Genomic DNA, 144179 nt, shown 5'->3' with positions numbered 1-144179 from the left:
GAAAGGGAATATTATGGTGGCGGTGTCCAATGGACACCGCCAGCCATATTAAGATGCGTGGGGGTGAGTGCCTTTCCGCTGCGGCGATGCCACCACGGAAAGGCAGGTGGTCTTTGCTATGGGGGCCCCCTGCGGGCCCCCCTGGTGAAGGCAGAGGTGGTGGGTGCAAAGGGGGGGTACCTGTGGTACTCCCCAGCATTTGCATACACCAAGCAGCAGGCACCGTGCGGTGCCTGCCGCTTCGTGTATGCAAATGCGTGCATACTTTTTTAAGATTGTGGCGGGCGGTGCAGTGAGCACCGCCTGCCACAATGTCAAATATGTGCGATGCGCCCGCCACTGTGGCGGGCGCATCCTAATGCCAATGTCGGGACCCCCGCCCTTTAGGCGGGCGGTCCCATTTACCGCAAGTCCAGCAGGCGGGCAAAGCCTGCCTGCCATCCTAATGACCCCCATAATGTCCTGAGAAAGCCCCAGGCCGGATAGCCGCTGTAAAGGGGTGAAACACATGTTGGCTATAAAATGCTCTTACCTTGCAATAAAACACAAACAGATTAAATTGTAATTGCTGCCAGTGAACACTTGCAGGCACATTAGTATAGCGGGCACCTACTGCAAGTCATCGTAACAACTTCTGGGTTAAAGTAACTTGTGGTAAAGTCACCCTCGGGGCACTGAATGCTTTGCAAAGGCTGGTCGTTGTTGAGTCTGCGAGGTAAAGGAGGTTTCCCGTGATTAATATTTCTGCTGAAGAGAGTTGTTTGTCTAGTTGCAGTTTTGACTCATCATAAAGTAGTACAGAGGGTTAATATGCCTGTTACAAAAACTGTGTACCATACACATAACAGAACTGTATTTTATGTGGCTAGCTCAGTAGGTTACTGCTTTTGTTGTAGAGATCCTTTTGTTACTTGCAGTTCATAAGTTACAATTGTAATATAGAACAGTAACTTATGAAGTATCAACGAGCTGCTCGCAAACTGCATCGTATAGGTTAAAAAGTTATGTTTTTTCCTTATCTTTAACTATACTAATGATGGTAAAAAGGGTTGATTGAGGTAGAAATACATTCTTATTAGTAAAGACAACCCATACCACTCCAGTATGTTTTAAACTCTAGACTTCACCTGCAACCTCTGGCTTAAATTAGGCACTAGCAACACAGTCTGTTGCCTTCTGCAAGGGCTCTAATTGAGTTTCAGGTTAGAAAATTGAGGGAGGAGTTCTAACCTCAGCATTAAACCCCTTTATGAAAGTATAGCGGTTGGCACATGCCACAATCCAAACCACCAGCTGCACAGTGTTTAGGGCAAAACAGAAAAATAGTTCACATAAATGATTTTATAGCTCCCAATTTTCACGTGTTTTATATGGCAGGACAAGTATGTGACAGTATTTTCAAGGCACATTTTAATTGTTCTTAAAAAATTAACATATATGCTTTTTAAAATTAGATGAATATATTGAACCACATTCTGCCTGCAAAGACAGCATCCGCTTTACAGCTACTTCATTTAAATAAAAACTGTCCTGTGTTTTCATTTGTCTTTGTTTTGGGATTGAAATGTAGAAGACAAAAAAGGTTCTGATCTAAATATCCTTTACCTTTTATAAAATAGTACAAATGGCCCGTGCCTTTGCGTCCTCACATATGGAAGGCCTCAAGGTATCTCTATTTCAAACATATGACAAGAGCCTAGCACCAATAATGGTCTCTCTCTCTTCTTTTGTTACCTCCTTGCGATTGGTGATAGCTGATCACTGCAGAGTAATGACGCAGTGGTGGCTGTTGCCTTAATTAATCCATGCAGGGCAAGAGAGCTTCGGCCTATCATTGGAAAGGGTGCAGCACAGAATATTTAAAGAATTACAAAAATAAATCACCATAAAAAGGAAACACAGGGGAAAGGGCAATATAAAACAGGTATGAAGAAACGTAAAGATGATGTAGAAGCACTAGAGTATAGGTAGCCTAAAAATGAATGTGTCTATCTGTAATGCAACTGGTGCTTATGTAAAGCGCTCTGATACCTTCGGATCGAGGGAGCACTATATAAAACTGCCAAAGGCCCACAATCAGCTCGGCAGCCCCGCACTAATAAAAGAAATGCAGTCTCAAACATGACGTGTGATTTCAGAATCCTGAAAGCACAAGTCGTGCTTGTTGATTTTCTGCATTCTTTTTCCTAATAGTGCATGGCTGCCAGCCCTGCCAAGTACCACACATCAGGTGTGATACTAACGCATTTTTGTGCAGTGGTCCGCATCACCGCACAAAAATGCAAGGTCACGCATTTGTAGCTGTGCTGAGGAGGAGAAAAGGAGGACTGAAATGGCTGACCCTGCCAAACACTGCTGATGGCCAGGCATCGCAGACCACGAGCTGCTATGACAGAGTGTGTCTTGCAGGAGTGGCAAGACAAGTGTGCAAAGTCTATTAGGAATATCAGGTCAGGAGTGCGGCGCTGACCACTGCTCTAGCTGCAGCAAAGAGCGTTCATCATTAGTAAAGCTGCTGGGGCCGGCTCAACTGGTGTAGCCATAACTTGCTGAGCGCGTGGACTGGTAGGTATGTGTTTTAGTTTGCTGGGCCTGTCACGCCCCAGTCATTATGTTCACTACAGGTGGGGCTCGAGTCGGGGTACCCCACTTATTTTACCGGGTGGACGCCGTCCCCCTGCCCAAAAGTTGACCCCATTGAGGGCTTCACCAACGTGAAGGAGCTGTATGGAAAGATTGTAGAGGCTTTCAAAATTCCCCTCTCGGAGGTGCATGTACTTTTACCACTAAGTATGGTGGGTCATGGATTACACTGTGAAGGAGCATGGCAGCTGCCAGGGGGCCCATGGTGGTAGCGGGTGTACTAGGCTACAAGAAGGCCTCATAGAAAAGAGTAAACTGTGGCCAATGGCCAGCGCCTGATCTGGTGAATGTACTGTAGATTTTGGGAGAGCTGAATTGTAACTGAATTGTACCTTCCCCCATCGCCGTGTAACCTTGCCGGGTCAATTCACAGAGCTTTTCACAGTACCGCTCCCAAAAACACACAGAGAATGATGCAGTGTGTTAACTAGGCCCCCCAAGTGAAGCAGGTCTCCCTGTAATAAGAGGGGACTACCTTTTGTGACGTCACTTCCAACTTGAAACATCCCCCCACTTCTTTTTTAAGGACTTGTGCCCTGACTACAGGTGCCTCTTCGTTCCGGCGGTCACTTGAGGGTGAGGCGGGCTCCACAGTCACAGCAGAGTCAGGAGACTCGAACCTTTTTTCCCAACCACATCCTCGCCCCTCCCAGACTGAGCTGATCGCCTCTGCTACAGCTTTGAAACCACATCACGCTTGAGAAATGTAATATTTCAGAGCCATAGACAGCGGAAATTTGTAACACTCCAATGATGAAATTTTTTAGTATATGGAAAAAAACAGAAGTCCAGCCAGGCTAGCTGAGGTGATGCGCACGCTGCTGCTTGCACCACTGCGGCCTGCCTCGGCCTCTTCAAGGTCACCCGCCTCCCCAGCCTTGTGGACTGCTGACCAGCCCTTGTGGGCCTGCTGCCACCCTGGAGACAAGAGAGCTGCTGCTCACCATTCAACCGACTCGGGCCCGACCCTACAGGTGACGCGGTGGGGCCGGGCTGCTGCCTGCATTTGAGAGAGCATGTACGGGGCGGGGTGATTGTAAATGTGAGATTAAGCATTCTCTCTACTTGAGGTGAGCAAGTGGCAGGCATGCTACACCGGGTTTTGAAATAGATGATCTGACCCTACTACAATAATTGACTTTTCAGAAATTTGCAGAAAGGTTCTTTTGTTTACCGTGGCGTTGCGCGCACAATACGATCAGCTTAGAAGGGAAGCAGGTACTTCATTTTCTGGTGCTTTCCAGCAGTGTTAACACCTTCCTAGAGTGTCTTGTTGCTCAAATGGGTGTAATTGCTGATATTTGTTTTCCTAGTCTTCGTTGCATTTTGCTTCCGAAAAAGTGTCACTCATATTCCTTGAAAGTTCACTCATAGTTGCACTAAAATTATGAAAACGTCACATGAAGCAATCCTTAACCGTGTCAGCTATGGGCTGCAGGGTTGATGTGGGCCTTTGAAATAGTAATCATGTTAATTGCAGCGCCCTTGTGCGCTGCAATTAATATGAATACTATCTCAAAGGCCCACATCAGTCCCGCAACAGCGCACTATTAAGAAAAGAAATTCAGAAAGTCAACCAACACAACGTGTTTTCAGAATCCTGAAAGCACACATCGTGCTTTAGATTTGCTGCATTAATTTTCCTAATAGTCCGCGGCTGTGGGGCTGATTTGGGCCTTTGAGATAGTATTCATGTTAATTGCAGCACTCTTGTGCGCTGCAATTAACATGAATACTATCTCAAAGGCCCACATCATCCCCACAGCCATGCACTATTAGGAACAATAATGCAGAAAGTGAATGCAAGCCCTGCTAACCCACGAGCCGCTCCCTCGTGTCACCATTGTCTTTTACTCTGACTCCCACAACCAGGAAATGACTGTATTTCACGCCGCTTGCGTTTTAAAAGCGGCGGCACGAACGGTCTTGCGCACCTTTTTGGGAACAGTGGTCATGGCTTATATCACAGATTATGGATTAAAGGACTGCTCAAGACTCTTGGTGAAATGTGGGATTGTACGTAAATCCAAGAGTTGAAAAAACAAGATAACTGAAGAAAAGAAACCTAACTTTTTATTTATAATTTTAAAAAAAATTGAAAAATGCCAATTGAATTAGGGGAATTCTTTGTCAAAACAGGCCAGTAAGGTGGTTTATGAGCTAGTTCCGATTAGAAATGTAGGATGTGTGCAATATTATCTAGGTAGTCTGAAGCCACTATAAACAAAAATTGTGGAATTGCACCCAATAGTCACAAGGACATTTCTTTTGTTCTTTTAGAGATTCGTGGGTTGAGACTACCCGTTAATGATTGCGCAATTCTCATTTCTAGGAAACTTTGCTCCTTCTTCAAAAATTCCAAGAAATTATAGAAGTTAGGATGTGGTTTAACAATAGATTTGTTGAAGGAGTTGTGCCATCCCTCTAAGGCATTATTTATATTTGCTCCTCCCTCTAAGCAGGTCGCGCAGCAGTTCTACACTTCACATGGAAAAGTGGTTTTCTCCTGCGGCCTGACCTGTCTAGATGGCCAATCTATGTGTCTTCAAAGTAATTTAGAAGGGGTGCCAATTTGTCCTCGTTTGCAGTAAAATAGTCAGATTCACTAATAGATGTGTAGTATTCATCTACACTGTCAGGAGGAACAAAGCAAAGTGCAGTTAGTTTCAATAGTTCAAATTGTAGTTTACTGTCTGATATTTAATCCTCAATTTTTTTAATTTTTCACCAATACGCCTGTGAAAAGTGAAAAAAACGTCCTTAAATTTGGTAATTGTGTTAATCATAGGTAATTCAAAGTCAATTAACACTTTTCTAGGACTTTTGTTCATGGTTTTAGCCTTCATTACTGATAAAAACTCAGTGTATGTTGAAGATTGTTTATCAAGGATTAAACCGTACACAACGGGCACTACTGTATGATTAATGTAGGCATGAATAGTGTACATTTGGGTGAATGGATGGGGTGTGGATTTAAAGTCCCATCCATCATCCAAATATCACAACTCTCCAAATTAACAAGTTTATGGGGTGTGATAAAGATTAGTATTCAATGATGAGGGTTTTTGCTGTCATGCAACAGAAAGGATTTATTAGTATTGGTTCCAGAAAGTTTAGGTGGGATGTTAATGTCAGAAAAGGTTTGAGGTGTTACACGTATGGGGTTACTTGCCTGTTTTTTATCCTGAATAATTCTGCGTAGGTTGGGGATTGTGGGCATTAACCACTCTGCCTGTGCAATGGGATTAGTAATAATGCACACACCTTCGAGACACCTGGGCTCAGTTAATCTCGCCCTACAATAAACATAGCCACTGTGACTTAACAGTCTATTTCCACTGCTTGATTGTATATATTTGGCTTCTTTTATTGCTGCCATTCTCTGCAGAAAGAAAAAAAGAGAAATGGATTGTTTTAGTCATTTTATGTGTGGTGTTTTTAAAACTATTTTTCCTGCAAGTGAACAGTTAGTGCACATTGTTTATTTTACAGCTTTATTTTTTAACATAATTGTACGAGAGTTTAATTGCATTGGCTTGATAATGTTTTTTTGGAACTGTTTACTACTTTTGTTCCTTTGATGAAAAAAAGGTTAATTTTGGATCTACTTTACATAATGGTGAAGGTTACCTTTTTTTTTTAGGTTTTTCTGTTGTCTTGTTGGAAAGGCCTGGTGTATATGCTGGTTTTTTGGAAATTTTTCTTTCAGTACTTCACTATGTTTTGTTTGGGTTTTTTGATTTTTTGGTTTTATACTGCTTTGCTTCTTGGAAGCGAGAGCAGGTTTCCAGTGTTTGCTATGGCAGGGTGGGAGCCGTGCTCCCGCCCTGCCATAGCAAACAGCAATGTCCCGGGGGTGGGCACCATGGGACATTACAGGAGCTGGCCGTGGGGCTGGCGGTCCCCAGGGCCTTAGAGGGCTCCACAAGGGGGGCCGCACGGCCCCCCTCCCAACTGTTTACAGCCCTGGGGAGGTGGTGGTCCCCGGGGCCGAGGTTCTGCAACAGACCCCAATATTTAAATAAAGTGTTCCCCAGGGAGGTTGTAGTCCCCGGGGCAGTGTGGCGGGGGCTTGAGACCTCCCACGCAGAGTTTTTAATTGTAGCCCCGGGGAGGTGGCAGTCCCTGGGGATGTGGGGGGCCATTTAGTCCCCACATTCTAAGCATGTAGCGGTGGAGAGTAGATGGCCCCCGGGGCTTGGTGGGGCCCGCAAGGCCCCCTCCCTAAAATATTAAATGCCTCGGGAAGGTGGCAGTCCCTGGGGCTTGGGGGGCCCATGAGGCCCCGCTCCTAATTACCAATGTCCCGGGCATGTAGCGGTCCCCAGGGCTGCGTGAGCGAGGAGCCCCCTGCATATTATTAAGAAAGCCCCGGGAGCTGGTGCGGCCCGCTCATAACAATTAATCATTGCCTCCAGGACGTGGCCCACCTGGGGGATCAAAAGCAACAAAGCGCTTCATTTTTAAAAATATTTTTGGCTGGATTTGGGCACCCGGCGCAAATTCAGACAAAAATATAACACAAAGATGCTTTTTTTGGCCCTGGGGGTCCCTGTGGGATCCCCTGAGCAGGTCTTTGGGGTTAGGGTGTTTCTACCTTGCCCCCTATTCTTGTTTTTTTAATCTTTTTTGTACTGTTTTCTAGTAACTTGGTTACCGAGTCACAAGATGACTGCAACACTTCCTGGTTTGGAGTGTTGGCAGCCAATCAGAATTGAGTTTGTGCTCGGGAGGCTTAGCGAATCCTGCTCAGTGCTCAGATATCGATATTTTCATTTTTTTAAATTTCTCAGTAACTACTGAACAGATTTGCACCAGTTAAAAAAAAGGGCGCTTTATGAACCAAGAGCTACCTTGTTGCCACATTTGGTGTAATTCTGTTCAGCAGTTTGGGATGCTGCCCGTTCCAAACTTCCTATGGAAATTAACATGGAGAAAATGCGTTTTGGGACCCCTCTTTTTTTCTTGCCCCCCACTTGAAAAATTTTCACAATACTTTGAAGACAGGAGCTGAACTGAGCGAACCATTAGTTTGGAAAATTTGGCAAACATTCATCAAACGGCACCAAAGCTGGCAAAAGAAAAATGATTTTTGAATCGAAACAAGGTCTTAACTATAACTACCTACTGGCGACTGCCAGTAGGTTATATATATATATATATATTCACTGAAAAAAACATAGGTTTTACACACGTTATAGTTAGGAAATAGCATTAACAAAACCTATGAAATTCACTGAAAAAACCATAGGTTTCACACTAGTTATAGTTACCTGGAAGTTTTACTCGCATAAAACCATTGAAATTCCCACGTTATAGTTAGTTGGACTCACTATAACTTGCGCGTGCAATGCACTGCTGATGACGTCACATATTACATCACTCATGACATGGCCAGTGACATCACTCATGACATCACTGATGACACCATCCTTTGTGACAGAGTTACAGACCTCCTTTCACTGTAATGTAACCCTTGAAACATATATTCAAAAATAGAAACTAACATTTTCAAAAAAATGGAGATACCCATACCAGTTACTACAACCAATTTAATAATTCCAACATCTATATACACATCCACTCATTCACCAACAGTTCTACATAGTCACTCATACATATAGTCACTCATGATATGGAGTGATACACCTATACACACCGACAGTCATCCAAAAGCTACTCACACACATACTCACACATGCCAATAAACTATTCAACATCCATTTATTTGCATATACAGCTATACACACACTACCACTTTACTTGTAAGGAAACTTATACATACTTACTCTCTTAAACAATCACTTATAGAAACACATACTAATTTAAAGAGGTACTCTCAGAATCCCTCACTCTCACATATACTCACGTATATACATCAATATTCATATATATTAGATTAAAACATATGTAGTTACTGATAAAGACACTAGTAAGACAGTCATTCACTCACTAACACACACATAAACACACTTATCCACCCACACAGTCCTGCACATATACTGTCTTCAAAACACATACAAACAGAGAGTCAGTCTTTCATGCTTCTATGTGCTAAGTAATACCCCCACCAAATTATATAGACACTCATACTGATATTAAAAAAAATCTAATAACCCATATACATACACATGTAGCTGCTCACTAAACCATGCAACCACTTATACACAAAGTGAAACACTAATACATATATTTAAATATTTAAACATTACTCACTAATATTTATTTTTCAGAAAGACACACATTCACTGGATGGTGTCATCAGTGATGTCATGAGTGATGTCACTGACCATGTCATGAGTCATGTAATATGTGACGTCATCAGCAGTGCATTGCACGCGCAAGTTATAGTGAGTCCAACTAACTATAACGTGGGAATTTCAATGGTTTTATTTATTTTTATTTATTTTATTTTAGCTGTTTTATAACGCGCTCTGTTACTACCAGAGTATCCTGGCGCGAAAGAAAAAACAAGCAGGTGGCCAGAAGGAAACAGAAGAAAATTTAAAAAGTCTAGTAAGCAGATCTGAAAAGATGCGTCTTCAGTGCCTTCTTAAAAGGAACAAAATTTTGTATCAATCTCAAGGATAGAGGCAGGGTGTTCCAGGCGGAAGCCGCGAGAACGGCAATTGACTGGCCTCCAAGGCGCACTCGTCGAAAGCGGGGTACACTCAAAAGATTGCAGTCAGCCGAGCGTAAAGAACGAGTGGGGGTGTAGCGGCTAAATCTTTTTCTCAAATAGGAAGGCCCAAGATCATTGACTGCTTTAAATGCTAGTGTTAGGATTTTAAAAGTAATCCTTTGAGCCACCGGCAGCCAATGTAGTTCCTTCAAATGGATACGCACACTTTCTTTATTAGGCACATTGCACAGAAGCCGCGCCGTTGCATTTTGGATGATCTGTAGTCTAGCGACTAGGAAGGCTGGAGTTCCGCTAAGAAGAGAGTTGGCATAATCGAGCCGAGATAGTATTAAAGCCCTCGCAACCGACTCTCTTGCTGAAGATGGAAGATATGGAAAGAACTTTCTCATAGCCTTGAGAGATCCGAAGCATACCCCTGTGAGTTTTTTTATGAGTGCCTCAAATCTCAGATCCTCCCCAAACCATACTCCCAAGTTCTTTGCAGGGATGGTAACTGAACTTGGCTGGGGAAAATCAGAAGGCCACAAGAGTTCTCTAAAATTAGGCGGAAATTGGCCATACACCAAAATTTCAGTTTTGTCTTCATTGCATTTTAGCTGTGCCATTGCTAACCAGTTAAAAACTGCAGAAAGACAAGAACAAATGACCTCAGTGTTAAGTGCTGCATCAGGCCATGTAAATAAAAGTTGCGTATCATCTGCATACGCTATAATTTTGGCCCCCATTTGTTCGGCCAGCACAATGAGTGGGGCAAGGTACACATTAAAAAGCAAAGGGCTTAATGTAGACCCCTGAGGTACCCCGGTAGTAAGAGGCTTGGCCGAGGAAGAAAAAGGTGGGATCCAAACCTGCTGGGACCTATCGGACAAAAAAGATTTCACCCATTCTAGTGCTGAGCCCAGCACACCAATCTCAGCCAATCGAGTCAGGAGAAGTGAGTGCGGGACAGTGTCGAACGTGGCAGAGAGGTCCAATAAAATTAGAACCGCTCTGCCGCCACTGTCCAGACACTCCCTGATCGCCTCTGAGATCTCCACCAAGGCCGACTCCGTGCTGTGAGCTGCACGAAAGCTGGACTGGGCAGGGTGGAGAGCCTCCGATGATTCCACAAAGGCATTCAGCTGACAAAAGGCAAGTTTCTCTCCAATTTTCGCCATGGCTGGAAGCAGGGATATAGGTCTATAGTTGCCCGGCACAGCAGGATCAGCACCCGTTTTCTTCAACAGGGGAAGAAGCTTAGCCTGTTTCCATTCCTCGGGAACCTTAGATGTTTTAAAGGATAGACTCATTATTTGTGAAACCTCTAATGCCACTAATTCTGCCACTTCAGCCAACACCCGGGCAAGTATCACCAGGGGCACCGGATCTCAGAGATTTAATTGCCAGCAAGGTGTCTTCCACTGAGGGGGGGATAAATCGCTCCATAGTGTTGATAGGCGATACTATAGATCTAACATTATCAGCAATCCTACTCCCCCCACTGACCACTCTAAGACTTATGCGAGTAAAACTTCCAGGTAGCTATAACTAGTGTGAAACCTATCGTTTTTTTCAGTGAATTTCATAGGTTTTGTTAATGCTATTTCCTAACTATAACGTGTGTAAAACCTATGGTTTTTTCAGTGAATTTCATAGGTTTTGTTAATGCTATTTCCTAACTATAACGTGTGTAAAACCTATGGTTTTTTCAGTGAATTTCATAGGTTTTTTAAATGCTACTTCCTAACTATAACGTGTTTAAAACCTATGGTTTTTTCAGTGAATTTCAAAGGTTTTTTAAATGCTAATTGTTAACTATATCTTGACTGTAACCTATAGTTTTATCATTGAATTTCGACAAATGTTTTTATCCGATAATAAAGGTTTTCTTGACTGGCAGAATTGTTTAGGGACTCCTTGTAAATCTCTACAGGTTTACGAAGTCTTTACCTTGCCTTCTTTTTAATGTTTTCAAACTTGTCACTAAATGTCGGAGAACGTCTTTTTATACTTCCGTGTGCGACCGGGTGCGCGCACCCCGGTATTTTTTAAAGATTAAAAAAGGTTTTATAGTTTATCAGTATTCTTCTTGGGGCCCCATATGAAGGTGTACAACATCAGGGATCATCTACCTTTCCTCCTTTTCACGTTTTGAAACTTCATTAAATTAAACCGATACTTCCAAATGACGTATGTGACCGGATAGTGTCACCACGTATACATCCTAATGCGCGCATGTTAAATCATGTGACTTGAAAAGAACACTTCCTATTGGTTCATAGTAGTTTCTATTCTGAAATTTTCCAGAAACCACCCACTTCCCTCACTATCTTTTTTCCTCTCAAGGGAGAAGAACCTTTCACATCTTTCCGAACAGTTTGGTGAAATGGCTGCCGCACGCAATTCATCTTCGGAATCTGAGGAAAATTATCGAGTACCTTAAAAAAAAGGAATGAATCTTTCATCTGGCAATTTTTTACTTATCCTCAGGATAAAAAAAAAGTAAATGCCCCGAAAGTTACTTGCACAATTTGCGACGCAATGCTTTCAAGAGGAAATCCTTCGAAAAAGTATTCGTTTTCGATACATACGATGAAGAGGCATGTGAGCCAAGTTCATCCTGTGCAATTTGCACAGGCATCTACAAGAGCTCTGGCAACACAACTACCACCAGCTGTGGCCAGTACTTCATCTAGAAGACGACCTGCATCTCCATCTACTGCACAGTTGGACTTGAGACCATATTTGTCGTCAGTGCATATGAAATGCAACGAGTGTTCAGGAATGATTGTGTACGGAGAGCAGAGCCTCACTCTTATAGAAAAAAGAATTAATGAACATGAATGCTCCGACAGAAGATAATTTTTTAACAATTTCTTTTGTTCCTGTTTCACAGTTTCACAGTTCAAAAATTCGGCTCCAGTTTAAAAAATCAAAAACAATATAAAATTTCTCAAAAATAAAAAACTACAAAACCCAAAAAAAAAAGTTCTTTTCAGAACTAACTCATTGTACCAAAAATAGCTCTATTCATAAACTGAAGTTTTGTCGCTTTTTCAAAACAATTATTCAAAAAAGCGGCGATACTTGGGGCATATTATGAAGAAGACGTGATACGTTATCGTCGCTTTTATCGGCAGGACAATGCTAATAAAGCGACGATAATCGCCTTCATAATATGTTCTATAAATTCCAATCAAAACGTATGTTAGATGTCTTTATATCTGTCATTACGTTCGATTGCAATTCATAGAGCATCTTATGAAGGCCGTTTTCGCCCCTATATCGGCAGTTTCCTGCTGTTAAGAGCGGCGATAATGTTTTGCCTATCCTTGTAAATATTCCTCAGCACCTTTGTGAAAAAGTCATAACAGCGCCTGCCGTAAGAGCACTTTGCATGTCTGCCACACAGAAAGTTAATGACATGCATAGTAGGCGTACGTCAAACCACAAGGAAAATGTGGTTGGAGGGAAAAAGACTATCACGAACACAGCCGTTGCGAGAAAAACAGTTGGAATAAACTTGTTTATCGTACGACTGCCACAGCCTGCTCTGATCAAGCATTTGGCAGCGTTAACATGGGGGTGTGGAAAATAAAACTAAATCAACCCCCTCTCCTAATTACAAGGCACACATTAGTGCGTGAAAACAACGCTTGTTTTCACGCGGTAATGTTAACTGCCGCCAACTGTTACAGGATTTACTATCACATATGTATTCGAATTGATAATAACGCAGTAATACTGCGGAAAATTCTGGCGATAGCCGGCGAAAGTCAAATGTACGATGTTCGGGGCATATTAACAACAACTATAGGTTCACCAGGCGTCCCCGTTTTGCCAGGATGGTCCCCGTTTTTAACCAGCTATCCCAGCAAATTTCAAGAAATATTGCTCATGTCCCCGTTTTTAGAGAGGGTCGACTGAAAACGGGGGGAAAACTTTTTAGGTCGAGCTGGCGTTGGAGCGCGAAGCGCTCCCGCCAGCTCGACTATAGTCACCTTCCTCACTGCCAAGGGAGTGAGAGCTGTGAACGAGCAGCTCCAGACCTGTGCACGAGCCGACTCAGGTCCGTGAACGCGCGGGAACGTCAACGTGCACGTTCACGCACGTCACGCTCCTGTCCTCCCGCGTCTCTGCCGAGGCGCGCTCCAGGCCGACTTGCGGTGTGCGTCACAGCGTTTCTGTGGCCGGAGGTAGGTAAGTGAGGGCCGGGGGGAGGGGGCGGCGGGATTTGTTTGCTTGTTTGTTGCTAGCTTGTTTAAACCTACTGTCCCTATTTGACTAGAATCATCTGCTTCCAAAAGGGTTCCTAGTGGTGGTTGGCGACGCCAGTTAGTTAAAAATAAAATTTTATGCTTGGATTTTTAGGTTACTCGACCAGTATTCCAATGTATGAATATCTCTGATCAGTAGGGCAGCAATAGGGGCGTGTTTTAATTCTAAGGACATAAGAATGACCTGTCGCTTCGTGAAATTCCTGAAGATGGCATGTTTTAAAATTGGAAGTTATCTCTGGAGTGGAGGAAGGACTAATCACAGATACTGTGCCAACAGGGCCCCAATCCTTGAGTAATCATACAAGTCTGACGATCACAATATCGTGTTGGTCCTGGCATTTTTTTTAAAGAACTGCGCCACTATCCTTTTAACCCAAGCCTTCATTGATCGATGCCACTAGGTTTCTAAATCACATCTGCCTCGTACTTTGTTTTTGCATGCTATGAAGTCTTATAAGCAAAGCAATCCACCGTATGAGCCAATGGACACCAACTTTTTATTCTTTCTTCTAATTCTGAATACAATTCAGTATACTTTGTTATAGAAATGTTATGATTGTACCGATTTTATATAATTGTACAATAAATTATCTGATTCAGGTCAGAAAGCACGGACATGTGAAGCAGTATTACCTATACCTTTTATTGATGAGCCAGCCTATGCCATCCACATTAGAAACCAAAGCAATCCTGTTTCTTGCTTGACCTGAGCAGGCACCGCCTCCATTTTGGGGATTACGATCCACCCGATGTTTTTTTTAGCCTGGTTGGAAGCGGAGCCGATTCCTCCCCTACCCCACTCAGGCATCGGTCGGACCAATGCCTCAGATATCGGGTGGAACGCCACCGACGAGCTGTTGGATGGCCTTTCACCTGATCTCGTATTGGGGCCCTTCATGTGGTAAATGTTTAAGTAATCCATGTCCGTGATTTATTTACCGTTTATATTTCACGTTTTACTGAGAGTATTCCCAGGGTAGTGTTTTTGTATATATATATATTTTGTTTCCGTTAAGATTATTTCTCTTGAGTGCAGGCTTCAACAGAGTTGTTTCTAGGTGTTTCTAACAGCCATGAGAGAGCTCTGGTGTTAAGGCTCGAGACAGTGCGAGTTTCTCACAGTGCCTGTGGGCGTAAAAGGTGTTCTGATTATATATCCATCCAATGCTTGGCTTCTCTCCAGATCGCATACAGATGTCCATTGACAAAGCCACAGTGCAGGCTGGTATTGGGTGCACGTCGGTGGCTGTGTTAGCATATCTAGATAGAATAACAGAAAGCTCATTAAGACACCAAAATACCTGTTTGGTGGCACACTATGGGAATCACAGATTGTTAGTTTATGGTGTTAAAGCTGCACCTATTGGTCCCGCCCCCATGCACACTTTTGTAAAATTCCACTTAAAGCCCTGGTGAAAGTACTGAAATGTCCAATGTCCCTAGTGTGCACTCACCGTTACCACTTAAGTGTTACTTAACACAGAACCATCTTCTCCATGAGCAAGCCTGGCTGTGAGCTGGTCTGATAAAATTAAAATAAGAGACAGAAAAGGCGCGCAGTACGCTCCAAGAGCTTTTTCGCTTCCAAGTGTAATGTCTTACCGCAGTAGTGCATTATTTTAATTACCTCTACTTAATTCTGAGTGTTAATAGCAGATGTGTACATGGCATGTGACCCCAATACCGTCTCGTGCGCTCTCTGTGGCTGCCAAATACTCCAAAGTATGCTATAAAGCAAACCACTTGTCACATGCTCCTTAAGTATTAAATGTGTGTAATGGAGTCCTTATTAACTGGAAGAGAATCGCCGGTATAAAATTCTGAGTAAGTAACTGGTAATATATTCTGCAAATCTGTTACTGTGGGTATTGTCCGTCAAATGATATTAACATTCAGAAAATACTAAATTAACACTTTGTGATTTGCAAACATCAGGAAAATGTTAATTGTTAACCAGAATCCATTCTCTTGGCTGTAAACGGCTTGAGGCCTGCCTTGTGAGCACTCGTGCGTTCAGTGCACGGCCGTGTCATTTCACGGGTGGTTACCCTGTCTGTGCCTTTGACTTTGTTTGGGCCTCGGTGGTGTGGCAGGGTAGGTCCACAGCCGGTGCAGATCTGTCAGCGGTAGAAGCTGCCTCCCTAGACCCGCCAGGGCCTCCTCACAGGCTCGTTGCACGGCTGCGACCACGCTTGCTGAACGTGGTTCTCTTTAACCCTCCGCAGGGCTTTTCCCCCAAGTGCAATCCTGCTGCCATTGCTTTGTTGGGCAACTGACCGCTTCCGGGAGGCAAGCATTTGCCTTGCCGTTCGTTGACAGTCGCCATGTTGAAACGCAGGAGTTTGGTCAAGGCAGAGTTTCTGTTGTAATTCAACAGATTTGCCTTGTATGTGATGCTTTGTGAGCTTGTAGGGATGGTGCAGGGATGTTCCGTGACCATTTTTTTAAATTAATCTTTTTATTAATTCAACATTAAAGTCACATACATTTTCCAGTTGACATTCCGAATAATTGTACAGTACTACCTCATCGTAGGTAGGGAGAAAATGGCTACAAACCTCATACCCCAATTCCGCGAGCATTTTGTTCCTAGAGCTCTCCTTGTGTTTTTGGTAGTGCCTGAAGGCTGCTCCATGGCGGTGCCATGCTTGCGGTAGAGATAAAGCGCGCACTGGGAGGAGTGTCGCGCACAGTGTGCTTAGAAAGCAGTACACCATAAGATGTTAACCAACACTGTCAAATCTACTGTTCTCGAGAAGCTGGGAGGTAAAAAGTACATGGAAGGAAGGATGACGTAATTAGTGATGCTTGAGCAGAGTCTGGATGAATGGTGGGGCCTGCGGGGGCGAGTTTGTCGGAATCATGAGTGAGGTGGGAATGAGTAAAGTTTGAAGGCGCTCTTCAGTATTCAGAGACCAACCTGCAGTCGAGCTACCTTCCTGGGTAAGGTCAGCAGAGCCTCGCAGGGGCACAACAAGCTCCATCTTTAATCTTGTTATTATAGAGCAGAACATTACACCCAGCCGTATGCGTGGGAGTCTTATTAAGGGTAAAGGATGGGGTACATAAGTGGGGTCCCTGGGCTGGACCCGATAAGACGTGACACATGGTGTAACCGGGGAGATGCTGTGAGCATGTCATGGCGTCTACACAATGACCAGGGATACGAGACCTCTCCACTGGAGTCTAGCTGCACCCCTGACAGTGCCTGTGGAGGGGAATGTCTGGGATGAAGGCACCAATGCTACCGTGGGGTGGTACTGGAGGAGGTGCTTGTGCGTAACCCTGTATGTCATGTCTTGTCATCCCTTGCTGTCTTTCCTTCTTAAATCTGGAGTTCAGGGTTGTTCCAGCACGGCAGCTTTCAGAAAGACGTATAGTTCACCATTTCCCCATCTTATTTTTTCAATGTACAGAATGGAAGGCTGCAGTTCAGTCTGCTGTAATACAGTGTAGGTGCAGGAAAGACACTCTCCTCCCAGTTCACATGTCCAAGTGTGGTCACAGGTTGAGGAGTGCGTAGATCAGTTTACGTACATATTTAGAATTTGTCGTTTGAAATACAGAGTGTAGTTAGATGGGCAGAGTGAGTGTAGTGAGAATGTCAGTTGGAGAATTCAGAGTGAGTCTATGATGGTGTGTAATGTGATGATGGGGGAGTGTGTGGGTACCTCAATTTTACTTATTTCGCAAAAATGCTTCACATTATGGCACTTATGTGTTCACTCCCTCGTTTATTGTCTAGAACTTCCCTAACAGTCCAAGATGCATTCGACCCAAAACCAGCCTCTGTTAAGAATCAATTAATTGTTGCCCATGGGCTTTTGCCCCAAGAAATCATGGGGTTGACAGGTGGGCTACTGCACCCGTAATCCCCCAAGCATCCTAACACGCAAACTTTGTTCTTTGCTGCCCTAAGAGCACAGTGGCATCACACGAGCAGCTAGTCAGATCGCTTAGGGTGAAATTGTGAATCTGCAAAACATAGGTTAGACCACTCATGGTTAGACACTTGCTAGGACCAAGCCTATTGCACCCTGTGGAGAATTCCTTTACTCACCCTGACTTCTCTTCCCTCCTTGAAACCTGAGATCATAGGGAAATGAGTTGCACTGCACAAGTCCCTTTTCAGCTGAAGGTGAGGCTGCATGAGAGAACTGACAGTGGAAGATAGGGAGGGAGGTGGCAGTTTAGAGACTAGTGAACATTCTCCCGCCTCGCGAGTACACTCTCTGGCTTTATCCAATGTCCCTCTATCAAAGCCTGGATTCTATCCCCTTCTTACATTATTCCCTCCTGCATCTCACATCTCCTATGCTGCTTCACCCCTCCCTATCTTACCTCTTAGTGCCAATGTAATAACTCCCACAAAAACATCGGCCATTGAGATATTAATGTGCTGTGGCAGCTCCATCCTCGTCCCTTCCTGTCTCCTGGTTCCGCCTTTTCATATCTCCTGTGCTCCTTCAGTGAGATAAGGAAACCTTAAATTGGCCTAAATTAGTTTCTAAATGTGAGGTAAACTGATTGAGTAGAAAAGATGGTTTAGTGAGGTAAACGCTCACCATGGACAGTACTGTGATCTAACGGTCACAAGCTTGAGTCTCCGCAAGGTTACATCTTGATCGCTGAGAGGCCCTTCTGAGTAGCCATGTGCGGCATAAATTCAGGAGAATAGAATGACATCATTCAATGGATCATTTACGCCTGCCCGTGATTTGAGTCCTACAAGATAAGTCTCCCGTGCCTCCTGCCCTGCATGCTGCTGATGAGACACACAGGCAGAATGTATGTGTGCGCCAGTGTATATGTCCTGAAGCAGACACACCGAACTGGGATGCAGTCCCAACAATTCACATTGGTTGGTGTGGACCTGGTTCTGACTCCTGAATAGCTAGCTGCTGGATCGGGAATCTGGCAGATCCCACTCTATTCCAACTCTGCCTGCTTTGGCCCCACTGACTCCCAGAGCAGACCCAGCACCAGCAGTTGCCAGAGCAGAGGCAGTTTGCACCATATGAGTGGTGTTATGGCAGCCTGCTGTCCATAAAGACCTCCAGCTTCAAGCAGTAGGTTCCTGGAAACCCCTGCACCATGCTTACCAATGTAAGGTGTGGTGCCAATTGTCGCTCTTAGTCTCTAACCTCTACTTGAAACACCACTGTGGCACTTTGCCTTTGAACATATGTTAACAAGACTTGTTTTTCCCTGAATATGACCACCTAGTAACTAAACCGAGTTTGATCAGTGTCTTCTAGGTACATTTTATTCTTCGAGGCTCTGTGATGCACGAACCAGGATGCTGCTTCTTTTTAAATAATGAGAATGAGGAAGAGCTGCTCTTGTGTATGTTATTGTGATGCATTGTCAAATGACCATGAGTCCAGAACTCGGGAAGAAAGCTGCCTCGTTCTTCAGTGTAAATGCTTCTGTTCTTTAACTTCTTTTCTGTAGTAGCCACCCTCTTCTTTCCTAATTGGGAGAAGAGCTTGAGGAACTTGTGACTTGCCTTTTGTCCTCTGAATGTGTGGATGCATCATGTATCCCACATCCCTGAAGCAAGATGTTAACGTAAGCCACAAAGGTAACTTTTCTTGCTGTTTCCCGTTCTTCGTTCCTCTCTACATTCTGACATTGTATTTGCGGATGGTATTTTCAGTGTCCTGGTTCTGAAGGTGGTCTAATTATGATTTTAAATCGTTTTACCTGCACTATGTGTGAAATTGTTGTCTTGAGTAGAGGCTATAACAAGAAAGTGGGGAACCCAATATACCCTTGGAGGCTTGGGCAGTTAGATAAATAAGTAAAAGGTGCCTACAAGGGATTTTTTAGCTATTCTCACTCGAATGTTTTATAGAAGAAATCGCTTGTGTGTTCAACCGCAAATGGTGGAGAACCCTTGAACAATCAATACATAAATGAGGTTATTCCAAACATCAACGTTAAAAGAAAGAACCTTTATAAGCACAGGAATATATTTCTTTCAAAAGTACACAATTTTTAATGTAAATAGAATCAAAAATTATATTTTATAGTTTGAAGACACCTCACTGTAGGATCAAGTAAGTATTGGGTGTGTCGCAGTCTCAAGCGCGTCTCGTTTCAGGAACAGCATAGAGACTGCGACACACCCAATACTTACTTGATCCTACAGTGAGGTGTCTTCAAACTATATAATTTGGTTGGAGACTATAGTTTCTAATACATAGTCAAAGATTGTGCATTGATTGACGCCCTTTTTACATTCAAATCAGACTGAAATAATTAGTCTTCTGTTAGAGTTAATATATCCATAGGAGCTCATTTGTCTCTAATATTCTGATTCGCTTGGTCCCAATTGAATATTGGACCGTTCTGAAGGGACTTTTAAAACAATCAACTTTACGTCCTGAAGATGGTCTGACAGACAAATCTGCCATAACAGACCGAAACGTCGTCTTATACATCTATTTCCTCAACATTTGTTGTATTTTAGGAACTGTTCTCTGTATTTCCAGATTCGTTTCCTTCTTTATTTTTATATGGAATAGATGTTTACATTCATGATTTGTAGGTTATTTTGTATATCCTCTATCATGGTGTTTTGTTTTTGAGGAGAGGCTGGCAGCAAGAATCTGCATTAAATATAATGTTAGAAATTGAGATGCATATCCCGTTTTTAGGTCGAGCTGGAGTTAGCATCCAAAGGATGCGTCCAGCTGGAGACCTAATGTTGCCTGTCACGGGGAAAGGAAGGACAAGAGGGTGTTACGAGCTTGAAAGCCGGATTTGTGTGCGCGAACGCGCACGTTCCGTCCCGCGCTGCACCGTGCACATGCGCGCGCATATACACAGACAGACACTCGCTCACACACACACCCCCCCCCACAGTCACATACACACGCACTCCAAGACACATACACACGCGCATGCACGCTCACACACCGGGCATATACACAGACAGACACTCGCTCACACACACCCCCTCCCCCCCCACAGTCACACACACACGCACGCACTCCAAGACACATACACACGCGCACGCACGCTCACACACATACACAGGCCGCCGCACGCGCGCGCACACACATGCCCCTCGCACCTCAGCAACAAGGCGAAGCCCCACTCACCGGCTTCCTTGGTGCGGCGGCTGGCTCTCCTCATCGGCAGCTGCAGGGTCCGGCGGCTGGCTCTCCTCATCGGCAGCTGCAGGGTCCGGCAGCAGGACTCTTCCTCCCTCCTTCGGCACCGGGGCACAGGGTAGGCTCCTGCCTGCTCCTGTGCTCCAAACAATCGCGGCTCTTCCGTGGGAGGCGGGGTAGGCTCCCGCCCTCCTACTTCCTGTTTCCGGTTGTCGCGCCGGCCTGCCTGACTTCCTGGTCGCAGGCCGGCGGTGCGAGCTCTGGACGGACTGCAGCACGCGCTCTCGCGAAGATTTCCCTGCCCTCGCAGTTGTTGTAAGGTAAGAGAAAACTGCAATCCGAGTGCTCGGCCTTTCTCTTTAAGGCCTGCTAAACGAAGTGTCTTGCCTTTGCCGGTTGAGCTGTGAGTTCCCCGGGATGCAGGACACCGGATCCAGCCTTCGTCGAATTTGGATGATGCAAGTGGAGCTTTGCTGTGTGCGGTTCAAGTAGAATTCAGTCCGTGTTTTGTAGCTTACTTTCATTCATCCAGGACAGCAGAAGCCGGTTAAACAGTTCTTCGATCTAGCTATGGGGGCGGGTTGCGAGAATACTATTTATTTTTTAAATGAAGCCTGAGGGAGTATACTCTTATAAAAAACATCAGGGACACCTATTTTAATATAGAAAACTGTAAATATCTATTTTATTTGTGTCGATAATTATTATTTCTTATGGTGTGATTTGGAGAAAAAAAACACGCACACAATATTATTTCTATGGCGTAGTTTGCTGTACAGCAATACGACAAAAGCTAGAACAGAACCGCCGCTAATTTATTTTTTCCACCCGGCATATGTAAAAAGAACTCCAAGCATATCTAGTTTATCAGCACTTCCAGTCTAATTGATTTGATGGCTCTTGAGGACTTGTGCTTAAAATCTCAGTGAACCACATCCAAACTAAGAGTGTTTGCTCATCATTGTTTCCTAACAAATGTGCTTCATTAATACATTCTGCCCTCTTAGTGTCTATGTCAAGATACTCTGACAGTTTTGGGTAACATTTGCTCCAACAAATGCAAACATATTTTTAGTTTGTATTTCTACGCAGGTTGTTCATGTTTTATCCTGCTTACCCAGCAAATTCAATGCGTAAGGTTATCATGCAATTTGGAGGAAGTCCAAGATACGGTATTACTTTAGTGGCAAAAGCAGAGATCTGGATTGGCTCTTAGAGCAGAGTATGTGCCGAGCCATATGCAAATCCGGCAGTAAATGTTTTGAAAACAAGTGATAAAGACTTTACAATGGAAACCTTTATTTTTCAACATATTTCAGTGTTTTGATTAAGTATGTACGAATGTATCCCCAAATTGAGTATCATTTATTGAAAAATATATATTTTAATCCACCAACACATCCACCACCACATCCACTACATCCACCACCACCACATCCACATCCACCACCGCCACCACATCCACCACATCCACCTCCACATCCACCACCACATCCAACACCACATCCACATCCAACACCACATCCACATCCACCACCACCACATCCACCACCACATCCACATCCACCACTACCAGATTGACCACCACCACCGCATCCACACCCACCACATCCACACCCACCACATCCACCACCACATCCACCACCACATCCACCACCACATCCACCACCACATCCACCACCACCACATCCACCACCACCACATCCACCACCACATAACCACAACCACCACCACATCCACCACCACATCCACCACATCCACCACATCATCCACCACCACATCCACCACTACCTCATCCACTACCTCATCCACTACCTCATCCACCACCTCATCCACTACCTCATCCACCACCACATCCACTACCACATCCACCACAACCACATTCACCACCACCACATCCACCACATCCACCACCACCACATCCACCACCACCACATCCACCACCACATCTGTGTGTTTGTGACTGTGTGTGTGGCTGTGTGTGTGGCTGTGTGTATGTAGCTCTGTGTGTGTGTGTGATTCTGTGTGTGTGGCTCTGTGTGTGTGTGGCTCTCTGTCAGTGTGGGTGCAAATGCAATAGGTCTCGCATTTGCGAGAGATTAAGCTATTGCCATTGTAAACGACAATGCCATTTATTTATCGGTTTTCAAAACCAACACATAAATACAAAATTTGTCATTTACAATGCCAATAGCTCTAACTTTTGCAAAGGCAAGACCGTTGCATCACTCAGTGCCACCACAGAATCAATCTGTGCAACCATTCAACAACAACTGGTTCAAATATACGCTATCAATGTTTCAAGCTTTATTGCAAATGTCACAAAAAGATGTTAATATTTCACTTCTGTTCTTGGATTTTCGTCACAATAAAATACACTGAACATAATTTCACAAAAGTTCTTTAGAAAAGTTTAAGCTATTGCCATTATAAATTACAATAACTTTTATTTAAATATTAGTTATTTTAAAAAATTAAACGCCATTATTATTTGTAATAGCAATACATCTAAGTCATGTAAATACAAAACATATTGCATTACAAATGCTATAGGTATCACATTTGCGAAAGTTATAACTATTGGCATTGTAAATGACAAAGCTATTAATTTCGCTATTTTCAAAAACAACACATAAATAAAAACTTTGCCATTTACAATACCAATAGCTCAAACTTTCCTAATGCGAGACCTATTGCATTGCAAATGCTTGTTTATGTTTTACAAAGCAGTTAAAGTTACCTGTTCTTTCTACAATGCAATGTAGTTGACAGGCAAGGCACTGGGTTTAAAAATTACATTTTATTTATGTTCTTACTGCTTCTTCTGTAATTCTCTGCTAACGAGCACTCTCATCGCTTGAAGTAAAATCGTAGTCCTTCTTCTATTTTGCTGAAATGTCCAGGTTTTTGACTTTAAAAATCTGGTTACCCTAAACAACTAGCGATAATTATCACTATGTTGGTTTAGTTGCGATATTTTTTTCGTCGAGCTGCGGCGATTTTTATCGCGTAGGAGTCTTGCTATTATCAAGGTTTATTTCCTAAGCCTGTGATTCCCAAACTGTGCACCGCGGCTCCCTAGTACGCCGTAATGAGGCGCCAAGGGCGCGGCGCACACTAGGCTAACCAACCGTCCGTAAACTCCACGGACGTCCCTACCCTGTTATCTATAATTGTAGCCATCACAGGGAGCAGCGCTGCTCCCCTGCGAGAGGCCTCACCCCCGCTGCTGGAACGGCCTCGCACTCCTCCAGGAGCACAGGAGCAGCCCCTCCCGCCCATTGAAATTCTCTATGGAACTCATTGCCACTTACTGAATGAGAATATGGCAGTCAAGGTTGTTCAAGAACATAGCGCTCCTCCTGCCTCAACGTACAGAAGGGATTCTGTTAGATAAAAAAAAGTAAAACGCCCACGCTGCAATGTTAGAAAACACTTCCTTTAAAGAAGGCTATGAAATAAGTTTAAAAGAACAGATTAACGTTCTTTCATTCTCTCATCATTTTTGAACAGAAGTATTTTCAATATTATATTCAACAATGCAATGGTTACTGCTTTTGTACTTAAAGGAACTAGCAACCATTGACAAAGCCAATAGTCCTTGCTTGTTGTTGGTGTAAAGATACTTGCTGTTTTATATATCTGCATGCAATGACAGATACAACATAACACCAGTCGAGCACAACACTATGCTAAACGCATATTTTTAGCTTAGGTGTTTTAAACTGCCCTCGGAATTACATCCAACACCCCCTTTGAAGAGACCCCTCCATTTTTATTAACACCGCTTAAAGCCCTGGAAACAACACCATTTTACAGTAACCTCACATCCTGTTAATGTACATCATGTGTGACTGATAACTTCTACGTTTTCAGTCTGCCTATGTATGGAGGCATTGTGAACTCTCCCCCACCGCACCCCACCCCTTGCTGTAGTTTGTTCTTCATAGGCCTCTTCTGCCTACAACTCTGCAGACAAAGACTCAGGTCATAAAGTACAAAGCTGGGTGAGTAAATAAGTATGGAATGTCTAAATGGCTGGATCGATTACTGAAAGGATGAATGGATGAATGAAAAGAGAATGGATAGATAATCAAAGAAAAGATGGATGGATAAACGAATGAGTGGAAGTATAGATGAGAGAAAAGATAAATAGATGGATGTATGGCTGGAAGGGTGCATAAATGGCTAAAAGGATTGATAGATGTGTTAAAGGATGGATGCATGAGTAAAAGAGCACCTGATGGATCAGTGATTTAGTGGATGGATGTGTGAAAGGATAGATAGATGAATGAATGAAAGGGTAGATGATGGGCAAGTGAATGCGTGGATGGATAAATTGATAAGTGAAATGGTAAAAGAATGGATAAGTGAAAGGGTGATTATAAATAATAATTAGTAAGTGAAAGGGGGTAGATGGACAAAAGCATGGATACATCAGTGAAGTAAAAGGGTGGATGGATAAGAGAGCGGATGGCTGGATCAGTGAACGGATGATTGAATGAGTGAAAGAATGTGTCCCAATTACTTTAAGGAAGATAACAGGACGTACATACCACCTACCCACTGTTAAAAGAAATGGTGGGGAGCCACTGTAAACTGCTGAGTAGGTCAAGGAAACCACAGGTCAACAAAGTTTGCGAACCACTGTCCTAAGTGATAAAAATCGGTCCAAATACATAAATATTGTTGTAAAGTCAGCAATATTTATGCATTACCGAGCTATTGGTCTTAGTCATGTTATCTACCTACCACTGCATGACATAGCTAAGAACTGCTCAGGGGCAACTATTAGGTTTTGGACATTTTCAACCTTAGCGCAAATATGTTCAAAAGTGGGTAAAAGGAGATAGCAATGTTAGGAACTGTTTGCAGTCACTAACATCTTGCAACGCTAACTTTGCATGTCAATAGTGATAAATATCACAGACAAACAAAGCGGGTCACAAGATGGCCGTTATCTGCTATTAGATGTCGCTAACTGGTGTTAGCATCAGCTACGTACTAGAGAGATTATTTTATCTCCGCTTTCTTGGCTTTTAAAGCCAAAAAAGCAGAGTAAAACCCCCTTGATAATATGCCCCAAAGTTCTTTAACACACATCATTTACCTGCAATGTTTTGACACATCAGCATTAGTGAACTGACTCAGTGAAATGTTGTTGATTTCTTAAATTAATTTTTAAGGGGCTCCTTGTGACAGTGCAGCCAATCCTCCGTGGAAGTGCTCACATAAAACACGACACTGGTATGACCAGGATACACAAAGAAATGTCACAGTGATGAAAAAGTATTTTTATTTTTTATACTTACCTAAGAAATAATAATAAAGAAAAATTTAAAATCTTTAAAAAACATGGTATCTGTGGAAGAAAAGTAAAAATAAGGTTATAATGTCATTTCATAAAACAAAACAAAGTAGAAGTGAATGAAACAGAAAGTGAAAGAAAAGAACACTGAGGGAGAGAAAGAGACCAAGACAGAATATGTAGTATATAAATCAATAAATAAAAGAATTAATTGAAAGAAATAATAGCACTGAAAGAATGACTGTCTAAAGGAAAGGAAAGTGAGAGAGAAAATGAGAGTATGATCAGTGATAATACACGAAACAAACAGTCTGTAAAATAAACGGACTAAGAGTACAGAAATGTCTTAAAGAGATAGATAAAATAAAGGAAGAACACTATGAGAAACAGAGTGAAAAAGGATGAGTAACAGAAGATGAATGGAATAGTAACAGACAAGGAGTGTAAGAGAGAGATAAAGAGAAATGAAGTAGTGTAAGAGAACTAAACTATAGATTTAAGTTTGGAAATTGAGCATAATTAATGAAAGCAGAGTAAGGGAACAAATTGTAAGGTACAGTAAGAAATTAAGATTCAGGAAACAAAGGTGATACAGGGTCAATAAAGGTGAGTCAGCATAAAACAACGTAAGTAACAAACTGAAGAGTTAGATAGACTGAATAGAATACTAACAGAAAAGATGTAAGAGAAACAGGATAGAAAATTAAAAAATGCAAAATGTGCATGAGTTAAAGGGAATAACCATGACTAAACACCACTAACAAAGGAAGAGGATGAAAGAAATAAGGATAGGAGAGAGGTACAAGAAACTCTCAGATATGATTAGTTGTACTTACCTTATAAATGTAATATCTGTGGAAGACAATAAAGAAATCCTTTTATAATACATATTTCTAAATCCAATGTAACAAAATAACTTAGACAACATATTAAATGGTTTATTTTTGCTGTCCTCAGATAAATTGATTTTCACTATAAACAGTGATTTCAATAGTAATCATCATGTAACAGCGGGGAAAAAAATACACAATCAAAATGATTGTGTTTAAAAAACCCGTACAAGATCTCTATACATAATATAAATACCTGAAAAAAATGTCTTAAATGCTTTTCTCTAATTCGCAATTTCTTGAGTAAGCACAGCACATACTCCACAGTTACAAACTAATTAAACTATACCACTTACTTTTAAATACCTCTCAACAAATATCTGTGTAAGTATGTTCTAAAAACATTTATCTCAAGTCGACATTTTGATATCTCATTCTTTTCCGTGTGGCCAAATAGTATGAGTTAATTCGTTATTTTTTGAGTACCTCTCAACAAACTTCCGAGCAAGTATATTCTAAAAACATTTATCTCAAGTCCACATTTTGATATCTCATTCTTTTCCGCGTGGCCAAATAGTATGAGTTAATTCGTTATTTTGTGAGTACCTCTCAACAAACTTCCGAGCAAGTATGTTCTAAAAACATTTATCTCAAGTCCACATTTTGATATCTCATTCTTTTCCGCGTGGCCAAATAGTATGAGTTAATTCCAACGTGTTCTGTACCATTAAACATTAAGGAAACCTTACCTGATACTATCACTATGCCACATAAAAGTTTCATTTCTAGATATGAACACCCTCAATCACATGATATTTCTAAACAACACAGTTTCATATCTTTACAGTATTAATCTTACTACACCAAGTAATTTTACTGAAATTTAGGTTGCAAAAATAGCAGATAAGAATTTGTTAAGTCAAAAGGCAAACGTTTCTTAAAACTCAATTGACTATCATTGCAGAGCGTCCAACCTGTTGGAGACTTCAAATAAGCTATGTAATGTCCTGATGATATTGATGGCCCTTCATGAAAAATAATTGCTACAGTTACAAATGTTCTTCTAGAAATAGATATTTGAGAAGCCACAACATTTTTTATTAAAGTTGACAATTTACTTCCATCAGCTCTGCATCGTTGAAGCATTAAAATTACATACTGTCCATATCTGTGGATAAATAATGTTGATAACATTTCTGAGTTACATTGAGAGCAGACCATGTTCTGATACGCATCTTTAACTAGTTTATTAAAGGACACTGTTTTACAATCTGGTAATGTAAAATATATAAATCTTTCTGTGTGTATGGCAGTACTACTTGAAAATGAACAATTATCGCAAGTATGTTCCCATTTATAAGAAAGGCCAAAAAGACTATCAATATCTACACCTTCTTCTTCCAAAACTGTAAGCATATACATAATAAATTCCTGACAATCTTGCTGAATATTCTGAGAAAATTGATTTAGTCCTGCACATATGTCTAAAACATTCCTTACTTCTGAAACACTTGCTACTTCACTATTACCACTGCTACATTTTTCAAAGACAGAATTTAAGGAACAACAAATTGTTTGCTCCTGATTTTGTACAATCTGTTGCTGTAAATTTTTTAGAAAAAAAATAACATTAACCACTACATTTGCATAGCAGTTGACACCAAACCTGTTTTCAAATTTAAATCCGACAATCTCTTCAATACTAACCTTTTTCTTACTGCTACCAATGACAGCCTCATCTTTTTTTCTTTGTTTCTCTACTACTTCACTACATTTTTCCTCATTTCTCCTTTTTTGACCAACCATACACTTTTTAATTAAAGGATATTGAGGTAAACTTGGAGCATATTCTCTTCTTAACCTTATTATACTCCTTCACACATTTGAAATCTGCACTAATCTTTGTCTCATCAAAATCAATTAGATAAAGTCCAGATAAAGTTCTAACTCGAGATAAAGCAACATATGCCATACCCTCTTTGAATACAGTGCTTCCAATATTTACCAAAGCACAATCTACACTTAAACCTTGAGATTTGTGAATAGTCACTGCATATGCCAAACAAATTGGAAATTGCTTCCGGTGGACATATAAGTCTTTCACAAGCAAAAAACGAGTTGAACAGCGACTGAATTGTTGAACTTCCTCAATTCCATCAAATTTTATTCATAAAAATTCAATATCATCTCTATTTGGGTAATTTACAAAACCAACAATATTACCCATGGCTCCATTCACCAAACCTCTTTCCAGATGTAAATTTCTCCGTAAAATAATCCGACAATTTAAACATACATACAGATTCTTTTCTAAACCAGCAGTTTTAGATATAGATTACTGAAGAGAATCCAATTTTAACTTCAATTTTTCAGACAAAACAATAGTACTTCCTTCATGCTCTATTTTATCTTTAGCTTCCAGTTTCTTAATTTCTTGATTTTCCAACTTCAACATTTTTTCATTGAAAACAGAGAATTCTTTTAGAGTTGGCATCAAGCATATGACTGACTTATCTTCTACCTCTTTACTAAATATTTTCTCAGGTACATTATCTTCATTGGGAAACAACTAAGAAAGTAATCGTGTTCGTAGAGTTTCTTTCGCATCTTCAGTTAGTTTTCCAATCCTTATATCTTGAAGAATATTTCCATATTTAGTATCCTTTGCCTGTCGCATATTTTGAATCAGTTCAGTATATTTGAAATGTGACCATATATTAACATTTCCAATACTGCCCAGGCATTTTCTGGTGTCTTCATGTGTAACAGTTTCAAATACAGGTTGTCCTTTCACAGGAGTTAGTTGCAGTAGATCTCCAAAAACAATGACATGTTTGCCTCCAAATAACACATCATACTCTGTTTTAAGTATCTGTTGCATTCTTAAATGCACAAAAGCAAGCATTAAATTGGATACCATGCTTACCGCATCAATAATGAGAAGATTCATTTTTTTAAGAACTCTGGAAACTTCGCAACAAGCTTCTCCAGATAGCTTGTGATATTGTATTTTATTTTCATGTTCAACTGGCAGCATCAGTAAACGATGTAAAGTAATACCTTTAATATTATGTGCTGCCAATCCAGTTGGAGCAGTAACAACACAAGACAGTGTTGACTCTGTTCTTTGCTGTAGATATGTAGTTATTCCTTTAATTAGAAAACTTTTACCAGTTCCAGCTTCTCCACTTACATATAGTCGAATAGGTTCAAATGACATACATGAGCATTCTTTTTTGTCATGACGAAAACCATGCTCAATGTGCTCTGTCACTTCATCATATATTTGTCTTTGCTCAAGATTAAGTTGCTTCTCCAATTCTTCTAAGTTTATTATATCCTCTTGAGCTTGCTGCATTGCTCTTTCCACCTCATCCATGGCAGTGGCTGCTTCATTTTGGATAATTGGTTATCCCAGTGGATCCTGACTCAACGAAGCAGAACTTTGAGTGTCTTGAGAACTTTCTCTAGCAATCTCCGCTGCAATTGTTGCTTCTTGCTCTATTTCGTCGTTCAACATTTTGAGATAATTACTAAAAACAGGACATTCTATACTACTTTTAGATGCGTTAAATGAATCTTCATAACTATCAAAGTGACCAAGTAGTTCCTCTTCTGTACGCCATGGTTTAAAGAGTTGCAAAAGAGCTAAATAGTAAAATTCTCTTTTGTCAGGACTTTCGCAACTCAGTTTTCGGTGATTAATCAAGTGTCCTTTTCTTTGTTTGACCAGACATCCTTCATGTCCAATTACAGCGTATACACCTTTTTCAATATTCTCTCTAATATTCCTTTTAAAAATGTATTTTTCAAGTACTTCATACAGACAAATGTTTTCAAGCAGAGTACTTCTATTTGGATAGTATGTATCCAACATATTTGTTTTCAGAATGTCTGTACTGTTTGGTTCTTTCTGTGCTAAATATTCAATTTCTTGCACAGTTTTCAAAACACGGTTTCGTGTGCCTGCAAGACCTAAACTCACCCACAGGATACTTCTAAATTTCGCATAAAGACTTGCTGATGATAATCGATCACAACATTCATATGCTCCAATTTCTCGATGAGATAACATCTTCAAACTGTACGTATACAATTTCTTGCTTAGGCTCTTTTCATGAGAAATATCTTCCCACATCTCCTTCAGTTCCGTCTTTTCAGATTTCGTGATGTAAGACGTTACATATCAAGCCACAGCAATAGAGTTGTCCGCAACATATTGTATATCCATGTTAGCATTCCACATGGACAAAATGACTGGGTTATAGTCATTTATATATTTGGACTCTTCACCTCTTCTTAAATTGTAGGTATTTTTGGGTGATCTTCTTGTGATATTATGTCGCAAAGATGACATCAAATTGTTGACTCTTCCTTTTGAAAGCACCGGTCGTGCAAATCCAAAACGACATTTAGTATAGAATTTATCCTTTGATTTGAATTTTCGCAGACAATATTTTCCACAACGATGTCTTTGAAAGCGTAACACTTTTCCTCTTAAGTCCTTATCAGTTGTACTGTTAGGTATTTCACAAGTGGCATATTGTTCAATAAAAGACAGTACAGTGTCATCCGAGTCTGTTCAAATTTGGGAGCATCCTTGATCCATAATAGCATATGAATATGAGGAGCACCTCTTGCTTGATACTCTTTTCTCCAGAAGAAATCCAGAACTTCACCAAGAGGTGGATTTTTCTTGTTTGTAATAAAAGACATCATAGCTTCAAATCTATGATTAAAATATCTGCAAACATTAACCGGATCCAACGAACACAATTCTCCAGGTGTCTTGTAGTTTATATTTTCAATATTTGCATTCGCCTCTCGAAGAAATTCAAGTAAATCTTTCCAAGCATACTCTGCACAGCTTAGAGTTAAAAACCATGTAGGTGCTCCTAAGTTTCTTAGCATGCATTTTAAATCTCCATGACGACGGTACCAATACTCATTAGTACGACGCTGACATGCCATTAAATTAATTAGGTGAGAATCCAAAACACTGTCTTTCTGTTGCACTTTATCCATAAATTCCTTTGCTGAAACATTTTGCAGATGCACTCCACTTTTTAAGATATGGTTTACTGCATAAGAAAGACCAGATAAGTCACTCTCAAACAGAAGATGAAACAAATATGGAATACATTGACCAAATCTCGAATCTTCTGCATATAATCTTGTTGTCCGGTACTCAGATGCAGGAATCTGCATAGGTCGATCGTCATATCGCGCACCTTCACCTGTTGGGAATAACTGTGGGAAACAACGACCTTCCAAACTTTCTTCACATACACTAATAGGACTTCCTTCTGCTTTTTTCATCTGAAATAACTCAATAGCATTCCCCATTGCTTCTTTGGAATGCAGTGGATGAACACTGTAATGTTCATACATTTCTTCACTTCTGGACAAGTCGACTTTTTCAATTTATCCAATAGACAAATCATTATCCTCTTCTTCACTTACATCCTCTTCTTCTACGTATACATTTTTATAGTATTTATTATTTTTGACTAAATACAACGTTGCCTTTTTGACTTTCCTAACATCCACTAAATCTTGCCAGATTTTCTTACTCTTAAGTGGCAAATATACAACTCTACCCTTTAATCCTCTTTGTAAATCTGAAGGATTTAATTTCCCAGTCTTAGGCTCCCGCCGAACAATAGCCTGAAAAGGATGTACACATTGAATCAGAATAGTCTCATAAGTATTTAAATCCTTCAGTTCCGATGGAATATTTATTAACTCAAGATTATTATATACAGCTCTAGCAGGCATTCTATTTTCATTTAATTTATTATAACAATATTTACAAATACGTTGCTCAAAACCCAAATCAAAATAGTTTTCTACCAACAAATAAGTCGCAAACTCTTTCCACTGAGTATTATCTTCATCTTCACTTTTTAAATATAAATCAACTAACCTAGTTTGACTTTTGTAATGAATGCGTCGACAACACACACAAGGAAAATTTGGTTGTTCACCTGCAATTACCTTAAACTTTGTTATCTCCTGTTCAAAATCTTCAGTATTAAAATGTCCAACATTTTCTAACACATTTCCTTCTATAACTATATCAGTTTCTGCATTGTCTTCATCTCGACCAAAATAACTTACCTCAATTTCTGCACAAATCTTCTTCACATCTAATGCACATCCATGCAAAAGAGCACTATTTAACTGTTTAAGTTTAAGTGCTGGACTTTTTGCATAATACAACTTTCTCACTAATTTTCTCATTTTGGTATGATGCACTGCTAACATCCTGAAGTGATGAAAAACACTCTGGCATATTTTTTTTTAGAAAGACAAGCCAGAGAATGGCCTTCCAAACCTGTTTTTTCTCTCACTCTGCAACGATCTAATTCTTGCAACATTACAATTTTTTTTTAGACTTTCCTTAGTGTACTTACGTAAGAAATTGCGAAAGAAATCAATTGAATCATGTCGTACACTGCAAATACTGCTACAATTCCAACTATAAACAGGAGCATGAACACGTCCCTCTAAAACTTCTCCACCTATTACCCCTTCTGGATTTCTAACCTCAATTTTCTCTTTCTCAATAGGACAGCCATCCTTCACCTCATATGCTCGACCACTGGTGTCAACTGCATGCAACAAATTGTTACTTTGAAAGTAACTCTCTTCATTAAAAAATGGCTCAGAATTTGAAGTATGCATCCATTTCCCAGAAAAGACTTTACAAAAATTAGTTCTATTTATGTGTCTCTTCCATTTACTCTTAGCCTTTAAAACTCTGATTGCCTTATTTAGTGTATTTATTCTATTAAGTACTAAAATAAATATTTCTTTTTGTCTCAAACGCGTGTTCAACAACATCCTCTATATATTTATTCTTCTTATAAAAAGCAGATTTCCTTTTAGAAACTTTTTCCTTTTTTAATAAATTCGAAACTACTCTGTTATAAAACATATGCTTCCTGATTTCCGCAAACTGATTAGTACGTCTTTTACTGTACATATTTTCCTCACCGCTGATTTCAGACACATTTTTCTTTTGTCTTGCATTTCTCCTTGTAGCTACTGACAACTGTTTTTCCTTTTGAACATTATCCAATTTACTTTTCCTTTGACACAACTTTTTTATAAAATCCTTCCTGCTCTTACCAGGTGCACTCTTGTTTTTCTCCGTCCTTTGTTGATTATGTAATTCTTGTCCTTCTTTCCTCTTCAAATGGTATGTCCGTTTATACAGCTTTCTTTTTTCATTTCTGGTCGGCATACTGATTGATGTTTGTGATAAAAATGACAATCTGTTTGGAAAAAAGTTAAAAAATATTATAGACCTCTACTAGCATATAACATACAAATTATAACCACTGCTTTATTTTATAACTAGATTAAAGACAAAGAAACAGTCACTGAACAGAGTAGGAAATCCTGTAGTGAATATTGGTTCTAAATTTATAACAGTCCATAGCTGTGTCACCATTATAGACGTATTTTATGATTCTAATTTTTCAGGCATATGAACACTATACTAATTTTCAAGCAATGTAGGTGTTCCTCGTGCTTTTAATTTTTTTAACTTTAATCTCTTATACAGTTCATGAAAACTTTTATTCTCATTCTCAAAAAGCAGATCAACGACGAATAGTACAAGAAAACTGCCTTCAAATTTTTTTTTAATATAAATAATTGTATTCATTTAATAATTCATATTGTAAAATCACTTGTAGCATAATTTCATCAGGAACTTCTTCATTATTATAATTTTCTTCTTCCAAATTCTCTTCTTCCCCTTCCACCATTTCTAAATAAGCACTGTCAAAAGTGCGGTCCATAAAGTCCACATTTTCTGTGTCATTTTCCTCCTCAAATACTCCATCAAGTAATTCTTCTATAAATTCATTTGCAATTTCAAAATGTAAATTTATGTTTTCGGAATAATTTTCCATTTTAGTATTCCTTTTATGTGTTCTGTGTCCTTTTAAAAAAATTTAAAGACTAAATTATATCTTTTTCATGAATAGATAACCAAAAATTACCTTTACTAATTTTTAAACTACATACATTTTCATACTTTTTAACACATTAACTGCATATATTAAGATAGCACCTTCCTCTTGTTTGAAAGAAACTGACACTATGATCCTAGACATTAACACTATCCCTTTCAATTTTTTTAAGTAAATTGTGCTGTAAAAACACATCTTACTGTGAAATTTGTTTTTAGGATTTCTGGACTGTAGAACTGTTGATAGACTTTCTAATTTATTTTTAGGGATCTATTTTCTGAGTTCACCACTACAAACTACGATTCAAACTGTATGCAGACTGAAAGGGGGACTCACAATATACCAATTAAAATATTCACTAATCAGATTACTACTTCCCACAGAGACAGTTGCTTTTACCTTTCAACAGCATACTCAACATGTGAATTTCATCGAATGTAGAACATTTCATGCTAACCATGAGGAACCACATCATAATAGACCTCTGCAAATGCATATAATAGGGTGCAAATAGATAGTACAGTCACAGATATGCACAAAAAATGCCCATCACGCCAACAGCCATATCATAATACACCTCTATAAATCAAGAAAAACGACTGTACACAAATGATACAGCATGAGTTACAGAGATAATGATAACTTAGCAAGAATTAATCCACATAAAGAGCAAACTGTTGCAGTCAAAGAATAGATGAACCAGAACTGCATAGAAAATAACACATGGACCCGACCCATAAAAAGATAGTGCCAACAGACAATGGAAACCTATCTCAAAATACATATGTAGTGCAAGCAGGTACAGACATGGTAAAAATAGAACATAAAATCCTCTAGCAAAAGAGAAGCAGTGCAAATATTCTAAAAAATCTTGCTTTTTATTTTATTCTGCACAAACATAAATTGCCTTTTAAAAATACCAACTCACCTGGAAAAAAGAATTTGATCGTTGTAAACTCTATCACGTTGACTACAGGTTGTTGCTTTTCAGTACCAAACACTCTATAAAAAAAAATAAACAACTGAATTTTAGTTAACATATTACAGACATATTTATTACACAACATACACCCATTGTGCCAAATAACAAGCCTAACAGATACATTCCCTAATTTTCTCTCCATTATATATCCTAAAGCCTAACTAAGTTTATTATTTGTTTTTTAAACACATCCAATAACCACATTTTTCACCCAGATTTTTAAAAAATCAAACTTCATTTACAGTGTAATCTCCCACACATTGCCAGGATACTACATGCAATATTTATGATACGCACTGCTACACAATCTTACTTAGTATATCTGTTACCAATCTTACTTGGCAAAATAAATCAGCATGGAACATCAACATCACACTGTGAATAAACCTTCTTTTTACATAATTTTGGGTGAATAATTTGCTTTTGAGTTTTATATTTGAATTCTGGTAATTATACTGATTTGTTTTCTTTCCTACATTTTCATAATCACTAGTTGCACAAAACTAATGACAGAGATAGAGAGAGATGTACAATACGAAAGAGACACAGAATAGAAGGGACACAGACCACAGGAGACAGACACACAGTACCAGGGACACGAACATGCAGACAGACCAGCTTTGAAAGCACAAATAGAGAAAAAGAAAAATAACATAAAGCAGAGAATAGTCAACAAAAAGAGGGAAGGTACAAAAATGAAAAAGATGAACATAGACAGGATGTGACAGAGTAGAAACAACAGACAGGGCACAAAAGAAACAAACGCCAGGAGGCACATGGAAATAGAGGACACCAGGCAAACAGCACAATAGGGAGAAAGAGAGCAGAAGGAACGCAGAGATGGACAAGAAGAGCAGAAGGGAGAGAGAGATGGAGAGAAGGAGGCTGAATAGAAAAGAGAGAGAGAGATACACCACCATAGAGATAATGCAGGAGAAAGACTGAAAGCAGGAGATAGAGAAAGATACAAAACGACCATAGAAAGCAGTGAGAGATCACAAGGGAGAGGGAAAGCAAGGGCATAATTCAGGCCACAAAGTAAAAGAAGGACAGATGGGAAAAAAGAATAGTAAAAACAACAACAAAGAGAGGGACAACAAGAGAAACAGAAAGAATACAACAAACAGTGAGGGAGAACAAAAACAGGATAGAGAGAAAATACATGAGAGACAAGAAGGGTAGAATTCAGAGAGTACACAACATGAAGTGAAACTGCACAATAGACAGAGATACAGTGAACCAGCCGGACACACTGAAATATATGAAAGAACCAGCACAAAGATAGAGATATTGAGAAAAGGGAAAGAGGAAGACAGATATATGTTTGCTAACTCCAGTAACTTAATGCATGAATACATCTGCTGCAGGAACTTCTGTATAACGTCATAGTCAAAACTCTTTGTTTCCCTTTAGCCCCACCCCTTTCCCCTCTGACCTCTCACCCACCAGAACCACAACTACACTGTAAATTTTGCCCTACATATCAAAGCATGAGGGTATGGTACAATAGATAACATGATACCTACAGCAACTGTGGACTATTGCCTTTGACACACATTCATAGCTGCACAAGTTAAATAAGCATTAATTTAGACCTCTCAATAATGTTTAGAAAACTTCAACTTACAGTCCGGGTGTCACCACAACAATATTCTTATACCTAAGTTTCAGAAAAAGAAAAGGAACTCCACACTAAAAATAACTCTCTTTAAAGAATTTCCATTCCTTTACTACACTCACCTACCATGATCTCATTGCGTCACTTCTCCACTACTCACAACTACACAGTGTCAAAAATATCAATACTACACATAATCTACCTGCAGTTTCTGAACGTGTCTGTACTGCACTCTCTTTTTTGCTCTGCCACTTTTTCTTGAAGTACTGCAACAGCATGCTGTCACGATAGGCCGGCAAAAAAAACAGTCTACTTATGCCAGAGCTCAAAAGTGCACCCCGATACACACCCAGCCTAGCTTTAAGAAACTGCCTCTAATGATACCCGAAAAGACCCGGCACACTTAAAGCCCTGAAACTATCTTAATGTCTCCTCTCCCTTTGCACCTTTAAATTTCATTTTCAAATCATGTTTCCTTTCTATCACACACGATTCTTTTTCGGTGTTCCACATTCAACGCCTAGACACTTTACCCTTTTAAGTTAGAAGCCGCAGCTGCAACATGCCTAATCCACAAATTAATTACTCTATCTTTCGCGCTTTTTCAATGTTTAAATTCCACAGATTTTTTTCACAAAAATACATACCACCGGCTCAGTACCTCTTAGTAACATGAAACCAAGTCCCTCCCTTTTACTTACAAATCCCTTAGAGACGGCAAAAAATTATATTTGTTTAGAGATGAGCGTACTGAAACATGGGATTAGTCATTCACATCCAGTCACTTCCAATTGCATGACTTATTTAACTAGAACCGCTGTAATGTTGCATGTGTTTTCAAAGGTACACCGGTGCCTCCTATAAAGCCGACTTTTACCTTAATACTCAACAGCGATTATTTATTTTAAAGCAATGAGAATTGCTATGAGTTATTAAACGACAAACCTTACTCTGTAATAGTCACTCTGCATATGCTTCTCTGTAAGAATGTAGTTTATCCACCCCCGCATGGGAACCTTGATGTTTCCATCTGGCCGCGAATTCCGGCCTTGAATTCAAAGTTCCATCCCAAGACATGAACAAGAGCCTTATTGTCACAAAATCAAGTTACCCTAGCATCTGTTCACAAACATCTCATTCACTTAGCTAACACTCGCAGAGAAGTACATACCTTATTAAATAGTGACCTTCCTTTACAATTTGCTGAGGTGACTCCCATAATCTTTAACGCATCCTCCACTTCACGGCTGGCCTATTTTTTTTATAAGTACTAAGCAATGGTTTAGTGACTTCTTTGCCCGAAATGATTTGAAGTCATTCTGCTACTCTTCACTCCATATTCTCCGACCTATCTTTGTGGACTTCCTGTTCTACTACCAGTGGCTGCTGCTTTTGTGTTCCTATTTTGTTTACTACAAAATGGATGTCCGTCCTGTCTTCGCAAATGAGTCGGAGATCTTAGAACTGTTTTGCCACAGGATGCTTGAGTACTATGGCATCCTGCCACTCTCGACTTTGAGTGCATCATATGGATTATCATTTCGATTTTCCTATTTCACATGTGTGCAGCCTGTATTTCATTGCCTGAGCTGTGATTTCATGTGGGCCCTGGGCTTATGTCTCTGCAACTCGGTATCTCCTGAAGTGAATTACAATCATCTCATGAATCCGTTAATTGATCATGAACAGCTTTGTTCCGACGGAGGGATTATGGCCTTTGCAGCGATACATGGAGTTCTGGGTCATTGGAATATATTCGCAGCGGCGCAAGATTTCTTGGCACACAGCTACATAGAAAAGTCACCGAGTTGTCCTCTGATGGTACTAGAGGCTCCGGTAATTAAAGAACATGTATGTTCATTTCCTCTTTTCAAATGGATGGCTGACTTGTTTTCGGATGATAACACTGACTTCCTTTTAGAAGCGGTTGCTGCTTACTTCGCCTACTCAGTTGAAGGATGACTCTTATGCAAGTCATTGACGTCTTAAGTTTTTTTTCTCTCCCTATCTTTCTCACGTTTTTTGGACTTTATTTTTTTATATAAACAGACCTATTGGCTTTACTAACAGTGGACATTACAATTTTGTGCTGGTGAGATTTTCGTGTTTTATGTGCAGTTAATTTTTTTTCCTCACCTACTCGATTTCGTTCAAAACATTTCATTGTACTCTAATTTCAACAAATCACTTGCTTATCTTATCTTATCTTATTTGAAACGTTCTCGAAGCAAGGCTGGGTAAAATATGGTTAAATGTAACCTGATAAATGTGTAAAGTTACAATGACATTTTTTATATGTTTAAACGCCATTTTCCCTTTCTGCTCCTTATTTCCGCCTCACACACATGTGCTGCTTTTCTTTTCTGCCTAGTGAAATATTTTCGATTCATAACAGAAAAATATGTGGTTACACTGATATTACCCTTGCTTATCGAGCTGTATCTGACATCGAGTACTGAAGCCTTTCAAAAGATATCTCAATACAGTAGTTGTTTTTAACACTGATTTTCGAACGTCCCTACAGATAACATACATGCACCTCCAGCCAAGTTCTCGCTTTTGGAGCATTTTTTATTTCCTTACACAATACCATAACACAAACTTGATAGTGCTTCGTATGCAGACAACTAATTGTTAATAAGATGATGTCTAACCACTAGCATTTTCATATATGATTACTGAACTTAAAATCAATACACACCTTCTTAGATTTAATATAATTTAATATATTTGCGTAGGAGGCTGTAGAATATGTTTTGTTAAACCTTATTCATTTTGCATCATACTATGCTTCTACCATTTGTGTTCTATGGACTAGTAACTATGCCAATTACTTTGTTTCTTATAATATCTTTACTCTTATTAGATAATAAACTTCTCTACAAAGCACTGCATTAGTGAATAAACATTTCAAATATATACGTTCCCTCTTTTAATCCATATTCAGAACTGAAATTATTGTATACTAAAAGTCTATTCATGTGTTCGACGTAATCTCAGCTGTACTAAGTTCATGTTTTCTTTTGTCGACCTGAGTTACTCATACTGCAACACACTGGCCTGTGACGGCCCGTCAAGCCTTTCTTAGCGGGTCGCGGATCATGCAAACAATCGTACCTCTGGGAAAAAAATAATTTATTACTGTTACCAAGCACCGCCGCAGTTGTGCTTCACTCAGACTGATAATCACTGCTCCCCCGCTTCTACAGTCCACACGCTATGTTGTATTTCACTACTTATCACCCTTTCATCTCCACTATGACAAACACTTCTTCGCCAGCCACCAGAGAACAAAGTGGAAAACCAAATGGACTAAGAAGTGAAATACGACAAACCCTTTGCTCTGTGGAGCCGACCGAACGGTAATTCTGAAAGTAGACATTCACTGACTAGCGCTTCCAAAAAGCATCTCAATTATATAAATAGTATTTTGAAAACCTGCCAAGTACTTTGATGCGACTATCTGTGTCTGCCAGCAGAGCAAACTTCCTCAGCCCAGACTGAACGCAGACACAGACAGACACACACACACTAAAATAACACAGAGCAACGGATACAGAAAGCAGGAGGGAGATGAAAATGGATTCAGACGGCAGGAGGGAGAGAGCTCTATGTGTACTCGGTCTGCTACCTCAATGTATGAAGGCATGTACTCCACGAACCTGTGTACAACCTCATGGTCACAAGTTTTCATTTTATTTTACTCAACCCCCTCCCCTTCTCACCCCACCCCCACCAGTGCAGCCCTCGGCCACAAACCACACTGTAATTTTATCCTCCAACATAAAGTTTATAAATACCTTAAGCATTAGCACTTTTAGACGACGATATGACATATAATCTACCATTTCTCTCTCTACCTGCATTATCTGTGTCTCTGCTAATTCCATTTTTTGATCTTCAACCAACTTTACAGATTATATGGAAATGCTCCCAAATCACTCAAATAATTACTGTCTATTTTAACATATTTTATATACCATTTATTCAGTATACCAAAAATATATCCAAAACTATAATTCACACTTGAAAGAAAGTGAAAAAACGGCGCGCAACCCCCATTAACTTCACAGGACTTCAGCCCCCTCCCCCCCTCACGTCTGCTGTGGAAGCCCAAGATAACATCCCAGATACACACAGAGCCGCACCTGAACGGTTCACATCTCTATAAAGAACCATTTAAATGTTAATTAGGCCTTGCACTATTTTTACCCATTCTAAGAGCCCCTCCAGCTTTACTCTACCTACTGATTAAACGTTCATGTCCCCCTAACAAAAATAAATAAATTTTCTCCCCCCCCCGAAATTTCGTTGCAGTTCCGTCTCTGACTGACATTGAATTATAAGAACTAACAGTAGGGGATAACATAAGAACATGACTGAAGTCCACTGAGCTTAATCAAATTTATTAATCGTAATTTAAAATAATAATTGCAAATAAATAATGTATATAAAGAGTGATAAAATGAAATGGAACAGTAGTTGAAAAAATAGAAAACAGTGGCAAAGTAAAACATGTGGTTACTCAGAGACTGTGAGGGAAATAAACAATTATAGTGACCAAACCACATTTTACGGTACATCACAAAAGAAACAGTTAGAGACTCACCTTTACCAATGCTTTATAGGATGTAGAACAATGATAGTCACAAAACAGATAGTCGTTTGACGGAACTCTCAATAATGCTTCTATCACTGCAACCAAAGATTAATGGCACAGATTTCCTGTCAATACACACTCATATATGTCTCTTCAACCAATCATATTTGTTCCCGCACAATTTCATAATCAAATTAATATTTCAGTTGGTTATCCCTTTCAATATTTTCAAAGTCACATAAAGGTCACCCTTCACCCTCTGCCTTCTCTGGGTGTTACCATGGTAACAGCTCATTCTGCACCTGGCTGAAGGCACAGGTCAAAAGTTCATATCTCAGCGTTCTAAATCAAAGCAACAAGGCTCATTTCCCTCCAAACACACCTGCCTATCCACTGTTTTTTTACATTTTTTTTTTTCACGACCAATAGAAGTTTTCGTTTTAAAAAAACAGTAACATACAACGTAGTCTTCAATCTTGAGGTATAAGAATCAACCAATCATTTTTAGTTTTTCATCAACACCAAACCTCATCCACTTTTTTATCCTCACTTTCACCTTCTAACTGCCATTCCACTTCCAGAACCCATCGGAGTACTACTGCATCTGCCTTGAAAATGAAGGTTTGGCTTTTAGGACACAGCTATATTCACTGGAGTGAAAAATATGCTGCAAACAGACGAATTTCTAACCTTGACTTACCAAATGTGCACATTACGTGGATTGGCCAAAGAGGATTGAGATGTCACCAATTGATACCATTGGTGAAAACTTTTATGCATCTCCCTGAACCTAACCTTATAATTGTGCACTGTGGTGGGAATGATCTAGGCACATTAACAGGGGTAGGTCTGGAAATGCTACTAAAAGACACCTTTCGTCAATTGATGACACTTTTTCCTCGAACTGTCTTGGTGTATTCCAATATATGCCAAAGACAGAAATGGAATTGGTCCAATCAACGTTGTCCACAGATTGAGAAAGCAAGGAAACATGTAAATAAATCTGTTTCTGCTTTCCTCAGAGAATATAGCATGGGTTTTATATACAACAACAACTTGCGTTACAACAGGAGAGATGGTGTTCATTTCACGGATGAGGGAAATAGAATCTTCCTCTGTAACATGAGACTCTGCATCGGTACTTACTTATAAGTGCAGAAAAAACTCAATTAACACAAGGGCTCTTTTAAGAGCCACCTTACATCTAAACACTCAAACTTGTAATTTATCTCCATCTTTCTTTATTTTTTTTGTTCGCCGTGCGCGACCGGGTGCGCGCACCCCGCAACTTTTTTGCAAAAAAAAAGCTACTTTTAGACTTTCGGCGTCCTTAATAAACCCCTGAGGAAACCTACGAAATCAAACAGTCTCCACCCTACTCCCTTTCCATGCTCTCCACTATAGTTTTTTACAGTCTTGTGAATAGGGATGCGTGAGCGAGTGCGCGCACCCCGCAACTTTTTTTCCCCCAAAAAATTTCTTTTCGCGTTCATGGTCCTTACTGCACCCCTGAGAAAACCTACCCGGCCAGACAATCTCTACCTTCTCCCCTTTCCAAGTTCTAACCCTTTGTTCTGTACAATATATTCACTCGCACTAACAAAATGGCGGTCAACACTTCCTGATTTCCTCCGAATTGAATGTTGACAGACGTTAAACAGCAAATCAGAATTCCACTCGCGCACAGCCGCACTAGTGCGCGCTTACAGATATATAATTGATTTCAACTTTAATTTTCTCAGCAACTACTGGACGGATTTACACCATTTAAACAAAAGCGTGATCTGCGAGCCGGACTCTACGTTTCTACCAAATTTCTTATAAATCCTTCAGTCGTTCGAGCTGTAGCCGTGTCTAAACATCTTATGGAAAATAACATGGGAAAAACACGTTTTGGGGGCCCCCTTTTATCTCAGCCCCCACTTGACGAATCCCCCCAAAACTTTCACAGAAGGAGCACAGAGGACCGAGCCATCTTCTTTGAGAAATTCGCAAAGATTCGTCCACCGGGGCCAAAGTTAATCCAAATAGAATGTTGCGGATTTCCTATGGAAACTAGGTCCTAACTATAACTACCTACTGGCGACTGCCAGTAGGTAATATATATATATATATATATATATATATATATTACCTACTGGCGGTCGCCAGTAGGTATATATAGTTAGGATTTTTTCTCTATGGGTTTTTTGAAAATTCTATGTCTAATAACTTTGGCGTTTGTGGACGGAATTGGCTGAAATTTTCAGGAAAATGGCACATTTTGTTTCTGAGCAGCCCTTGAAAATTTGGGGGGGTTCGTCCAGTGGGGGCCGAGAAAAAAGGGGGGTCCCAAAACGTGTTTTTAACATTGAGTTTTCCATAGGGCGGTTGGCCTCACTTTTAGCCCGAACGGCTGAATGGATTTGCACGAAACTTGGCAAAATTGTAGGGACTGGTAGCCCGATGTGCCTTTTGTAGGTCTCAATATATGTGCTCCAGTGGATTTTGAGAAATTAACGTTTAAAAAAAGATATATATCTGTAACAGCGGACCGGGCAGCGGCCCAGGACGCGTACTTTTCGCGCAACGGAGCTTTGTGAAGCGAAGCTGATTGGTTCTCTGGCGTCTGTCAACATTCCAAACAGTCCGTAGCGGCCGCCATCTTGTCTCTCGGTAGGATCGAGAGACAAGAGGAGGCCAAAGCGAAGGGGCAAATGACCATAAGGGGGAATAGTAGATCCTCGCTGACCCCCTAGGTTTGATGTGGAGGTTTTAAAAGGGCCCCGCGGGGCAAAAAAAAATATAATAATAATAATCGAACGGCTGAATGGATTTGCACGAAACTTGGCAAAATTGTAGGGACTGGTAGCCCGATGTGCCTTTGCTAGGTCTCAATATATGTGCTTCAGTGGATTTTGAGAAATTAACGTTCAAAAAAAGATATATATCTGTAACAGCGCACCGCTTCGCGTACTTTTCGCGTTACGGAGCTTTGCGAAGCGAAGCTGATTGGCTCTCCGGTGTCTGTAAACATTCCAAACAGTACGTAGCGGCCGCCATCTTGTCTCTCGGTAGGATCGAGAGACAAGAGGAGGCCAAAGCGAAGGGGCAAATGACCATAAGGGGGCATAGTAGATCCTCGCTGACCCCCTAGGTTTGATGTGGAGGTTTTAAAAGGGCCCCGCGGGGCAAAAAAAAAAAATAATAATAATAATCGAACGGCTGAATGGATTTGCACGAAACTTGGTAAAATATTAGGGACTGGTAGCCCGATGTGCCTTTGCTATGTCTCAATATATGTGCTTCAGTGCATTTTGAGAAATTAACGTTCAAAAACAAGATATATATCTGTAACAGCGCTCCGCTTCGCGGAGATAAAATTATATCTGTATTACCTAGCTGTTGCTAACACCAGTTAGCGACGGCTAGTAGGAGATAGCGACCATCTTGGGTCCCACTTTGCATGTGAGTGATATTTATCACTAATGACATGCAAAGTGGGCATGCCAAGATGTTAGCGACTGGAAACAGTCGCTAACATCGCTATCTCCTAGGGACTGGTAGCCCGATGTGCCTTTGCTATGTCTCAATATATGTGCTTCAGTGCATTTTGAGAAATTAACGTTCAAAAACAAGATATATATCTGTAACAGCGCTCCGCTTCGCGGAGATAAAATTATATCTGTATTACCTAGCTGTTGCTAACACCAGTTAGCGACGGCTAGTAGGAGATAGCGACCATCTTGGGTCCCACTTTGCATGTGAGTGATATTTATCACTAATGACATGCAAAGTGGGCATGCCAAGATGTTAGCGACTGGAAACAGTCGCTAACATCGCTATCTCCTATTATCAACTTTTGGAAATATTCGAGATAAGCGCGAATATCTCCAAAGAGTAACAGCTGCCCTGAGCAGTTCTTAGCCATGTTATCCAATGGGAGGTGGATAACATGGCTAAGAGCATTAGCTCGGTAATGCATGAATATCGCTGAGTTTTCAGCGATATTAATGCATTGCGGTCGTTTTTTATCGTATTTGCGATAAACCTTGATAATAGCAAGGTTTATCTGCGATAATTTCTGACGGTAAAAAAATCTTTGCAATGCATCGTTAGGGATAAATATCGCTTAACTTTGGTAATATGCCCCAACGTCTGTTAACGTTCGATTCGAAGGAAATCAGGAATTGTTGAAAAACATTGTGTGCGCCATCTTGTCTTTTTTCAAATGCCACACTTTTGTCGTGCACGGCAGCCATTTTAGATGCCTTGACCAGACCCACTCTGTGCACGCTGTCGATCCTTAGCATGGCTCCCCACCCTCGCAAGCATCTCACCCAGGCAGTGGTCACCCCCGCTCTCTGTCTTATGCATGGGTAATAAACCTCCCCCCATCTGCGCTGCTCTTCCCTGAGAATCACACCCTGTGCCCGCCCGACACCTCCCTTTCGCCCTATTCACTACCGCACCCTCTGACACTCCTTTTCCTCTGTGTCCGATTGTCCAGGCCGGTCCTAGGCTATCAGCTAGCCCTGCAGATGTAGTTTATGGCCACAGCTGTAAAGAATCACCCCTCTTCAAAGGAGTTATAGTAGATCAAGGCCCACACTCGATGAGATCCGTCACAGCAGAAGCGTTGCTATTATCTGAAAACCATCCTGTATTGTGATTGGGGAGGGGACCGAGCGTGAAGCGGAAGATTCCAGGGATGACTCTTTGTACATCAAAGTTTTTACAATTATGTGTCACATTAAAAATATATAGCACTCCGACAAAGTAGTAAGATTATAAAACTTTAATAATTTATAAATATATACAAGAAAACAAAAATAGTAATAACATATAAACATTTTTAGGGAAAAACAACGAAGTAGCGGTCGGCTGTGCGAATAGTCCCAACGCAGCACAACGTCCAGATTTCCGGCGTGGGGCGTCGCGGGGGGTGGGTCATCAGTTGCAAACTGTTGTGCGAATAGTTCCAAGGCAGCAGAACGCGCCGAAATCTAGATGACACGAAAGTGATGTCTAGTAAGTTGCCACCCAGCAAATAACGGCGTGGGGCGTCGCGGGGGGTGGGTCATCAGTAGCAAACTGTTGTGCGAATAGTTCCAAGGCAGCAGAACGATGGCACCAAGGTGATGTCCAGTAAGTTGCCGCACTGGTTTTGGTATCCTACAATGCTGCTCCGAATAACGGCGTGGGGCGCCCCGGGGGAGGCGGCGTGAACGGGCCTCTCCAGGTGGAGTCTCATCTGTTTTAGTGGGGCGCCCCTTTACCGTTTCAGTTGCCATTCCGTCCGCTTTTGGTCCACTGTGTCAAAATCCGCCATTCAGCTGAGTTGCGCCCACTCTTGCGGTGCAGCGATAGGCGGCTGCCACAGGACTCTCAAAATGGCGGCAGGCTCTTTCCTTTTTGGGCGTGGTCCACTGAAATGGCCCTGGGACACCTTGGAAATCGGACGCTTGTCTGCTAGGTCTTGGACCCCATTCTCGAAAGCGTCCCCTCCGCCTTGAGAATTCATCAAAAGTTTTGGGGGCCCCGACTCCTGCAGGCTTCTGGTGGGGAGCGGCTGCCATGATTGCTCGCGGAATGACCACGACGGAGCTACGAGATGGTGGTGCTCTCATGCTGACGCCAGTTTAGTCTGAAACATCCAGAAACAAGGTGGGGCTTTCATCGTTTGGGGGGAAAAAAAAGTTTTCATCCAATGAAAAGTGTTGTTTTTAGGTCATATGATCAAGCCTTCCATCATTAGGAAACCAAAAGTAAAATGAACCAATGAAAAGTTTTATAAACAAGTCACATGACCTGTTATGCGGCATAGGGTATAAAATGCGGAGAAAATACGTTGGCACGTGAGGCGGCGTCAGTAGCGGACCGATGTGCGAATAGGCCGAAGGCAATACAACGCGCCAAGATCCGGATGGCACCGAGGTGGTGTCCAGCAAGTTGCAGCACTGGTGTGGCCATCCTACAATGCTGAAAGTCGGCGTGGGGCGCCCCGTTGGCCTGTGAGTTTGCGTCAGTAGCGGACCGATGTGCAAATAGGCCGAAGGCAGCACAACGCGCCAAGATCCGGATGGCACCGAGGTGGTGTCTAGTAAGTTGTCGCACTTCTGTGGCCATCCTACAATGTTGAAAGTCGGCGTGGGGCGCCCCGTTGGCCTGTGAGATGGCGTCAGTAGCGGACCGATGTGCGAATGGGGCCAAAGGCAGCGCAACAATATTTTCTGACTGACACCACAAGGCGCTGAGATGCCAAGATCCGGATGGCACCGAGGTGATGTCTAAGTTGCGGACTGATGTGCGAATGGGGCCAAAGGCAGCGTAACAATATTTTTTGTATGGAAGATACCACTAGGCGTTGAGATGCCAAGATTCGGATGGCACTGAGGTGATGTCTAGCAAGTTGCTGTACTGGTGTGGTCATCCTACAATGCTGAAACTCGGCGTGGGTCGCCCCATTAGCCTGTGAGATGGCGTCAGTAGCGGACCGATGTGCGAATAGGCCGAAGGCAGCACAACGCGCCAAGATCCGGATGTCACCGTGGTGGTTTCATAGTTGAGAGGCACTTCATCTGCAGTGGGGCGCCGAGATCCGGATGGCACCGAGGTGATGTCTAGCAAGTTGCTGTACTGGTGTGGTCATCCTACAATGCTGAAACTCGGCGTGGGTCGCCCCATTAGCCTGTGAGATGGCGTCAGTAGCGGACCGATGTGCGAATAGGCCGAAGGCAGCACAACGCGCCAAGATCCGGATGTCACCGTGGTGGTTTCATAGTTGAGAGGCACTTCATCTGCAGTGGGGCGCCGAGATCCGGATGGCACCGAGGTGATGTCTAGCAAGTTGCTGTACTGGTGTGGTCATCCTACAATGCTGAAACTCGGCGTGGGTCGCCCCATTAGCCTGTGAGATGGCGTCAGTAGCGGACCGATGTGCGAATAGGCCGAAGGCAGCACAACGCGCCAAGATCCGGATGTCACCGTGGTGGTTTCATAGTTGAGAGGCACTTCATCTGCAGTGGGGCGCCGAGATCCGGATGGCACCGAGGTGATGTCTAGCAAGTTGCTGTACTGGTGTGGTTATTCTACAATGCTGAAACTCGGCGTGGGGCGCCCCATTAGCCTGTGAGATGGCGTCAGTAGCGGACCGATGTGCGAATGGGGCCAAAGGTAGCGCAACAATATTTTCTGAAGAGAAGACACCAAAAGGTGCTGACATTCCAAGATCCGGATGGCACCGAGGTGGTGTCTAGCAAGCTATGCAGTTGAGTTGTGTGCGCACTTGCGGCGAATAGGTCGAAGGCAGCATAACAATGTTTTCTGAATAGGAGACACCACAAGGCGTTGAGATTCGGTTACCACCGAGGTGATGTCTAGCAAGTTGCCGCACTGGTGTGGCCATCCTACAATACTGCTCCGAATAACGGCGTGGGGTGCCCGAAGGGGGGGGGGAGCCGGCGTGAATGGGCCTTCCTAGGTGGAGGCTCGTCTGCTGTAGTGGGGCGCCCCTTTACCGTTTCAGTTGCCATTCAGCTGAGTTTCGGCTGCTCTTGATGCTACAGCGACAGGCGGCTGCAAGAGGACTCTCAAAATGGCGGCCTGTTCTTTGGATTTGGGCCTGGTCCACTAAAATGGCCCTGGGACACCTTAGAACTCGGACGCTCGATTTTTTTTTCCTTTCCTGTACATGCAAAAAAAGGTAAATGCCCGGTACGTTACACGCTTCATCTGCCACGATGAACTCTCCAGAGGAACCGAAAAAAAATATAGTTGTGGTAACTATACCATGCATCGTCATATGGAGAGGTGGCACCAATTAATTATAGTGCTGCATAAAAGAGAGATTTGGAGGAGAACCCCTGACCTGCTAGTACATTCATCAAATAAGTGGCACTGAGAGCTTCAGAGGCAAGGGAAACGGTCCCAAATATTTAGAAGAACTTTGGAAAGATTAAAATGACATGTTTAGATTGTGGCAAATTAATTTCATGTGGACAGATGAGTGTTACTCTAATAAATACAGCATATGAACATCATCATAGTCGATGGTTGGTAGAGACATTTTGACTATATCCTGGACCTGCCCGTCCTCGCCCAAAATGGCGCCGGAATAAATGGGACTCGTAACTCCTTGTTGTGTACTGGTTGCAGAACCTTGAAATCACGAGATACGTATGCAGTTTTGAAGCACATGGCGGGCGGGGACGAGAATTGATTGAATATTTCGACATCCCTATTGATATTAAGTTCTGATGTGTTATTGATTACTGTACTGTTGAAAGTTCGAATTAACGTCACCCATGGTACTTGCCCGCAAATGTATATCTAGATAATTTTATTGTAACTGGCCCTGTCGTATTTTAATTATAAAATGTACGTCCACCGATTCCGTAACTGTTAGACACCTTAGTTCTTGCAACCTAATGGCCCGCCCGTTACGTTCCTCTACAGTGTAAATGTCTATTCATCATATACGATTACAGTTTGCTCTGTGGCAGGCCCACGTGGTTATAGGCTCGTATTTGTATAATGAAATTTTCACAATAAAGGTTTTTAAAAGAAAACATGGTAGTAGTATATACATTGGTAAAGTTTTTAATAATAGTGACTGTTTTAGAATCATTAAAAGGCAAGTGAAATAAAGCAGACCAATTACATGAAGGGTAAAAGGTATAATACGAAGGAACGCAGTAAAGATAAATGGTCAAGGGCTGTTGTGTTTTCTATTCCTGCAACATAAAGTGATCGATAAGAATCTCATATTCAGGCGTATCGGCGACTAAGACAGCAGGTCGACCCTCTTTTGCTCAACGGCTCCGTCATGGGACGAAGAAACGCTCTTTTTCTCGAAAAAAGAATATATTTTACTTGCAGGACAGTTGTAAAATTTCCGGGAAAGTACATTAGCCTGGAACATTATAACATATATTTAAGAAAAAATAATGTTCGGAAGTAATGAAAAGCGTAATTTTTAGGTCATATGACCAAGCCTTTCATCATTACAATAAGAAAAGTAAAATGAACCAATGAAAAGTTTTATTAACAAGTCACATGACTTGTTATGCTTACGTTACGCGCTGCGCGCCCCGGATGACTTCCGGATGCGCTAACGCGGCGCGTCATATGACGCATTACGCGACAACGCAGGTACAGAATATAGTCAAAATGTCTCCACCAACCAGCGGTCGGAACACAACCCCTTTCAGCAGGCTAAATAGTTCTGTTAAATGACAACAGAAGGGACAGGCAACAAGAACCATCAGTCAAAGAGGGGAGGGCTAGTTCTTCTCTACCGGGTTACATTGGGGCGCTACCGGAACTGATCGAATTGGTAGTCTACAGTGTTTCTGGATGTTTCAGACTGAAGCTGGGGTTAGCATGAGAGCAGCACCATTTCGTAGCTCCGTCGTGGTCATTCCGCAACCAATCATGGCAGCCGTTCTTTATCGTTATTTTGGGCGGGGTGGGTGGCGGAGCCGAGCTGTTTTGCAGCCATCATTGTGTGGAGTTCAGTTCATCTCACTAGTTTTGTATTTGTCATGAGGGGTTGTTCCTAATGTTTCTATTTTAGCGAGGTCAAAAAGAGATCCCATTAGTGGCCTACTGATTTTGCTCGATTCCTTTTCTTTTTTTTTACACGATTTTTCGTTATCTGCAAAGACTAAACAGAGTATTGCGACTCTGTGTTTGTTTGCAAATAGAGAATGAACCAAAGAGAACTAATTCTAAAACAGTAAATACTTGGATAACAATCAATCAAATGGAGAGAGAAGCAGGCACGACGGATTACAATGGGGGCAAAGGCCTGCGTTAACTACCTTTCACTATCTGCAAAGAGAGAGTACTCCTAATAGAAATGAGGGGGGGGGGGCACCATTCAAAGCAGATCAGTGTGCATAAACACGAAAATGTTTTCACTTACCACGTACTTGACATTCGACAGCTTATGATATTTGCTATTAAAAAACCATTGAAATTCACTGAAAAAACCATAGGTTATAGACCATATATAGTTAGGAATTAGCATTTACAAAACCTTGAAAATTCACTGAAAAAACCATAGGTTATAGACCATATATAGTTAGGAATTAGCATTTAAAAAACCTTATTTTACTCACACAAAACCATTGAAATTCCATATATAGTTAGTTGCACTAACTATATATCGCGCACCCGCAATCCACTGCTGATCATGTCACATATTACATCATTCATGACATGGTCAGTGACATCACTGATGACATCACTGATGACATCTCAAATGACATCACTGATGACATCACTGATGACATCTCATTTGACATCATTCTTGTGCTAATACGATAAACCTCTTCAGACTCTAATATAACCTTAGATACACTCAGTGTATACAGACACTCACACACTGCCACTCATCCATGGAGTTACTCACACACCCAGTCAGTCATGCAAAGAAACAATCTCACCTCCATTTCTTCAACTATACAGTTAAACACACCTTACTTATTGAAACATATACTAACACATATTTACTCTCTTATACAATCCCTGATACAAGTTCACAATGATCGATACAACTACTCACTCATTCAGTGGCTCTCATGCACAGTTATTTATATATGCCAACTCTCACATGTACTGTGTTTTACATATGTACTTACTATGACATGTAGCATTGAGATATCCATTCACTCATCAATACACTCATGCACACAGTCAACTGCCCATGTAGCTGTTTCCACATGCACTCTTGAACTCATACAACTAGTGAATAAACTGCTCACACATCTATGCATAGAGTCACACACCTTCCAGCCACCCCTACACAAACTCAATCTCCCATAGAAATACTTGGGCAACCAATTAATAACACATATAGCCTCTCGTATAGCTAATGATCAACACATGCAGCAGTTTACAGAACAACAGACATAATGATGCACAAATTAAGACAGTTTAGTCACTAACCCATGCATTCAGTGAGACACATTTAATCACTCACTCATACAGTCAGTCACGCACCTACTAAATCCTTCATCCAGACACTTATACATCCACTCATTCTTCAATATGTAAAACATATTTAAACTTTACAAAAACACACAGACACTAGATGATGTCATCAGTGATGTTATTTGAGATGTCATCAGTGATGTCATTTGAGATGTCATCAGTGATGTCATCAGTGATGTCACTGACCATGTCATGAATGATGTAATATGTGACATGATCAGCAGTGGATTGCGGGTGCGCGATATATAGTTAGTGCAACTAACTATATATGGAATTTCAATGGTTTTGTGTGAGTAAAGTAAGGTTTTTTAAATGCTAATTCCTAACTATATATGGTCTATAACCTATGGTTTTTTCAGTGAATATATATATATATATATATATATATATATATATATATATATATATATGTACATATATACATATATATATATATATTACCTACTGGCGGTCGCCAGTAGGTATATATAGTTAGGATTTTTTCCCTATGGGATTTTTGAAAATTCTATGTCTAATAACTTTGGCGTTTGTGGACGGAATTGGCTGAAATTTTCAGGAAAATGGAACATTTTGTTTCTGAGCAGCCCCTGAAAATTTTGGGGGGGTTTGTCAAGGGGGGGCCGAGAAAAAAGGGGGGTCCCAAAACGCGTTTTTCCCATGTTAATTTCCATAGGGCGGTTGGCCTCACTTTTAGCCCGAACGGCTGAATGGATTTGCACGAAACTTGGCAAAATTGTAGGGACTGTTAGCCCGATGTGCCTTTGCTAGGTCTCAATATATGTGCTCCAGTGGATTTTGAGAAATTAACGTTTAAAAAAAGATATATATCTGTAACAGCGCACCGGGCAGCGCTCCGCTTCGCGTACTTTTCGCGTTACGGAGCTTATCTGATTGGTTCTCCCGCGTCTGTAAACATTCCAAACAGTCCGTAGCGGCCGCCATCTTGTCTCTCGGTAGGATCGAGAGACAAGAGGAGGCCAAAGCGAAGGGGCAAATGACCATAAGGGGGCATAGTAGATCCTCCCTGACCCCCTAGGTTTGATGTGGAGGTTTTAAAAGGGCCCCGCGGGGCAAAAAAAAAAAAAAAAAAAAAATCGAACGGGTGAATGGATTTGCATGAAACTTGGCAAAATTGTAGGGACCGGTAGCCCGATGTGCCTTTGCTGGGTCTCAATATATGTGCTGCAGTGGATTTTGAGAAAATAACGTTCAAAAAAAGATATATATCTGTGACAGTGTCCCGGTAGCGCTCCGTTTCGCGTACTTTTCGCGTTACGGAGCTTTGCGAAGCGAAGCTGATTGGCTCTCCGGTGTCTGTAAACATTCCAAACAGTACGGAGCGGCCGCCATCTTGTCTCTCGGTAGGATCGAGAGACAAGAGGAGGCCAAAGCGAAGGGGCAAATGACCATAAGGGGGCATAGTAGATCCTTCCTGACCCCATAGGTTTGATGTGGAGGCTTTAAAAGGGCTCCGTGGGGCAAAAAAAATCCACCAAAAAAAATCGTTTTTTTTGGTGGGGTGCGCCCGATTAGCGTAACGGGAAGCGGACTGGGGAGCGTACTACAAGGAAACAAGAATGATTGACTTTTAACTTATTGTATGTTTATAGACTTTTTTTTTCTTTTTTTTCTGCTGAGTGACGTCTCGGCCTATCTCCACGGGATGCAGTCCCTACCATCTCGGCGTTTAAGCCCAGGGGGACCGGTAGTGTGGGAGAGATAACGTCTGTTAACGTTCGATTCGAAGGAAATCAGGAAGTGTTGAAAAACATTGTCTGCGCCATCTTGCCTTTTTTCAAATGCCACACTTTTGTCGTGCACGGCAGCCATTTTAGATGCCTTGACCAGACCCACTCTCTGCACGCTGTCGATCCTTAGCATGGCTCCCCACCCTCGCAAGCATCTCCCACTGGTCACCCCCGCTCTCTGTCTTATGCATGGGCAATAAACCTCCCCCCATCTGCTCTGTTCTTCCCTGAGAATCACACCCTGTGCCCGCCCGACACCTCCCTTTCGCCCTATTCACTACCGCACCCTCTGACACTCCTCTTCCTCTGTGTCCGATTGCCCAGGCCGGTCCCAGGCTATCAGGTAGCCCTACAGATGTAGTTTATGGCCCCAGCTGTAAAGAATCACCCCTCTTCAAAGGAGTTATAGTAGATCAAGGCCCACACCCGATGAGATCCGTCACACCACACGCGTTCCTACTATCTGAAAACCATCCTGTATTGTGATTGGGGAGGGGACCGAGCCTGAAGCGGAAGATTCCAGGGATGCCTCTTTGTACATCAAAGTTTTTACAATTATGTGTCACATTAAAAATATATAGCACTCCAACAAAGTAGTAGGATTATAAAACTTTAATAACTTATAAATATATACAACGCAACAAAAACAGTAAAAACATTTAAACATTTTTAGGAAAAAAGAAGGAACAATGGTCAGTAGCGGTCGGTTGTGCGAATAGTCCCAAGGCAGCACAACGTCCTGAGTTCTGGATGGCACCCAGGTGATGTTGCCTGGGTGCCGCACTGGTTTTGGGTATCCTACAATGCTGCTCCGAATAACGGCGTGGGGCGTCCCGGGGGGTGGGTCGTCAGTAGTGGTCTGTTGTGCGAATAGTCCCAAGGCAGCAGAACGCGCTGAGATGTGGATGGCACCCAGGTGATGTCCAGTAAGTTGCCGCACTCGTTTTGGTATCCTACAATGCTGCTCCGAATAACGGCGTGGGGCGCCCCGGGGGGGGCGGGGGGTGAGGCGGCGTGAACGGGCCTCCCCAGGTGGAGGCTCGTCTGCTGTAGTGGGGCGCCCCTTTACCGTTTCAGTTGCCATTCCGTCCGCTTTTGGTACACTGTGTCAAAATCCGCCATTCAGCTGAGTTGCGCCCACTCTTGCGGTGCAGCGATAGGCGGCTGCCACAGGACTCTCAAAATGGCGGCAGGCTCTTTCCTTTTTGGGCCTGGTCCACTGAAATGGCCCTGGGACACCTTGGAAATCGGACGCTTGTCTGCTAGGTCTTGGACCCCATTCTCAAAAGCGTCCCCTCAGCCTTGAGGATTCTACAAAAGTCTTGGGGGCCCCCGACTCCTGCAGGCTTCCGGTGGGGAGCGGCTGCCATGATTGCTCGCGGAATGATCACGACGGAGCCACGAGATGGTGGTGCTCTCATGCTGACGCCAGCTTCAGTCTGAAACATCCAGAAACAAGGTGGGGCTTTCATCGTTTGGGAAAAAAAAAAGTTTTCATCCAATGAAAAGTGTTGTTTTTAGGTCATATGATCAAGCCTTCCATCATTAGGAAACCAAAAGTAAAATGAACCAATGAAAAGTTTTATAAACAAGTCACATGACCTGTTATGCGGCATAGGGTATAAAAAGCGTAGAAAATCCGTTGGCACGTGAGGCGGCGTCAGTAGCGGACCGATGTGCGAATAGGCCGAAGGCAGCACAACGCGCCAAGATCCGGATGGCACCGAGGTGGTGTCTAGCAAGTTGCCGCACTGGTGTGGCCATCCTACAATGCTGAAAGTCGGCGTGGGGCGCCCCGTTGGCCTGTGAGTTCGCGTCAGTAGCGGACCGATGTGCAAATAGGCCGAAGGCAGCAGTACGCGCCAAGATCCAGATGGCACCGAGGTGGTGTCTAGCAAGTTGCCGCACTGGTGTGGCCATCCTACAATGCTGAAAGTCGGCGTGGGGCGCTCCGTTGGCCTGTGAGTTCGCGTCAGTAGCGGACCGATGTGCGAATAGGCCGAAGGCAGCGCAACGCGCCAAGATCCGGATGGCACCGAGGTGGTGTCTAGCAAGTTGCCGCACTGGTGTGGCCATCCTACAATGCTGCGCCGAAAGTCGGCGTGGGGCGCTCCGTTGGCCTGTGAGTTCGCGTCAGTCAGTGGGGGTTGTTTGAGGATCTGACTGCATTGGAAAGCAATGTGATGCTGTGCGTCGCCCCCAAGATGAAGGTTCCTCGGCTGCAGTGGGGCGCCCCTTGGTGTTTCACTCGCTATGCAGCTGAGTTGCGTGCGCACTTGCGGCGAATAGGTCGAAGGCAGCACAACAATATTTTCTGAATAGAAGACACCACAAGGCGCTGAGATTCGGTTGGCACCGAGGTGGTGTCTAGCAAGTTGCCGCACTGGTGTGGCCATCCTACAATCCTGCTCCGAATAACGGCGTGGGGTGCCCGAAGGGGGGGGGGGGGGAGGAGGCGGCGTGAACGGGCCTTCCCAGGTGGAGGCTCGTCTGCTGTAGTGGGGCGCCCCTTTACCGTTTCAGTTGCCATTCAGCTGAGTTTCGGCTGCTCTTGATGCTACAGCGACAGGCGGCTGCAACAGGACTCTCAAAATGGCGGCCTGTTCTTTGGATTTGGGCCTGGTCCACTAAAATGGCCCTGGGACACCTTAGAACTCGGACGCTCGAATTTTTTTTCCTTTCCTCTACATGCAAAAAAAGGTAAATGCCCGGTACGTTACACGCCTCATCTGCCACGATGTACTCTCCAGAGGAACCGAAAAAAAATATAGTTATGGTAACTATACCATGCATCGTCATATGGAGAGGTGGCACCGATTAATTATAGTGCTGCATAAAAGACAGATTTGGAGGAGAACCCCCGATCTGCCAGTACATTCACCAAAGAAGTGGCACTGACAGCATCAGAGGCAAGGGAAACGGTCCCAAATATTTAGAAGAATTTTGGAAAGATTAAAATGACATGTTTAGATTGTGGCAAATTAATTTCATGTGGACAGATGAGTGTTACTCTAATAAATACAGCATATGAACATCATCATAGTCGATGGTTGGTAGAGACATTTTGACTATATCCTGGACCTGCCCGTCCTCGCCCAAAATGGCGCCGGAATAAATGGGACTCGTAACTCCTTGTTGTGTACTGGTTGCAGAACCTTGAAATCACGAGATACGTATGCAGTTTTGAAGCACATGGCGGGCGGGGACGAGAATTGATTGAATATTTCGACATCCCTATTGATATTAAGTTCTGATGTGTTATTGATTACTGTACTATTGAAAGTTCGAATTAACGTCACCCATGGTACTTGCCCGCAAATGTATATCTAGATAATTTTATTGTAACTGGCTCTGTCGTATTTTAATTATTAAATGTACGTCCACCGATTCCGCAACTGTTAGACACCTTAGTTCTTGCAACCTAATGGCCCGCCCGTTACGTTCCTCTACAGTGTAAATGTCTACTCATCATATACGATTACAGTTTGCTCCGTGGCCGGCCCACGTGGTTATAGGCCCGTATTTGTATACTGATGTTTTCACAATAAAGGTTTTTAAAAGAAAACATGGTAGTAGTTTTTACATTGGTAAAGTTTTTAATAATAGTCACTGTTTTAGAATCAGTAAAAGGCAAGTGAAATAAAGCAGTCCAATTACATGAAGGGTAAAAGGTATAATACGCAGGAACGCAGTAAAGATAAATGGTCGAGGGCTGTTGTGTTTTCTACTCCTGCAACATAAAGTGATCGATAAGAATCTGATATTCAGGCGTATCGGCGACTAAGACAGCAGGCCGAGCCTCTTTTGCTCAACGGCTCCGTCATGGGACGAAGAAACGCCCTTTTTCTCGAAAAAGGAATATATTTTACTTGCAGGACAGTTGTAAATTTTCCGGGAAAGTACATTAGCCTGGAACATTATAACATATGTTTAAGAAAAAATAATGTTCGAAAGTAATAAAAAGCGTAATTTTTAGGTCATATCACCAAGCCTTTCATCATTAGAATAAGAAAAGTAAAATGAACCAATGAAAAGTTTTATTAACAAGTCACATGACCTGTTATGCTTACGTTACGCGCTGCGCCCCGCGCCCCGGATCGCTTCCGGGAAGCTGCGCTTCGCGCACCGGAGCACTTCCGGGTGCGCTAACGCGGCGCGTCATATGACGCATTACGCGACAACGCAGGTCCAGAATATAGTCAAAATGTCTCCACCAACCAGCGGTCGGAACACAACCCCTTTCAGCAGGCTAAATAGTTCTGTTAAATGACAACAGAAGGGACAGGCAACAAGAACCATCAGTCAAAGAGGGGAGGGCAAGTTCTTCTCTACCGGGTCACGTTGGGGCGCTACCGGAACTGATCGAATTGGTAGTCTACAGTGTTTCTGGATGTTTCAGACTGAAGCTGGCGTTAGCATGAGAGCACCACCATTTCGTAGCTCCGTCGTGGCCATTCCACGAGCAATCATGCTAGGCGCTCCCCACCAGAAGCCTGCGGGAGACGGGGGCCCCCAAGACTTTTGTAGAATCTTCAAGGCTGAGGGGACGCTTTCGAGAATGGAGCCCAAGCTCTAGCAGACAAGCGTCCGAGTTCCAAGGTGTCGCAGGCCCATTTTAGTGGACCACGCCCAAATCTGAAGAGCCGGCCGCCATTTTGAGAGTCCTGTGGCAGCCGCCTATCGCTGCACCGCAAGAGCGGGAGCAACTCAAGTACATGGTGAGCGAGACGCTGTAGTCGAAAGAGCGGGCGGTAAACAGCTGAATAGCGGAAGAGGCACAGTGTAGCAAAAGCGGGCTGAATGGCAACTGAAACGGAAAAGGGGCGCCCCACTACAGCGTGTCTTTAGGTGAAATGGATTGTGGGACAAGGTGAAGAATGGAAGAGTCACCAAAAGGGAAAAAGTTCCGCTTGACCCCGGGAGCCGGCCACCTATGTCGGGGGCGATCTCAGGCCACACCAGGGCAACACGACTTGGGGAGGGGGCCGGAGCCAAGCGCCCCCTCCGAGTCCGCGCCATGACACCGTCCCTCGGGGGCCTCCGTCAAGCGGTTCAGGGTGGCACCGCATCACATTGTTTTCAAATGCAGTCACGTCCTCAAACAGCCCCCACTTACATTAAGAATAGTGAAGCTGAAGCAAGTGCAAATAGGCTTCAGACAGTGTTACAAGCACTCCTCAAAACTTTGAACCATCAGAGTGCATGAGTTTCATGCTCGATCGATTGAGCTAGCCGGATCGGGCAACAAAAAGTATAAAATAGTTATGTAAATAGTTATTTAATAAAATGTTTTACCCTGTTACTTTGCTGGTGTGTTGTATATATTTGTAATATTTGCATAGAGTTTATCGTTATTTTGGGCGGGGTGGGTGGCGGAGCCGAGCTGTCTTGCAGCCATCATGGTGTGGAGTTCAGTTCATCTCACTAGTTTCGTATTTCTCATGAGGGGTTGTTCCTAATGTTTCTATTTTAGCGAGGTCAAAAAGAGATCCCATTAGTGGCCTACTGATTTTGCTCGATTCCTTTTGTTTTTTTACACGATTTTTCGCTATCTGCAAAGACTAAACAGAGTATTGCGACTCTGTGCTTGTTTGTAAATAGAGAATGAACCAAAGAGAACCAATTCTAAAACAGTAAATGCTTGGATAACAATCAATCAAATGGAGAGAGAAGCAGGCACGACGGATTACAACGGGGGCAAAGGCCTGCGTTAACTATCCTTCACTATCTGCAAAGAGAGAGTACTCCTAATAGAAATGAGGGGGGGGGCAGCATTCAAAGCAGATCAGTGTGCATAAACACGAAAATGTTTTTTCTTACCACGTACTTGACATTCGACAGCTTATGATATTTGCTATTAAAAAACCATTGAAATTCACTGAAAAAACCATAGGTTATAGACCATATATAGTTAGGAATTAGCATTTACAAAACCTTGAAAATTCACTGAAAAAACCATAGGTTGTAGACCATATATAGTTAGGAATTAGCATTTAAAAAACCTTTTTTTACTCACACAAAACCATTGAAATTCCATATATAGTTAGTAGTACTAACTATATATCGCGCACCCGCAATTCACTGCTGATCATGTCACATATTACATCATTCATGACATGGTCAGTGACATCACTGATGACATAACTGATGACATCTCAAATGACATCACTGATGACATCACTGATGACATCTCAAATGACATCACTGATGACATCACTGATGACATCTCATTTGACATTACTGATCACATCACTGATGACATCATTCATGTGATAATACGATGAACCTCTTCAGACTCTAATATAACCTTAGATACACTTAGTGTAAACAGACACTCTCAGACTGTCACTCATCCATGGAGTTACTTATACACCTAGTCAGTCATGCAAAGAATCAATCACACTTCCATTTCCTCAACTATACAGTTATACACACCTTACTTATTCAAACATATACTAACACATATTTACTCTCTTTTACAATCCCTGATACAAGTTCACAATCATCCATACAGCCACTCACACATTCACTGGCTCTTATGCACAGTTATTTATATATGACAACTCTCACATGTACTGTGTTTTACATATGTACTTACTTTGACATGTAGCACTGAGATATTCATTCACTCACCAATACACTGATGCACACAGTCAACCACCCATACAGCTGTTTCCACGTGCACTTTTGAACCCATACATCTAGTGAATCAACTGCTCACACATCTATGCACAGAGTCATACACTTCCCAGCCACCCACACACACACTCAGTCTCCCATACAAATACTTGAGCAACCAATCAATAACCCATATCCTTACTCATATAGCTACTGATCAACACATGCAGCAGTTTACAGTACAACAAACATAATGATGCACAAATTAACACAGTTCAGTCACTAACCCATGCACTCAGTGAGACACATTTAACCACTCACTCATACAGTCAGTCATGCACCTACTAAATCCTTCATCCAGACACTTCTACATCCACTCATTCTTCAATATGCAAGACATATTTTAACTTTACAGAAATACACAGTCACTGGATGTTGTCATCAGTGATGTCATCAGTGATGTCATTTGAGATGTCATCAGTGATGTCATCAGTGATGTCATTTGAGATGCCATCAGTGATGTCATCAGTGATGTCATTTGAGATGTCATCAGTGATGTCATCAGTGATGTCACTGACCATGTCATGAATGTTGTAATATGTGACATGATCAGCAGTGGATTGCGGGTGCGCGATATATAGTTAGTACTACTAACTATATATGGAATTTCAATGGTTTTGTGTGAGTAAAAAAAGGTTTTTTAAATGCTAATTCCTAACTATATATGGTCTATAACCTATGGTTTTTTCAGTGAATATATACATATATATATATATATATATATATATATATATATATATATATATCCACACCACAACAAGTTGCACGCTCTCAGCTGCCGCCACAAAACACCAAAACAGGAACAGTCCAAGGGTGTTTATTCACAAGCTACATGTTTCGGCTTCTCACAAGCCTTGTTCACGCAAGTGAAATCTCGAGTGCACAGTGTTTAAATCGTGTTAACATCACACAAGTAGAAAGAGGACTACGGGTATAATCAATGGCAGACATGTTAGGTAGAAAAAATACAGACATAACGAAACCCATTAAACATTGTGTCCACTAAATCAATGTAAGTCCAACTAAATTGATTTCAAAAGCGATAAGCAAATATATTGAAACCAAACGGAAAACATAAATCAAAATACTGGGTAAAAACCAAGCAGCGTAATATGAACGCCTAAATAAGCACAAAAAATGCAAAACATTTGATATATGCATAGCTACCCAGAACAGGCAAGATTAAGCCGTAAATGCATAAAGCATACCCCAGGGAAAATCAGACCCGGGAAGAACTGCATGTGCTGTCTCTGCCGTTAAAGAGACAGTACAAAATGCAACACTGGTGGCATAAACAATAAACCTGCTGCAAGATAATACAGCCTAATAGTAAAACAAAAGTACAATACTTGTAGTAGTGGAACAGGTCAAAGTCAAATGTACATCCTGCCCATAACCCGCGAAGAGTCCATGAAGTGTTCAGTGATGCCCGAGTGGGCGTGCTCTTGAAAAGTGACAGGAGCAGAAGAAAAGTGGTAGGATAGATCCTGAAAAGATCAAAAGAAAGAAACAGAATTAAAATGGTACATGACCAATCAAGTGCACATAAAAGTAAACAAGTTCATCAACATGGAGAAAGACATATTACATGTTAGATAGAATGACCAAGAAACCAGACTAAGTACAATCGTCTTTGAGATGAACCGCAAGTTCTTCATCCTGGTTCAATCCTCCAGGGGCCTTAGTCTGGAAGGAGATGATATACTTAGACTCTATCAGTCTCAATTTCAGAAGTCTATTGCCACCCCTAGGATTTTTGGTTATCTGCTCTAAAATGAAAAATTTCATGAGCGCAGGATTGGAAAAATGGTGTTCACTGAAGTGTCTGGCTACGGGGTATTTGGCATCTTTGTTAACAATGGCGCGGTAGTGTTCGAGAATCCTTTTCTTGGCATGTGCAGTCGTACTGCCAATATACCATGATTCGCAGGGGCAAACGATAACGTAAACCACAAATATGGTAGTACATGTCAGAAATTGGTTCATGATCTTGCTGACCCCATTGTAAGTAACTTGCTTAACAGAGGTACTTGTTTTACAAGCCTTGCAGTGGCTACAAGGGTAAAACCCTTTCAAACCTAAATCTTGGTTGTTGGAGTAATTAGTGATGTCACTGCGAACACAGATATCTCTGATATTCCTCCCTTTTCTGTAAGTGATACTTGGTTTATTGGCAATAAGATGACCAATGGTAGCATCACTCTTGAGAATATCCCAATTTTTAGAGACAATCTTATGTATTTGTTGTGACTCCCTGTTAAATGTGAGGATAAGTCTGGTGTTGTCTTCCTCACTGTTGGTCTCTTCAGAGGTTTTGTCACGCAAGGTATCAATGCGTGAAATAGAGTCAGCTCTGTTCTTAGCTTTCTTAAGAACCCAAGCAGGATAATTCCTGAGTTTAAACCGTTCCAGCATTTCAGATGCCACCAGTTGGTAGTTACTATCCGTACTACAGTTTCTTTTTGCCCTCAGCAGTTCTCCATACGGAATACTCCATTTCAGGGGTTCTGGATGACTGCTGAGGGCATGGAGAATGCTGTTACCAGCGGTGGGTTTTCTGAACAAGGAGGTGGTAATGTTATTATCCTTGATCTCGATTTTGACATCAAGATACTCCGCCATCTCCTTGTCGATGTTACTAGTAAGTCTGATGTTATGATTATTGTTGTTCAAGGTCTCAATGAAACTCAACGCCTCATCTTTGGTGCCTCTCCACACCATAAAGAGGTCGTCAATGTACCTCCACCAAGTAACCACCAGTTTGATCGATTCGGTAAGCGATGGGTCCGTGAAGATGGTTTGCTCCCAATGTCCCATGAACAAATTCGCGAAACTTGGGGCAAAACACGAACCCATCGCCGTACCAATCTCCTGTTTGAAGATGGCCCCATCAAAGAGAAAGTAGTTGTTTTGGAGACAGTACTTAATCATCTCGAGGAGCATTTTGCTGTGCTCCCTGAAACGTAGAGCACGTCCCTCAAGGAAGTATTGACATGCTTCCAAACCCTGTTTGTGATCTATAATAGTATACAGGGATTGGACATCCATGGTAATGAGGAGGTAATTCTCATCCCATGTGAGATTATTCAGTTTGGAAAGAAAGTCTTTGGTATCCCTGACATAACTATCAAGTCCCTCAACCCAATCTCTTAAGTAGTGATCCACGTATTTGGAAACATGTTCAGCAACGCTGCCGCGTGAGGATACAATGGGCCTGCCGGGAGGCTGGTCCATGCTTTTGTGGATCTTGGGGAGTAAATAGAGTACTGGAAGGGTGGGGTTATCATTTTTCAGGAATCTGTACTCTTCCCACTCTAAGATACCCCTATCTTTCCAAGCAGTTAGTTTGTCCCATAGTTCAATAATACTTTTGTTGTACATTTCAAAAGTGGTGGCGGTGTAAAAGTTGCCTTCCGAAAGTTGTCTATGGGCTTCAGCAACATATTGTTCTCTGTCCATGATGACAATATTGCCACCTTTGTCGGCAGGGCAGATGACAATGGAGCTGTCCTCAGTCAAAGATTTCAACGCTTTCCTCTGTTTAAAGGAGAGGTTATCTTTTTCAGATTTCTGATGCCTATTCTTATGATGTCTGAAACTATTAAGTTTTTTATTGACACATTCGTGAAATGTGTCAATCGCATCATGCGGCATAAGAGGAATGAACGTAGATCTAGGTTTAAAACCCGATGCAGCACTATAATCAGTAGAGAAATTGGATTCCCTCAAGAGTTGGGTAGTGCTAGGGGTATCTGCCAAAGTTACCTGATCAGAAATACTAGATATCATCAAGTCACTGTCACATTCATTATCCAGTTGTATGATCTCAATGAGAGCGTCTACATCACCTATCATGAAGGGATCTTCCGAGTAAGACGGTGGTTCCAATGTCTGAGGTTTATCTTGCCGGCCTCTCAATTTATGCCATTTTTTGAGTTTTAATTTACGAACATATTTAAAGACATCAATTCTAGATTCACTATAATTGAAGTACATGGAAGGGCAGAAGGAGAGGCCCAACCTGAGAATAGTCAGTTCAGTTTCAGTAATTGTTCGTTTGGAAAGATTAATGACAGTTTCATTTACCATCTTGTCATCCATTATTGGCCTTTTCTGGAGCGTGTATTGGCTCTTCCCATGTCGCCCCTTGCATTGCCTCTTCTCCCAGCGCTGGCGAAGCCTCTTGCCCCGGTTCCTGCGTTTCCATGTCCCCTGGGTCGTCCTCGGCATCTTGATGGAGTTGGTGGTGGAGGTGATGGTGCCGGAGTTGCCTGGTTCGTCCGTCTGCTCCGGCGCAGATGACGATACTCGTCTAAAAAATTCGGTTTACGAGCTGGGGTTTTCACTTGAGTATTGTCTTGAATCGATGCATTGGAGACTTCTGAATCGAAGTATATATATATATTACCTACTGGCGGCCGAAGATCCTGCTAATACTGTCTCTCTGGGTAGCTGTCGGGGCATCTCAGTACTGGCAACAGCCACCGGAGTGACCCTTGGTTTTAATAAAATGGCGTTCCCCGTGGGGCTTAGTTGGTCCCGGTAGAGGACACTGAGGTGCGTTTAGGGTGTTCAGGGTAATGAATTGCTTTAGAGCCTCTTCGTTCGAATGAGTGATTTCCAGTAAATGAGTCATTTGATCTCCCAGCCTCTTAACTCTCTCTATGAGAGGTAACAAGAGGGATTTTATGAGCTTTTCCATACCCTCCATTACCACTTCAGTTAAAGTGCCCCCTGGGAGTGAGTTTTTTTGGGCCGAGGCGTGTTTAAGTTGAGTTTGAGGATTCTTTTTGGGACATTTTCAATATTGACATTGCTGATGATGCAATCTTAGACGATCATTTACATTTTGGAAATTCCCAACAATAAATTTAAATTTAGTAAATAAAGACTGTATGAGAATTTATACTTAACTAAATGTGATTTATGAGGTAGTAGCGAACTGATGATTTTTTGTGTTACATAGTAAGTTTACTCATAAATACTTCTGTTCTTCCCCAAAATTTTCTTAAATGTGTATTTGACATCGCTTCTTCATGTCCTGCATCCTTTCTCTCACTGTCTGTCTCTGATGCTGAAGATTGCAACATAAGTAAGTTTAAAGAACAGCAAGTGTGTCTCACCAGAGCAGGAAATCATGCAGTAAGCGCTGTTTCTCTTTCTTTTAATAGTACACTAACATAAAATGATGAATGAAAATGAGGAGCCTACCAACATCTTCTTTGGACTAACAGCAACGTTTATTGAGGCAACTTATTCTGAGGTGTATATTGATCCTATAGATGAAACAAATCATGAAGAACATGAAGGAGATACCATGGCAGATTTTTTTGATGAAACACTAGATATGGAATTAATGGAATGTGTAGACATTGTCGAGTTTGACAAATCATTTTCAGACACTTTGATGGATGACATTTCTGATGAAGAAATCCTACAAGTTCTTTTAGATTTTGAAAATTCTGATAAATAAATTTTAATTTAGTAAAGAAAAATTGTTTTGAAAATTATACTTATTTAAATGTCATTTATGAGGTAGTAGCAAAGTGATACAATTTTGTGTTCTTCATGTCCTGTATCCTTTCTGTCACTGACTGTCTCTAATGCACTAGTTTACAACATAAGTAAGTATATAGAACAGCAAGTGTGTTTCACCAGAGTAGGAACTCATGACACCCTACGTCAATTCTGACCACACATTGAGAAAGGAAGGAATCATGTGAACAAATCTGTTTCTGCTTTCCTGAAAGACTATAGTATGGATTCAATATACCACAATAACTTGCATTACAAGATACAAGGTATCTACAGAGGAGACAATGTCCATTTCCATTTAGTTTTATTTAAAAAAAAAAAATTCCAATAGGTCCGCGCACCATGAGTGCTCGGTAAATGCACGGTGCGCGAACCCTATCGCCGCCATTTTGTGGTTTCAGAAGAGAGTGAAAAATATAACTTAAAAACATGGGAAGGGGGTAGGGTAGAGTGTCGCTGACCCCTTATGCCTTCTCAGGGGGTAGTTCAAGGACTCCTAAGGTTAAAAATAATGTTTTTTTAAAAATATAACAGAAAACACGATATGTCCGCGCACGGGGAGTGCTCGGTGAGTGCTCGGTGCGCGGACCTCGGTAAAAATTAATACAAAAAATAAAGTTAACAATTATATTTGAGTGTTAACATGTTAGTTGGCTCTAAAAAGAGCCGTTGTATTCATTGTGGTTTTTTTGGTACCTACAAGTAAGAACCAATGCAGAGTCTGATGTTACAGAGATAGACTCTGTTCCCTTCATCAGTGAAATGTACACCATCTGTCCTATAGATGCCTTGCATGTTGTAACGCAAGTTGTTGTGGTATATACAACCCATTCCATAGTCTCTCATGTATGCAGAAACAGATTTGTTTACATGTTTCCTTGCTTTCTCAATCTGTGGACAAAATTGATTGGACCAATTCCTTTTTTGTCTTTGGCATATATTGGAATAGACAAAGGCAGTTCGAGGAAAAGTGACATCAATTGTCCAAAGATGTCCTTCAATAGCATTTCCAGACTAACCCCAGTCAAAGTCCATAAGTCATTTCCACCACAGTGCACAATTATAAGGTCAGGATGAGGGAGGTGCATGAAGGATTTCACCAATGGTATCAATTGGTGACATCTCAATCCTCTTTGGCCAATCCATAAAATATCCACATTTGGTAAATCAAGGTTTAAAATTCCTCTGTTTGTTGCATACCTTTTAGACCAGAATACAAAACTGTGTCCTACAAACCATACTGAAGGCATCTTCAAGGCAGGTCTGGTTGTACTCAGATGAGGGCTGTAAATGAAATGGCAGTTGGAAAGCTTGCATTGTAGTAAAAAAAGAGGAGGACATTCACTGCACTTGAAGCTTAAGAAATGATTGGTGCTTTCTGAAAATGGAAAAGAGCATATTAGGGTGCATTGTTTTGTTTTTTAAAAGAAGCAATTCTATTGGTTCAGAAAAGGTCATTGAAAGGAACATTGCACATGATTAGCTGTTATTTTGAAAGCTCTAACAACCGTGGTGGATTCATTTGCAACAAAGTATAATGAACTTTTAAACTCTGTTCTTCCTTAGGTGGGAGTTACCATGGTGACAGGATGAATGAGCACTAGGGGGATGGGTGAATATTATGTCAGTTTGAAATTGTGGGAATGTAGAACCAATTGAAATGTTAGTTTAGTTTTGAAATAGTGTGGGAAGAGATTTCATTGGTTAAGACCTGAAATATGTGTGAAGAATGAGTGGGAAAGTGTGCCATTTCTGGTTTCAGTGTCTGAGGTGCATTTCAGAGATTCTGCTTAAGAAAATCTGCTGTGTGTTTGACACTGTTCTATATTTTCAAAAGCGATTTTAAAGGTGAGTAATATAGAGAGAGTGCTGTTTGCAGTATTGGGAAGCATAACAAGCATATTGGGCTTCATTCTTGTTGTATTTTGAAAATGAGTCATGTTTCTGCATTGTAGTGTAGTGTTCATTTAAATGGGTTGTGCTCTGTGTGTAAAATGATTTACCATGCTAAATGTTTTTTGATAACATGTGTGGTTTAAAGATTTTTGACAAGGATCACAGTGAGTGTCTGTGTGACTTAAGGAATTTTTTTTTACCTTTTTCCATAATGTAAGCTGTGTGTGCTTACAGTTTGTATTTTTTAGTTTATATGGTAGACTGCTTTTTAAGTTGTTTTTTTATGCTTGGGTTCAATGCTGGTATAGAGATAGTGTAATGGTTTCATTGGACTTGTAAATATGCTCCTTTTTTAGAAGCGCCTTGTGCAACCTTTAACATGGGTGCAAGCAGTGAATATATGGAGAGGGATAGGAATAGCAGATAGAAAACAATATGAAATGGTGTGGAAGATGCATAAAGGATTTCACTAATGGCATCAATTGAGATGGAATATAAGATAAAGAGGGGCATATTTACAAGCCCCTTGCACAATGTTTAACATGGGTACAAGCAGTATATGCATGCAGAGTGACAAAATTGGCACACAGACAAGAATATGAAATGCCTTGAGAGATGCGTAAAGGATTTTACTAATGGCATAAATTGAGATAGAATATACAAAAAAGAGAGGCATATTTACAAGCCCCTTGCGTAATGTTTGGCATGTTGTAAATATGCCAATGAAACCATTACACTATCTCTATACCAGCATTAATGTCAAACATTGCGCAAGCGGCTTGTAAATATGCCAATGAAACCATTACACTATCTCTATACCAGCATTAATGTCAAACATTGTGCAAGCGGCTTGTAAATATGCCAATGAAACCATTACACTATCTCTATACCAGCATTAATGTCAAACATTGCGCAAGGGGCTGACCCCTCCTCCCCGGCAAACTATCGCCCGATCTCCCTTCTTCCTTACTTGGGCAAGGTAGCTGAGTCCCATGCCACCCAGGTACTCAGCACCTTCATTGAGGACAGCAACTACCTTGCTCCCTGCCAGGCGGGTTTTCGCCCCGCCATTCCACCGAGAAGGTGGTCATTTCGGTCATAGACCAACTTAGGGAGGGGCTTGACACTAATACGCCCCAAGCCCTCGTCCTCTTAGACTTGTCCGCCGCTTTCGACACGGTGGACCATTCCATTCTTCTGTCCCGTGTCAAGGCGGCGGGCATAGGAGGACAAGCATTGACCTGGATAGGCTCCTTCCTAGCTGACCGTACCCAGGCCGTCCACCTCGCCGAATTCACCGCCCCACCCCGCAGGGTGCAATGCGGAGTCCCCCAAGGCTCCTCTCTCTCCCCCCTTTTATTTAATCTTTATATTTTTCCCCTCATTTTTGCACTTCAGCAGATGGAGGTCACAGTCTATAACTACGCTGATGACCTCCAACTTATTTTTAATTTTGCCTCTTCTTCTTCTGGTGTCACTGCCTTCCAGTCGGTCATGCTTTTGATCCGGGATTGGATGAATGCCAACCACTTGAAACTCAACCCGGATAAAACTGAGCTGATTCTGACTGGAGGTAGTGGCAACCCATGGTCCCCCTCTTTCTGGCCCCCGTCTCTTGGTCTTCCTCCCACCCCTTCCCATTCTGTTAAAACTCCCGGTATCATTCTCAATCATCAACTGACCCTGCATTCCCACATTAGCTCGGTAGTATCTTCTTGTTTTTTTACCCTCCGCACCATTAGGAAAGTTTCACGGTTTTTCTCCCTTTCTGCACTTAAACTAATTGTTATGGCCATGGTTTTATCCAAAATTGATTATGGGAACATCATCTATAACGGTGCCCCCGACTACGCACTCCATAGTATGGTAAATCGTTTTAGACACAGAAAGTGAGATGAGACACACACACAAACAGACAGATGGTGTAGGCAGAGATTGAGATGACACACACATACAAACAGAGAGATGGTGGAAGGAGAGAGTGAGATGAGGCATGCAAAGAGGGAGATGGTGCAGGCAGAGAGTGATATGAGACACACAAAGAGAGATGTGAACTAGTGTTTATATTGTTTAGTTAATGTAATTGCTATGTGCTATGTTGGTAGTGGTCTATAATATGTCATATTTTTCTTTTCAACATAATAGATTATGCCTACCATGAACCGCAAAGAAAGACTCTATAAGCTTTATCAACCAAGAGGACTCAAATAGAAGATTCATCCAGAAGACAATCTTCAGAGAAAAGAAAAAATGCTCCTGGTAATGCACCTATGCTTCCTGTTGCTTCAGAAGAAGTGCTGGGAGTAGAGCCCTGCTCCTCTGATGATCTTTTTATTACAGCTTTACTCCAATTGTTTGGGTTTATATTCCGGACATGGCATTCCATGCTATAAGTTCCAAAGCTGTACTGTTTCTGTGGAATCCCTCTTGAAAGTACTGTGTGACAGATTTTACATGTGACAAAAGGCGCATTTACCTTTTTCTCTCTTTCTGGGTTTTGAAAAAATTTCCGTACTATGGACTCTCTCTGTGTTCTAGGGGTTTTAGGAACAAACTCTTCTGAAGATGAAGTAGAAGAATCCTCAAGCTCCTTGTGTTCAGAATGCTCTTGTCCAAAGGCTATTAGTTTCTGGCAACTAATGCATTGCATCATCAAATTGTTAAGTTCAGGTTGGATATTTGCAACCATTGATGCTTGCATTGGTGGTGCTGTTGCTTCAGAAGTAGTGCTGGGAGCAGAGCCCTGCTTCTCCGATCTTTTCATTACAGCTTTACTCCAATTGTTTGGTTGTATATTTCGGACATGGTGTTCCATGCTATAAGTTCCAAAGCTGTACTTCTTCTGTGGATCCCCTCTTGAAAGTACTGTGTCACAGATTTTACATGTGACAAAAGGCACATTTACCTTTTTCTATTTTTCTGGGTATTTAAAAAATTTCCGTACTGTGGACTCTCTCTCTGTTCTAGGGGTTTCTCAGGTTCCTGCTTTTCAGCCATTTCAGTACATTTTTCAAGAGCAAAGTGCTGATGAAAAAAGGTGTTGCTTCCTCGAAAGCCAAAGAAGAATGATGAAGATGGGAGGGGTCTTTCAAGAATTAGAGAAGGAAGTATTATAAACCAATAAAATCTTTTGTTATAAGGTCACATGGTTGGACGTAAGCTTACGGAGTGTTTACGGAGTGCTCACGTAAGCTTATGTTGCGTTTACGTTTTATTTACAGAGCGCTTACGTCATCTTATGATGTGCTTACGTGGTACGGACCCTTGTGACATTTATAATTGTTTCAATAAAGTTATATATGTTGTTTAAAAGTTTAAAATAAACATGTTCTTTATTATCTCAGTTAATATGTTCCTTTATATTGTATAATGAATATGTAGATATAATGATTTAGCACCCTTGTGATATTTATAATTGTTTAAATAAAGTTATATATGTTATTTAAAAGTTTAAAATAAACGTGTTCTTTATTATCCCAGGTAATGTGTTCCTTTATATTGTTCAATGAATACGTAGATATAACGATTTAAAGTTTATAAAACTTTCGGAGGGAAATAATGAATTCCTGTGTACATGCATATCTGTGCATGTACATTTGTGCCATGTGGCACACATACAATTCGTAAGACCATGTATGTGTGTGACATGGCACACAAGTCAGAATCAGGGGTGTAACAGGCTGTCAAAGTGACAACCTGTCCCCCTTGACAATTCGGTAATTTTACCGAATCGGTATTTACTGATTCAGTAATTGCCATTGATTCCTATTGGCCTCAAGGAACATTTATTCCCTGCAACTTCGTGGGTGACTTACCACTGCGGCGCTTTCAATTTCAACCAAATGCACTATGGGAACAGAAGTGCGTAACAAAGGCTTCTGTGGAACCGGCATGATAAAGCGCAGCAGCTGAGCCCTTTTACATCACATGGTGGGAGGAGCTCTATAATTACCTGAACGGAGGCATCCTGCACGAACTGCGGCATTTGAGAAAGGCTTGAGGCCGAAATCGGTCATGCTGACTTTCTGTAATAAATGTTCACCAGAGCCCCGCTGTGTCCCTTCCTTCTTTGAATGTGAGAGAAGATATTCGGCATATCACGAGTGCATTCCTGTGGCACTCTTGAAGGGTCCCTCCCTGCTGGGGGTGTGAATACTACAGGACTTTGGGAAACCATTGAGCATTCTTCGAGTTATCGGATTTTCACACCCGCCTGCCTGTCGGTGTCACTATTGAAGCTACTGCCTTTGATGGTTTGGGACTTCCCGAGGGGCGCATGCACTGTCCTGCGCTTCCATGGCTTCACGACATCGAGAGTTTGGGCTTGGGAGTAGGGGACAAAGAAACATTTATTCCCTGCAACTTCGTGGGTGACTTACCACTGCGGCGCTTCCAATTTCAACCAAATGCACTATGGGAACAGAAATCCGTAACAGAGGCTTGTGTGGAACCGGCATGATAAAGCCCCGCAGCTGAGCCCTTTTACATCACATGGTGGGATTAGCTCTATAATTACCTGAACGGAGGCATCCTGCACGACTGCGGCATTTGAGAAAGGCTTGACACCGAAACCGGTCATGCTGACTTTCTGTAATAAATGTTCACCAGAGCCCCGCTGTGTCCGTTCCTTCTTTGAATGTGAGAGAAGATATTTGGCATACATATATATAAAAGAAGGAGAAAACTCTGGGTAGTTCCCAAGTTTAGGTGGAAGGCAGCTCCTGTATAGAGCACCCTCAACACCAGGAACACTTTAACTTTGCTCACCTCAAATTTAGAGTGTCGCTGGTGTTGAGGGTGCTCTATACAGCAGCTGCCTTCCACCTAAACATGGGAACTACCCAGAGTTCTCTCCTTCTTTTTTACATAATGTATGCATCACTCTATGCCTGCAAGGGTTATGTTTTGAGATATATATATATTCACTAAAAAGCCATAGGTTTCAGGGACATTATAGTTAGTTGGACATTTGACTCATATAAAAGCAGAGAAATTCGCCCGTTATAGTTTGTTGAGCTAACTATAACTTGTGCGCCTGCAATGCACTGCTGATGACATCAAATATTACATCACTCATGACATCACTGATGACATCGCAAATGACAATAAAAAAAAGGGATCCATGAGGTGTACACCATCCTGGCAATCAAAGCTCGATTTGAATTGTGAACCCTGCTGGCCATTGTGTTTGGACACACAACAATGACAGCAGGTGAGCAGTGGGTACACATGGGCTGCAATTGAGCGTGGTGCAGCGGGAGGGGTGGGGTTCATCAGCCTGGGTGCGCAGACAAACAAGCGATGTTGCCGTGCATAATGATGTGATCTCTGACCTCATTCACATCTCTGTCTCATTTTGAGGACCTGCCGGACCATACTGTAAGCCTGAACCAGCGGGCAGCGCTGCCCTACACACACGTGGCGTTGGCATTTGGGATACTGTAGTGAGCTGATTACTAAGTGTACATGCACACAGGCTTGTGCCACTGCATTACACGCACACATTATGCTTCTAGCATGCGCTCTTTTCCTTTGTATGTGAACGTTGGCATAACATATTATTATTTAACCTTGTGTATTCTCGTGCACTCCAACTCCTCTTTGAACCACGATTACCACTAACAGTTGGTAGATCGTACTACAAGAAGGAAAGACGCACTCACCTGGTGTTCTCTATTAAGCTTGAAATAAACCTTCATTTACCTCATGACGTTTCCAACATTATATTATTTCTCCCTTTTCAGATACTGCGTTGGTTGCGACAAAATGGGCGAAGCCCGTGTTGATGCCTTGGCCATTCTGATGCCTTCCACTGTGGTATCAAGACCCTGTCCCCGACCTTAGACCTGCTGTGCCACCTTGAGAGAGGCACCCCGGAGTCGGAGCTCGCACTGGCATGTCGTTGGACATACCGGTGGTGGCAGGTGATCAGTGAAGATCGGTGCACAGGAGCTGCAATTGAATACAGTGCGGGGGAAGGGGCTGGGGTGCAACAGCCTGGGTGCACAGGTGCAGGCAAGCGATGTTGCCGTAGACAATAATGTAATCTCTGGCCTCATTCATATCTATGTTTCATTTTAAGGATTTGCTGGACCGCACTCTTTCTCACGGACCCCATCATCCCAGACACACAGGTGACAGGAGGTGAACAGTGAGTGAAGGGTGGAGTAGGCCAACGCTCTGTCTCCTCCTCCCTCTGTTCATTTGACTCACCCTCCCCTTCTCCCTTCCACCCACTCACTCTCTGTCCCATTTTCACCTTCTTCCTTTCATTCAGACTACCTTTCTTTTTCTCTTGGACATATACTTATGTTTCTTTTTTGTCTTGCAGGTTTTGTACGCTGCTTCCGGAGGAGTCCCACCCACTTATTTCATGTTGTACTGTTGTTTGTTTGAATAAAGTTGCATTTCCATTTATTTGTGTTCTTTTAATAAAGGTTATTTTTTTTACCGATAAATAAGTGAGTGTAAGGGTCTTCTTTTTCTGACAACACTTGTCTGTAGTTTATTGTGAAAATCGGCAGTTGGTAGGAGGTTATGAGGGAAAACATTTGTAATTTTGCGGTGCACCTACCAAATATAAACCGACAGACTATTGCATAAATGAAGCCTGGGTAATTCTACAACAGAAAGGGTTCTATGAGTGTATCACTTTATAACACCATGAGTACTGTCCGTGTGATTACAGAACCAATAAGGCACTGCCTAGGGCCACCAAGGCTTCAGGGACTGTCGAGGCCCACCCTGTATATTTAAATAAAACCCCGGAGAGTGGCGATCCCCAGACTTGAGTTGGCCTCGAAGACAATTAGTAAACAATACCCGGGGACGTGGCGATACCCTAGGCTACGAAACGTCTCTGTGCAATCCTGTGCCTAATTTACATGTGAAATTAAGGTCCCGAGCCATGATGCATTGGCTACTACATAACTACAGAATTAGAATAAACCCATACTAACACTACTTGAACATGTGTAGTACAGCAATCAGAGTGTAGTGAAGAGGCAGAGGAAGCCCAAAATCAAAAAAATATAAATCCTACCAGAGGTCTGATTACATAGTTCTATGAACTGACGATGCTGGGATGAGTAGAAACAGCTTCACGAAGAAAACAAGTCTTCAGCAGAACGCAAGAAAGCTTGAAATATTGGTGAGTGCTGCCTTCTTTTTACCTTCTCCCGCTCATCGCCAAATTTATGTAGTGAAGAGGCAGACAGCAGTGGATCCGTTAAGTAGATTTATTGCAGGGAAACAAGACAGTTTAAACAGCCATCAACAGGATCAGACAGCAAGTCAACCGTCTTCTCCAGCAACGTGTACAAACTCCCAAAGGTTCCCCTCATGACAACCCTACATTCTAACATTACGCACCTACATTTTAGTAGCATTACATACTAACATTCTACTATGACTTACAATGGAATACAACGCAGAGCACATGACTTTACAGCAATGAGCTCAAGGTTTCATCCACGAGTCTTGAGACCGGTAGGGGTGAGTAGTTTGCTTCCCACTCCCTGTATGGTATAAACGCCTACTAACACTACTCAATCAATCAATCAATCATCGCATTTATATAGCGCACTACTTACCCAGTGGGTCTCAAGGCGCTGGGGGAGGGGGATCTGCTACTGCTCGAACAGCCAGGTCTTGAGTTGCTTCCTGAAGGCGAGGTGGTCCTGGGTCAGGCGGAGGTGGGTGGGGAGGGAGTTCCATGTCTTGGTGGCGAGGTAGGAGAAGGACCGTCCCCCTGTGGTGGCTCTACGGATGCGGGGGACGGCGGCGAGGGTGTGGCTGGTCGATCGAAGCTGGTGTTTGGGAGAGAAGTTGAGGCGGCACACGTATGCTACAAAGACCAGAGCACATCACTTTACAGCAATGAGCTCACGGTTTAGGCTCTCGGTTTCATACCCAAGTGTAGCAGTATCTCATATCAGCACCATGTCACTCTGAGCAACATCGCACTTTCAGACCGGTAGGAGTAACTACTTCGCTTCGCACTCCCCCACAGAGGTCACAATGCTCCTATCCTCTTGTTTCCTACTCTTTTTGCCCTTTTTCCCCTTACTCATTTCAATGGAATCACAAAATAGCTGCCACACTTCCTAGTTGCAACAGCTCGCAGCCAATAAGCAGCAAGCTCGTGCTTGTAATGCCTCAGCCAATCAGATGGCAGAATGCCCAAATATCGATATCTGTAAATTTCGATATTTATCCAAAACTACTAAACGGTTTTACACCAAATAAACAAAAGCACGCTTTCTAGAACAAGACCTTTCTCTCTGCCAAATTTGGGGTAATTCCGTTCACCCGTTCGACCTGTAGCCTTGTCTAAAGTTTCCTATGGAAATTAACATTGAGAAAACATGTTTTGGGACTCCCCTTTTTTCTCTGCCCCCTTGACGAATCACCCCCAAACTTTCAACATAAGGACCTGATATGAACAAGGAATTAGTTTGGAAAATTTCATGAAGATTCATCAAACAATGACAAAGTTATAAGCAAAACAAAAAATGCTCTTCCTATAGAAACTTGATCCTAACTATAACTACCTACTGACGACCACCAGTTGGTAATATGTATATATATATATATGTGAATATATATATACATATATATATAAACATCACAGTTTGTGGTTCACACTGATTTAAATAAACCTCACATGACTTGTGACCACAAAAGACAGTGTAAACAGACTTCATCATTCTCACAAAGAATTGCACAATTACGGATAAAAACACAAGATTAATTCATACTTGTCTTAAACAAATCTTGAGTGCAATTGGACTTTGTCTTAGTGCAATGGTGGAAAAACGAGTATAGGAGAATACAGATAAATAAAACAGATGCCGCTTCGTGAACGGGACAACTGAGTTCATTTTTTTCTCACAATTACTGAACTTTATTGTTCCCCATATGGCTACAAGGTAACGGTAATTAGTTTCTCCCTCTTGCAGAATTACATTAATAACTCATGCGCACACATCAATTACGGCCAAAAATAAATGGTATTGCCATCACGTTCCGCGCTAGTGTGCTTGTGCATTATCCTGTCCTTGCATTTGAAAACGTGCTATAAACATGTGTTGACGCGAAGCCTGGTCATCTGCCCGTGATCTAATGTGTAGATCTATCATTTGGTACCATCATGGCAGGACCCATTATTGGTTTAATCCAACTGTATTACGCCAGTGTGCATAAAGGCCCTTCACTACCACTAGGTTCAAGGAAAGGTGCTAGTAAAGCCCAAGTGGGCAATGGTCTCTTGTATAGGATGTGCGAAAAGACATATACTTAAAAAATATTTTAAAAATATGACATTTCTTTCAACTTGGGAAGTATAGCAGAGGGGGTTTAAGTTCCCAAAAACTACTCTCGTCATTCCGCGACTATTCCAAACTTGATACTGCCTTCCAACTTGTTTACCAAACATTCTCAGTGCAGGAGATCTGTAAAAGAACACATATAACAAAACAGTGTCATAAAAAAGTGAATATAAAACAGTGCTACAAACAACAATAAGTGAAGACAGCAGAAAGAGGTTTAAAAGCCATAAAAGTGCATACTGAAAAAACTGAGTTTTAATTAAAACAGGGGACCTCTCACACTGGTTACTGACCCAGATGCACTGATAACTCTTCATCAATATTGGGCCCTGATGGCTGTATTGTCTGGTATTTGATTATCATTTTGGACTCAAGGCATCTTAGTTGAAGAACTCTGTCCCCTCCCCTCTCTCTCATTGGAATGGTATCTAAGACACAAAAGGAAAGGAGGTTGGCATTTTGTTTGTGCGACATCTTGAAGTGTCTTGCTATTGGGTACTGCTGGTCATCTTTATTAATGGCCCTTAAAGGTTCCAAAACTCTTTTTTGGGCTGGGTGGATGGTACTGCCAATATAATATTTTTCACATGGACATTTAAGGGCATACACAGCATTGTCGGTATTACAGGAGACATGTTTGGTGATCACAAATGGTTTACATTGGCCAATAATTTGACCTGTTTACAGTGTTTGCTATACTTACAAGCCTTGTACTTGTTGCAGGTATAGAACCCTCGCATCTTGTTAGCCCCTGACTTGGTAGTCGCACCTTCAGTGCTTTGACATACAATATCTTTTAGGGATTTGGCCTTTCTGTATGTAACTTGTGGATAGTGGTCTACCACTGCAGAAAGATCCTTATCAGTTTTGAGGATGCTCCAGAACTTATTGAGACACTCACTGACTTCATGTGCTTGATTGGAATAGGTGGTGTTGAACCTAATCTTATTCTCGGGGTCGTCACTAGTTGACTCAATGTTTTTCACTCTTAGTAGCTCACTTCTGTCTCTTTTTTCAACTTCTGCACAGGCTTTCATTATACAACTCTGGGTATAGCCTCTTTCCCAAAAACGTTTTGTCATGATCTCTTTTTCAGTTTCAAACAGCTCTATGCTACTGCAATTCCTCTTGGCTCGCAGCAGTTCACCAAGGGGTATGCGGCATCTCAAATTTGTGGGGTGGCAGCTCCCTGCGTGAAGCAATCTATTGCCTGCCGTTTCTTTCCTGAATAGGTAGCTCTCCAGGCAACCACCAGTTTCAAGTCTTGAAATTCAATAGTCTCTTTACAGATCTGGCTCCTACATTTTAAATTCAATGTATTGTCATTACGTAGCTCAACAAAATGGTTCGCTTGTTCAATGCTGCCTTTCCACACACAGAAGATGTCGTCAATGTATCTTGTGACGACACACTCTTTAAAAATGGGTAATGTACTGACGACTTGCTTTTCCCACCTGCCTAGGTATAAATCCACAAAGCTGGGGGTGAAGCAGGTCCCCATTTCAGTTCCGAGATTCTGACGATAGATCACTTTGTCAACGACAAAGAAGTTTTGTGTAAGGCACTTGTACATCATGTCAATAATCATTTCTGTATGGAACAGATATAAGATTGAGTGGTTCCTCAGAAAGTGACGCCATGCCTTGATCCCTGCCTCATGAGGGATGCAGGTATAAAGGCTAGTGACATCGAGGTACATCATAAAAAATTGGTCATCCCACTCAATCTGGTCAATCACTCTTAAAAAATCACGTGTGTCCTTGATAAGGGACGTTAATCCCTGAACTTGTGGTTGCAAATAAAAATCAACGTATCGTGATGTGTTTTCCAGGCAGCTGCCTCTAGAGGACACAATTGGTCTGCCTGGAGGGCTAATGTTGTTTTTGTGCAGTTTAGGGAGTAAATAAAATGCAGGAAGTTTAGGACACTTACATTTGAGAAATTCGTAATCCTCCCATTCTAGCAACCCTCGCTCCCTCCATTCTCCCAACTGTTCCTGATACATTTTATGTGCTTGTTCATATTTGGTGATTTCATAGTTGTCCCTGTCATTTGATTGGTGGTGACCTTCTTTAAGGTACATCTCTTTAGACATGACAACAACGTTCCCACCTTTGTCTGATTTTTTAACTACTATATTTATGTCATTTTTGATAGATTGAATCACTTCAAAATTATCTGTTTCTTTCTGCGCACTTTTTTCAGCTCATGTATAACTCCCTTTTCGAAAACATCTATTGAATCATAGGTGATTTGGAGGAGAAAAATCTTTTTCGATTTAAAACCACTAACATGACAAAGATCTAGTTTGAAGTAATCGTTAATCAAATTCAGGTAGAGGTCATCTATAAATCTTTTGCTACCATCAAGTTCATTCATATTGTGGAGAAATTCAATATCCACAATACTTATGAATCTAGGTACCACCGGTACTTTGGTATTTACATTAGAGACTCTGATTGCAAACCATTTCTTAAGTTTGCGGGTGAATTGAAACAGATCAATACGACTTTGTGTGTAGTCAAAACACATGGTAGGGCTAAAAGAAAGGCCCAAGGAGAAAACCTCAATCTCTGATGGGCTAAGGTCCTGACCAGAAAGATGGATGACTGTTCTTTTGTACTTCCTTTTGAATTTTGTTGGCCCCTTATTCTGCTTCCCACTGGGCTCTCTACATCTATTAGTGATGTTACGGTTGCTTTTCCGTCTCCTTTCCCGCCTCGTCCGCGTCCTCTGTAGCCGACAGCACTTTGTTTGTGCTGGGTTGCCATTCTTCCCTGTGCCATGAGTGTAAATTTGTTTAACATTTTGTTTTTTTACTCCCTGATGCTCCGAGATGGCGATGTATCGCTTTCATAATTATCGCTGTCAACTGTCTTGCTCTGCTCGCCTGTTTTTACCAGGTCCTCTGACCTCGATGTGGCTATCAGTACTCTTTTCATCGGTTTGGCTCTTTGGCCTGGTGTCTGATTGCACAGGTGATCATATCTATTTGCGAATGTGAGTATTTGGCCTTTGTCGTAATCAACTTGATCGCAATAGAATTTCTGCAGTTTTTTAGCCTTGATGTCTTCTTCTATTTTCTCTAGATTGGTTTCCATTTTTGTCATGTCCGACTGAAAGTCTTCCGGTGTGCAAAGGGTTCTTAATTGATTTGTCAGGTCATCGATTTCAATTGCCAGCCTTTCGCAGTCTTTCTTGGCATATTTAACAAGTAGACCCAACATAATTGTGGAACAGTTATGGCTGTTTCCCGCCCATTCATCTACTAGCTCTGGGTCAGGGTTGTTAAATGTTGGAGTGATAAAAATACTCAGGCCTCGTGGGATCCTATCCACGTCGATATACTTTATATATATACCTACTGGTCACCAGTATTAATAGGTATTAATAGTTAGGACCATGTTTTCATAGAAAAAGCATTTATTTGACTAGCCTATATCTTTGACACCATTTGACGAATCTTTATACCATTTTCCCAAAAAAGTCTTGTTGTGCATGGAAGGAATTACACAAAATATGCCAGAAAGGTAGATTTTGGTTCGCAGATCACGCTGTCAGTTATGCAGTGGAATTCCACAAATAATACTGAGTGTGCAGGGAAATGCAGAGCTCTGATTGGCTACTAACGTTTCAACCACGAGGTATTGGAAACCATTTTGAGACTCAGATTCAGCCAAGTCCCTCAAAAAAGCTATACTAAAAAAGAAAAGAGGGCAGGATAGGAACACTCTGATCCCCAAGCCTTGGTCTTGGAGTCCCAGAGGGAACCAGCAGGGCAAATAAACATTATAACAAAACAGAATTTGATGCAGAATTGCAAAATTCACTGCAAACATTATAAAAAAGAAACAAGCGCAGGCTCCCATGCTAGTTTATACTAAAGACCCCACGTGGTCCAGTCCTTTGGGGCATGTGCACACCTTATATAAAGTAAAGGAGGGGGTGCACGGGGACCTATCCTAGAGCATTTTTATGCCCCATGGACCACCATCTCCCCAGGGCTTCAATTATAAAATGGTGGTGGGGGCTGTGCAGACCTCCCTGGGCCCCAGGGACCGCCCCTACGCAGGGTGTATGTAAATATAGTGCTCGGGGGTCACATGGATACCCATGCCCAATGACTCACCATCTCCCCATTTCCCACATTCTTGTTTAACAATAAGGAGGGGGGCCATCTGGCCCCCCCTTCCAAACCGTTCTCAGCCCTGGAGACTTCAACTCCTAGGGGCAGCCTGTGGAAATAGAAGGAGGGGGTGGAGCCATACATGGCCCTGGGGACTGCCACCCTCCAGGGCTGGCTACTGCTATGCAGAGGGCGCCCACCCCAGGACATAGCGGTTTGCTTTTGCTTAGTCAAGAAAAAGCAAACACTCTCCTTCGAGCGGGCGGGAGCTGTCAACGATTCAACAGATTACTCTTGCACACAGGGGGCTGTATTTCCAGCAGCTCCCTTGGTGCAATAGCAATGTCTGCTCCCACAGCAGGACAGGAACAGGTTGGGACAGCGGGGCCTTTAGGCTCGCCCCACAGTCCCAGGGAGAAAAGAGCAGAAAGAGGCAGAATAAAGTTCAGAAACGATCAAAAAGAGGCAATATAAAGGTCAGCTACGAGCAGAAATAGCAAGATAAAGGTGAGAAAAGAGCAGGAGGGGGCAGAATAAATATCAGCAACAAGCAAAAATATCAAGATAAAGGTGACAAACTAGCAGAATGTGGCAGAAAAAATGTCAGCAATGAGTAGAAAGAGGCAAAATAAAGTTCAGCAGTGAGCGGAAAGAGGCAGAATAAAGGTCAGGAATGAGTAGAAAGAGGAACAATGAAGGTCAGCAACAAGCAAAAAGAGGCAAGATACAGATAAGAAACGAGCACAAAGAAGCAGAATACATGTCAGAAACAAGCAGATAGAAGAAAAATAAAGGCCAGCAATGAGCAGAAAGAGGCAAAATATAGGCTACCAACAAGCAGACAGAGGCAAAATAGAGATCAGCAACAAACAGAATGAAGCAAAATAAAGGTCAGAAATGAGTAGAAAGAGGCAAAATAGAGGTCATAAATGAGCAAAAAGAGGCAAACTATTTCAGAAACTAGTAGAAAGAGGCAAAATGAAAGCCAGCAATGAGCAGAAAGACGAAAAATAGAGGTCAGAAACTAGCAGAAAGAGGCTAAATAAAGGCCAGCAACGAGCAGAAAGAGACAAAATCAAGTTCAGAAAAGAACAGAAAGAGGCAAAATAGAGGTCAGAAACGATCATAAGGAGGCAAAATAATGGTCAGAAATTAGGAGAAAGAGGCAAAATAAAGGTGAGCAAGGAGCAAAAAGAGGAAAATAGGGTGAGAAGAGGCAAAATAAAGTTCAAAAAGAGGCAAAATAGAGATCAGAAACAATTAAGAGGCATAATAAAGGTCAGCAAAGAAAAGAAAGACAAAATAATGGTCAGCGGCGAACAGAAAGAGGCAAGAAAAATGTGAGAAATGAGCAGAAAGAGTCAGAATAAATTAAACAAGCAGCGGAGACAAAATAAAGGCCACCCTATTTCACAGACCCACTCAGAGACTCACACACCTACTCACAGACCCACTCAGAGACTCATGCACCAACACACAGTCCCAATCAGACACTCATGCAGTCACTCACAGGCTGACTGACACACTCATGGACGCACTTGCAAACCCACTCAGATACTCCCATACCCACTCACATACCAACTCTGACACTCACACTCACACGCCATGGCTAGGGCGACTGACTCCGGAATCTGGGGATCACGGTTCGATCCCCAGCACCGGCGGCAGATCAGCCCAGCACCATGTGACTCTGGGCAATAGATTGCTTAATCTTCCCGACGGCCCCCAGCGCCTAGAGACCCTTACGGGTGATTGTGCACCCAGTGAGATACTCATGCACTCGCTCACACACGCACTCAACACTCATGCACTTACACACTCATTCTTACTGGTTACAGGTTACAGTCAGGAAATAAGATTTAAAAAATGTGGATACTGCCTAAAAAACCAAAGGCCATTATAGTAGGAAAATAGAATTTTAAAAGCCCATGAAATTCACTGAAAAAAGCAAACGTTACAGGAAAATTATAGTTAGGCTCAGATTTCACTCATAGAAAACTAGTGAAATTAAGCAATTATAGTTACTTAAGCTTAACTATAATTTACACCCTCTCAATGCCCTGCTTCTGACCTCACATATTACATCACGTATGACATGTCAGTATCATCACTGATATCATCCATAGAACCACTCACACATCCTCTCACATTCCCATTGAACCTCTCATAAACTCACTCCCACACAAGTCTTCACATACCCATTCACCGACCCAAACCAGTACTCACAACCAATCATTCATCCATGGAGCCACTCACACATCCACTCTCTCCTACTGCCACAGACACACCAACTGACTCACCCATTCAGCCCATCATGCCTCCACTTGCTCACCAATGCAGCCACTCATACATCCAGTTGTACAGACACACACCCACTCATACACCCTGACAGCCACTTACACACCCACTCAATCACCCATACAGAAACTGACAGAGCCACTCACTTACCCATATAGGTACTCACACCCAAACAATCACCCACACAACCACTAATACGGGCACTCACTCACCAATACAGCTACTCACACACCCACTCACTTACCCATACAGCCAATTACACAGCCACTCACTCACTCATACACCCACTCACACACACACTGAACCACTTAAGTACCTATTAAGACATCCATACAACCACTCACATAGACATTCACTCTCCAGTACAGCCACTCACTCCCACTCACTTACACATATACACACTGAAACAGCTACTCACTCATACAACCACCCACATACCCACTCCTTCACCCATACAGCCACTCTCACAACCACTCAGTCACCCATACAGCCACTTACACACCCACTCAGTCACCTATGCAGCCACTCACAAAGCTACTAACTCACCCATCAAGCACTCACACACTTACTCACTCTCCAATTCAGCCACTCAACAACCCAGACAGCTACTCACTTACCCACTATCACATCCATACAGCCACTCACACAGCCACTCAAACACCCATACAGATACTCAGAAACCCACTTACACACTGATACAGACAGCCAATCAGATATATGTTAGAAATAGTAAGACTAATTACTAGTACAGAAAGAAGTAAGTTAACTTATGCTCAGTATATATCTTTAAGTCTCAGAAATGTTTATGACACACTTATACTCATGGGATGATGTAATCAGTGATGTCACTGACCATGTCATGAGTGATGTAATATGTGAGGTCCTAAGTAGTGTATTGCGGAGCGTAATTATACTTATCTCAGTAACTATAGCTGCTGAATTTCTACGATTTTGTACCAGTGAAATCCAAGCCTAATTATAACGTCCCTGTAACCTTTGTCATTTTCAGTGTATATATATATATATATATATATTTATATATATATATATATATACACTCTTGACCGAAGGGAGCATCGTCGCAAGGGCCTCCCAAGTCTAGTCCAAAATATTTCAGAAATCCCTTGCAAAACAAGGGTGACGCCGCCGTGTCTCCTGTGGAAATCACTTTATTTGTCGGTTACTGCTGTACGCGCGTTGCCTGCACAGCAGGCTTGCTCACCAACAAAGGAATAAAGTTTTCAACAAAGTTTAAATCACCTCCAACTTGTCTCACATGTGAACTACTAAACAAATGATACTGAAAACAAACTCATAGTTTATCATGGATCTCATCAAAACAGCCGAGTTTGAAACGTTGTATAAAGTCTGTAATTCTCTGTGTTTAAAATATGTACAATGTCACTAAAATACCACATGTTTACATATTAAACATACATTTCAGAAATTACTAAATGTATGTTTTGCATCAAATTCATTTTGCGCAATTTTAGAATCCATGCTCAATATTGGCCCGATGCAGTTTGGTCCTCCATTGTGGTGCCAAACACTCAAATCCCGCCCAAGTGGGCATTACTAAAGCAGCATAGAATAACACTTGGTTAATAACTTGATCCTGCTATAACCAATCGTATATTACATTTGGATTGGTCACCTTTAAACTGTGTATTGAAATCACATATATACAATCTTCAAATGCACAAAAAGGGAAGAATCCACTTAACGTTTCCATTGATGTAATCTATACAATCCCGCCCCAGTGTGCCTTTAACAAGAACGAAAATTGTCATTTGCTGCCTGCTTTCTACAAAAAGTGCACGTGTCAAAATTAAAAATACTATAATACATACAAACTACTCTAAAAGTTAAAACCATAGAGAATACTGGGATATTGATTTTATAGCTGACATCACATTATAAATGGGTATGGAAATCTTCTTTCATATTGAGACCATCCGGAAATTTTGTATTAAGCTCAATGATAAAACATGATTCAAGCTGTCTCAATTTTCTTTCCCGAATACCACCTCGCAAATTCAATGGGACAGCTGTAATTATGAAGTATATCAGTCCTTGTGTGTTTCGACCGTGGTGCTGATCGTGAGCCTCGTCGTCTCTTTCTTTGATTCCCTTTCCCTCTCGTTTTCCTAGTGAGGAGATTTGGACTTTTCCCCTGAGGCATTTTGCCTCCACCTTACAGCAATATTTGTTCCCTCTTCGTGTTTTGCCTCCCGTTGTACTACACGCTGCTGCGTGTAGTCTTTGATGCTACTTCCTGGATCATGTCTAGTCAATCCACATCGTTGTGTGTGGATTCGGGTGTAAATACGAGCCCGGTTTGTTTTGGTGGCGCTAGTTTGTTCTTCCGCCCCGAAGTGGCCACTTGCAAGTGCATAGCTTGTTTTTGCCTATGCTGGGGTTTTTTTATGTCATGAAGTGACTTTTTCCCCCTGATGTTTGATATTCGGATTGGGATGGGATTTTTTTTTATTTCCTCTTATCCTATACTGCTTTGGCAGCACACTGGATGAAGAATTGAGAGCTGAAGCACACCATTTTGGACTACATAAATCTAAGGACCGGTACGGAGGTCATTTGTGTGTTATATTTGGTGATACATGGTCATAGAAAACAGGTTGGCTATGTGAATTAGTGTGTCCCATGTTTTTCTTGTTTATAGTATTAATACTGTGCTCTTTTCCTAGGCGCAGTTACTCCTGTGGTGTCCTATTATTCAAGGCGGACTTCAAATCCATGGGGTCTTGTTTTTTCCTTTTCTCCTACCTTCTCCTACCCTCTCTCTGTGCCCACGTGATTAGCACATTGTGTACTTTCAGTGTGCGTTACTTGGGTGTGGGTAGGGGATTGGGCTCATCCTCGTTCCTGCAGTGTATTGGGCGAAGTGAGGTGGTGAAACCCGACAGAAAACCAAGCCCACGACTATTTATACACTGCCCGGACGAGTATGGATGAGCAATTGAATCCAACAGGTGGGGCCACTGGTGTTCCCACTTTGCAGGATTTAATGGGAGCTATTACGTCCCTACAATCACAGGTACAGGACCTAAGACAAGAGAATTTGGGGTTAAGACAGGAATTGAGTATTGTTAAGGCCAGAGATCAGTCACAGGTTAGGGGTCAGGGTCCCGTTGTGCAGCCTGCAACATTCCAGTGTGAGAGAGGGGCTGGGCCGGGTGCTAGTGTTGGGGCTCCTATTGCAGTAACAGTTACGACTCCGGTTCCTGTGCCTTTGGCAGCCCCGGAAAGGTTTTCAGGGGATAGTGAGAAGTACAGCACATTTATGAACCAGTGCCATCTACATTTTATGTGCAGACCTAATGCCTTCCCTGATGATTCTGCAAAGGTTGCCTTTATTGTATCGTATTTGGCTGGTACGGCGGCCTTGTGGGCAGTTCCCCTAGTGGACAATGATGATCGTGTGCTTTATAACTATCCTGCTTTTAAAGAACAAATGAGAGGACTGTTCGCTAAGCATGCGTTTATGCAGGCTAGCGATGCTGAATTGTTAAAATTACGGCAGGGACGGCAAGATTTATTGCCCTATATTTCCACTTTCAATCGGCTTGTGTCTGAAACTCAGTGGCCAATTCTAAAGAGGACTTCCTTGTTTTACCAAGGGTTGTGTGAAGATTTAAAATACATAGTGTCTCAAGTGGTAGATCCTCCCGACGATTGTGCAGCCTTTATAGATCTAGTGGTTAAATTAAACCATAGGCTATTGGAGAGACGCGGTGAACGAAATCGTTTCCAGTCATCTAGGGGAGGGTTTGTTAAATCAGACGTTAGACATCCTGTGGAAAATAAAGCTGTTTCCGAACCAATGGAGATTGGTGGGGTAAGAGGACCATTGTCCAATGAGGAAAAGAGGAGAAGGAGAGAGGGTAATGTATGCTTATATTGTGGACAAAGTGGCCATTATGCACGAGATTGTACTGTGAAACCATCTAGTGCTCCAGTAAGGAAGGAGGTGGCGTGCATTGAACAGACAGTTTGCATTCCGCTTTAGGTATGACTCCTTTCTTTTGTTCAATGGGTTATCACCCTAAAGCTATATCCATTCAGCCTTCGGGGCATGTGCCAGCCATAGACAATTTGTGCAAGTCTTTGAGCGGTATTTGGGATACTGCTCGGGATAGGTTACAGGAGGCTAAGGATACTATGAAACTACATGCTGACAAACACAGGGCACCAGCTCCATCTTATGTAGTGGGGGATCAGGTATGGTGGCTACTAAGAAACTTAGGATACAGGGGTCCCGAAAGTTGCAGCCTCGTTATGTGGGTCCTTTTTCTATTGTTAAAGTGGTCAATCCTGTAGCAATGAAACTGGATTTGCCTGACGATTATAGGGTGCATCCTATGTTTCATACATCCCTGTTAAAACCGTATGTAAAATCCTTACAGAAACTGCCACCTCCTCCTCCTCTTATGGTTGAGGGACAGGAGGAGTTTGAGGTAAATGCCATACTTGATTCCAGGCATAGGAGAGGCAGATTATACTACTTAGTGGATTGGAAAGGATACACTTCTGAGGATCGGACATGGGAACCAGCGAGTGGTGTGCATGCCCCTAGGTTGGTGAGGTTGTTTCATGTACGCCATCCGTCAAAGCCTCGTCCTGTAGGGAGGTCTTTGGGGGGAGGTACTGTTAGGAAGTAGGTTTGTCCTGTCCTCTTTCTTTGACCATGTTTCGCTAGTCACATGATATACCTGTGTCCTGTAGTCATCTTAAAAGCAGGTTTGTTCCTCCAATCCTTGCTTGGTTTCTATCCTTGTCGGAGTTCATCCTGGTTACTTGGATTTCCAGTATGTGGTCTTGCAGTTTTCTGGTTCTCACGTGATCGTGAGCCTCGTCGTCTCTTTCTTTGATTCCCTTTCCCTCTCGTTTTCCTAGTGAGGAGATTTGGACTTTTCCCCTGAGGGATTTTGCCTCCACCTTACAGCAATATTTGTTCCCTCTTCGTGTTTTGCCTTCCGTTGTACTACACGCGGCTGCGTGTAGTCTTTGATGCTACTTCCTGGATCTTGTCTAGTCAATCCACATCGTTGTGTGTGGATTCGGGCGTAAATACGAGCCCGGTTTGTTTTGGTGGCGTTAGTTTGTTCTTCCGCCCGAAGTGGCCACTTGCAAGTGCATAGCTTGTTTTTGCCTATGCTGGGGGTTTTTTATGTCATGAAATGACTTTTTCCCCCTAATGTTTTGATATTTGGATTGGGATGGGATTTTTTTTATTTCTTCTTATCCTATACTGCTTTGGCACCACACTGGATGAAGAATTGAGAGCTGAAGCACGCCATTTTGGACTACATAAATCTAAGGACCGGTAAGGAGGTCATTTGTGTGTTATATTTGGTGATACATGGTCATAGAAAACGGGTTAGCTATGTGAATTAGTGCGTCCCATGTTTTTCTTGTTTATAGTATTAATACTGTGCTCCTTTCCTAGGCGCAGTTACTCCTGTGGTGTCCTATTATTCAAGGCGGACTTCAAATCCATGGTGTCTTGTTTTTTCCTTTTCTCCCACCCTCTCCCTGTGCCCACGTGATTAGCACATTGTGTACTTTCAGTGTGCGTTACTTGGGTGTGGGTAGGGGACTGGGCTCATCCTCGTTCCTGCAGTGTATTGGGCGAAGTGAGGTGGTGAAAGCCGACAGATTCCATCTTAAACAAAACTTCTTCTCTAGATCTTTTTTTAGCTTTGTACAGTGCTGATTTTATTGTCTCAGAGGCTTATCCTGAGGCCAAAAATTGAGATTCAAAACACCCAAGTTCTTTCTTTAGTTCAACTTCATTGCTGCAATTTCTTATGGTTCGAAGACATTCACCATACGGAATGCTCCTTACCAAGTTTTTTGGGTGAAAACTCGTCACATGAAGCAATGTGTTGCCCCCTGTTGGCTTGCGGAACAACTTTGTTTCTAGCTTTCCATCTCAAATGTATACTGAAATTGACACTTGTTGCACTTATGGTACTAGTGAACTGTAGATTTAAATTGTTCACTTGTAACTTTTTAATAAAGTCACTTACAGTCTTTTCTGGCCCTTTCCACACGATGAACAGGTCATCTATGAATCGGCTCCAGTGCATGATATGTTCATGCCATTCCTCTTGGAACTGTTTTTGGATCACCTGATCCTCCCACCAACCCATATGCAAATTAGCATGGGGGCGAAGCAGGTCCCCACTGCAGTTCCGCATACCTGGTGAAACAGTTCTTCATTAAAAAGGAAAGAACATTTTTAAGGCAGGCCGCAGTCATTGACAAAATCATTTCTGTATGGTACCATAGTTTGAGAAGACAGTTCCCTAGATATTATTTTACCGCACTGAGGCCATCTATGTGCCTCATACTGGTGTACAAGGTAGTCACATCTATTGTCACCAGTAAATACTCGGGGTCCCAAGGAAGGTTGTAAATTTTCTTTAAAAAAACACATATATATATATATATAAGCAGACACGGACCCGAAATGAGTGCATAAACTTCCAAGTTTATTTCAGTCGGCCATTTTTTTTTTTTGAGTGCATAAACTTCCAAGTTTATCTCAGTCGGCCATTACGTGTTTCACCACCAAAAGTGGCTTGATCACATGACAACGCTAGATCGATGTTAGACCAATTATGAAGCTGATATATATATATCTATATATACACACACACACACATACACACAAATATATTATAGATTAACTACAATTAAAATAAAGAACATTAAATGTAAAAACGTATTCCTAAAAGTCACATTTCTCAAATATCAATAAAAAACAAACACTTAAGGCAAACAGTCATAAACAGTTACAAGATTAAATTAAATATCTACTTCAAAATTGAAAACATATATCTAAATAATTATAAAACAAATACGAAAATGTTTTAGATCATTCCAAAAAAAAATACCCAAACAATGATTACAATTATTAGTAAAAAGGAAATTAAAAAATGAGAAATAAGTCATTTCAATTCTAACTCCAATTTAATATACAATTTAAAAAATAATCATACCATTATTACTCCATGCAACTAAAGCATATGCAAGCACATAAATAAAAAAAAAATAGACTACTCAAACACCAACCTGAGCAACAGTCAAGGGTTATATTTGACATTCCCCCTTTAACCTAAGCAATATTAGGGAAAGTGTTAACATTTTCGGGGAACAGGTTTTCTATCCTCACTTCAAACTTCAAACAGTAGGAAAAGTGTTTGGCTTTGAAGAGGTCAACGTACTGTTTTTATTTCAACTTTACCAGCATTAAAAAAAAGTTTAGACCTCAAAAAGAAAATAGAAGTGTACTCAAAAAATGCATAGAATTAATGTACAAAAAATACACTTCTCTCTCTCCCTCACTCTGTGTAATAGATTGTTACCACTAAAAACAAAACCGATACAATACATTCATTTAGTAAAATAAATTTCAAAATAGTAATACTAATTATAATAATGCTAAAATAATAAATTGAATAAATCGCCAAAATATTAAGACATGTTTATTAATAAAAAAGCCACATGTTTAAAAAATGTGTATATTTATAAATTCATATTAAAAAATATCAGCAATTTATTTGTGCATTTAATTCCTTATTTACATATTTATCAAATGATTGTATTTATCAATATGTAATAACTTGAATAGCCAAATAAGAAATATATTTAAAAACACATTTACAAAAGGGCCTCATTACGACGGCGGTCGGATGAGCTTCCGGCCGCCATCATAGTGGGATGGTAAACAGCCAACAAGTAGTCAACGTCTTCCCCTGCCATAATAAGGTGTGACCACCATGTAGGGGGTCGGAAGCATGCCTTTTACTATTGTGGCTTCTGCAGCAGTAAAAGGCATTTTTTTATCATCCATGCCCTAAACATCCATTGCCCGTGTGCCAGCCACCATTAGGCGCCTGGCACACTGTGCATGGATGTTTGGGGGCACCACATGCACCCCCCTGCCCACATAGCAGAGACTCATGGTGGATGGGTTCCCTGATCGGGCCCCCAAAGTCCCTTTCTGACAGCCTTTCCATGGCACTGGAACTGCCATCAAAAGGCTCTGGGAAATGGACATCGTAATCCCTACGGCGGTGCTTGGGCAGGCACCACCTTCATTGTGGGGATTACTGTCTGACCACCGCCCGACAGGCTCCTTGATCCTGTCAAAGGCAGTTGTTTTTTCCCCACCCACTGCACTCTGACCGCCGGTGTCGTAATCTGGTGGTTGGACCATTTCTCTGGATGTAGGGCGGATTGCAACCGACGGTCTGTCGGTGGAAGTCTGCCTGACATCCTAATGAGGCCATAGTTCTCTAGAAACTAAAAAACTCCTCGAAAATCAAAATAACACACAAGCAGAATTAGATGTGAGGTAGTGGGAGCCCCATTAGTTGACCACTTCAAAGCCAAACAACACACACCTGAGAGTCTGAGGTGGGTCATTCTTGAGAAAAGTCACACTAGGTGCAAGGGGAGGCAGCATTTCAAATGTTCTCAATACCCGTGAAGCAAAATGGATGTTTCTGTTTGACTCAGTAAAGGCGGGTCTTAATGAAACTGAGAGTACTTTTGCTCAAATGGCTAATCTGTAAATACAAATGCTGGCTAGAACATCGTTGTGTCACCCATACAAACTCCTTGAATGCACAATAATAATATGAATCTCGTACTGACGGCCTTTACCTTCGTGTCCGATAGGCACGCCGTAAGGTCAATAGCTTCATGTATTAATTATGTGTCCAATATGTAAGCTATAAGGTAATTATCTACCATTGTTATGACTTATGCTGGCAAGTGTGTGTTTTATGAATGTGCATTTTTTGGTTTCCCAACAATAATTTTCTGTACACAAATTCCCTGGGCAATACGAGAGGTTACATGAGTGATCATGATGACACGCGCTGACTTCTTATAATTCCTCTGCTTTAAGATACTGCACAATAGGAAGCGTTATAGTTAGTATTTCCATCAGAATTTTCTTTTTCCATTACTCCCCTTTCTGTGACTATGACTATTGTGGGTCACATGATCGGAACTCTATAGGAAGTAACTTTAGCGTTTTTGCCGTCAGAGCCCAGCGATGAGCAGTGCCGTTTAGGATCTCTCGATTAGTCCACAATTGTTCCTGTGGTACGGTACGTTTTGGTTTAACCTATTTTATGACACTAGCACTTCATTCGTGTAGCTAGCAATGGCACTAATAGATTGCCCTGCCATTTTTCAGATCCCGTTTCTTTGATCTTTACGAATTACGAACCGCAAATCAACCCTGCGGTCATCGGTGCATACGATAACCGTAATTGAACCTCCACGTCTCGTGGTACTTCTGCCTTTGTCAGGTATGTTACCTTGAACGCATTGTGCGTGACTTTTACTAACGTGTGGACCATAATACTGATATACTGTGCCATCATTTCATAGATTCTGCTTTGTTGGGCTGACCACAACCGCCACAACATACAATTCAGCGGTGACCCACGTACGCCATTATTTGAAATTACAGCTGAACCCCCATTTTCTACTGCATCTTTGCTTTTGGCAGGTGCTGCGTGTGAACTTTCTACTGTCAACGGCATTTTTCTACTGACAGGTATGCCATTTCACACGCGAGTGATGTTAAATTTGTGTCACCTGTCGATACTGTATACACCCGTATGAGGTGCAACTAGTGAACATTGGGTGTTTTCCATCCTTTTTCTTTTGTGTAGTTTCCGAGTAACTCGCACCATTCCATCCCCAAATTAGGCACCGACGTAAGGTACGTCTTTCAAGTTGACCAGACAGTAATCGCTTAGCCAACGTGTTTAGGGCGATATCCATTACTACTGTGACATGTTGCCCCTTAAACACCGGCATCTGTAGATAAGGTATACGTGTCGTTTCATTCTGATTGCAGATATGTGCCCTCGCACTTATTATTTTTGTTGTTTAAATGGTTTTTACCAGTGAGGCTTACATCCAGTCCTGGCACTAAATTGTTACTTCCTGTGAGGCTCACATTGATGTACAACCGTTTGTTTAAATTATCTAAATGAATATTCTTGATTTTGTAGACGTAACCTCATTTCCTTACCTTCAAGAGTCTACTACTATTGAACCATACCCTCTGCATTACAGTATCAATTTAAGGTATGCTTCTTTACATGTCTTGTAGACCTATTCTATACTTACATGACCCTGGGACCCTCTCTTGATCCACACTTGAGCCCACGTCCCGGATAAGCATACCATGTATCAATTGTTCGATGTTGTCTAGTTTGTCATCCGGTGATTCTTATTGACTAATGACCGTTATTGCTTTTGAGGTTTCTTCCAATTAGCTTGCCTCATATGATGTCTGCTCGTAACTACTCTCTTGCTACTTATGATGTATCCCTCATGATTACAATATCTGACTATATTCCCGTCTCAGCCTTTTATTGACTTTATGAGCTCTTTGGGATCCTTTGTGACCCACAGTAAAAATTTATATTTTTAATTCTCTATACAGATCCATTGCCCCACCTTCCGCAATCCCTGTCCTGATGAAGACCCTCTAGCAAGGTTTATACCACGCCTGCATCCATTTGGGTCGAAACGTCGACATTTCCTCTTGTGCTCAGCCTCTTCCCTGATTTATCATTTTGTGATTTTATTTGAGGCATGATTGTTTATATTAGTTGATGCATTAATTGTTCCATTGTGTTAATTTATCATTAATTTTTGTGTATCTTTGACTTAGTGACCCATACTCTATTTTCTATACTTTCACTATCCCAGCACTACCCTTCCCTACTCCATTGTTTTAGGGGCATTATATGTGATTTACTATGTATTTATTTTTATGAATGAATTTTTTACGATACACGTTGTGATTAAAAACAATGCTGTTATAATTATCTTTGTATGTATCTATTTGTTGTTACGATTGAGTTAATTGTGTGTCTATCTGGGACCGCTTTGTTTGTATCAATAGATCATTGGAGGTGGCATACAGATTGGAGAAATGTCTTTGCCATATACAGTGGTCTAAAAAGTGGTCAGAAGCTATCTTGTTTGATTTGCTACCATGGGCTATTACTCTCCGGAACATAGACTGGTCCATAGTTTTTGAGGCTATTGTAAGATAGCCCCAGCTAGCACCTGCCCAATTTCTTGATGCTGCCTTCTGTGCTTTCCTATATTCTGATCATTTGTGTCTAATCTCAGTTATGTTTTTGACCTTTAAGGCCCGGAGAAGCCATCTTTTGGCCAAAGCACATTCTTTATCAAACCAGGGGTTCGACGGTTCGGTCTTGGCCCTGGAATTACCAGTTCCATCTGAGGTTTAGGTAGATAAATTTGTATGTTCTCTACCAATCTCTGGTGAATTTGTGTTATCCGTGTAGACTCAGGGCATGATCCACATAAAGAGTTAAGAGTTCACTAAAACATTATAGATATTGGTGAGGGGCTTGACTTGATTCAATATAGCGGGCCACTTAACTGATCGTCGGTTATTGCTTACTAAAGGTTGCATGGTCTTTCCCCCCGACTCAGTTGGAAGGGTTGTGTGAGTGGAAATCCACCTCCCAGATAGATCAAGGCACAGTGTAAAATGCTCACTCTCTCCTCTTTTGTCTACCTTAAAGTCTTGTACATAAGTCCAGTGAGCTACACTTATCATCAAGTAATCTATTCATGATGAGGAATTTCCTCTAGAGAAGGTGTTTGAGCTTTTAAGATCTGAGGGGAATCGGCCATTACATGTCCTTAGACTTCTCTCAATAGTGAGATGGAGTAATTGCATTACTGAGATGGAATACCTCATCATGTTGCTTGCGGCGAGGAGTGGGATCCCCAGGCCAAATCTTCATCCTCGAAAATAGTGTCTAGTCCTATCATTGGTTGGAAGCAGCAATTAAAGTTGCCCCCACTAAAACAACTTCATTGGGTTCAAAGGATTTAAGGACTTCTTTGAGCAGCTGGATTATCTTTTGAGCGCTTCCTTAGTCTTCAGTATATATTAAAAAGATGTAAATGTGTCATATTTGGGAACTTGAGTTTTAATCCCAAGATGTCTTGTAAGTCGGCGTGTATGGCTTCTACAGTAGCATTTAAATTGATTTTTATCCAGATAATAAGCCCACCCGAGGGTCTCTCTTTTTTTGATTGTAGGACTTCTATACTAAATGTTCTATACCCTAGCTTATGTAATGGCTCTCTTAGCCAGGTCTCCTGGAAAAGACATAGATCAAAGTTGCCAATATATTTCTGCCAGTCAGGCTCATTACGTTTTTGCTTGAGCCCGGCTATGTTTCAGGAACATTAAAAGTAGCCAGATTCTGGAGGTAAACAAGACTCATTGGACCTGCAAAACGAACAAGGACAAGCATATCCTCTTTGTGTTTATTCTGAATCCAAGATTGTAAAATTGTACTCCCTATATTTTTGTCCATGAAACAATGTTGACTTGCTTTATTAGATCCAGTAGATTTTGGAGTGTTTGAAAACTTCATGGATCAGAGGTTCAATGAAAATACTGTATTCCGGGGGCGTGGCTTGAGCGCCGCTCGTGATGGCGGCTTGACGGCAGAGCTCCATCATCGGACTCCCGAAAACGGTGATTTTTCCCGGTTTTCGTCGGCGGAGGGCTCCCCAAGACGCTGTTTTCTTGCTCTGAACATAAGGTGAGCTGCACACTTCGCTCTCATGCCTCCTGCTTGCCTGCAAGCCCTGGAATTATCTGAAAATCGGCCCGTTTTTACCGCGGCCGCCATTTTGTTTTTGGCTTCTGGCTCTGCTGCTCGTTTTTCATTGAAAAATGACTCTCCTACTGATTTTTTAATTATTTTTGGCCAACATGTTGCCAATGTCTTCTCATTCCTTATGAGAGCCTGTAATTCAGATGGTATTTATTGTTTAGCTTCATTTTTTCGTAACGCCTTTCCTTTCTTCATGATTTGAGGTGCCGCCATTTTGTCATGAGAGGCAGTTTGAGCTTTCACTCCTCACAAATGCTTCACTAGAATTTTTGACGCTCTTTTACTGCGCTCTTGTGGCTGTTAATCCTCTTTTACACCTTCTTGTCGTCGACTTTCTCCTGAGGTGCAGTAACTTGTTTGAAAGGTCTGGTGCATTCAAATTATTTCGTATTTTCCTGTATGGGGAAACTACGCAACCTTAAACTCTCCACTTCCTCTCATACTCGCATTTGCTCAGACTTTGATTCTGCTCCCCCCGACATGGAAGTAAGTGCGTCTCAAAAATCGGATCTGATTTCTGGGGCTATTCCTAAAACTCAATCGTCAAGTAAGCTCCCGCAATCTGCTTCAACTAAAAGACTTAAAAAAGATCCACCTTCTCCAGGCTCTTCGTCCAATTCTGCTGCAATGGATCTCCTATTGGAGGAAATGTGTGCGCTGAAACCATTTATGGCTGAAACTACCAAAACTTTGCAATTTTTACACGATAAATGGTCTTCTCTGGAGTCTCGAGTTCTTCTTGTGGAGCAAACAACAGAATCTCTTCAGTCTTCCTGTTCTAAGATTACCTCTTTGGAAAAGGACATTTCCCTCCTCAAGAGGCAGGCGGATGATTTAGAAAATCGCAATCGTAGGAATAACCTCCGTCTTTATGGTTTGCCTGAACACACAGAAGGTTCCAACCCGACTGAATTCTTTCAATCATTTTTGCCGAAACTTCTGGATCTTCCTGCTTCCACTAATTTCAATATTCAACGAGCGCACAGACTGGGCCCAAAAATCTCTACGAAACCCTGAGGAGTTATCATGTAATTTTTACAATATACTGACCTTCTCCAAGTTTTATCTGCTGCCAAATCTAAAAAACAGATTGTTTGGGAAGGACACCGTCTATATCTTTCCCAAGATGTGGCCAGAGTAACAGCAGACCGACGCAAACAGTTTTTGGATATGCGCCCACAACTACATGCTCTTAACGCTAGGTTTGGTCTACTCCATCCCTGCCTCTTCAAGGTTACCTACAAAGACAAGACTACGACTTTTGATGATCACATCGCTTTGCTGGAATTTCTCCATCGACAAGGGGCTGAAGTTATGGACACCTCAAGAGTTGTTTAAATTATTCAGCTTAAAGTTTAGCTAACTTGCTTACTTCTTGTCGTGTTACATATCTTTGTGTTTTCCCCTTTATGTCATTATCTGCCTATATGTTTTTTTTCTTCATCTTCGTATGTTACTCACAAGATATGTTTGTCTCTTTTAACGTCTCAGTGTCCTCTTTCCCTATTTTTGCAGGTCTACTCTTTTTTCTCTTCATCCCGATGTTACCCTTTCGTCAAGTAACATGTTGTCCTTTTTCGGGTGTCTGATGGTGTTTTGCTCTTGTTGTTGAGATCGTTGTCCCCCGGCGTCGTCACCCCCGCTCTTCAGTCTGTATCTGTAAGTCAGTTCTTCATTGTTTCTCTTTGTTATGCACTGTCTACTTTTTTCTTTCTCTTCTTCTCTTCTCTTCTTTTCTTTTTCTCTTTTACTCTCTTTTACTCTTCCTTCGCTCATGCACACCTATGTACTTTCTCTTTTTTCCCTATTTATATACTTACTTTCTTCACTTCTAAACATTCTCGTTCCTTTTCTCTTTTCTCATCTAATGTTTTTTTCTTACATAATTTTGTGGATTCAAGTTCCGAGTTGTCACATGGAACGTTAAAGGGTTAAATAACCCTATTAAACGGCAACAGGTTTTATCCCATTTAGCTGGACTCAAGGCAGATATAGCTCTTCTTCAAGAATCCCACCTCTCTGAAACTGAAGCTTTAAAACTTAAACGTTGCTGGGTGGGTCATGTTTTTCATTCGCCTGCTTTGGGTAAGAAAAATGGAGTTGTGTTATTATGTCACAAAAAGTTAAACGTTTCTCTTGTTTCTCAAGAATGTGATGTTGAAGGTCGATGGGTACTGGTTAAGTTAAACATAGATAAGATTCCTGTGATTATATATAATGTTTATGCTCCTACTGGTGTTGATAAAATGTTTTGGCCTGCCATATCAGAGACATTAGCTACGATTACCGATGAATAGGTTATTTTTGGTGGTGATTGCAATTAAATCTTAGATCCTATTTTGGAGAGAAATTCTAAAGTCAAGTTTTCCGCCTCTAAAATGCACTCCCAATTCTCTGCTTCTATACACAACAATGCTCTTGTTGATATTTGGCGATTGTGTAACCCTGACCTTAGAGAATACAGTTTTTATTCTCCCACTCATCATTTACAATCCCGCATTTATTATTTATTTTTGAGTAAGTCCCTAGCCCAACTCACCCTTCATTCAGATATTGTATCCATTTTAATTTCAGATCACGCCCCCGTTTTTGTTGATATTGATCTCATTCCTTTTCCCCCCCATCCTGGGCGTTGGAGATTTAATAATTCTCTTCTCCTTGACCCTTCCTTTTGTACCAAATTCACTACATTTGCTACTGAGGTTTTTAATCTCAATCAACTCCCTGATTCCCCTTTTGTGATGGTTTGGGACTCTTTTAAAGCGGCTTCTAGGGGTTTTATTATTAATTTTGTGTCCCAGAAGAAGAAACAAGCTCAAGCTATATCTGCTCAACTTTTAGATAACATTAAAAAACTTGAATATAACTATCATCAGTCCAACACCGAATCGTCCCTTAAGGAACTCATAGACGCTAAATTTGCCTTCAATAAATTTACTACCAACGCTGCTTCAAATTCTTTATTGAAGTGTAATTCTGGTTATTATGGCGGTCAAAATAAAATGGGTTAGTTATTAGCTAATTATCTCAAAATACGGAAGGACAGACAGAGGTTTGAGTCTATTCAGGGCACCAATGGTTTTTCTCTGTTTAAAGATAAAGATATTTAAAACAAGTTTGTTTCTTTCTATAAAACTTTATATACCCCTGAAACGTGTCCTGACTCGACTGATCTTCTTTCTTATTTCCGGAATATTCCGTCACCTCCTTCTGCCCATATAGATTTTCATTACCTAAACTCTGATATCTCCCTCACAGAACTCTCCCACGCAGTCTCGTCTTTGAGACATGGCAAGGCCCCAGGCCCTGACGGCTTTACTATTGAATTTTATAATTCCTTTGCCTCTCTTCTTCTCCCAAAATTACTAATGCTATTCCAGTCTTTTTCTGTTTCAGGTTCCTCTCGTGGTTCCTTTCAAGAGGCATTGATTTGTTTGATCCCTAAGGAAGATAAAGATCACACCTTATGTAAGAATTACCGTCCTATTTTATTAGTAAACACTGATTATAAAATCTTCGCTAAAATCTCGGCCCTTAGAATGGACCCTCTTCTTCCTGACTTAATTGGCCCAGAGCAGTCCGGTTTTGTTAAGGGTCGTCTTTCATCCGATAATTCACGCGTATTTTTTAATATCTTAAGTAAAGCTCCTTTACTTTCTCACCTTTTGGCTGCCATTTCCTTAGATGCGGAGAAGGCATTTAATAGGATAGGCTGGGATTTTATGTTTCAAGCCCTTAAGTGGGCAGGCTTTCCCCCCAAATTTATCTCCCTTATTTCACTACTCCATTCAAGTCCTCAGGCTTCGATATTTGCAAACGGTATGGTTTCAGATTACTTTCCATTACAGAGTGGAGTGAGACAAGGCTGTCCTTTATCCCCTTTATTGTTCGTTTTAGCGTTAGAACCCTTTCTCACTAAAATTAGAAATGACGTCAATATTTCTGGCTTCCAATTTGGTCCTCAACAAGTTAAAATCTCGGTTTACGCCGATGACATTCTTTTGTATTGTTCTGACCCTCAATCTTCACTCCCCTTCTTTTAACAACAGGTCTCCTCCTTCTCCAAAGTTTCTGGATATCGCCTTAATGTCGATAAGTGTGAAATTTTACCTTTGAATTCTCTCTGTCAAAAGCATCTTTTTGAACACACTGGTTTTTCGTGGCAGCCGTTGAAAATTAAATATTTGGGAATTTGGGGGCATATTATCAAGGGGTTTTATCTTTTTTGGCTTTAAAAGCCAAGAAAGCGGAGATAAAATTATCTCCCTATTACCTAGCTGTCGCTAACACCAGTTAGCGACAGCTAGTAGGAGATAGCGACCATCTTGAGCCCCACTTTGCATGTCAGAGAAATGTATCACTAATGACATGCAAAGTGGGCGTGCCAAGATGTTAGCGACTGGAAACAGTCGCTAACATCGCTATCTCCTATTACCAACTTTTGGAGATATTCGCGTGAAGCGCGAATATCTCCAAAAGCTAACACCTGCCCTGAGCAGTTCTTAGCCATGTTATCCAATGGGAGGTGGATAACATGGCTAAGAGCATTAGCTCGGTAATGCATGAATATCGCTGACTTTTCAGCGATATTCATGCATTGCGGCCGATTTTATCGCGATAAACCTTGGTAATACCAAGGTTTATCTGCGATAAAAATCGCCGCAGGTCGGCGATAAATATTTGTCTCTAACCAAGCAATAGCGATAATTATCGCTATTGCTTGGTAATATGCCCCTTGGTTTGCTCCTCTTTTGTCCGATACTCTTAAAATTAATTTTGAATCCATCTCTAAAAAACTAAACGCTGCCATTACTCGTTGGAACCCTCTTTTTCTTTCTTGGTGGGGTCGTCTCGACTCTATTAAAATGATGTTAGGACCAATTATATTATATACTATTTCTATGATCCCTGGTCACATTCACTCTCATTATTTTAAAGCAATAGACTCCATTCTTCTAAAATTTCTATGGAAAGGTAACCGCTCTCGTATTGCTATTACTACCTTGAAGAAGGAGAGCTCTTTTGGGGGACTTAAATTTCTTGACTTTAAGTCTTATCACAAAGCTTTCTCCTTAAAACAAGCTACTCGATCACTCTCTTCTGACCTTCCCTTCTATCCTCCCCTATTGCATCAAATAGAATCTTCCTTCCCTTCTCCCTTTGATTTCCATGAAATTCTGGCCTTTACATCAAATATGACCTCCCTGCGTAATTCCATCATCTCTCACTCTCATAAACTTCTTATTCCCTACTTATCCTCCTCTTATCCATCTACTATTTCTACTCATCTGCAACCCATTTGGCACAATAATCTTATCAAGATTCGAAACCGATCTATTTTTTGGAAATCATGGCATTCTCGTGGCCTCAAATGGGTTTCCCAACTTATCTCTTCAAATCTCCCTCTTTCCTTTATTGATTTACAAACGTGTTTTTCTCTACCCTCCTCTTCTCGTTCTCAATACACTTCACTTTGTCCTGTTCTTACCCAATATCTTCAATCACTTACCCCTACTAATGACATTCCCAGTCCTCTTCACCCCATTTCTTCTGCATTAGATAACCTTCCATCTGCCTCCTTTCTTTATAAAAACCTTCACTGTTTAGGGGATAGGGTCAAATCCAAAGTTGAGATGGCTTGGGAAAAAGATTTTTTACAGGACTGGTCTATTCCTCTGTGGGATAAGATTTGGATGAAACTACATAAAACCTCTAGAGCTGCTAACACCACCCAAACTTTGTATTTCAATTAAAACCGCACTTTATTTACCCCACTTGCCTTATCGACTTTTTCCTCGGATACTCCTTCCACTTGCTGGTCCTGTCCTTGCCCTTCTTCAGATTTGAAACACATGTTATTTGAATGTCCGCCCATCTCCCGTTTTTGGAATCTGGTATGGGTTCAACTCCAAAAGATTTTTCAGTTTCAATTCTCCTTCTCCAATGTCAATATTTTTCTAGGTTTCCTCTACCCCATTTTTCCTCAATCCTCACACCAGTACGCTTTATTAGACCTCTTGGTAGCTATTGCTTTTCATCTCATCACCTGCAATTGGAAGCAAGCTACTGAAGTTTCTTTTCGTGCTTGGTGGAATGCGGTTTGTTTCCACCATAGACTTGACACTAATTTTGTCACTCCCGTTTCCCTAGCAATCAAACGCGATCTTTTATGGCTACCTCTAACCACTTATTTATCCCTAGTTGCTGCCTCAACACCCCCTTCCAATATTGAAAATGCTGAGGTTCGGAAACCACCATGATTTTTCCCACTGCCTTTTGATACTCCCATTGAATATACATTTCTTATCAATTCAATTATTTTACTTATTTTACATACAATGTTTCTTTCCTTACAGTATTATTTTGCCTTGTATTTATTCTTGCTGTTTCATGAAAACTTTATTTTGTCCTTATTCACAGCTGTTTTTGCTTGATTGTAATTTGTGATTGTTTCTTCATTTTCTGTCTTTGCCTCTTTATCTTTCAATAAACTCAAACTTACTGTATTCCTATTAAAAGAATGGCTAAACAAGAAAGTATTTTTGAGTAGGACAAAATACACTCAAGTCCCCAAAAATTGTGTGTGAGTCCGCATTTCTAGTTATAGTGATTAATCCAGGACATTTAAAGGAATTATAGATGCATCTGGATCTGCAATGATCCTAGGAACATCCTGGCTTCAAAGACATGATCCTGTTATGAGATGGTCCAAAGGAAATATGCAACTTGACTATCCTCAGTGTCAACACTATTACACAGAAGTGTAGGTTTCAAAGACTCATTTTGCTACAGACTGTATTTTGCTACAGACTGAGGAAGAGACAGGGTTACCTGAGGTTTATACAAAATGTGCACATGTATTTAAGGATCGAAGGAGCAGGCACTTTTCCTCTACAAAGAGACAATGATTGCACTATATATTTTACGCTTAGGGCAACATTACTATATGACTGCATTTATCTTTTGATTTTCCAAGAAGACGAGATGTCCAAGGTTGAAGTTAAAAGAAATAGACAACCTACCTAAAAATAAATTTCCTTTATTTGGTAACCCAAACAAGAAGTGGAATTTCAACAATTGGAAGCAGCATTCACTACACGTGCTATCCTTTATGGGGAAATAGGAACTCTATTTGAGCAGGGAAGTGGTAAATAGAGAGGGCAGGGAGATTATGAAGCCGAACGTGAGAGAGCTGGTTTGTATTCAAACTGTTAAAGGTGTCATGCCATATTTCTTGTATGTAAATAATGTATTGAAAAAGGCACTTCTGACAAAATGACGCCTTGGGACCATAAGATGTTATCTATGCTTTCCTATTGGTCAATTTAACTTTAAGTCTATCTTATGGTGTCCCTGTGATAAATCTTCTTATCAAACCATGGCTCATTTTAAGTTCTTTTCCAGATGTTATCAAACCCCTAGATGCAAATTCTTAGTACCAATTCTTAAAAAACATTTTTTTTACTCAGTATAATCCATCACGTTATTTTCTACACATGCTCCTGGATCAAGATATTTGTTATTCCGTTGGAGCTTTCTTAAAAACATGCTCTCCATTGATTTTTAACCTCTTTTCAAGGATGTTTGACTATTTTCTATTGGACACACATGCACTGCATCGAAGCTCCCAAACTGCAATTGGATGCATCTTAAGACCTGATTTAGATCTTGGCGGATGGGTTACTGTGTCCCAGTGGTGACAGAGATCCTTTCCACCAAAAAATAAATCCTATTGTATCCTATCCTAATGTTTGGGTTACTTTTCCACAGACCTTCTTACTGTAACCAACTTGTGAAAACTGGAAATCACACATCGTCCACTGCATGAATTAGTTGTAGTTAGGTGTCCCACAAGGCTTTTAACACTTCACTGTTAAGCTTCTACCTAGCATCCCTCTCTGAAATATAGACACACAGTTTAGATACTACAAATCAGCATGATGACAGCATGCAATTACATCAAGAGGACATCATGCATCAATGACATTATCATCCTCGGGTCATAATGCAGGAAAAGCCAGTAGATATTAAACAGCATTTTCCTATAAACTAAATTGATCCTCATCATACTTAAGTACATAATTCCTGAATTAACTTATACTGAATAATTTCCATCCATCACTCTGCTCTGTGATGACCTTGAGTTCCACCGTTGATAAAGTACTTTCTCTTAACATCAGCAAGTTAGTCAAGTCTTTGAACTGTAGCCTATGATCACTGAAGAAAATTAAACACTGACACCCAACCAGCTAAAACGTGTTGTTTCTGTACTGCTCATGTCTTCATTAGATTTTGGTAACACCATTTTAGATGGAGTTCCTGAATCATCTCTGGTCGTAATCAAGGCAGTTTTCCCTTCATTGGCCAAGTCTACAAGAGAAATTTCAATTTTCCTCAAAGGAGATGCATTGGCTTCCAGTTGCAGGAACAAAAAAATATCAAAATCAACCCAATTTACATTTGGACGCCCCACCAAATTTTCATTGTTTCATTGGCTAACTCCAGAATACTGATGTTGAAAGGAGTATAGCAACTCATTTACAAACCAAAATCTTCCTTGGCACTAAAACAATACGAATCTGGTGCTGCTTCCAGTCCAAGTAATTCCCTCAGCCCCTGCTCAGGACACAACCTTTAAAAGGTGGCTAAAAAAACACTTCTTTTCGACCAAGTCAATTGTGCAATTCTCAAGGTTACTCCACTTTCTGTTCTATCCTTTTATCAGTTTATCTCTGTTTACTGTTTCTTACTGTTTTAAGTATTTTAACAATATGTTGTATAATAACCTTTTGGCTATTTGTAAAGTGCACTAACACCTTTTATGTGAAGCAGCACTACAGAAAAATGGGAATTAACATAAACAAATGCTTCTCATCTGATACTTCTTACATTTAAATGAGATTCCATGGCCCACAGTATTGCATGCAGCATGGAGATGTTTTGTATGCATGTGGCATTTGCGTGACGGGAATCTAGACACAAGACAGCAACATTCTGTACATGAATGACTAAATGCAAAGATACAGGGCCTCATTTATGAAAAGTGACGCATCGCTGCGTGAAAACAGCGATGCGTCACCTTTCACTGCGCCCTCCTTGTGACACCAATGATGCATCATATTTACAGTATGACGCATCACGGCGCAAGGAGTTACAGATACGTCAGTATTTCTGACGTATCTGTATGGCGCAAAAGTGACGCATTGCTGGAGTGTGTCACAAAAGTGACGCAACTCCAGCAATGTGTCCTTTCACATGGGGCAAGTCCCATGTGAAAGGGCATGCCTCGGTCTTACGCCTGCTGTGAGGCAGGCGTAAGAAATTGACGCATTTGTGTCCTAGAAGTGGCGCAGTGAAATCTCATAGATTTCACTGCGTCACTTCTATGACCCTTTCTTGCGTCAATACGCCCCCCTTGCATACATTATACCTGGCGCAGGTATAATGTGGCGCAGGGGTTTACAAAGTGACGCATCTACCTAGATACGTCACTTTGTAAATGTGGCGCAACAAGGCGCATTTTTTACGCCACTGGTGCGTCACAAAATGTGAGGCACCAGCTGCGTAAAAGTTACGCACGGCCTCATAATTGAGGCCCACAATAAATAGGATCAAGGAACAAAAGTGCTGCATTTTTGCCTTTGAGAAGAGCCTCCTCAGTGTTTGCCAGTGGGATCTCTTTACGTCTAATTTTTCTGAAGTAGGACTGAGGGTTGTGGAAAAGATTGAGCTCTTCCATATGTCTTCCTGGAATTCTCTTTTTTCAGTTTTTTATAGAGTTGATAAAAAATACACAGCGTCATATGCACATGTACACAACACGTCATGAACCTTTTCTAAAGTGCGTACCGTTCCTAAGTTTCGGCACTCGAGGTACTTCTTAAAGTAATTTAGCTCTTACTTTTACAGACTTTTCGCATCATAATATTCAATATTTATTTGAACAAACTCCTTAAACAGTTTCTGTTGTCCTCCACGTTTTCCACACCAACTTGGTACACTGGAAAGGCTGATTGCATACATTTGCACATCCACCTCTACCCGAGTGAGGCCGTCGACCTGGGAAGACCACGGATTTAGGACATAAACCCAGTTCTGGCAGTTCTTTGACAAGGCATCATGACATATATTCCAGGTGTCTGCCGTTGCCTGCTGCTGTTGGGCAACCGTGCCCATTGTTAAACCCACCTACCACTTTGCTTTATGGTCAAAGTAATCTGCAGCTCATAATTAATTCAAATGTAATGTTTATTTAAAAAACCTCCTCCAACTGTGGTCTGCTTGCTTTAAAACCCAGTAGCCATGGTAATTTATGCTAACATGCCTGTTAAATGTATTCACTTGCACTGTTTTTTCTCTTCTCTGATTTCGCCTGATCTTTATCCTATTCATTATAATTCAGATACAACCATATTACCATGGCTGCTCACAATATGCCAGGTATTACCTCTATTGTGCCACAATGAGCATGTTACCGATGTTTGTCTTTATTGTGCCAGGACCAGGATGTTGTCATGGACTACTAACATTACACCAGGACCAGCAAGTTGGCAAAAATCATCACTATTGTACCTGGGACAGGATGTTGCTAGGAATTACCACCATTATGCCAGGACCACCATTTTACGAGGAATCACCACCATTGTGTAAGAGCCTGCATGTGGACAGGGATTACCACCCAAGTCTCCAAACTATAATTTTACCAAGAATTACCACCAATATAGCATTGCCATCATCTTTTAGAGATTTCAACCAATATGCCAGGGCCAGTATTTTACCAAGAAATAACACCAATGTGCCAGGGCCAGCATATTTTGAGAAATTACTAAAATTGTGTGAGTGCCAACATGTTCCTAGGGATTGCCACTCTTATTAATAAAATACATGCAGCTATCAAGAACAGAATGCTAAAGTGAAATTCCTAGAAAATGGGAAATATATTCTCTTATTGTAAATGTCTACCCTATATTTGAGGTTTAGACCTCAGACAACTTGCATATTAAGTTGGGCAAAAACAAAAAGATCAGATGATGGACAGAAGGCTAAACAATGCAATTATTCACCCCCAGTCACAGACCTTGGCCAGATCCATATTTATTTGCTCACCACATCACCCCAGTTTCGACCTAACAATAAATCAGTCTTGACCCTGCTTCTCACGGGAACAGTTCACCTGAACTACCAAGCCAGGTACTCCTTGGACCAGAAACAAGCGTCCTGGGACCGGTTTCGGGGTATCACTCCTCATCAGCCAGCCTAGCTTGATTTCAGTGGCACAGTGAGCATGGGACCCACTTCTAGACATACCCTACCCATGACAAAAGCAAGAAGAACAGATTATGGATGGAATGCTGAACAATGCAAACATTCACCCCCAGTCACAGATCTGGGCCTAATCCATTGTTTTGTTGCTCGCCATACCAACCCAGTTTGGGCGCAGCCATATGCAAATCAGTCTTGACCTTGCTCCTCATAGGAAGAGTCCAGCCCGAACCGCCATGCCAGGTCCTTCCTGGTCCGGAAATGCTTCCTACTGATGTGCGACAACAAATTTATCGGTGCAATATTTAAAGTTTCATGGGTGTATTACACCCTGTACCTATTACAATCTGCTAGACTTGAATCCCTTAGCAAGGAGAAAGTCTGTATACGCAGATACATAGCAAAAGGGTGAAAGTCCCTATATGCAGATACATAGCAAAAGGGTGAGTTATCTGAAAGCCTACTTCATTTCCCTTATCACTCACTGAGTCTCTCTGTGATAAATGGTTACAATTGCATTGGAATATGCATCACTTTCTAATACAAATGGCAAATTAAGATCCGTTAATTTGAGAAATGGAGCTGTAGGTAAAGTCATTTTAAGGCCAAAGTCTTGGGCTTGAGCTTTTACCCAGTGGAATGGAACTCCTTTCTTAGTAAGTCGAGTAATATGTGTTATTAAAGTTAAAAATGCCTAGACCAGTCTTGAAAACTGATTTTGTAAGGAAACATTTGATCGTAGCTTGTACTTTATCTCTGCTGAGGTCGTTGGCCAAATTTTAATATCCAAAAACAGTCACAATGGAAACTTCAAATGTACACCTCCCTAGTTCACCCAACCGACAGGTTATCACTGGGCATCATTGTACGATCATTGTATGATCAAAATGGCCGTTCTTTGTTTTATAACGTTAATTCAGTTCCTCCAGCCTCAATAGGCACTAAGTTATATGTTGCTGAAGATCTTCTGGCATATTTACAAGAAATTGGCATAAGGCAGTGCTGCGAGGTTTCTTTCTGCGCTGTCCTATGCCAATTCGTAAAGATAGGAATGCACTGTATTTACAAGATACGGTGCATTCCTGTCCTTACAGCCAGTGTCGGTGCACATTTTGCAAGGGTATCTGCGTTGTTGGCAGGATAGTGTTTTGTGCAGTAAGGCTTGTAAATATGCACCCTAGTTTGGTAGGCCACTGGCCTGGGTTTGTTTGTCCTTGGTTTCAGAAACGTAGAGCAGAAGACACCAATTTCTAATGGTACTGGCTTTCAACCCATGGAAATCAGTTCTCTTTTAGAATTTGGCACACAGAGATTGGGGCAGGGCTCCTGTTGGAGATGTGGAATGCCTTATAAAAACCTTTAGAAAGATAATCATGAATATACTTTTACAGGCTAATTTATTCCAGCTGAGTCAGTGCATTCACCCTTCCATGAGGTATCTTGATTCTGGCACCACGTCTATGACACTGTCTTGTGGCCTGTAAGAGGGAAGACGATCGACTGCCTTCTTACATCATTGGATTCATGAAACACTAAATGAAAGATGTATTTATTGATGCTGCCACTCACGCTGATGTTACATACAGTGGAACCTTTTTGTCCTAGACTGTGAAACAATATTCTTGACACTTTTGAGAATTAAATTCCAAAATAGGCACTGAGTCAATTGTGTAATTATTTTTTCTCAGCCATGGCGTTCCTAGAAGCAACAAATAGCAGGTGCATCAATTATATCAAATAAAAGTTGTTCCACATGACCTATAAATGTAGCAATTATTAAAGGAATTGTAGCTTAGGTAACTCTAACTGAAGTCAATGGAGTACTGTCAAAATTATATATAGGCTCTGTTGGTCGTTTATATTTTGTCATGTTATCCGATATTTATAAAGCACTCGTTCACCCGAGGGTATCATGGCATTCATTGTGAGAGAGAGAGATGAATACACTAGAGCATGAGGCTAACCTTAGGGGTGCAACTCAAATGCTTTCTCACTGAGCCAGGTTTTTAAAGCAGCCCTGAAGGTTTTTTCATTTTGCAAACATAGGGGTCGATTAGGATGGCGGACGGACAAAGTCCGTCCGCCATCCTGTCTGGGGCTGACACCGTCCGCCACAAGGGCGGAGGTACCGTGCCCCAAATTAGGATGCACCCGCCACAGTGGCAGGTGCATCCCGCATTTTTAACATTGCGGCCGACGGTGCTGAAAGCACCCTCCGCCGCAATGTCAAAAATGCATGTTGTGCTTTTCACAGCACAACATGACAGGCACCGCGTTGTGCCTGCCATGTCGTACTATGAAACGCAGGGGGGTACCATAGGTACCCCCATGTACACCCCCCACCCACCCCCTTCACCCTGGAGGCATCTGCATCCGGCCATCTTAATATGGCTGGCGTAGTCTGGAAGACACCGTCAGCCATATGAACCCTTCTCCGCCCCGGCCGCAAGGCGGCGGGGGCGGAAAAGCGGCAGACGGTGTTTCTGTCCGCCGCGGTCCCCCCAGCCATTGTAATATGGCGGGGGGGAAATTGGTGGCGGACGGGCACCGATGGCGGACGGATCACCACCGCCATCCTAATCGGCCCCATAGTTTTTATTACCAAAATAGATTCCTGAGAAACTCAACTGCAAGAACATGTCACTTTACATACACTTTGTTTTCCAAGAATTATTTTGCAATTCTGGAATACGGATTTTAAATATACACAGAGATTCTCCTCCAACATAAGCACTGGCCTCAAATATGACAGGCCTGCCGTCCACCATTTTTTTATCAGAGAAGAGTGCTTGCGCCATTCCTGATACACCCCCACTAAGATTTCCTCATGCACAGCTGATGAGTGGGCCAAGGTGAGACATTGCAAACATTCTACTGGTGTGTGAGGGTGCAAAGATTACCCTTGTGAACTTCCAATTAATTATTGTGAATACTACAATTACTAACTGTCCTTTACATCATTTTCCTCATAGTGGTTTTCACATTAAAATTGGAATTTTTTTATGCCCATGCAAGTTGTATAAACTTAAATTTTTTAATTCTCAAGGAAAACTGGGTTTAAACTGTTGAACCATGGTTAGGCCAATAAGTGGGTTCTATGCAAGACTTTGTCTAATAAAAGTAGTGCACACCCCTATTGAAAAATAAAAGATTCTCGCCACCGATGATCAAAGAATTCTAACTTTCCATTTTATTGGAATTTGGCGAAAAAAGAAATTTGGGTGGACAGCATTTGGAGGTAAATAATGCTGTTTAGGGATGGTAAAGGATGTTTCCCAGTTAATGACAACAGAACCAAAAACCATGAACCAGAGTTGTAGAAAAAGCCTGAGATATCCGATGACAACGCTCCCCATTGTTACCCATTCCATATTTGTGGGCTAGCACTGTTCACATTGTCTGCTTTTTTTGTTTCCTTGCATGGGCCAATGCCCTTCTAGTGGATTGATTGAGGAACCCAGGGGCATATGTACAAGCCCCTATCGCCACCACAACGTTGACTATAGTGACGCTGTGGTGGCGATAGGGGCTGCACCTTATGTACAAGGCAGAGGTAAGCTACTTAACGTGGCTCAATGCTGCCTTGTACATAAGGCCTCTTTTCACGCTATGGTTAGCGTGAAAGGGGTGGGCAGTGGGTGTTGCAGTGGACGTTCCATCACAGCACCCATTCATTTTGACGCTGCCCCCCCCCCAAGTACAAGCGCCAAAATTAAGATCAGGTAAAAACTGGTCTTAAGATGGCGGAATGAGGAGAAATGCATTATTCCTCCTCCTTTTTTTCCATGGGTGTTGCCTTGTGCAGCACACATGGAAAAAGCAAAATGCCACTGTTTGTTTATATACAGAAAGGTGTCCCTTCCTGTACATAAACCAACTTTAAAAACAAAAATCCACTTTGTCACTTTCATGTGTGCTGCATGAAGCAGCACACATGAAAGTGAAAGAATAGCATTTCCAGGATTGTTTATGTGCACGAAGGGACTCCTTCCGACACATCAACAATCCTTCCCTGCATTCAGACACCCTTGCACTCTGGTGCAAGGGTGTCTGCGTTGGCCCTAAGTTGCTAACCTTAGTGCCATCGCAGGGGGAAACGCATGGCTGCACCACATTCTTGTAAATATGGTGCAGCCTTGCGTTTCAGAATTGGAGGAGAGAGGGGTTAAGCAAGGAAGGCTAATGTCTCCCTACTTCACTTCCTTGTACATATCCTCTACCCAGTTCCTCACGGGGAACTACAATCTCTACAAGCAGCTATGGTAAATATTTAACACCAGTGAGCACTTCCAAGTGAGCGACTTCACCAAGGTAGTATGGGGAATTCCCAGCTAGAATTTATGTTTGAAAATAGAGAGAAACAATTTCATTGCACCGCACAATTTTCCAAATATATTGTCTAAATAAGCCTTTGTTTTAAATAGTTCTGAACAGAAGCTATAAATAATATTTTAGTACTTCAGGATCTGGCACCCCACACTCAAGTATTATACTTCTGTACCTTCAAACCATGTATGTCATTATGAACATTGTGCAGTGGTTCCTCCTCACTGCCTTCAGGCCTGAATGGGCTGAAGATCCCACAGCCCAAAGACCACTGGAAATTGCTAGCTGTCCCCACCAAGTGGGTATTTTCCTTCCCTAGAAGCCCCTTTCTTCCAAAAAAGAGTTTTGAGGTTGTTCAAGTTGTGATATAATTGTAGCCATCAAAAATGTGAGCTGTTCACTTGCACCTGACGTTACTGGGTCTCCTGTATAGCCTCTCCGTTCTCACTCTGCGATATGGTATGGATCTTTATTGTGGGCATGTGATGGCTGCCTTGACGGTGGCTTCCCATTGAGCCAAAGCAGTAGCATGTTCTCAGGAACGTCTTGCTCCTCACTTGGGTAGTGCAACAGCTTGATCTGTCTTTTGAGATGGCCTACTTGGCTGATGTGCTTGGCAAGAAGAATTTTCACTCACACACTATTATAATCCTTCAGACTGAATCTTCATGAAATAAGTTTATTTCTTGTCAGCACAGCAGAAACGTCCATCCATCAGTGACTCCAGATGCTACTGAAGTGCAGATGGAATCTAATTATCAAGGCTCTAAACAGAACATGGAACACATACAAACGTGCACATAGTGCATGTCATGCAAGGACAGGATATGTGAGCATTATTATTAAAGTAACAGCATACATAAATATAACAAAATGTAACACATCCCCCTTATTTAATAGAAGAGAAAAAAAACAGGGAACAACAAAACTAAACCAAAGATTTGTAAGCAGGGATGTGCCCAATCTGATATAACTTGGATACTTTTTACTAAACAAAATCATCAAATTTGTTAGAGAAATGTCTTGTACGATTGGAAACCTTTACTCTTGAAGCCACAGTATTATTTCCAGACTTCTTATGGGAAATTTCAGATTGCACCTCATGATGCTCATTACTAGGATACTCCTCTTCATTGTAAAACTCATCAATCTTTGCAAAATAATTATTCGGACATTTAGCTACCCTTTCTACATTCCACACTTTCCCATCTTGAGTGATAACACTATTGGTGAAAACGTTCTTGATTTGTATAGCTTTGTCAAACTTGCTTGCACCTTTATTAACAAAACCAGGTTTCAAGATCCTGACCCAATCGCCAACTTTAAACACATGCATCTTTGTCTTCCACTTGTTATCATACCAAATTTTTGTTTTGTCTTCCTTCTTCTTTACTCCCCTAGCAGTGTCACTTAGACACTTTCCCTCTACACAATCCTTCCTGCACTTTTCTTTGAACCACCAAGGTCAAACACTGGAAGCTGTGTCTCTCCCTTTCAACCAATTAAATGGACTAATTGCAATTGTGGTATGCGGAGTAATGTGATATCGCTATAACCTTTCTCTCAACGCAATCAACCAACCACTTCCCCGTTTAATGACCTCTACCACAAAACCTTTCAATACACGATTAAAGAGCTCAGCTTGTGCATTCTCATGTGGTTCATACAATGATGTCAAAACATGTTTATTACCGCAATTATTTAAGAATACTCCCATCTCAGAAGACATCAGTTGCACGCCATTATCCGTGACTAAGGTGGACGGACATCCTTCGTGTGCAAATATTTCCTTAACATTTTTATGACTGCACAAATAGTTGCCTGCGATACAAATTTCACCTCAGCTATTTGTAGTGATAGTCAACTATGACAAGTGCAAACCGAGACTTTTCTGGCAAAATATGGTGTCAGGACTCCCAGACTCCAAATCGGAGTAATAATGCAGAAGAAGGGACATTACTGCATTCCACGAACAAACAAATATAGCTGGACAGAGTTAACTCGGAAATGGCACCTTAAAATGGTCGCCAAAACCGAGTTGAGGTCAGCAGTCTAGTGTTCCGCTGTAATCACAGCGGAGTACAGGTAAAGCTTGCGCTTGCCAAGAACTGTGCACTTCTCCGACAGTTTCACCGTGACAGGAGTGTTCTAGTGACCGGAGTTTCTTGAAATCAAAGTTCGCATCCTTAAAGTATATTTAGGCTTCCGAAATAGTTACGTTTTTAAGGGAAGCCTAAGTTCAAGTTTTCAAAATTACCGGAAAAGAAGTTTAGAGCTCAACTTGGAAGAGAGAGCGGCGTATCCAGTTTCCGTACGGCTGAGGTAACTTGCTGCCAGACTGGAGAACCGCGTATCATCATCGGCACACCTGTGAAGACAAGAAAGAAGCAAGCTAACTGACACAATTCTTAAGAAGCACATTTACGTCTCAAATAAAGTAACAGTTCAATGTAGAATCAATAAATACTTACCAAGATACCCAGCGTTGAAAGAAAAGGCAAACTACATCTAGGCTTGGCTGCATTTATGAAGAACCTGTAATAAAAAGAACAACAGAAGATTGGAAAAGAATGAAGAATAGCTAAGAGTAAAGATAAAAGACTAAATCTATAGTAAGTTTAGAATACATAAAAAATATACCTAGGTTATTCCAGAAGGTTAAGAAGAGGCTAACGCTAAGTCTACATGTATTGCAGATTTTAAAGAAGAGGACAGGCAGAACAGGAAAGGCTGTGAAGAAGACAGAAAGATACCGTAGCTGTAAATAGGAAAAGGGGCAAGACAGAAAAGTGAGTAAGAGCCTAAAGGACCATAAGGAAAGACTTAGTGAAGCTATAGAAGAGGAGCAGAGTTTCTGGAAGTTAAGGGTAAGAAGAACAGAACTGTGGAGAGATAAATAAAAACAGAATAGAGTATAATTGGTTATCTAAATATTGTCCCTTGCCTACAGGTTACACCGACAGTGAGGACGGACTACCAGAGGAACCTACCAGAACAGTCTCTTCTCTCTTTTGTTATTTTATCCACTTTTCCCCCTTCCCCCTACGATAGCTAACTTTGAGACTTGTGTAATTAAGCTCTGGGTTGCTGTCTGAGTGGATTTGGGATCTAGCATCTCTGTTCCTGTGTATCCTTTATAGTAAAGTATTGTTAAGTCTCACAGAGTGAAGTGCCCAAGTTGCATTTTACACCCGAACAGAGATGGCGGAGGGAATTAACTTATAGGGGTTAGGAACGATTTTAGATACCATACAAAAGGAGTTGAGCGCAGTTCGAGAGGAGAATCAAAATCTTAGATTAGAGGTAGTCAGGTCTAGGAAAAAGACTGCAGAGTTAGCGCAAAGGCTTAGACACCCTTTTGATTCAGGGTCAGAGGCTCAAGGTTCACTACCAGAAGGTACTAATAAAATGACTACTCAGGTGATTCATTCCCTGTCACCAGTTATCCCATTAGCGGCACCAGAGAGATTTAGTGGAGATCCACAGAAGGCCCAAATATTCATCACACAGTGTTCACTACATTTCATGGCCGCCCTTCAATTTTCCCAGATGCGCAATATAGGGTTGCCTTTGTGTTGTCGTATCTGAGTGGAGATGCAGCGTCCTGGTCTTTGCCTTTGATCACAAGAAATGACCCGATATTGCGTAACTATGAAAGCTTCAAGGAGGAGTTTCTTCGAATATTCGGCAGACGATGAATATCCCAAGCCGTAGACAATAAATTGCTTGACCTGAAACAGGAAAATCGAGATGTGGTCTCTTATTTGGCTCAGTTCAATAAGCTCGTGGTGGAAACAAACTGGCCTGAGAGCAAAAGGGCAGCGGTATTTTACCGCAGGTTAAAAGACGAGTTAAAAGATGTGTTGGCTGGAATACCCAACAGACCTACAGAAAGCTCTGCATTAGGTGATTTAGTTTTGGAGATTGATTTCCGCCCGGGAGAAAGGAAAGGCGAAAAGAGAAAAGATTTCAAATCAGTGGTTCCAAGATTTGATCGAGTTAGGTCGGAAGGAGGACGACCTTATGAAGGTCAACAGGGGGGAGAACCCATGCAGATCGGAACGATACGAGGCCCTCTCTCAAAAGAAGAGAAGGAGAAAAGAAGAAATAGCAACCTATGTATGTATTGTGGGTCCACAGGTCACTTTGTGAGGAATTGCCCAAAGAAACCCAAGACAAGTTTCATGCCGAAAGAAAACTAATAGCACCACCTGTTGGAGGAGTTGAACAGGTGGATGCGACTTTAGAGAAAACTCCAGGAGAACATAGAGTGGCCAATACCCTACAGTCCGCCGCTCCGCACTTAATTCTATCAATGGAGGTTAAATTCAGACATGTGACGTTGGCGGAAGTTTCAGTAATGATTGACTCAGGTGCCACTGGGAACTTTTGTGATTTAAAGTTTGCAAGTAGGATGGGAATCCAGGCTATCAAAAAACCCAAGAGTGAACCGGTTAGAGCCGTGGACGGAACCAATTTGTCTTCAGGCCCAATAGTGAGTCACACGGAAACAATACATTTGATTTGTAATGATGGGCATGAGGAGAAGATCCAGTTTAATTTGATCGAAGCCCCCCAATTCCAGTTGATACTCGGCCTTCCCTGGCTCACCGAACACAACCCAACAATTAATTGGAGTGCAAGGACCATTAAGATGGAATCGAACTATTGTTTGGAAAATTGTTTTGGAGGTCAGAAGGCCGATCAAGAGATTAATCCTGCGCATTCGTTGGGTCAGACAGGAGGATCCCTTTGTGCTATCCAAGTGCAGGCAATAACAGAAGATTTTGAGATGTTTTTAATTTTTATTTATTTATTATCACATTTGTAGAGCGCTCTGTTACCCGGAGGTGTCCTGGCGCTAGCATGATTGTGCAGGAGAGTGTGGGTGTCAGGGTACTTAGTGGGTAAAGAGCCAGGTCTTAAGCTCTCTCCTAAAGGCCATCAGGTCCGAGGTTTGTCTGAGGTTGAGTGGCAGTTTGTTCCAAGCCTCTGCTGCTCCGAGGGAGAAACTCCTGCCGCCCCAGCGTGCTTTTTTTACTCTGGGGACTGTCACCAGCGCCAGCTACCCGGACCTCAGGGTTCTAGCTGGTTTGTGCCAGTGGAAGAGCAGTTTCATGCTTCTAGGGCCTGTATCATGCAGGGCTTTGAAGACCATGCAGAGTGCTTTAAAAACAATTCTCTTGCGAATTGGTAGCCAGTGAAGGTTTACTAAGTCCTGGGCTATCGAGGCAAATTTCGGAGTGTCTGTAATCAGACGGGCAGCTGCATTTTGCAGTAGCTGGAGTTTGTTGAGTACTCCCTGCTGTGCGTTTAACATCAGGCTGTTGCAGTAGTCCAAGCGTGAAAGGACTAGGCCAGTTACAATCGTTTTCCAATGCTCCCTCTCCACATAAGGCAGGACTTTCCTTATTGTTTTAAGAATGTAATGAGTAGAGGAGGATAGAGCATTAATCTGTGGTAGGAAGGACAAGGAGTTGTCCACCAGTATACCCAGATTTTTCACTTTTTCCACCGGGGGAGGGAGGGGTCCCAACTCGTCAGGCCACCATCTGGGCGACCAGAAGTTGTCCCTTGCCCCAAAAAGCACCACCTCCATTTTTGTAGAGTTCAATTTAAGACAGTTTTGGGCCATCCAGCAGCCTACCTCATGCATACATCCTCTAAACCTGTCCGCTGTGCTCTCAGTATTGCCCGGTAGCAGTGACACCACTATTTGTGTGTCATCTGCGTATGCTGTGAGGTGGAAGCCGAATGACCTGATTACTGGAGCTAGTGTTGCTACATAAACATTAAAAAGGGTGGGACTGAGCGCGGACCCCTGGGGGACTCCACAAGGGAGCACAAAGATCTGTGATTCCAGATCTCCCAGGGCCACTGATTGAGTTCTATTGGAGAGGAAGGATTGTAGGATTTTTAAAGCCTTTCCCTGAATTCCACTGGCCCTCAACCGGTCCACCAACAACTTGTGGTGGACCGTGTCGAAGGCCGCGGAGAGGTCCAACAGTATCAGGGCGGCTCTGCCTCCTGCGTCCATCACCTTTCTGATGTCTTCCACTGATTTAATCAGGGCGGATTCCGTGCTATGTTCTGCGCGAAAACCGTGTTGGGCGGGGTCAAGAAGATCTCCTGTCTTTAAGAAGGCGCCTAATTGTGTGTTTAGATGGCCTTCCATAATTTTGGCGGGAAGGGGTAATCGTGCTATTGGACGGTAATTGTTCATCTCGGTGATGTCTAGGTTGGGTTTTTTTAATAGGGGGAGGATGGATGCGCGTTTCCATCTAGCGGGGTATTCCCCTTTGTCCAGCATCTGATTGAGGAGGGGGGTGAGATTGGATGCAATGATGGCGAGGGCTAGTTTAGCTATTGACATGGGTCGTGTGGGGAGCCAGATTTTATCTTCAGTAGACGGCTCATCACTTCCTTTTCATTAATAGGCTGGAAGTGTGAGAGTCTTAACTGAGTGCCGTCTGGTTCCGGACCGTCCCTGGCAGGAGGGGGTTTTATCAAGCTATCTAGGGGAGAGAAGATGTTTTCTACTTTTTCCCTAAAGAAGGTGGCGAGGTTCTCGCAGAGAGAGAGACTGGGGGGGATATCCGTGGTTTTGGGGTTTGCCAGGGAAGAAACCGTACGGAATAATTCCTTTGGAGTGTTCCGGGCCTCTTTGATCTGTTTAGTAAGAAAGGCCCTTTTTGCCTGGCAGATTCTTTCTTTGTAAGCTCTTTGTTCCTTATTGAGAGTTTGTTTGTCTGTCTCGCTATAGCTTATTCGCCAGGTTCTCTCGAGTTTTTACACCGCGTTTTGTGGTCCCTGATTTGTTCCGAAAACCAGGGGGCGGCTGGAGTTGCCCGTGTGGAGCAGGTAGTTTTAGGGGGGGCCAGGAGTAGACAAGCGCGATCTAACCAATTTGTGTAGTCCGTGGCAGATTTTTCCACGTTATCAGCCAGAGGTTCCAAGGAGTTTGTAAGAACTTCCTCCAGCGTTTCACTATTAATGGAATTCCATTTTCTGACCTTTCTAGGGGCGTTTCTGGAGCTGGGTGGTTTCAAGGGTGTAGTTAAAGAAACCTTAAAGTGAATTGCTGAATGATCCGACCAGGGGACCGGTAGGATTGCTGAAACGTTCAGGTTGGGATGGTTGGACAAAAATCCCTTCTAGTGTGTGTCCTGCCTTGTGTGTTGGACCGCACACCACTTGTGGCAAATCTACCCCCTGTAATAGGTCGGTCAGGTTCCGGGTATCTGTGTCGGAGTCACATTCTAGATGATAATTAAAATCACCCAGCAGCGTGAAAGTTTGGGCAGAGACTGCTGCTTCGAGTACTTTACTCAGTGCAGGCAAGAAAGGGATTTTAGAGCCTGGGGGTCTGTGTACCAGACAGCCATTGAGAGATTGATGATCCGACAGGTTGAGGTTAAATAGCAATGACTCCTCGAGCCCTGTGGGTCCCGTATGAAAGGACCCTCTAATGGCATTATGATAAATGATGGCTAAGCCACCTCCTTTCCTCCTGTCTCGATTTTGCGTGAAGCAAACAAAGTCCGTGGGGGTGGCCTGAACTATGTCCGGGCCTGAAGCCGCGTCCGTCCAGGACTCGGTGATAAATGCTATTTTAACATCCGCGTCCACGATCAGCTCTGCTATCTCAGTGCTGTGTTTGACTAGTGACCTGGCATTGAGAAGAAGGCAGTTTATCATGGGGTAGTCCTTCCTTCTTGGTTCTTTCTTGTAATTCCTTAGACGGGCTATGGGTTGCCAAAGCGGTTTGGGCAGAGGTTGTAAACAGTTGGTACATAATGGGTGGATAAGTGGAGCATAGGCCCCCGGTTCCCTGACTGTACATCCCTTGGCCGAAGTGCTGTTATTTATGGCCCAAAGCGCCTCTCTGTCGTAAGTATATCTTGGGCGGTGATCTATATCAGGTGGCACAGGGGGGGTGGCCCTGGGCGCGGGTCCGGCGCGGACGGGCGCAGACGGGCTCGCCTTTGGCGAGCCTTCGGCGCGCCGCCGGCGCGGCCTCAGCGCTCGTCCGCTGCGCTTCCTTGTAAGGGGCGCCATTTTATGGAGGAAAGGGCGGGAGGGGTGGAGCACTAGACTGCTCGGCCGGCTCCTCACCCAATATGGCGGTCCCCACGAGGGGAGATGTCTCCGGTGAGTGCAAATAGGCTTTAAAGTGCAATGGACATCAAATAGCAGCAAGTCTTTAAAATCAGCGACCAGATTTTTAAAATTACGAGCAACAAATTAAAATTAGTTACAACGAGCAAAATGTGGTAATGAAGTAGAAGCAGAACAACTACCCCCCACCGAGTCTACGACTGTAAAATTGAGATTGAACCGGGTTCAAATTTGCCTTGTAGTCGTGTATACGCCCTAACAGAGAAAGAGCACCATCATCTACGGGAATATTTAGACAAATACCTAGCCAATGGTTTCATTCGCCCCTCGCAATCCCCAGTCTCTTCGCCCCTGTTTTTTGTGCCGAAGAAGGAGGGGGATTTAAGGACCTGCATCGACTACAGAGCCATCAATAAGATTACAAAGAAAAATCGCTATCCACTACCGCTGATATCCGTCTTGTTAGATCAAGTGAAAGGAGCTACTGTATACACGAAACTGGACTTGAGAGGAGCGTACCATCTGGTGAGAATGAAGGAGGGCGACGAATGGAAAACAGCCTTCAGAACGAGATTCGGCCTGTTCGAATATCAAGTAATGTCCTACGGGCTATACAATGCCCCCGCTGCCTTTCAGCATTTCATAAACGATGTCCTGAAAGAATTCATCGATCAGTGTGCAATTGTGTACATTGATGACATACTTATTTGCTCAGTGGATAAGGAACAACATCAGGATCAGGTCAGAGGAGTTTTACAGAAGTTGAGAGAGAACAGGTTGTTTGTTAAACTCGAAAAATGCGCTTTCAGTGTTTCACAAGTGGAATTCTTGGGTTTCGTCATCTCACCAATGGGTATTCTAATGGACAAAAATAAAATCGAAGCAGTGATTAACTGGAAGTCTCCTGAGAGCGTCAAGGAAGTCCAAAGCTTTATTGGGTTCGCGAATTTCTACAGGAGATTCATTAGTGAGTTTTCACATAAGATCCTGCCACTCACCCGGCTTTTGAAGAAAGGACTTAAGTTTTAGTGGACAGCTGACGCAGAAGAGGCCTTTCAATCTTTAAAAAAAAACTTTACTACCGCCCCAATTCTGCCACATGCGGATCCAACAGAGCCTTTCTATGTAGAAACCGATGCCTCAGATCAAGCTGTGGGAGGAGTCTTGTCTCAACAAAATAAGTTAACTGGCCAACTACACCCTGTTGCCTACCAATCAAGGAAATTGAGTCCGGCAGAAGTAAATTACACTATTACCGAGAAGGAGCTATTGGCTATTAAGGACGCCTTCAAGGAATGGCGACATCACTTGATGGGAGCACAGCACCAAGTAACTGTATACACGGACCATCGAAACTTAAAATTCTTGAAGACGGCTAGAACTCTGACTCCAAGACAGTTACGCTGGTTGCTGTACTTTGCCGATTATGACTTCGTTATTACCTACCGGCCAGGGGCTCAAAATGGAAAGGCGGATGCTTTGTCTAGGATAGACACGGAAAATCAGAAAACTCCTTTAGAAAATCAATCAATTATTCCAAGTGAAAAAATAATTGGAGCAACTACTTCAATCAATCTCGAACCAAGTATCATGAAAGCAATGGATACTGAAACCATGCAAAGATGGGCGGAGGAGAAGGAAGGAAGAAGAATTCTCAATCAGCTGCCTTACTTTCAAGAAGCCTTGTACATACCCACCAGAGAATTACAGCAACAAATTATGAAAGAGTGTCATGATGCGAAATTAGCTGGACATAAAGGAGAGGCAACGACCAAGGAATTGATTAAACAACACTATTGGTGGCCAGAGATGACTAAGGACATTGAGGAGTATGTTAAGACATGTGAGATTTGCGCTCAGGGAAAATCTGAATGGCAGGCCCCGAAGGGATTGCTTATGCCCTTGCCCACTCCACCTTATCCATGGCACACTGTAACACTAGACCTCATTACTGATTTGCCACTCAGTCAAGGTTACAACACCATCCTAGTAGGGGTTGACTCGCTTTCAAAAATGGCACACTTCATGGCTCTTAAAGGAGTACCAACCGCTAAACAGTTGGCCACTCATTTTAGTACCCAGATAGTGAAAGCACATGGAATACCCCGAATTGTGATCTCTGACAGAGGGCCACAATTCATTTCCCATTTTTGGAAGTCCTTTATGGAAGGGTTGGGTACGGAGGTCCGGTATTCCACAAGTTATCACCCCGAGACTGACGGTCAAACCGAGAGGGTAAACCAAGAACTGGAACAATATTTAAGGTTGTTTCTTTTGAAACAATAGGGAAACTGGTCGGACTATCTTTGGGCTGCAGAGTTCGCCCACAATAATGCCAAGAACCTTTCCACCGGGTTTTCTCCGTTCTTTATGAATTATGGAAGGCATCCAAACTCTACACTTAGACAAAATGAGATCTCCGTTCCAGCAGTTAAAGAAATAGTATCTCACTTAGAGCAGGCACATAAGAGTGCAATTGAAAACCTAGAACTAGCCAAAGGAAAATACAAAATCTATGCAGACAGGAGAAGACGTGTAGGTCCCCTTTTGGAAATAGGAGATCAAGTTTGGTTAAGTACTAAGAATCTGAGACTAAAGGGAAACCGGAATTTCCAACCGAGATTTATTGGTCCGTATCAGGTGGAAGAAAAGATAAACCCAGGAACCTACCGAATCAAATTGCCACCCAAACTGAAGATCCACCCAGTTTTTCACATATCTTTATTGAAGAAGGCTCCAACTAATTTGAGAATTAATTTACTACCAAAACTCCTTCAACTGGAGACAGGTGCAGAATTTGAAGTCAAAGAGATACTAGACTCTAAGGTGCAAAGAGGAGAATTGTACTACTTAATAGACTGGAAAGGTTATGGGCCAGAGGAAAGATCTTGGGAACGGGACGAAGATGTCCATGCTCCAAGGTTAGTTAAGTCCTATCACCGGAGATTTCCAACCAAACCAAGAAGGAGAGAATCTACCTTGTTGGAGGGTACTGTCAGGACTCCCAGACTCCAAATCGGAGTAATAATGCAGAAGAAGGGACATTACTGTATTCCACGAACAAAGGAATATTGCTGGACAGAGTTAACTCGGAAATGGCACCTTAAAATGGTCGCCAAAACCGAGTTGAGGTCAGCAGTCTAGTGTTCCGCTGTAATCACAGCGGAGTCCAGGTGAAGCTCGCGCTTACCAAGAACTGCGCACTTCACGAGAGTTTCACCGTGACAGGAGTGTTCTAGTGACAGGAGTTTCCTGAAATCTAAGTTCGCGTCCTTAAAGTATATTTAGGCTTCCAAAATAGTTTACGTTTTTAAGGGAAGCCTAAGTTCAAGTTTTCAGAATTCCCGGAAAAGAGGTTTAGAGCTCAGCGTGGAAGAGAGAGCGGCGTATCCAGTTTCCATACGGCTGAGGTAACTTGCTGCCAGACTGGAGAACCGCGTTTCATCATCGGCACACCTGTGAAGACAAGAAAGAAGTAAGCTAAGTGACACAATTCTTAAGAAGCACATTTACGTCTCAAATAAAGTAACGGTTCAATGTAGAATCAATAAATATTTACCAAGATACCCAGCGTTGAAAGAAAAGGCAAACTACATCTAGGCTTGGCTGCATTTATGAAGAACCTGTAATAAAAAGAACAACAGAAGATTAGAAAAGAATAAAGAATAGCTAAGAGTAAAGATAAAAGACTAAATCTATAGTAAGTTTAGAATACATAAAAAATATACCTAGTTTATTCCAGAAGGTTAAGAAGAGGCTAACGCTAAGTGTACATGTATTGCAGATTTTAAAGAAGAGGACAGGCAGAACAGGAAAGGCTGTGAAGAAGACAGAAAGATACCGTAGCTGTAACAAGGAAAAGGGGCAAGACAGAAAAAGTGAGTAAGAGCCTATAGGGAGAGACTTATAGAAGAAAGGTTATATAGTGAATTAAAATCAAAAACATTCTTTGAATTCCAGAAGACAGACACTGTCAGAACCCGATGGGACACACCATAAGGAAAGACTTAGTGAAGCTATAGAAGAGGAGCAGAGTTTCTGGAAGTTAAGGGTAAGAAGAACAGAACTGTGGAGAGATAAATAAAAACAGAATAGAGTAGAATTGGTTATCTAAATATTGTCCCTTGCCTACAGGTTACACCGACGGTGAGGTCTGCAGGACGGACTACCAGAGGAACCTACCAGAACAGTATATTCTCTCTTTTGTTATTTTATCCACTTTTCCCCCTTCCCCCTATGATAGCTTACTTAGAGACTTGTGTAATTAAGCTCTGGGTTGCTGTCCGGGTGGATTTGGGATCTAGCATCTCTGTTCCTGTGTATCCTTTATAGTAAAGTATTGTTAAGTCTGATACTGAGTAACCCTGGGCGTTAAAAGCCGTTTGTGGAGTTTGTGGATTTTTTGCAACTCCGCGTTCCGCGTAGAATGCGGAGTTGCCAAAAACACTGCCCCGGCAGCGGAGCAGAGTTTTTTCTTGTTCACGCTTTCAAAATGCATTTTTGCGCGCTGTAGCGACTTGCCGGGATCCCTGCGTTCGCCGACGAGATTTCCTATCTGTTCGGATGGGCCACAAGATTTGTTAGCCAGCCGCACGGTCCTGCGAGAGTGTGCAATCGCGAACACGTCTTTCGGACGTGCCATCGGACATCCGGCGGAAGTACCGTGAAGGTTTGTGATGCCGGACACGCAAAATTTGCAATCTGGAGAAGAATATCTCTCAAGCAGCATAAAACCTTCTCGAAAATGATGATTTTGATGAAAAAGCTCCTCAAATTCACATTGGTTGTACTTTTTCGTGCAAGGAGGCCATTTTCTTTTTTTACTTTTTATTAAGAGGAAGGAAGTACCCCAGAGTCTCCAACTTCCTGTTCCTGTCCAGCAGCCTCCTCCCAGTGCTTTGTCCATGTCCTGTTCACTTTTCATTTAGATTTGGAGCTCAAAGGATCACTCTTTGTGCCTGCTGCATCATATATCTTTGGATTTGAGACTTTTGGATTTGAGATTTTACAAGTAAGTTGGAGAATTGGTGCTGTTTGTTTGATTGGGGCATTGCACCTATATTTTATTGTACTTTTCATTGTTTTTTAAAATGTCTTATTGTGGGTGGCCTGTTGTTTCAGTAGGGTCCTAGTTGTTTTTCTTTGTATGTAATGTTTATACTAGCTTTGTTTTATAAAGAAAACATGTTGCAAAGTTCATTACATTTTCTCCAACTTTTGCAATCAATTTGCAAAATGTATTTAATTCACTAACACAGTAGTCTGCCAATAGGCCTTTCAGCCAGTAGGCCCAGAACTACTCATGTGTGCATGAAACAACTGTTTCTGTGGTGTTTGTTGAATTTAAACATCATTCACGGCATGGATGGCATTGGATTGAATTTTAAAATGTGTTTTTGGGGGTATTTCACTTTTTACGTGTATGGTAAATAAATGCCTTTGTTGGATGCGTGTGTGTGAGGTGGTTGTTGTGTAATTTGCAAACCTATTTTAGCCCTGTGGATTTTCGTTTTTGCAATTTTATATTAAAGCTGTGTTGGTTTAGCATGCCTCCTTTGTCTGACCATATAAAAGGCCTGCTTGATTTCATTGTTTTCCAGGCCTTCAGCTTGTTGTGACTGCGAGCGACCATGTGGCTGGTGTCCATTTTGTAATGGTAGTTTAGTAGTGTGCTGCTTTTGTCATATAGGCCTGCATGTCTTTCCTTTGTTCCTCTTGGCTTATGCTTCTTGTTGTTGTGGCCTGGCCATGTGGCTGGCGGCCATTTTGTGGAGCCAGCCAGTGTGCTTTGCCATAGGCCTGCATTGGCTGTCTTCCCTTTCTTGTTGTTGTGGTGGCCTAGCCATGTGGCTGGCGGCCATTTTGTGAAGCCAGGCAGTGTGCTTGTGCCATAGGCCCTCAAGCTTGTGGCCTAGTCTGCCAATAGGCCTTTCAGGCAGTAGACCCAGAGCCACTCATGGGTGCATGAAACAACTGTTTCTGTGGTGTCTGTTGAATTTAAACATCATTTAGGGATGGATGGCATTGTATTGAATTTGCAAATTGTGTTTGTTTGGGGGTATTTCACTTTCTTGAATGTGTGTTAAATGAATGCCTTTGTTGGATGTGTGTGCGGTTGTACTTGTGTTGTGTAACTTTCCAAGCTTTTATAGCCCTGTGGATTTTCGTATTTGCATTTTTGCATTAAAGCTGTGTTGTTTAGCAAGCATGTCTCCTTTGTCTGGCCATATTATAGGCCTGTTTGAGTTCATTGTTTTCCAGGCCTCCTGCTTGTTGTGACTGTGAGTGACCATGTGGCTGGAGGCCATTTTGTAGTGGTAGTTTAGTAGTGTGCTGCTTTTGCCATATAGGCCTGAATGTCTTTCCTGTGTTCCTCTTGTCTTCCTGCTTCCATCCCTTTTGCCAGCTGCAGCTCCCTGAATGATGTAATGCACACATTAATGCCAAACAAGATCCACTTCCATTACATTTGTATTTTTGTTTTTATTGTCTTTCCTATCCTTCCTCAGTGTACATAGTATACCATGAAAGCCCCTGTTGTCAAAGTCTCACAAATGGCTACACTGTTGTTATGTTTTTTTAATAACTGAGTTAATAAAATGTAATACTATAACATTAACAAGTGTGACTACCACACACTAAGTTATATATTATATTTGTTTGTTTGTACTAGTGGTAATTGAACCACAACAACAAATACAAAATTTCACTGATGTTCCTCTGGCTTCTGTGCTTTTAGGTGCTCAAAATACTGAGGAGGAGGTGTCATCATCACCCTTTTATACTGCCAGACAGAAGTCCTGCTGCGCACAACTTTACGTGACGTGTGACCACAGACATCTCTGCAACTTATGCAACTGTATCCTTCCGAAATCTGAAGAAGATGGCCCCAAAGAAAGGTAGCAGGTCCTCCAGTACCAAGAAAGTTGCCAGTGAGAAGAAGGAACAGAATAAGGAAAAAGTCTAGTGTGCCCCCTAGGATGTTTTTTGGGAAACAAAAAATTAAGCCTGCGGCAGTGGTGTTTGAGGAGCAAGCTGGGAGCAGCACCTCCGCATTAGTGGACCCACCCCACCAACCTAGGCCCAAGCCCATGAGTGTTGCAAAGACAGCCAGTCTAATTGCGCAAACGCCTATGAGCAGTAATGTTGAAATTGACTTAATGTTATCGCAAAGTAGTACCAAATCAAAGCAGGAGTAAACTCAGCAGATAAGTGGGCAACAACAGCTGAAACAACAGCTGCAACTCCAGCCACAACAACTGCCCACAATAGTAGTTGTTCTTCCTGAAGTAGGGGCAGTTCAGCAAATCGAGCTTCCTGCAGAGGAAGAAGAAGAGCACGCTACTCTTTCAGAAGGTCAATTGCCTTCCAGATCCCCAGCAAGGAAAATGAGTTTTTTTCCATCAAATTCTTCTTCAAGCCCCCCTTCTGATAATCTAGATGCCACTTGGAAGCCACCAGCTCAGTTTGGGTGTGAGACATGCCACAAGACAAGGCTAGGGAAAAGGAAGGTTCCAGAAAGCTTTAGAGTTATGTAGAAGAGAAAGATGATGACGAGTCAGTCACCATGAACATCACTCCCTCAACCATGAACATCACTCCCTCAACAGTGGAGATGGAGACAAACATTACCCCATTCTAAATTGCTGTGAGGGATGTGGCAATGATACCACCAACACATGTAACACCACCTCCAGCTTCCATTTTTGCATTTGCAAAGGCCCAGCAGGGACCTACATCCAGCACAACCACCACCTCAGTAGGTAGTGGTACTGCACAGAGTCAAATTCCACACACACCCTCCTGTTCATCTGGCGTTACAAGTGGCACCTCCAACAGTGCAAGAAAGTACACCTTCCCAGCTTGGGACTTCTTTTCGATTAGCAGTAAGGAGGAGAATGTTGCTATATGCTCAATTTCTCGAATAGGTGTTAGTCGGGGTAAGCTTGGGACAAACTATGGTACTGGAAACCAAACAACCCATCTGAAAAAACACCACTTGATTCAGTTGGAGGCGCACCTTAGCGGCCAAAAAACGGCACCCATTGCTGTTGGTGGGGATGAAGAAGTAGAAGAAAATATGATCACGGTGGAAGAGGGAGACATTTTCACTGGCACACAAAGTAGCCCTGTTCCCAGCAGTGCAGTGGTACCACTATCGCCCACATTGCCATCAGCCTCAGCGACATCTCAGTGGCACCATAGTAAGAGTCAGGCTGAGACACAAGGCAACAGAGTTCCCCAATTAATAAAAATTGAGGCGTTGAGCCTAACCACATCTGGGCTCAAGAAGCTACCTGCATCAGTGGCAGCAGAAAGGGAAAAATCCAACCTACCATTCTCAGCATGCTTAGGTCAGAGGGGCAAATACACTATACAAATACACCCACCCAACGGCATTTTTGTACAATGTAAAACTGGCTTAAATGTTAGCGCTGGACCTTCTCCCTTTTCCTTTTGTGGAAGGGGTGGGTTTTCTGGAATTTGTGACAGCCATCTTCCCAAAATGGAAGGTCCTATTTTGCCAGAGTTGCTGTTCCAGCACCACATCACGAAGTGCTAGAATTGCTTAGGCAAGCTATGCAGCAGAGTGCTATTCACAATATCTACCTGACAACAGACATGGTGAACAGTTGCCAAGCCACTGATTACATGTGCATCACTGCACACTGGATCTCTTTTGTGGAGGTTAGAGAAAAGATATCTGCTGGTGTTGACACTGCTGAGATTTTTAATGCCACTCGGAAACATGCAACTGTAGCCATGTTCGCCATGGAGACATCTCATACTGCTGCAAAGATTTTAGAAAAGTTTAACAGCAAGGTATTTAAATGGCTGCACCCAAGAGGGGTTAACATTTGTTTTGTTGCCAAGGACAATGGCAGTAATATAGTTAGGGTCATGGGCAATGGTGGCTATTTCAGGGCCCTGTGTTTGGTGCACTGCATTAACATCATTCTACATGACTTTCTGAAAAAAGAATACCAAGTCAGCAACTTACTTACCACATGCAGACGAATATGCACACATTTCAGCCGTTATTTTAAAGCACGGAATCAGCTGAGGATCATTCAATGTGAGCATAGAGTGCCAGTCAAAGCACTCATCCAGGAGGTGCCAACATGTTGGAACTCAACTTATTACATGCTTGAACATTTGTTTGAGCAGTACAAACCAATCAATGACTATGTCAAGCAAGTTAGACTAGGGGATGCTACTGTGAAAGGCATGACCATTGAGATGGACCAATGGGGCCTAGTTAAATGCCTGACAGAGATGCTACTTCCTTTTGAGCTCTTCACACGTGAAATCAGCAAGGAGGATTGTACTATGGGCCAAGCAATCCCATTGTTGCACATGCTAGAGCAACAGCTGAAGGCGGTGTCTGACACGTACGCGGGTGTGGAGGAAAAAAATTAAGCATATGAGTTGGTGGAGAGCTTATCCCTTCGCTTAGCTGAAAGTACAAGGGTGCAAACTAAGATTGTGGCAGACAAACATTACATTTCTGCCACAATTCTGGATTCACGGTACAAATCAGTACTGAACGCAAATACATGAATTCCTTTTTCAGAAGTGGATGTTGCTAAGTACAAAACTTGGATAGATGAGGTAGACAGTGGCTTTGAAAAAGAACTGCTGGTAAATAAAGGCCCTCTACTCCAGGCCACAACAAGTACTGCAGGGAATCTGGCGTCAAGTTCAACTTCAGAGCCTAAGGGCAGTACGTTTGGCTCACAGCAGTCACCAACACTATCAAGAACAGCAAGAACAGGATCATCAGCCCCAGTAAAATCGGCACAGGATTGGTATCAACAGCAAGGGCTTGTTAGTCCAGTGCTGATGCAAAGGCAAAAGAGGCCCAGCAAAGCGGAGCACCCCTGAGCATTGAGCGGATGGTCAGGCCTATCTGGATGGTCCAACAGAGCTCTACATTGATCAAAACCAATTGGTGTATTGGTATGGGAAAAGACACCAATGGTCAGTCCTTAGCACGCTGGCGATAAACTATCTGGCTTGCCCTGTCGCAAGTGCCTCTTCTGAGCGTGTTTTCAGTGCTGATGGTGTCATTGTAACAGTGAAAGGGACCAGTCTCTCACCCAAAAATGTGGAGAGGTTAACCATGATCAAAATGAATCCACACTTTATACCACTGGATTACAAAATACATGAATCACAGCAGGAAGATGAACACAGCGACTTAGGTGATGGAAGTAGTGTGTTAGATGACCAACTTCAGGTTGAACCACCAGAGTTTGAGGATGAGCTCTACTTCCCTGACAACTAGGCTTTCAATTTGTTACTTTCTTTCTTCTTCATTTACTTGTATTATTTGCATGTATCTCTGTCTTTCTGGTTCGAATCACAACAAATCCATCAATACCGTCCTTTCTTTTTATTGCCATTTTGTAGTTGCAGCTGTGTGCATTTAAGTCCACACCTCCGAGTACTGCTCCCTCCTCCAGTCCTGACTCGCCCTAAATCCATTTCCTTCAAGCCAGACATTGGATGGAGAATAGTACAAGACATTTTGCCTCGTCGAGTCCCTCCAAAAGAAGTGGAACATGATGACTATAGCTATCCTCCTTTCTGACCCGAGAGTAACTGCCCCTTAGCTTAAGATGAAAAGGAACAGGTAATGGAGGCATGCATTGGACGCGGACTCTGAGTGATTGGTGTTTGTGTTGTTGTTTGTTGTGCATGAAGTGAAGTCAAAGTGTGCTAGTATTTAATCTACACACAAAAAGTGACTCAAGTCAATGTTTCCCTTCTTGTTGCTTAATAACAAAATTGTACTTCTACTGCAGGCCAATCCATAGCATTTTTGAATATGGAATCTGGACTCACTCTGTACACTACAGACTGAGTTGGACAACAACATGATGATGACCACATAGTATCTCCGCAGTCAGTTGGTTGGATCGGAGATGATTGATGGAATAACTCAGGGTGTTTCAAATCACAAAGTGGCATAAAAGGTAAACAAGTCAACAACAACCACTGCAGACCTACATGTCTGTGTAGTAGTGGTGGAGTTGAGTAGTCATGAGTGGTGTGACTGACAGCCGGGCTTTGATTTAGTTACTTACTTTAGAAAATGCTATGTTTACTACCAAAACTCCTTCAACTGGAGACAGGTGCAGAATTTGAAGTCAAAGAGATACTAGACTCTAAGGTGCAAAGAGGAGAATTGTACTACTTAATAGACTGGAAAGGTTATGGGCCAGAGGAAAGATCTTGGGAACGGGACGAAGATGTCCATGCTCCAAGGTTAGTTAAGTCCTATCACCGGAGATTTCCAACCAAACCAAGAAGGAGAGAATCTACCTTGTTGGAGGGTACTGTCAGGACTCCCAGACTCCAAATCGGAGTAATAATGCAGAAGAAGGGACATTACTGCATTCCACGAACAAAGGAATATTGCTGGACAGAGTTAACTCGGAAATGGCACCTTAAAATGGTCCCCAAAACCGAGTTGAGGTCAGCAGTCTAGTGTTCCGCTGTAATCACAGCGGAGTCCAGGTGAAGCTCGCGCTTACCAAGAACTGCGCACTTCACGAGAGTTTCACCGTGACAGGAGTGTTCTAGTGACAGGAGTTTCCTGAAATCTAAGTTCGCGTCCTTAAAGTATATTTAGGCTTCCAAAATAGTTTACGTTTTTAAGGGAAGCCTAAGTTCAAGTTTTCAGAATTCCCGGAAAAGAGGTTTAGAGCTCAGCGTGGAAGAGAGAGCGGCGTATCCAGTTTCCATACGGCTGAGGTAACTTGCTGCCAGACTGGAGAACCGCGTTTCATCATCGGCACACCTGTGAAGACAAGAAAGAAGTAAGCTAAGTGACACAATTCTTAAGAAGCACATTTACGTCTCAAATAAAGTAACGGTTCAATGTAGAATCAATAAATATTTACCAAGATACCCAGCGTTGAAAGAAAAGGCAAACTACATCTAGGCTTGGCTGCATTTATGAAGAACCTGTAATAAAAAGAACAACAGAAGATTAGAAAAGAATAAAGAATAGCTAAGAGTAAAGATAAAAGACTAAATCTATAGTAAGTTTAGAATACATAAAAAATATACCTAGTTTATTCCAGAAGGTTAAGAAGAGGCTAACGCTAAGTGTACATGTATTGCAGATTTTAAAGAAGAGGACAGGCAGAACAGGAAAGGCTGTGAAGAAGACAGAAAGATACCGTAGCTGTAACAAGGAAAAGGGGCAAGACAGAAAAAGTGAGTAAGAGCCTATAGGGAGAGACTTATAGAAGAAAGGTTATATAGTGAATTAAAATCAAAAACATTCTTTGAATTCCAGAAGACAGACACTGTCAGAACCCGATGGGACACACCATAAGGAAAGACTTAGTGAAGCTATAGAAGAGGAGCAGAGTTTCTGGAAGTTAAGGGTAAGAAGAACAGAACTGTGGAGAGATAAATAAAAACAGAATAGAGTAGAATTGGTTATCTAAATATTGTCCCTTGCCTACAGGTTACACCGACGGTGAGGTCTGCAGGACGGACTACCAGAGGAACCTACCAGAACAGTATATTCTCTCTTTTGTTATTTTATCCACTTTTCCCCCTTCCCCCTATGATAGCTTACTTAGAGACTTGTGTAATTAAGCTCTGGGTTGCTGTCCGGGTGGATTTGGGATCTAGCATCTCTGTTCCTGTGTATCCTTTATAGTAAAGTATTGTTAAGTCTGATACTGAGTAACCCTGGGCGTTAAAAGCCGTTTGTGGAGTTTGTGGATTTTTTGCAACTCCGCGTTCCGCGTAGAATGCGGAGTTGCCAAAAACACTGCCCCGGCAGCGGAGCAGAGTTTTTTCTTGTTCACGCTTTCAAAATGCATTTTTGCGCGCTGTAGCGACTTGCCGGGATCCCTGCGTTCGCCGACGAGATTTCCTATCTGTTCGGATGGGCCACAAGATTTGTTAGCCAGCCGCACGGTCCTGCGAGAGTGTGCAATCGCGAACACGTCTTTCGGACGTGCCATCGGACATCCGGCGGAAGTACCGTGAAGGTTTGTGATGCCGGACACGCAAAATTTGCAATCTGGAGAAGAATATCTCTCAAGCAGCATAAAACCTTCTCGAAAATGATGATTTTGATGAAAAAGCTCCTCAAATTCACATTGGTTGTACTTTTTCGTGCAAGGAGGCCATTTTCTTTTTTTACTTTTTATTAAGAGGAAGGAAGTACCCCAGAGTCTCCAACTTCCTGTTCCTGTCCAGCAGCCTCCTCCCAGTGCTTTGTCCATGTCCTGTTCACTTTTCATTTAGATTTGGAGCTCAAAGGATCACTCTTTGTGCCTGCTGCATCATATATCTTTGGATTTGAGACTTTTGGATTTTAGATTTTACAAGTAAGTTGGAGAATTGGTGCTGTTTGTTTGATTGGGGCATTGCACCTATATTTTATTGTACTTTTCATTGTTTTTTAAAATGTCTTATTGTGGGTGGCCTGTTGTTTCAGTAGGGTCCTAGTTGTTTTTCTTTGTATGTAATGTTTATACTAGCTTTGTTTTATAAAGAAAACATGTTGCAAAGTTCATTACATTTTCTCCAACTTTTGCAATCAATTTGCAAAATGTATTTAATTCACTAACACAGTAGTCTGCCAATAGGCCTTTCAGCCAGTAGGCCCAGAACTACTCATGTGTGCATGAAACAACTGTTTCTGTGGTGTTTGTTGAATTTAAACATCATTCACGGCATGGATGGCATTGGATTGAATTTTAAAATGTGTTTTTGGGGGTATTTCACTTTTTACGTGTATGGTAAATAAATGCCTTTGTTGGATGCGTGTGTGTGAGGTGGTTGTTGTGTAATTTGCAAACCTATTTTAGCCCTGTGGATTTTCGTTTTTGCAATTTTATATTAAAGCTGTGTTGGTTTAGCATGCCTCCTTTGTCTGACCATATAAAAGGCCTGCTTGATTTCATTGTTTTCCAGGCCTTCAGCTTGTTGTGACTGCGAGCGACCATGTGGCTGGTGTCCATTTTGTAATGGTAGTTTAGTAGTGTGCTGCTTTTGTCATATAGGCCTGCATGTCTTTCCTTTGTTCCTCTTGGCTTATGCTTCTTGTTGTTGTGGCCTGGCCATGTGGCTGGCGGCCATTTTGTGGAGCCAGCCAGTGTGCTTTGCCATAGGCCTGCATTGGCTGTCTTCCCTTTCTTGTTGTTGTGGTGGCCTAGCCATGTGGCTGGCGGCCATTTTGTGAAGCCAGGCAGTGTGCTTGTGCCATAGGCCCTCAAGCTTGTGGCCTAGTCTGCCAATAGGCCTTTCAGGCAGTAGACCCAGAGCCACTCATGGGTGCATGAAACAACTGTTTCTGTGGTGTCTGTTGAATTTAAACATCATTTAGGGCATGGATGGCATTGTATTGAATTTGCAAATTGTGTTTGTTTGGGGGTATTTCACTTTCTTGAATGTGTGTTAAATGAATGCCTTTGTTGGATGTGTGTGCGGTTGTACTTGTGTTGTGTAACTTTCCAAGCTTTTATAGCCCTGTGGATTTTCGTATTTGCATTTTTGCATTAAAGCTGTGTTGTTTAGCAAGCATGTCTCCTTTGTCTGGCCATATTATAGGCCTGTTTGAGTTCATTGTTTTCCAGGCCTCCTGCTTGTTGTGACTGTGAGTGACCATGTGGCTGGAGGCCATTTTGTAGTGGTAGTTTAGTAGTGTGCTGCTTTTGCCATATAGGCCTGAATGTCTTTCCTGTGTTCCTCTTGGCTTCCTGCTTCCATCCCTTTTGCCAGCTGCAGCTCCCTGAATGATGTAATGCACACATTAATGCCAAACAAGATCCACTTCCATTACATTTGTATTTTTGTTTTTATTGTCTTTCCTATCCTTCCTCAGTGTACATAGTATACCATGAAAGCCCCTGTTGTCAAAGTCTCACAAATGGCTACACTGTTGTTATGTTTTTTTAATAACTGAGTTAATAAAATGTAATACTATAACATTAACAAGTGTGAGCCTTTTACTTTTACTTACCTGCTGACGCTGACGCTGACCGGACCTCTTCTTCTGGCTGCAGGGGCACTGGAGACAAGCCGCCACCGCCGAGAGTCATCTGTTGCACAGCCTGCACGCGTCGCCGCCCCGGGACTTCAATTCCCGGCAGCCTACGCGGCGGCGCGCTTCACAGTGACGCGAGGGCGCCAGGAGGCGCACAAAAGCGCCGCTGTTACCGGCGGAGCTGGGGGAGCTGGGGGAGCCTTTTACTTTTACTTACCTGCTGACGCTGACGCTGACCGGACCTCTTCTTCTGGCTGCAGGGGCACTGGAGACAAGCCGCCACCGCCGAGAGTCATCTGTTGCACAGCCTGCACGCGTCGCCGCCCCGGGACTTCAATTCCCGGCAGCCTACGCGGCGGCGCGCTTCACAGTGACGCGAGGGCGCCAGGAGGCGCACAAAAGCGCCGCTGTTACCCGCTTCGCGGGACGCCCGGACGAAGCCCGGACAAAGGGCGGGCCGTCTGAGGCCGTCCGAGGTTGGCCAAGGTTGGGTTGGGCCTGGTCTCTTGGCTCGCTGCCCTGGAGCTGCCGTTGCTGAGCTGCGAAATTGTCGACCAATCTGTTGCGTAAGTTACATTGACTTTGGTTGCTCATACAGTTCATTATGCCCCCTAAAAAGTTAACGACGTCTACTAACACTATGGAAAATTATTTGGTGCAGGTAGTGGAAAAAATCAACCTTGATAGAAGAGCGTCTTTGGGAATAGACTCATCTGCTCAATCTCCATTTATTGATATCGAGGCTGATGACCCTTTTGGCCTTTTAATAAATAACAGTACTAATAGTGTCACTCCTGATTTGTTCCCAGATTCTATTACTATACAGCCAAGTGGTATTGTTGCTGGAGTTGAAGATCTGAGTGTAAACGAGGTACTGGTTGACATTGCTATTAATCAGGATCAATCTATTTCTCCTCCAGCACCGGTTCTGGGTAAACGGGAATGCCTAAGGTCAGCAAAGAACAGAGTAGCAAACCCCCCGAGGAAACACTCTGAGGAAGAGGAGCATGATTTGACTAGTGAAGCGTATATTACACTTTCGAACGCCCAATTTAATAAATTGTTAACTTTAATGGACTCAAAAATCAAAGGTGCAATGAAGCCCTTGGTTAGCAAAATAGACAAGCTAACTTCTGAGGTCAACCGTTTGGAAGGTCTACTACAAAAATCAATAGACGAGACTGGGAAACTTCCGGAAAGTGTCTCTGCAAAGATAGAGGAATCTGTCAACAAATCAGTAATTGCAGCCGTAGGTGGTCTCATCCCAGTCACTGCCCCGGTATTGGATACCCTAACGGCAAGGAATAGCACTCTCCCAGGTGATTCTCATACTGCCTCGATCCCTGCTCCTGCTGTTGAAGACCCGTTTATTGAGAACGGGACTTTTGAACTTGTGGTTGAAGCTTCCCCATTGGTACTTGTCCTTGCCAATGTTCCAGCTCTGGCTCAAGGTGAGAGGGAAACAGCATCTTCTCTACGAAACAAATCTTTATCATGGTTAACCACTAACATGGTAATTACTCCTTGGGGAAAGCAGCAACTTTCTGAAGAGCTTGTTAAAGCACGAAGGGTTCAGTGGATCGGGGATAGGGTAAAAAAGTTTAAAGGGGAGTGTGTTGTTCTCCACTTCTCTGACCCTGGGGTCTTGCCCAACATCCTACCAAATATTTTACCACCTCAACGGAGAACGACTTCAATTGTTCCTTTGACTTTGGACTTCTTCTACCCAAGAAAGGGAAGCGGACCAAATTCAAGCATTTTAAGAACTAAATGGAACATTGTGACTAAGAGGGGGAGAAAGGATGTTGCCTCAGTTGACTGGGGTCTGGGGCTAGAAAATCGATTTTCTTCTTTATCCAATTTAAGTGATTGTGATTGACAACCACCTATTTCTAATGCTGTGTCTGCACCTGCTTTTGCCATAAGTTTATCAGGTTTGGCTTGTTACCCCATGACAACTAGCCCGTCGGGGCTTTTGACTGCTGATTTACCTGGGGCACCGAATGTTACGTTTGTAGACCAGGGCATAGGGGGTAAGGTGTTAAACATGCATTCTACAACCAATGGTATTCCTACGACACCAATTTCAGGGAATATCCTATCATGGAATGTAGCTGGTATATCTTCTAAAATGGAAAGCGCAGACTGGTTAGAATTTATAAATAGGTATGACCTCTGTATTTTCCAAGAGACTTGGGCGTGTGAGCCTACCTTTGCTTTAGGGTATCTAAACTTTCATGTTCCTGCCATTAAGGGTCCCAAAGGACGGCCTATGGGGGGCCTTACCATATGGATCAGGCAGTCTTTAAAGATTGCTGTACAAAGTGTGGAACTTGACCAAAAAGATATCCAGCTGATACGATTGACCAGTGATCTACCCCTCTCCATGGATGTATATAATATCTATGCCAGAGGTGGTAGTAAAGGTAGATCCGAGGTTCTTATGAGCCTTTCTACTATTCTTGAGACCGAATCTGCAGGAAAAAACATCTTAATTGCAGGTGATCTGAATCGGACATTTGAACCTCTAATCACTGGTGATTCTCCTCTGGGATTAGAGGAAGACAAACTTTGGGACATTCCCACACTTGAGTCCCCCCCGATAACCAGATGGACAGCTGACATCTTAGGTCTAAATGCCATGTGCTTGGAGCATGGGTTACGCGCCCTGAATGGCCGAACCCAATCAGACCGTGTACCCGCCATGACATTTAATAATGGGCGAAGTAAAAGTCGTATTGACTACGTTATTTGTAGTACATCGCTATGGCCATCCCTTATTGACATGGTAGTTACTGCTAGAATAGAAAGTGACCATGACCCGCTATGTGTCTCGCATAATTGGTGGACATCTAATGTAAACCCCTCAACTAATTGTCATTCATTTGTGCCGCCAACGATTACGCAATCCAATAATATGCGTAGGCTAAGATGGTCTGGTGTTAAGACGGACCAGCAGGCCCTAGAAAAGATAGGTGCAGCTGCAGACAAGGCCATTCTGGCACTGGAAAATATCACTGATCTAGCAAATGGACAAGATGAGGTTAAAAATGTTCATACGTCTCTTTTTGACGAAGTTAAAAAAATCTTTTTAAAACCCGCACGAAACATCAAGGCTTGTCCATTTAAAACAGCCAAGTGGTATAACCAAGATTGCAGGAAAGCAAGATCGAAACTAGGAGCTGCAATTAAAAATAATAATCTGACTGAGACTCGGTCTGCTAGAAAGCACTATAAAAATTGTATCGCCAGGGCAAAAAAAGAATGGGACGAAGATCATTGGCAGAAATTGAGATGTGCTAGCGAAAGTAAAAATTCTAGACAATTCTGGCACATCGTCAAATGGGGTCATGATAGACCTCCAGAGCCTCCTAATAATAATGTCCCTCACGATGCCTGGGTTACGTTTTTTAAAGAGCAGTACTCCTCTAGGGGTCAGCCTGCGAGCAATATTAACCCTACTTATCTGTTCGCAGACGAAGATGTTTTTATGCTAGGCGAAATCCTGTCTGCTTTGAAATCCGTCCATAGGGGCAGAGCCCCAGGTAATGATGGTGTTCCGGCGGATGTCTTCTTAGATGACACCGACAGGTGGAGTAAGTACATCTGCCTTTTATTAAACCATTTAGCCAGAGGTGCTGAAATTCCGGTTTCTTGGAGGGGTGCCGTCATTATACCTGTATATAAAAAGGGGGATCGTGCACAACCCTGTAACTATCGCCCAATCAGCCTAATAGACACGGTCCAAAAGGTGGTAGGACGTGTTATTATCAACAATTTGCTTGATTGGGCTGAGGAGCAGAACATTTTATCCCCTTTTCAGGCGGGCTTTCGCAAAGCAACAAGCACTGTAGACCAGGTTTTTCGTTTTCAACTTATACAATGGCGGACAGTGGTACTGGGTGGATGCAGCCTGTATGCAGCCTTTGTTGACTTGCGGGCTGCATTCGACCTGGTGCCGAGGGCAAAATTGTGGGAAGTTCTGGTTGCCCTAGGGGTCCCGATGATTACCCTAACTTTGATTATGAGACTCCATGAGGGCACCTATGCAAAGATTCAATGGGGTGGCTATGGTAACGACACTATTGACTTCCCTGTCGAGCGGGGGGTTCGGCAGGGCTGTTCAATGGCTCCAACACTGTTTACTCTTTTTATAAACGGAATTGTTCCCCTTATGCAAATTGAGCCTGTAGATGCTCCCTCTCTTGCTGGTGCAAAAGTTCCAATTTTAATGTTCGCAGACGACACCCTAATTTTATCAAAATCCCCGAGTGGTCTGCAAAAGGCATTGATAATCTTTGACAAATTTTGTTGTGATCATGGTCTGGAGGTAAATGCAGCGAAAACAAAACTCATGGTTTTCAATCCCAGTAGGAAATTCAAACCCAAAATTACCATGAGCGGGCGCTGCCTTGAAGTCGTGAACTCCTTCACTTATTTGGGGATACATATCTCAAATAATAACAGATGGAACCACCACCTAGATTTAGCTATATTAAGGCATAAACAGCTTGCTGGTACCATCATTAAGGAGCACGCGAAATCTTTAACCAAGCCAATTAATCCGCCACTGATCATATATGAGGCTAAAGCAATAGGGTCTGCACTATACGGGGCAGAACTGTGGGGGCAAGAGAACCTCCAGGAGTTACAGAGGTCAGAGAATAGTTTCCTCCGTAAACTAACTGGCACCCCACAGAGTACTCCCCTTTTGCCACTCAGATATGATCTCGGTAGAAAGGAAATTTCGGCAATGTGTAAACTTCGACCGATATTATATTGGCGCAGAATCTGGACCACCCCTGAGTTGTCACAATATGCAGAAGGATTTGCTGATGTAATCAAGGCAGATCGATTTCATGAAATTAAATGGTTTAGATCTCTGAGAACTGCATTAAGTGAACTAGGGTTGAGTGAATTGTGGTCGGATCCAACCGGGTCACCTTTTCCACCAAAGTTGTTTATAAAAAACCTTTACTGGGAACATGTTGCAAACAAGAGCCTTCTAAGTAATAGTAATGGGTCTATGACGACTGCCTTCCTCGAAGCTAAACTGTTTCCAATGTTTGAGATATACTGGGATATTATATCTAAATCCCTGGATAGGAAACTGTTTTTCCAATTGAGGGCTGGCTCTCTACCTCTTGGTAACTTAACATCTAAATGGAGAAACAGAGGTCCAGCAACTTGTTTAGCTTGTGGGGAAGGGAAAGAGACTCTGGGGCATTTTTTGTTTGTTTGTCAAGCATATTCTGTTCCGAGACGTGTCTGGTTGGCCCCCATGTGCAGAAATTTGGGTACTAAAAGCTCCATGGTAGCCTTACGCATTATTAAAACTACCCCCTTAAACTGGATTATCATAGCGACTGCAAAGTATTTGGGGTGGGCGTGGGTAATTAGGCAGAGATTGCTAGTAGGGTGACTACTCTCTGCCTAGTTGTTCAGAGACTGCTAGTTTATCTATTCTCTGTTCCCTTGCCTGGAGTCTATCTGACGAAAACTTATTTAAATTAATTTTTAATCATGTATGTTTTTATAATATGAACTTTGCACCTTGATGGTTAATACTTGATGAAATTTGTTTTAAAAATAAGGAAAAATCTCCTTTTTAACGTGTCTGTGCTTAAAGTCATGCTGACTTTGTAATTTAATTGTATTTTATTATGTGTTTGTTTGTCTGCTTTTATGAGTAATTACTCGAATAAAGCACTTTTGAATTGAATTGACTACCACACACTAAGTTATATATTATATTTGTTTGTTTGTACTAGTGGTAATTGGACCACAACAACAAATACAAAATTTCACTGATGTTCCTCTGGCTTCTGTGCTTTTAGGTGCTCAAAATACTGAGGAGGAGGTGTCATCATCACCCTTTTATACTGCCAGACAGAAGTCCTGCTGCGCACAACTTTACGTGACGTGTGACCACAGACATCTCTGCAACTTATGCAACTGTATCCTTCCGAAATCTGAAGAAGATGGCCCCAAAGAAAGGTAGCAGGTCCTCCAGTACCAAGAAAGTTGCCAGTGAGAAGAAGGAACAGAATAAGGAAAAAGTCTAGTGTGCCCCCTAGGATGTTTTTTGGGAAACAAAAAATTAAGCCTGCGGCAGTGGTGTTTGAGGAGCAAGCTGGGAGCAGCACCTCCGCATTAGTGGACCCACCCCACCAACCTAGGCCCAAGCCCATGAGTGTTGCAAAGACAGCCAGTCTAATTGCGCAAACGCCTATGAGCAGTAATGTTGAAATTGACTTAATGTTATCGCAAAGTAGTACCAAATCAAAGCAGGAGTAAACTCAGCAGATAAGTGGGCAACAACAGCTGAAACAACAGCTGCAACTCCAGCCACAACAACTGCCCACAATAGTAGTTGTTCTTCCTGAAGTAGGGGCAGTTCAGCAAATCGAGCTTCCTGCAGAGGAAGAAGAAGAGCACGCTACTCTTTCAGAAGGTCAATTGCCTTCCAGATCCCCAGCAAGGAAAATGAGTTTTTTTCCATCAAATTCTTCTTCAAGCCCCCCTTCTGATAATCTAGATGCCACTTGGAAGCCACCAGCTCAGTTTGGGTGTGAGACATGCCACAAGACAAGGCTAGGGAAAAGGAAGGTTCCAGAAAGCTTTAGAGTTATGTAGAAGAGAAAGATGATGACGAGTCAGTCACCATGAACATCACTCCCTCAACCATGAACATCACTCCCTCAACAGTGGAGATGGAGACAAACATTACCCCATTCTAAATTGCTGTGAGGGATGTGGCAATGATACCACCAACACATGTAACACCACCTCCAGCTTCCATTTTTGCATTTGCAAAGGCCCAGCAGGGACCTACATCCAGCACAACCACCACCTCAGTAGGTAGTGGTACTGCACAGAGTCAAATTCCACACACACCCTCCTGTTCATCTGGCGTTACAAGTGGCACCTCCAACAGTGCAAGAAAGTACACCTTCCCAGCTTGGGACTTCTTTTCGATTAGCAGTAAGGAGGAGAATGTTGCTATATGCTCAATTTCTCGAATAGGTGTTAGTCGGGGTAAGCTTGGGACAAACTATGGTACTGGAAGCCAAACAACCCATCTGAAAAAACACCACTTGATCCAGTTGGAGGCGCACCTTAGCGGCCAAAAAACGGCACCCATTGCTGTTGGTGGGGATGAAGAAGTAGAAGAAAATATGATCACGGTGGAAGAGGGAGACATTTTCACTGGCACACAAAGTAGCCCTGTTCCCAGCAGTGCAGTGGTACCACTATCGCCCACATTGCCATCAGCCTCAGCGACATCTCAGTGGCACCATAGTAAGAGTCAGGCTGAGACACAAGGCAACAGAGTTCCCCAATTAATACAAAATTGAGGCGTTGAGCCTAACCACATCTGGGCTCAAGAAGCTACCTGCATCAGTGGCAGCAGAAAGGGAAAAATCCAACCTACCATTCTCAGCATGCTTAGGTCAGAGGGGCAAATACACTATACAAATACACCCACCCAACGGCATTTTTGTACAATGTAAAACTGGCTTAAATGTTAGCGCTGGACCTTCTCCCTTTTCCTTTTGTGGAAGGGGTGGGTTTTCTGGAATTTGTGACAGCCATCTTCCCAAAATGGAAGGTCCTATTTTGCCAGAGTTGCTGTTCCAGCACCACATCACGAAGTGCTAGAATTGCTTAGGCAAGCTATGCAGCAGAGTGCTATTCACAATATCTACCTGACAACAGACATGGTGAACAGTTGCCAAGCCACTGATTACATGTGCATCACTGCACACTGGATCTCTTTTGTGGAGGTTAGAGAAAAGATATCTGCTGGTGTTGACACTGCTGAGATTTTTAATGCCACTCGGAAACATGCAACTGTAGCCATGTTCGCCATGGAGACATCTCATACTGCTGCAAAGATTTTAGAAAAGTTTAACAGCAAGGTATTTAAATGGCTGCACCCAAGAGGGGTTAACATTTGTTTTGTTGCCAAGGACAATGGCAGTAATATAGTTAGGGTCATGGGCAATGGTGGCTATTTCAGGGCCCTGTGTTTGGTGCACTGCATTAACATCATTCTACATGACTTTCTGAAAAAAGAATACCAAGTCAGCAACTTACTTACCACATGCAGACGAATATGCACACATTTCAGCCGTTAT

This window comes from Lissotriton helveticus, chromosome 2_1 (genome assembly GCF_964261635.1).
Source record: "Lissotriton helveticus chromosome 2_1, aLisHel1.1, whole genome shotgun sequence".
NCBI lineage: Eukaryota > Metazoa > Chordata > Amphibia > Caudata > Salamandridae > Lissotriton > Lissotriton helveticus.
Note: the sequence above shows the minus strand (reverse complement) of the source record.